We start from the raw sequence: 111134 nt of genomic DNA, 5'->3' as shown, positions 1-111134 counted from the left end.
TTTACAGTCAGTTTTGGGGATTTAGCTCAGAGTTTTTAATCTGGTTTAATGGACAGCTTCATGTAGCACTGGCTGACCTTCCCCAGCTCTGTGGTGGGTGCGAAGACTGCTCCTGGCCATGCTCCCTTCCTCTGCTCTGTGCTTCTCAGTGGCAGCGGAAGGAGAGCAAGGCTGGGAGACAACCCTTGCACCAGACACACAGCTCTTTGCTGTAGAGCTTAGTGAGGAAATTGCATGTGGCTTGGAGATGGCTTCTGTGATATGGGACCTTGACTGGAAAACTGCTGCTGGAGCTTGCTCCTGTCCCGGTGCCATCAGGCGGTGACGGCTGCCCCTGCACAGCTCCAGCCTGCAAGCCAGCATTGCAAGAAGCGTGTGACCTCCCTGCATAGCTGGCTTTCATTTTCTTTTTGGGGGCCTCGTGTTCCTGTTGGCCGTTATGGCTTCCTCAGGCTTGGAGGAAGTCTGGTATTGCAGAACCAGACTTGGGGGAAAAGCACAGGGAGGTTTCTTGGGCAACACATTTTCTAAAGAGCAGGATTGGGGCTTGCAGCCTGCTGGCAGCCACATTGTCTCCTGCTGCGCTCCTGCCATGGGACTGGGAGACTGCAGCACCCAAAATCCTGCAGAACCTCGTCCAGGGCTACCAACCCTTCTATAATGTCTGTCTTCAGGAATGTCATGCTCCCTCTGCAAAGATGGGGTGAGGGGACACAGTGGAGCCACGTGGAGCTGTCCCCAGCCTCTGCACCAGGGTGGGGGGGACATGGTTGCTGTCATCCCGTGCAAGCAGACTTTTTTTTTTTTTTTTGCACAAACATGTTTGTTGCTCAGCACAGCAAAGCCCAGGAGAGCGTAACCGGCTGCTCTGCAACGGCCCCCGGTGCTTCCGGCGCTCGGCAGCGGCCGCCCCTCGCCCCACGGCTGGGCCGGCTGCGGTCAGGCTGTGGGGTGGCGCTGGGTGGGACCGCGCACCGTTATCTCCTCGGCAGCTACGGCTCTTCCTGTGGTCGGGGCCACGTGGGCAGGATGGGGTTAAAAGAAGCCCCGCTCCCTGCAGGGGCCCATTGCTCCCTGGCCACCAGCACCCTGTAGAGCACCCACCCGCAGCACCGGCACCCAGCATGGGCCACCTGCGCCCCAACCCGGTAATGTACGGAGGGACCCAGCCAGCAGCATGGCACCCACGTGGTGCTCAAGGAGCAGTGGGGGCATGGAGAGGTCCTGGGGCCATGGCCCCCACCTGCTGCTAGGGGGACAGTGGGTGCTGGGGGCCACCCCATGGGTAAGAGGGTCCCCCCCAGGGAGGAGGCGCTGCAGTGGTGGGCGGGAGGAGATGGGAAGAGCCTGAAGCAGAAGTGCCACCGAGGAGATTTCAGTTCCAGCAGGACAGGAGGCAGAGGATGCAGAGGCTGGTGGGGATAGGTGAGGCTGCTGCTGGGCACAGAAGCCATTCTGGGGGGCACTGGAGACATTCCGGGGGGCACAGGGCTGAGGTCACTGTGGGGCGCATGGCTCTGTATGGCCACGGGGGCTGCCTGGTGTCCCCTGCCATGTGGCCTGAAGGGCAACGGGGACATTGAGGGGGTCTCCATAGGGGTGGCAGGCAGGGGAGAGGTGGAGGTCCCTGGGAAGCCTCCGGTCCATGGCACTTCTGTGGCCCCATGGAAAGGGTGACTTCTCTGGAGGGGACAGAGTGTGGGATTCCCACAATAAGACAGGGCAAGGGGGACTTCGGTGACAGGAATGGCAGTATGAGATGGGGACTTTTAAAGGGTGGTCCCTGTAATGGGGATGGGGTCTCCACCATGAGGCCAAGGTAAAGGAGTCTTCTGTGACCACAGTGGAATTTAGGTGGTGTCTCCATCATGGGAACAACGCAAGGCAAGGGGTCTTTGGTCCAGATGGGCTTTGCTGTGGGATCTCCACGATGGGACTGAGGCAAAAAGAGTCCTCTGTGACCTGAGTGGCATTTAGGTGGAGTGCCCCCATGGGGATGAGGCAAAGGGTTCCTCTGTGAAACCGATAGGCTTCAAGGGACAATGAGGGAGTTTATGGTGGGATCTCAAACTTAAGATCAAGGCGAGGGATGGGGTTTGAAGGACAACAACAGAGTTTAAGGTGGGGTGTTTCCTGTCAAGGGAGACAACTCTAGGGGAGCAGCTCAACCTCAGTTTGGGAAGAGTCCAAGGGGGACCTTTGTGAACAGGACAGAGGATGAGATGAGGGTCTCCCTATGAGGGTAAGGCAAAGAGGCTATCTTTGCCCAGGATGGGGTTTGAGAGGGGATGGTGGGGTTTGAGGTGAGATCCCCTCCAGTGGGGACAAGGCAAGGGTGTTCTTTGTGGGCAGAAAGGGGTCTGAGGTGGGATACCCCCCCTTGGGGACAAGGTGACAGAGTCCCTTGTGCTCAGGATAGGGCTTGAGGGGGAATGATGGTGTAGGAGGTACAGTGGCTGGTAAAGCGAGGCTGCCCCTTTGTGCCCAGGGTGGGGTTTCAGGGGTACCAGGCAGGATCTCCCCCGTGGGGATGAGGTGAGGATGTCCCTTGTGCCTGGCACGGTTCCCCAGGGCAGGACGTGATGCCAGCAGGAGCTCCCTGTCCCCAGGGCAAAGCCAGCCCTGCCATTCGCGCCCCCGGCCATGCTGACACAGAAACATCCCCACGGCCAGGCACGCGGGGTGCAGGCGGAGGAGGCCACGTCGCTGGAGGAGAGCATCGCCGACACCGACTGAGAGACAGTGCAGTCACCCATAAAGTAGAAAGCACTACTAAACAGCACTGCAGGGTGTAGTGTTTCCTACTTTATGGATGAGTGTACTGTGGGCTACGGAGAAGAGAGCACTGCCGGCCACCTGCGAGCTGGCCACCAGCTGTGCACGGCTGGGGAGCCAAGGACAGGCTGGCGCCAGCACCACCACCGTCCCTGCTGCCACCAAGCCAGCACGCCTGGGACATGGGGCTGAGGGGACAGGTAGGTAGCAAAGCCTGCGATTTGTGCTTTTCTGCCCCATCTTCAGGTCATGGATGGCAAAGTCCTGTGGGGAGCTGGGTCGTGGTGGCCATGTGCGGGTGGGGAGAGGCGGGAGGGCTGGCGAATAGCTTTGCATGGCTGCACAATGGCAGGATGCTGCTAAATAAAACTCTTTCAGTGTTGACTTGTGGACTTTGTCTTTTTTATTCTATTATTGGGAAACGCAAAAACTGGAAAAAGACACCTGCAGTTCCCCAAGGCCATGGCCAGCAGCTGGGGGGCACTGCAAGCTTGCACGGGGACAGGGCCTGAGGGGGGCTCAGGGGTGTTAGAAACAGTACGAGGGGCACCAGCACCACACAGTGTGACTTGCGCCCCGTGTCCGTCCAGGCTCATGGCAAAGTGGCCACATCCTGCCACAGCCCTGCCACCTTCACATAGAGAGGGAATGAGACGCTCCTGTGGTCACTGTCCCCACACACACACAGCCCATCCATGCTGTTGTCCCCGTGTTCTGGCTTTCTAGGTCCCCAGTGCCCAAATGTCAGTTCCCAAACACCTGTGGGCATCCCCATGCTTGGCTTTGATTCCCCATCTCCTGGCCTTGGGAAAGATAAATAAAAAAATAAAATAAAAAAAAAAAAAAAACAAGGAAGCAGCATAGCCTGCCCCAAGCAGCTTTCATTTTGTTGCGTGCCTAAAAGGAAAACAAAGCCCAAGTTTACAGTTTTAATACGTAGAAGTTTTGAAAGGTCACGTTCCTAATAATGAATATGTAAGTATTAGGCAACATAAATACGGGATACTTATGATTGATGAATATTATGGTCACAAATGTTATAACCACCCAGCATTCACTGCCTGCAGAGATGTTGGAAACATATTTCTTGCTGAGAGCAGCAAAACAGAAACTGCAACTTTTTTTTTTTTTTTTTTTTTTTTAAACACATCTCCTTTTTTAGTGCCCTCCCTGTGGGCTGAGTGCATGTCAGCTGGTTCCTGCAAGTAAACGTGTCCATTCCCTACTGGGTGGAACTGCCAGTCTCTGAAGGACCTCGGCACATTTCTCCTCGCCCGGGTCAATGCTATGGCCGTGCGGCGGCTGTGCAGCTCCCAGCCCAACGGGGCCATGAGGGCAGTGGAAGGCTTCCCCCACTGTCTTCAGACCCACACAAATGCCCCAGTCCCACATGCTGTGGGGTTTCCATACTGCAGAACATGAGCCACCACATTTGTGGGGGGCTGCACCATGCCCTGCGCCCAGCTGATCTCATCCCCTTCCCTGCTGGGCTGCTTTTAGCTGTTTCCTGAGCCTGGTGGTCCCTGCTATGCTGTGCTCAGCCCACGTGCTCATGCCTGCCCAGGGATGCACACACCCCCAGCACAATGCTGTGTCCTACAAATGCACATTTCCCATGCAACAGTGCCCAGGAAATCCTTGCAAGCATGGGCATCACAGATGTTCATGTCTCCTCCCCAGATCTGCACCAAGACATGCCAGAGCAAACTCTCAGCCCTGGTGGCCCTGGAATGGTTCAAGGGAGGTGCGAAGCAGAAGCCAAGGTTCTCAGCTGGGAGAGTGGGCATCCATTGGTGTCACCATGTGTCCTGGTCTCACTGGGGCTGTCCTCAGGGGCCTGCGGGAAAGAAGGATGGAACCAGGTCAGTGCCCACCAACTGCCCCAGTGCCACCACCCCCGCAGCAGGGCACAGGTCACCCAGGGCTGGCACAGCCTCGGCCTCCTTCCCCAGCTGAGACCACAGAGAGCTACAGGAGCTCCCATTAATCCTTCATGGTCCCACCAAATTCCATCCCCTGAGGCAGAGGAGAAGGTCGATAGGACAACCGAGGACACTAATTAGTCTTAATTGCCCTGAGCAGTCTCATGGGGAGCCCCTGGTCCTGGTTCATTTCACCTTGTCTGGAGGCTACCAATGGATCCTGTTATCAGTGTCCTGCTCAAAACCTGTGGGATGGCTCCCTGGTTTTTGAGGGCCCTGGGGTCAACGTTTGGCTCCTTATTTCTTCTCTACCATGGAGCATGTCCACTCTTGCTGCTCCACAGTGGAAGAGGGCAGGAGGCCCTGGGGTCTGTGCACTCTGTGTCTGAACCTTGGCTCCTTGGAGGCCTTTAGAGAGCAGTGGGTGCTGCTGGGGGGCTCTGCTGCAGTCCTTTTTCAGCTTCCCAGGGTTGAATTGTTGATCTCGGCCTCCCTACTGTCACCTGGTTTTCATTAATTGCTCAGTGCCATTGTTTGTTTTTCCTAAGCCTGTCATTTCCTCTGTCTTAGGAGAGCTTCAAGTATCTTTCTAAGGAAACACTTTGCTCCATCTCATGTACATGGAGCATTGACCCACAGAAGGTGCTTGCATGACTTGGGGGACCAAGGGGTAACTGGAGGTGCCTGTAGCAATTTTTCCCCACAGCTGTCATGAAGACTTCACTCAGTCAGCTCAAGGAGCTCCCAAGCCACCGTGCCTTTGTTTAATAACTCAGATGGATTTCTCTTTCCTCCCTAAGGATGGTCCATGGCCCTGATTTATCCAGCTGGCTGGCCAAGGAGTAAGAGCACCTCCAGCTTGCCAAGCTCAGGAAGCTAGGATGCATTCAGTCTCTTCAGGGATGGGCAGCTCATGGCTATGGGTTCAGTGTGTATGCCACTGATGCGCCACCATCTTACCTGACTTCATCTCACCTGACTGGGGTCTTCTGTAGGACTGTGGGAGGAGAAAATGGGTGCCTGGCTTGGCCCTGGCCCCTGATACTCCAGGGCAGCAGGTCCTGGGAGCACCATGGAGCCACGCAGGTCTGGCACTGGTGAGCGGGAGAAGCCTAGAACTGCACAGTAGGTCTGGTGATAGCAGCAGTTCCCTGGTGGGATAAGCAGACTGCTGTGGTGAGCAGCACATGGCAGTGGAAGTGCAAAATAAGACATGTCGGAGCAGGGTTCCCAAGGAGGCTGTGCTGTTTGAGCAGCGTGTGCCGTGCGCTGCTCGCAACCACATGATCTTATCAGCAGCACGTTTCCCTTCCCACTGCTGGCTCTTGCGTCCTGCTAATTAAACCTTCTTGTTCTGTCTTGTCAGCAAGTTGTGCAGCACCTGGGCCTTGCTCTGCACTTGTGCAGCATCTGGAGATCCTGCCTGGGGCATCTCCTGGGGAGGAAAACAGTCATGGGCAGGGACCAGGGGGTTCCAGGTCTCCTCCTGGCAGTGGAAGGCAGTGGGACTCATCCTGAGTGCTCATGGAGGGGGGGGGGCGTCACTTGAGCTAGTGATTGGAGATATGCAAGTATCAGAAGATGTGGGTAGGTGGGATCTGCTGTGTGAAATTTTCCCTCTGGTCTGTTGGTTTTGTTCACTGCTTGTGGCCAGCTTGGCGATCATCACAATAAACACTCTTTAAAATGAAGAGCTCAGAGATGCTGGATTTGTGCGATGGCAGGCTTCGAGGATGCTGCCAGATGTGGGACTGTTAGACCTGGTGCTAACTCCCCACAGCATCTAAGTGGGTCATCTGCAGACTTTAGAGTCAGCGGTGAGAAAACTGCTGTTGGTGGTGATGTCTGCACTGTCTGTGCTCAGGCAGAGCTGACACGAAGCCAGTGGCATCTGTTTCAGTAGGTGACACATCTGCACCCTGCACGTCCGGGTGTGCCCGTGAGCTCCCACAGGCAGTGCTCATAAAGCAGCCTCTGAAACGTGCATGCCAGCCACCTGAGGCTCCTGCGTGTACCTCACCTGGAGCCATGGCCACAAACGGAGCAACAGTGTGACAAAACACTGTCTACCCCGCAGCCACGCATGCTGATGCAGCAGGCGGGGTGCATCCCCAGCAGCGGAGGGATGGCCAAACCGTGTCCTGCTGCAGGACAAGGCTGGAGCTGGGCTGGGGAGCGAGGACAAGTGGGCGTCCTGGGGAACGGGGCGGGGGCTCTCCCCGAGAGACTGGTGCTGTGTCACTGGTGCTGCGTGGCCCACTGTGTGGGGTGGCTTCCATCCACGGAGAGCGAGATGGGCAACAGACACCTCTGTGGCTCTGTGTGAGCTTTGATGCAGCGCTCTGCTGCTAACTCTCATCTCTTGTCTGTGCATCTGGACCACGCCAACCCCAACAGCTCCCTCCCTTCCCACATTGTGGCTCACCCACCGCAGCCCCTACGTGTGCTGGCAGGGCCCAAGTTCGTGTTTTCGGCAGCGGGTCGTGACTGTGCTTGGCCCTGCAGGGCAGCACTAGCGGGACACCGGGCCAGAGGGGATGGGGAAACGCGCGGGGCTCCCCACAGAGGAACCCCCAACCCCGGAGCCGCGCCTGGGGGCGGCGAGAGCCCGGCGGGACCCCGCCGCCAGCACCCCGTGAGCCGGGCGAGGCGGGGGGCAGCGGGATGGTGGCGGGGCTCCCCCGGCGCGGAGCCTCACCGGCGGGCAGCCGGCACCGTTCCCGCACCATCGCCATGGAAACCGGCAGGGCCGGCGTTCCTCCCGGCGGGGTGCCCAGGCCCGGGTTCCGCGTGCACGGCTCGGCCGCGCGGCCGCCGGGGCCTGCGGGGCTCCGCGTGGGGAGCTCCGCCGGGCCGCGGCCAGGGGCGGGCAGCGCCCGCGGCCCCCCACCGGCGTCTCGGCGCTGCGGCGGCCGGCCCGGGCCTCGGCGGGCGCGGGGGTCGGCGGGGCTGGGGGCAGCGGGCGGCCTTTGTAGGGTGCGGGAGCGGAGCGCGTGTGCGTGCGGGGTGGGACACGCGCACACGCGCAGACACGCGGACACAGGCGCGCACGGACGCGCACACGCACCGGCAGCCGCCCGCCCGCCGAGCCGGCGGATCCAGGCGGGGACGGAGCCTCCCCGGGCGCGGGGATGCTGCCGCCGCCTCCGTCCCCGCCGGGCGGGAGCGCGGCCCGGGCGCCCGCCGCCGTCGCCGCTCTGATGCCTTCGGGGTGCCCGCGCCGGGCCCCGCAGCCGCGGACAGCCCCCCGCGCCGCAGCGTGAGCCATGGAGGAGCCGGACCCGCCGCACACGGGCGACGCCGTCCCCGCGGCCTCGGCCTCCGCCTGCCCGGACGTGTCCCTGGCGCCGGCCACGCGTGAGGGCGCGGGGGGCGCCGCCGGCAGGGCGAGCCGCCCGCCGTCCCCGGGCCCGGAGGGGGCCGGAGCAGCCCAGCCCCAGGAGGGAGCCCGCAGCAGCCTCCTCGCCCCCCCGGCGGACCCGCAGCGGGGTCGCCCCGCGCCGGAGCTCGTTAGGCCTCGGCAAGCCATGGACGGGCTCGGACGTGAGCGGACAGACGGCCTGGCCCAGGTAGGGCGGCTGCCCGGCGAGCCGCGTTTCGGGGCGAGAGGCGTCGTGGCCACGGACGGCCGTCGCCTCGGCCGGGCTCGGGACGTGGCTGCGCCGGGCCGCGGCTGAGCCGCCCCGCGGCACCGACCCCGTGGGGCCGGGAGCTGCTGGAGCCGCTGCCACGCAGCGGGTGAGGGGGAAGGAGCCGCAGGGGTTTCCAGCTGCCGCTGCCCTGCTGGTGCTGGAGCTGGCTCCGGGCACAGATATGTCAGCCCGGGGCTCCCCCACCCCTGCGGCATCTCCGCGCTCCGGCAGCATCAGTGGCGCTGAGGGTGGTGAAGGGGACACAGCTCACTGCCACCTGCTTCCAGAGCGCGCCCTCTTCCAGCAGGGTAGTCTGGAGGGGTTGTGGGCTTGGTGGGCAGCGGGGATCTTGTCCCTGCAGACAAAGCAGGGCACCTCGAGGCAACGCAATGCGCTGCCCCTCGCAGCATCTCTCTGAAAACAGCTGAAGAGGCTTCCTGGGAGCCTCACCCCCTCAATCCTGGCCACATAAGTTCATTAGCTGGCCCTGTTTATGACAACTCACCCTCCCTTTCCTTGGGTAAAATCGCTCATCTTCCTGGGATCCCCTGGTGCTCTGAGGTGACTCTGTGATGTGTTTAAAATAAGGAAGGAATAAGCTCTCAGCCTGTTCTTCTAGAGTGTGGGGAAGAAGAGGTGAGCAGAGCTGGTTGGGGTTTAGCAGGAGATTTTTGAGCTATGCCAGTGCTGTGTTCCTGAGCACAGCTGGAGGGTGGCTGGACCAGCTCACAGGAGCAAGGGTACTGCTGGAAACCCATTGGGAGAGAAAATTGTTTCATTTAAGCAGTCTCTTATGGTTTTTTTTTTGTTTTTTTTTTTTTTGTTTTTTTTTTTGAATGGCTGTTTATCGTGATGCTTAGGGAAATGCCACATTTAGCCACACAGTCCTCAGCCCACCTCTGGTCACAGCTCTTGGTTGTTCCAGAAACACCCCAGACAAAATTGGGGCAGCAGTGTAGGAAGCATTTCCGCTCCCATCCCCCTTAGCTGTCCATCCCAAGACTCGAACCAGTTGTGCCAAACGTAATGTTTCCTCTTGCTTCAGGAGAGCCAGCAGGTGAGGGAGGGAGGAAGCACCCTGTCTTGGTGTTGGTGTTCCTTGCTCTGGTGCTCAGCTTTATTCTGACCCACAGGACTGCCTCATGCTGTCCGGGGAGGGTAGCAAGGGGCAGGAGATGGCGCAAAGGGGTCATTGTGGGTTCTCCAGCAGTTCTCCACCTGTGGGTGGGAGCTATGCACCCAGCTCTGGCCGATCCTGCAGTGGGTACCCTAGGCACCAGCTGCATGTGTGGGTGGAAGTGGTGAGGGCGATGACCCCACTTGCTTTCAATGGCTGTGACTGCTGAGCATTCACCATCCAGTTTCCCTTGGTCTTTGGGAAGCTTTGACTTTTCCCTAGTTTTTCCTTTCCATGTTGGGTGGTCCTAACATGGCAGATGACTGTTTCCCTTCCCTCTTCATGGGCTTGGCAGCACTATGGTAGTGTCACCACAGCACCAGTGTACTGAGTCAGTACCACAATGGTACTTGAGATAGCAATGGTACTGTGGCACCTGGTGGTACTGTCGTGTTAGTGCCATAGTGGGACTGTGGCAGTACCATGACATTACTGTGGTAGTACTGGTGATCCTGTGGTGGTAGTCATGATAATGTTACATCCTTAACATTGCTGTTGATCCCCAGAAAGGTTAACTTGTCATCTCCTGGAAGGAAATACAGCACTTCCTCCTAAAGTCAAGTGATATGAAAGGCTTGCAACTGATCTCTGTTTCAGACCCAGCAGGGAGCTCCCCTCCAAAGCGTGGCTCTTCCTGGCCAGGCTGGGACAAGTGCTACCAATGCCATGTGCCCTGCAGACAGAGCTGGGATTCCTGTAGGAGTCCAGGACTTCTGTCCTTGGGATGTCAGTGCTGCATTATGCAAACAGGGCAGCAGCCTCCAGGGAGTAATCTCCTACTGTGGGGAAGAGCCTCTTGAGGGCTCATCACTGACAGAGTTGATTAAAGAGGTTGATTTTATGATGAAGCTCTTGCCGTGTGTACCAGCCTCTGCCACTAATGCTGTGCCATTTCCTCAGGGCCAGTCTAGGGGCAGATGTTAAGACTTTCTGTAGGTCAAGTTAATATCAGCTTTCTTGCTTAGATCCCTCTGGAGTGCAGGGGTTGGGGAGCTGCCACCTTTCTCCCATATGGGAGCTGGCAAGTGAACTGCGGAGATAGAGAAGTGGGATGGGGCAGAGGAGAACACCTGGAGCATCCCATGCAGCCTCTGTCTGGAGCAGAGCTTGCTCCAGAGCTGGATAACGTTGTTTAGGGCCTGTCCAGGCAAGTGTTGAATATCTCCAAAGATTGGGACCCTTCCACCTCTCTAACCCTGTCCCAGAGCTACAGTAGACTCCTTGATATGAGTGTTCTGCATAGGTCCTGTGGGAATTTCCCTGTGCCCATTTCTTCCCTGCCATTTGCTGTGCTCCTCTGCGTCCTGCAATGCACTGCAGGATTTCCTAGCTCCTCTGCAGAGTAACAGCAGAGACGTGCATCCCCCATCTTACTACTGACTAATGCTATTTGGGGGCTTGATCTCATGAATGTATTCTTGTTCCAAGGCCTTTGAAATCACTCTGGTCTTGCTTTCCAAAATTTCTGTGTAGACACAGAAGGTAAGAAAAGACTTTCTTGCTGAGAATCTCCAGGTACGGCAGGTTTAGGATCCCAATCAGAATGATGAATATCAGAGGAGAAAAACATTATGTAAAACACTATGTAGGAAGAATGGGGTCAAAGTGTCACAGGTACAGTCTGGTTGGAAACTGGAAACTTCTCGTAATGCTGTCAGAACGGTTTTAGAGCATTTCCCAGAAGAGCTCAGTTGTCGGCATCTGCTGTGGGGTGCTGCCCTGCTGGGATCTGCTTTGGTCCTGGAAATCTGGGATGGTTTGAGGGTGGGTTGCTGAACTGAAGGCTTTTTCCTGATGCCGTAAATTGATAGAGGGGAAAGGAACAAGGTCATTCACTTTCTGGATATTCTCTGTGCCCTCTGTTTCCAGGATTAGTGCCCCACCAGCCTATCCAGCTTCATGTACAGATGGGATAAGCTCAGCAGCTTAACCATCCATGTTCTGGCATCTCATGAGCCACAAAAGCAAGGAGCATGGCTAGGGTGCTCAGAGTTGGCTAATGTGACTATTTCTCAATCTCAGGAGGCCACTTTGGATCTGAATTTCTAAAAAGCCAAGCATGCAGCTTTCTCTCTGAGGTCAGAGGGAGCTAAGGATGTTCAATTACTCTGTAAAACCCAAACAAAGATGCTTAATCCAGGGAGCCCCCAAATCAGTTGGAATTTAAATATCCACAGAAAAAAAGCTGTTGCTCTCAATGGGACTTAACACAAATCACAGATACAGTAAGAATTATAAAATGCTGGTAAACATCCTCCATGCCAAGTGTTCAGGACAAGCTGCATTTAACAGCAAGCTCAGTTCCTTTTGCAGGAATTCATGGTATTTTAAGAGCTTTGAACACTCCATAGATGAAAACCTATTCATTTAATGCCTGAGGATGTGTACAGCTGCACCCCTGACTAAATGGATAGATCAGCAAAATAAAATATGGTAGGGAGGTGAGAAGGCCTTCCTGGGTACTGAGGCCAGTTCTGACTGTTATGGACACCATTTCAGAGAATCACAATCAGAAAAAGATCATACTCCATCTAGCTCAAAATCTGAGTAAATTATTTTTTCTTGGCAACACTCAGCCTCATGCAAATGACTTAGTGCCATTTTCTGCAAGCATTACGAATGTATGGCCAACTGCAGATAGCTGTCTGCCATGAAAACCCAAAGTGATTTTATTTGTAGGAATGGACGAAAGCACAAAGCAAGACTATTTGGAAGGGGAAAGTAATTTTTATTTTACTTGTCTTTCTGAGAAAGCTGACTCTACTCACCTGTACTGTCAGTACAAAGACATATCCAAATGGCTTGGAAAGGTTACTTGTGCAGAACATGGAGGATGAGAGACACCAGCCCATTGCCTCCTCACTGTGTCCTTGGCTCCTCTGGACTGGTGATGATGGACTGGTTTGGGAAGTTGGCTGCTACTGCACCATGATCTTTTGTCTCAGCATCTTTTTCATTTCACCCTCTGTACATTATCCACAACGGAACTTGCCAATGCCTTTGCTTCTTTCTTTTGGGTGTCCTGTGGCTGTAGTCCTCCTTCCTGCTGGAACAACATGAAGAGATATGGCACATGCAATGCCGGCAGCCTTGTTGGCCTCCTCCTGCTTTGAGTACAGGCTTTCTGCAGCTGAGCCATCTGTTTAGCAGTTCTTGGAAAATACCCTTTTGGGCATCAGTTTGTAAGTCTTCCACTGCTCTTGCCATTCACATTCCCATATTGATCACCAAACAGTGCCTTTGGCTCTTGTGAGCGGTGCAAGGAAATTATTTCTTTGTCCTTCATCTACTTGTTAAAGACATTGGAGATTTGGGGCTTGTCAAAAGGACAAAATCTTAAAATCACATTTTGGCTAGTGAATTCTTACTTACTGCAATATGTAAGAAATGCTGTTCCCAATGTGCCAGAGTCTGGGCAATCAACATTTTTTAAGCAAATATGACCCAAGCAGAAAAGGTACTCTTCACCCCTGGGAAACTGCAAGTAATTCAGGAAACAGACTCACATGGTAGAGAACTATGGGGCAGATGCCTGGGCAAAAACTGAGCTCTGCATACAAAATCTGCCACTCTAGTTCTGTGATGTGTCTTCCAAGGTTCAAGAGGTCATCCATCTCTTCAGAGCTGAATGCATTAGGTAATACAGTCTCTCTACTCAATAAAAACAACTCGTGAGACCACAAATACCATTGCTGAGGCTCTGAAGTAGGAAGGAGACCGGGTATTAACTTTTCAAGCTGTGATCCTGTTAGAGGGCACTGGTACTTCCGCCTGGGGTAGGGATTTACTGAACTGCAGTTCCATGGCTGCCGGGCGTGAAGCCCTGGCACAGCCCCAGGCTGCTCACTGTAGACAGGAGCATCCCACATGCATTTGTCAGTACCGTGCCTTTCTTATGGCTCTCAAGTCTCATGCCTTTCCAGGGAGTGGTTCTTTGGATTAAAGTTTCTGTTACAAGAAAGATGAGATATCAGAGAACAATCGTCCCTGCTCCAGCCATCAAAATACCAAACCTGGAAAGAGCTAAGTTTTATCACTCTTCCCCAGTTTTTTTGCATACTTACAAAATAGAATTATCTGACGTGGCATCCAAAGAGTCCAGATACTCCATGAAGACCTCGGGGCTGCCTGGGCTGGAGCCTGCAGTGCTGGGAGCTGCAGGCTGACCTTTGTTCAGACCTAAAACCCCAAAATCTCCAACAATTTCTGTAGGAAGCCAATACCCACATGTTTAGCTCAAAGGATGGGCAATGCAGACGAGTACGCAAGAAGCAGGGGTTGTGAAGCCACCCGTCTTTCTGTGTTTGCAATGAGGATGTTAACACATTTACTTCCCACTTCTATGTGTTGCTTTTGTCTAGTGTAAATGTCATTGCTTGTGCCTACTTCTCTGCAGATTCAATGACATGCTCAGCAACACCTAGAAAATCTGCAATGAAAGAAAAAGGCTTGGCTGTCTTGGCTTGGTTGGTCACCTGAGTTTTACAAACAAAATGGGTTTTACAGCATATACCCTGACTTTTGTATATTTCAAGCTGTGCAATGAAGAGAAATAATCTCTTCAGTTTTTCTCTGCAATGAAAGCAGAAAGACTATTAGTCTCCCCTTACCGTGGTGGGGATGGAGCACAATCCTGCTTTACCACTGTGGGGATAGACAAAATCTTTCTGAAAGCTGCTAAGAGAAAAATGAGAAGCTTGTACATCAGTGTTAAATGGGCAGTTGACAGAAGAATCTTAATACATGATTCTTCCCCTGTGAAATGCGGGCATCTTTCTCACAAGATATGTAGATGAAAAAGGCCCCTACAAAGGACTTAGGGGTGCCCAAGGATCCCAGAGTGGCCCAAGGGCAGGAAGGTCATGTTGTTTTCATACTGTGTATAACCCTACACTGTAGGTTATCTGCTAAACAAGTTGGATCATATCCCAGCAATTACCAGCTGCATTTTCTGGCTGCATATCCTGGATCTGCAAAAAGATTTGCATTTAACATGGAGAGAGGTTGGGTTGCAGCTGGGAAATCCTTCATGGGGACACCCGCACTGTCATGCCTCTGTGTAAGGCAGGTAACTCCTAGCTGGAAGAAGTGTTGGTTAAAGGTGTCTGGACCACACTGGAGGGCAGGACAAGGAGCAACTCCAGTACAGATGGTACCAGCAGTTATTCAGCTAGATGAGCGCCTGTGCCCTTGGGAGGACCTTTCCACTTCAGGTGTCCCCACTGGGTCCATCCCACACAGGGCTGCTTGCTCTGATCTCTGTGCTGGGCTTTGTGACACAGGGACAGGCTGGCCTTGCGGGGACAGAAGAGGGTTACTCCAAATCCTCTGTCTCTCTCAACCAACTGATCTGTTTTATGTCTGATTGTCAAAGACAGCTGAAAAAAAAGCTGAAAGTGATCAGAGGGTGTGCAGAATAGGATGCTTGGGAAAAGGTGTAAGTGAATGTTCCCTGAACATTCTCTTAATATCTTGCAATCTGTGGCTCCAACACTCTCCATGCTGGAGACAGTATATTTGAAATTAATAGCCTCGGATGGATTTTTTCTTCTGTGAATTCTTTACTTGTGGTGATAAAAATCAGATAAATGAGGAAATCACAATAAATAAGATTGTGTTTGGAAGAGGGATGGGCAGCAGGAGAAAATGCTGAATCATGGAAACAGGAGCTGGCAACGCACAGGGAGAGGAGCTGGTGAGGAAGTGTCATGAAGTCAAAGAAAAAACATAGATGTTTGTGTCTGAAACCAGGAACCTGGTGCAAAATGAAGGAAGCTGTGGGAAACAGGCTGCCTATCAAAGGAATGGCAGAGTAACCACGGCTGCATCCCGGGCCTGTTTCTTCTCTCATACCTTTAACAAAAATAGCCCTTTTACCTCTGTGCAGATAATGCGCACTCCAGTGCGAGGTGTCCTCGCTGTGCTGGCAGTGGCAGCTGATGGGTTTTGCTCTTGCTCACTGACCGAGCAGGAGGTGATGCTATTTTTGTCTTGCTTTTGACTTGCAGTGAGGGAAGTGCAGAAGAGCAGCCTACAGAAAATAACTTCCCTCTACAAGGAAGCTGATTCCGCTGAACCTGGATGGAAGAGGAAAAAACGTATCGTCAGTGACAGGTTTTATTTCCAAATGGCAAGGACTGAGAAGTTAAGGAAACTAATTACCAAAGTCAGCTGGAGCAAACTATAGGGCTTTGGCATGATGGAGGCCTGGAATTTAATGCAGTACAAGTGACAATGATTTCAAACAAGGGAGAGGTGGTGGGTTTAATATAGAAGGTAGTAGGAAAGTAGTGGTGGTTTTTGACATAAGAGGTGGTATCTGAAGTAGGATGGTTAGATTTCAGAGATGACTGTTGTGAAGCAAACCTGGCAACTGGAGCCCTATCTGTTGCAGACAGGGAAGTCATCATGGGGACATCTTGAAATTATATGTTTTAGAAACAGTCACGAGCATGCCAAAGGCCACCTGAGACTTCCGGCTCATGGAGCCACCTGGTAAATTCCTCCTTGACATCTGCTTCTCTGCTAGATTTTCAAGAAGGGTTGGATTTTGACTTTGGTTCAGTTGCAGCAGTGGGACTGGGGAAGCCCTTGGGCCAGTCTGTGCCAGGCTGAGCCGCAAGGCACCAGCAGTATAGCTTGGCCACCCGAGCTGCACTGCAGAGCTGAGCTGCCAACCCAGCCGCAGTTTGATTTACTGCCCCCCAAATGGCTTCCTGCAAGTTTGCCGCAGAACTTCAAAGATTGTGCTGGATGCTGCATGTTCCTCGGGGATTTTGATTGCATGACCCAGTTAGCAGCCTGTCTGGGCATCTCGCTCTGTAAAAGCTGCTGCAGCTCTTGATGGCTTTTTGAAGTTTTCAGGTGAAAAAGCAGCAGCTTTTCTTGTAGGTATCCTGCTGAGGCCTGTGTTTGCTCATTCTCAATGTATCACGAGGAAACTGTATTTTTGGTTCTACCCGCCAGAAGAGGTGACAGATGATCATGTTACCACTGTACCAAGAGGCTTCAAAGCCATGTGTCAGCTGCACTAGGGAGCTGTGCTCTGCTTCCCTGCTTTCCTCCCTGCTGCTATTTCCCTGCTTTGCTCTATCTTTGGAAAGTTTCCTCTGTGGCCAAAAAACTTGTCCCTGGGATTAATTATGTTAGTGGCCAAGGAATCTCCTGATCTGGGGACATGAGGGCTCTCTGTGCCTTCTCTGTGGTTCAGCTCTGCCTTGGCTCCCACCAGCTCACTGCAAACCTTCCTGACTGCGGGAAGCTTTTGGATTTTGTCTCCTGGCTTCTGCAGGCACTTCTACGTGTCCTTATGAAGATGAGCCATTTGGGGGGGCCTCCAGGCCTATTCTCACAAGGATTTCCTCAGCTCCATTCAAAACACAATGTGTGGGGGGTGCTGCAAGCATGCCTGCAGTGAGGCTGCATCACAGAGCACAGATGCAATGTGAAACGTCGGAGCGGTTAATAAATGAAAAGCTATTTCATTATAGGAAATGAATGTTTAATGAGTGTGGGATGACGTCTAGACAGTCAGTCAGTGCTGGCCACGCGATCTGTGAGGAGCCAGCCTGGCCCCAGCCCTGTGCCAGGGTGAGGTTTGGCAAAGCTTGGAGCCACCACCCTGGTGGTGCTGCAGCAAGGGTCTCCTGATGCCACATGGCTGTGGATGCCCCTCATGCCTCTCCTAAGGAGGCCATGAGGACCTGCAGCTGCAGCAGGGACTAGGAGGTGGGGGGTGGCCTGGCTGTGGGCCGGGCCAGGCCCGGCCTGGAGCAGGCCCAGGAGAGCCAGCAGCACCTGGGGAGCTCAGCGTGGACTCAGCCTCTGCTGTGTGGTGGGCTCTGAAGCGCAGCTGAACTGGGGACAGCCTGCTAGTCCAGGCTAGGAGGAGAGTAGCTGTGAGTCTTTGCATCCTGGCCTGGTGAAGACACTGTTTTGTAGCTACAGTAAAGAGGCTTCAAAGACATAAATAGGCCCATCTGGGTGTCAGTCCCCAGCAGAGCCCCTGCCATGTTAGAAGGGCCAATCAGCCCCTGCAGAACTGCAATACTGATGTGCCAGAAGCCCTGGCTGCCAGAGGGGAGAGGCCACAGCACCCTGCATCCTTCATGGCTGCCCAGCTCCTGCCCCAGGCACAGAAGGCACTGGCTGAGCCTCTCTGCGTGGAAGAGAGCAAAGACAAGAAGCTTTACTCTTCTTGGCAGTGGCAAGGAGATGGAAATAATGTATTCTGACTTCATCCCAGGAGCTGCCTTCCTGGCTCTGGGGACAGGAGCAGTGAACCGTCCCACAGCAACACTGTGCTTGCCTGGAAAATGCTGACAGGATTCACCCCATGCCCTCATTCTGCTTTGTGCCCCCATCAGCACTCACAGCATCCTCTGCATGGGCTCTGCTCTTCCTGGAGCTGGCAATGGGGGAAATATTCTCTGGGACACATTACTGTCCCTGTAAAGCAGCAGGGATGGGACTGGTGCTGCAGGACTTGGTGCTGGGTCTCTGGGCCCAGATCACCGCACTGTGCAGGATGAGTGGCACTTGGCTCTGGGGGCTTCTTTGTCGTGCCAGGGGGCTCACATGGCGCAGTGTCCTTGGGGATGAGGCAGCAACTGCACCTTTGTGCTGAGAGGGGTGGAAAAAAAAAAAGAAGAAAATAAATATAGGTTTGCTTTCCCACAAATGGAAGGCAGTGCAATCTCTTCCCATGGGACATTTCACTCCACCTTTCTTGAACCCAGGGATTTCTTCAGGGTGGACACCTACAAACAGCTCTGCCAAAGGCCTGGGAGCTCGAGGCATCCAATATTCCCTCTTGGGGGCTTAGAGGGCTGGTGGCACCTGGGGCATTGGGTGAGGCCAGGAGAGGGCTGATTTATTTTTAAAGGGTTTTCTTTTGGTTTTCAGTCTCTTCCAGTCATGTTTTTCCTCCCTGATGTGCCAATGCATTTCTATACAGGGGTGAAAGGTTGGGAGAGGCTGCCTGCTGTGCCTGGCTATGCCGGGGGTTTTGGCACAATGGACTTTGTGGCACTGGTCTCCTGTGCTTTTTCTCTGCTAGAAGTGATCAAGAAGCCAAGAATAGTCTTGTTCAAAAGTGTGATGAGTTTTACCCAGTCTCAGACTTCCTAGAGCTTATCAGCATCCTTGTGCTGTGAGCTGCTTATATGACTTGCTGCCAGGAAAGCCTGGGAAGTGTTTATTAGCACTAGCAAAGAATTCCTGGGTCCTGCAAGACTGGTCTGGCTGCTGGGAGAACATCTGTCTAGGTCTTCTCGAAGTCCATGGCTTGCTGCTGCCATATGGCAGATGTGAAGCAATAGCTTGGCTCTGAGCTTTGCTAACACATAAAAATACTTTCTGGGACCCTGCTTCGGCAGCAAGCCTGCGGCGAGCTGCTCTGTGCAGGAAGCAGTAACCACAAGCTATATATACAGCTCCCAGCAGAGCTGCTGCTGCTTTTGATGTGACAAAATTAAGGTAGTATTTTGCAAAGAAATCCGGCATGTTGCCTTCTTCCGGAGCCAAGGCTGTCACAGGGAGGGCAGAGCCAGGGCCTGGCTCCCAGGCAGGTTCCTGGGCTAATCTATGTGGCTGGCTTGGGGAGGGGGGTGAGGAGGTCTCTTTGCCTCCAAGAACCACACAATACCTGGTCCCTGAGCTGTAGGGAGGAGCACATGTGTCTGGTGTGTTGTGGCATGTGGTCTTGCTGGCTCTGCTTGCATTTATCTGAGCTGGTTTAGGTGGTATGATGTCAAAACGCAAGCAGCTGGAAACAATGTCAGGGTTTGGGCTTTTTCCTCAGATGCAAGTTGAGACCCCGATGCAGCCCAAGACTCTCTGCAGGGTGACCAGTCCCATTGGTCCATGGGGAGGCACTGGGTGATGGAACCATTTGTAGAGGGGTGCCAGAGTTCAGTGTGCCCTTGATAGCAATCTCCCTGACTTTCCACACTGCTAGTAGGGCATACATCTCCTTGAACCTGGAAAAGCATCTGCAAGTACCCAGCTATGGCCATTGCTCCTGCTGTCCCCAAAGGACATGCAGCCCCTCTCTTCCTCCTGAAATCAGCCTCCAAGTCTCAGCCTGCTGCTTCACTGCCTGCACCGTGACCCTGCTGGCCTCCCAGTGAAGCTGGGCTGGGCTTGCTGCGGGGCCAGGGAGAGCATGCAGCCATGGCCTCCTCATCCAGGGGAGGTGAAGCCCTGCCTTGCCTCTCCCATGCTGTTTTGCAGAGCGGGGCTGACTACAGCTTCCTTGTGAGCCAGAACACGAAGCTCCTGAGTGCACTGGAGGACCTGCAGCACCGCTACTCTAGTCTCGCGGAGGAAAACAGCTTGCTGGTGAGCGGAGGATGTAGCCTGGCCAGGCACTGGGTTGGCTCAAGGCACACCAATGTGGGGTGTGGGATTCTCCATGGGGAGGGAGCCCTGTTTGGGGTGAGCTGCCATTGGCCACCAGATCCAAGAAATGCTGGTACATGGGATCAGATGGGGAGGGTGTGGGGGAAAGAAAAGGAGGCCTGGGTGCTTTGTGTGCCCTCAGTGCCTTTGCACTGCACCTGCTGTTGGCTCGAGCAGGACCCCTTCCTCGTGACCTGCTGCTGCCCTCCCTGCCATCTTTGTCCTGTGTTATTTGCCTGCTGGAAACCGCAAGAGGCTTTTCCGCAGCTGCCTGCTAGGGCTGGCAGAGAGCAACACAGCCATGAGCTGACAGCAGGGAGGGGGAAGTCACTCTTGTTTCCTCTTTAAGGGAAAAAGCAGAAACACTGATTCACTTCACCCTGCTCTGGTGACAGCGCAGCACTGCCCCCTGCTCCTGCGGGAGCTCAGCACCCGGCTCTCCAGCTGCACCCCTGGCACCCAACGCCACAGTGTGGGCTGCCCCATTCTGCCCAACTTCCACATCCTCGGCTCCCCTAGCCCATGGTTGGCAGCCAGGAAATAAGAAGAGGAGATGCTCCCCCCCCTCACCAGAGCATATCCCTGCCTGTAAAGCCCTGCAACGTGGGGATGTAGCCACCCTGGGTTTGAGTACCCCACAATGCTGGCAGGGCTGCATTGGTCCAACCCTATAAACTTTCCGTTCCTGATCTGAGACCATGACCATAGAGGCCCCCAAAAGTTCAGGTCCTTCCACTGCTGTGGTCCAGCCACCTGCTCAGCATGCTCAGCATGCTTCAACGGCCTGGACCTGTGTGGCATCAGGGCTTGGCTAGACAGTGCGATGGGTACTGCTGCCAAGACACAGGCAGCAGGATATGCTTCAGGAACAACCTCCTTGTTCCTGCTGGGAATGGGGTTCATCAGCAACCCTGGCTCTGAACTACAATGTGCAGAGGGAGAGGACCTTGCATTGCACATCGTCCATGTACCTTTGGAAGTGTATGGCCATAATGCCGTCCTAGGCAAATGTGCTTCCCATTTCCTAATGTAAATGTCATAGCAGCTTCATATTTCATGTGTCACCACTGCTGTTTGAAAAGAAGGTGTAAAAGAGTCTGAGAAATATACAGTTCAGGTTGATTTTTTCTCTTCAAAATGCCCTTGAAAATTTGATCACTCAACATTTCAGATTTATATCACCAAATTCAAAACATATTTTAGATAATTTTCCTACACTAAAAGCATACATCCAGTATGCCCTGCAGGCTCAGGGGGTCACCCATTAGCATTCATGTGGATTTTAGCAAAGCACTATCATATAAGCTCTCATCAAATCTTACTCTCAAAAATCAGCCTTGGTCTTCCAAATGAAGAAAAGCAAATAAAGCAGTGAAAGCAGCAAGTGCATGTGGTGGGATCTCACAGGGAAGAAAATAAGTGAAAGGATCAGCTGACCTGACATTTTTGCTGATGTGAAAAGACAGCACAACACATCTGGGTACAACCTTGAGAGAACAAGCCATCGGCAAGCAGCAGCTTATCGAAATGGACAGATAACAAATAAAAGGGGATTAAGAGCAAACAGAATCAATAGAAAGGAAAAAGAAATTTGGTTTGCAAACATCATAAAGTCCTTGGCTGCTTTCTCTCCATTCCCCTCAGCTTATGTCTCAGTGTCAGGAGAGCAAGGAAAAAAGCAAGCAAAGTTTGGGGTGTAATGTGGGGTGTAATGCAGTGCAAATCCACAGTGATGTGTTGAGTACTGTAACAGCAGGGAAATGTACTGGACAGGCTTTGGAAGGGAAAGCCCAAAGGGCCAGCAGCCAGGATAGACTGATTCTGGTGATGTGTTCAGTCCCATCCAGCAAAGGCAGAGCCTGCAAAGAGCAGAGAGAGCGACAGACAGGCTGCAGAGATGGATGGACTGGGGTGGGGCAAGGGGCTTCTTGTTTAAGAGGTCAAGTTAACAAAAATATCAGGAAAAGCAGAGGTTTCAGTGACTGGAGAGGAGACGAGTGAAGGTCAGTGACGAGTGAAGCATCTGGGACAGTTGTACAAGAACCGGCCAAGCCCTGGTTGGGGAGAGCCCAGTGGACACAGAGTGGGTCAGGCAGGGCAAGGGACCTCTGCTACCTCTGACATCCCCAGTGCCAGCTTCAAGCATGGGTGCAGGGGGAGACTGAATAGGGTTTTCAGGTCAATCCTTCTGTTATCCAGCGCAGGAGCTGCTTCCCTGAAACAGAGGAGAAGGTTAAGCACCTGAAGAGGAAGAACGCAGAGCTGGCGGTGATCGCCAAACGCCTGGAGGAGAGAGCCCGGAAACTCCAGGAGGCAAACCTCAAAGTCGTGAGTGTTGAGCCTCTGCATTGCTGAGTTGGGAAGCTGGGCTAGGAGAACACCTCACCACTGGGACTTCTTGCTTGCTACTTTTATAGGAACAGAAGGCCCTCTTCTTTTCCCTTTCCTTAAAGCAGGCAAGGCCACATGGCAGTCTTGCTTTGTACATCTGTAACAGGGCAGGAATCACAAAACTGAGCTGAGGGGACAGCCATCACCAGCTTCTGCTTATGCTTGGGGAGCTGGTTTTGAACAATTTCCTCCTAATTGGTTTCTTGCTGTAAATGTGCCATCCTAATGTAAGGTATTAATTTAGGTAATTAGCTCAGCTTTCCCTGGGCTAGTCATAAAAATAATTCATCTGACTTCACCGAAAAGAAACAGGAAGTATTTGAATAAGAAAAGGAGTGTGGTAAGGCAAAACAGGAAGGGGTGAGATACTATGTTCTGCCCCATCCACACCTCACTAGCATTTTTGTGCAAGCTGTGTGTTTTTTCTTTCTCAAACGGAAGAGCAGTTTGTTAGAAACCCTATAGTTTCTGATACAGTGCAGGAGTGGTGGGAGATGGCTGAAGGACGTGGGATTTTGCAGACAAACATTTGTATGAGCTACCTAAAGGTAGCTTGTAGCAGTGTAAGGGAAAATCTTTCTCCCATTTGAATGAAACCTTTTTTTTTGGGGGTGGTGGTGGTGGGGGGGTGGTGTGGGGAGGAGTGGGGGGAATTCAAGCCCTTTATGATAGAAAGGAGAAGTGAAAGCTTGGCTGAAGAGAAGGTAGGGGATTTTCCTGATATTGCCTGCCCTCTCTGTCCCCAGGCACCACACTGTCCCTCTGCCACAGGATTTTGGTACTTGCAGTGCAACGGTTGCTGCCAGATGGACTTGGCAAATACTGTGCTAAGAGAAATCATTTGCTATGCATCTAACAGCTATGCAGACTCTCCAGCAACTACACAAATACCATTTCATTATTTTTTTTTCCAAGTGAAACTTTGGGGTGGCTGCTGTTTGAGACCTGGGTGAGCCCTTGGAGAACCAACTGGCTGGCCCAGGTCTCCATGCAGCTGAACACTTGGGTGGCCAAGGTTTGTAGAGAGGTGGGCTGGAGGTAGGACCAGGCAGCTGCGTGCCCTGAGGAGCTGGGATTAATCTGGCAGCAGTTGGCTTCCGTAACTGGTACACAGGTCCTGGGGAACCAGCTCAGTGTGCAGCTTCTGTGTGTGGGCGAGGTGCTCAGGAAGACCTGGGGAGAAGTTTGCACAGAGGATGCCCTGATCCTGGTCAGGGAGGGGAGGGAGTCCCTCCTTGTAAGTTCTCCAGGTTTTGTTCAGAGAAAAACTGCTGGATGGGGAGAGGCAGGGTGTGATAAACCTGGGGACGAGACATGGCCTCACTGCCCAGAGGGCTGGGATGCACAGGGATGTGTGAGCTACCCACCCACTCAGCAGTGCTGGTACCCCATGGGAGAGCTGGCCCTAGGGATGGGGGCCAGCTAGGGATGGGGGCAGTGCTGAGACCTGTCATCCTGGGGAGACTGCAGCTGGGCAGCATCATGCCCTGCCCAGGACGTCTACTCAGAGGCTGTGCCCAGCCTTCTGCCCATCCCCTTTACTCCCCTTGTAGTCCCCCACAACTTCCCACTCTTGCTCTTCCCTCCCTTCCAAGGGAGTGCATGAAGCTGAACTGCTTCTTCAGCTGAACATCCCATCTTCCCCCAGCTGTGCTGGCCCTGACTGGGCTCTCTCTTGCCACTCCCCTTTGCCTGTATCTTCCACCCATGCATGCTGAAGCTCTTCCCCCTTGCCTTTCAAGGATTCCATAAAAGCCCCATTTCTCTTGCTGTCTTGGCTGCCTTCACTCTTGCTCCCATGCTCGTCTTTCCTGCCACCCTCCTCTCCTTTCTGCTGTCCTCTCTTATCTTTCAGCCTTTATCCTGGCTTTCTCCTCCCCACAGCTGCTGTTGCCCTGCCTGCAGGCCTCTGTGCTGACTATGCATGCGTTGGCGCAGTCTGCTGAGCACCTTCTCCCTCCCACCTCCTCTCTGATCCAATTCTCTAAGAAGCCTTTCCTCTTTCCTCCCGCTTTTCTATACACCTCTTGTTCTCCCGTCTGTCTTTCCATACACCTCTTGTTCTCCCCTGTTGGGGTTAGGCTGCCTGATGGTAGTTGGGGTGGTAGTTGATCAACACCAATGTATGTGGCTTTCTCTCTTGCTGCTCTCTCTGGTATAGGTAACTGCTCCGGTGCCTCTAAAGGGTTCCAGCCTGGAGCTGTGTAAAAAAGCATTTGCCTGCCAGCGTGCCAAGGACCTGACAGAGCAAGCCAGTGCTCTCCTGGCAAAAGACAAGCAGATTGAAGCTCTGCAGCAGGAGTGCCGGGAGCTGCAGGCTAAGCTCATTGCAGGGAAGGTGAGAAACTTCTGGGACATCATGCAGTGGCTGGGTAAAAACAGTGCAGTAACAATGCTGGGAACCACGCTCCGGCAGTGTGAGAAGGACAGACTGAAAACAGAGCATTTGATGTGTGAGTTGGTATGGGAGAAGTTGGGTAAGTGTGTGGCCAAGATGGGGTCCAGACCCCTCCAGAACAGTATGTTGGGGGATACTCCAATTCTCACTTCATGAATTCGTGGGTCTGTGCTGCCATTTTCAGCAGTGACCTAAAAGTCTCCCCCTGGAAAGCCCCCAAGAAGCCACAGATACAGGATGACCTTTCACAGCGCTAAACTTCAAGTGAGATGTAGAAGCAGGACTTCCTTTTAAGACATTCCTTTAAAAAGTAAACCAGCTGAGCACATTCCCAATAACCACTCTGAATCTCATGTCCTCAACCGCAGCTTTCTGAGTGCTTACAGCCACAGTAGTGCATACAAATCCTAAGATGAGGGTTTGTGTCCATGAAACCATCTACAGTGCTGATGCCTACAACAAGGCTGGTTGCCTGTGTTCCCTTTAGCACCAGCACATAACTTGCTGAAATAACTGATGAGATAAAAGGGTTAATTCAGCTCATCCTGAGGCATCTAAAAACTGCTTGGATGTGTCATTCCCTCGAAGCACCTATTCTCTGCAATGGCTCTGAAAGGAGCCTCTGCAGACATCTGAAGCTAGACAAAACAGTTCTCACTCAAGATGACTAGAGCAATCTGTTCTGCGCATATCAGGTATGTCTTTTGTTCCTAAGCTGGAAACTTTTGGTGTAGGTCGGTTAACAAACTCTCATTCTCTCTTTTTCACCAATATGGTTGTGGTCAAGTGCAGCGCTATGTTCTTGCACCCAGCTGAGCTGAAAGAATACTTGCATTTCTACTTACTCTACCTACAGTAATACTGAGGTGACAAATACTTCCTTGCTGAAAGCAGCTTTATTTCATTCCCTGAGCTCTCCATATGTTTGCTTTTACTGCATGTTTGCAGGTAGATTCTCCCTCTTTCCCTAATGTAGGTCTAGTCAGGACAAGAATAATTGGGTGGTGTTTGCTCTTTGTAAAGAGCTGCCCCAGTGATCCCTTCTGGCATTAAATTAAACAGGAGAAAGTTATCCAGGTCTGCATGTGTCCTACAGTCTCATTGAGAACAAATTTCCTTCATGTCCTCATGACTGCTTGCTGCAACCCCCACAGAAGCAGGAACAGCCTATCAAAGCTGCCTGATTTTCACAGCAGAGCATGCTGAGCAACCAACCTGAATCTGCCAGGGATAGGAAAGTAACAAACTACAGAGGAATGTGACAAAGACAGGAGAGCAAGACTCATTAATGGCCAAGGAAATACACATTGGTGTAATCCTCAGGGTTGATTTCAGCTTCTGCCTTGCTAGGGCATGGGTGACAACACTGGCTGGGAAGATAGAACCACCTGTTTAACCTGCCAAGGTACCAGCAACGGAGGGCACCAATAGACGAGCAGGGAATCTGCAGAGAAAAATTGCTGGAGATAAAATCATTCCATCTGATCTTGTTTTTCCCATTTCTCTTCCAAGCAAGCTGCTCATTAAATTTTAATTCTCAGCTAGTTAAAATTCAAAATTCACCTAATCTGTCTGTAGCATGCAAAATGCATTATGCCAGTGAAGGGGTTTATATGCAGAGATATTATGTGCATGCTCAGAGTTTGTAACCAAATCAATTTTAATCTAGCATACTTAATTCCGCACGAATTCTTCAGTAGCTTTGAAATGGATCTGCTCAGTTCCTTTCCACTGGCAAGACAACCTGCACACCGGACTGCAAAAGCATTGCCCTTGTTTTGCAAAGTTAGGGCTCTCAGGATAAAATGATTTCCTGAGATCGTTCTCCAGTGATGGGTTTCCAACCAAGCCCTAGCACCAGCTCTTAGCAGACTTCAATTTCTTGCAGTGGAGATTCTTGGAAACAAGGAATTTCAGGGAATGGCAAGGCAGCTGCAGGGAACATGCATAATATGAGAGGAAATCTGAGCTTTTTTCTACTCCCTTGTTCCCCAGGCTGTGGAGGCTTTCTGTTGATAATAGCTGCCTTTTTTTTTTTTTTTTTTTTTTGGTGGGGGAAGGGAGTTTTTTTAATGCAGCCACAGTCAATTTTGTTCAAAGAACTATACCCTGATAGCGTGTACATGGGAGGGCCCAGCTGCTTGCTTCTTAAATCTGTAACCAGTTCCCATTAATGGTGCCTCAGTTTCCCCCTTGTAGCTTGAAAGCAACTACGTTTTTTGACTAAAATTGCATTTGCGAAGCACACACTATTTTTAGGGTAAATAAGAAGTGAACAGGGAAGCAGATTAAATTTGTCTTGGATACCAATTATGTATTGAATTCACTGGCTTAGGAGGTTTCCAGGGGAATGAGCAATGTCTCCTTCAGCAGTGTATTTGTAAAGACAGGTTTTCATAACCAGCTTTTGTATGTATGTACAGACATGCAGGTACATGTTTTTTCAGCTTCCTGAAATCTGTAAAAGCCTGTGAAGAATTAACAAAACTGGTGACATATGCACACCTTTTATTTTGTGAGAATAAAATTGCACTGGTTTCCTTTAAAAGCTGCTGGCTCTGGGTCCAGAGCGACCACTTGTGCTGAAGATAGTAGCTCATCTATCCCTCTCTGATGAGGTTAGAAATCAAGAATGTTTAAAAAAAATAAACAACAACATCCTGAGTTAGGACTTAACAAGTCTCAGATATTCTTCATTATCCCTAGCATTTAAAAACCTAACCACCGTGCATGCATAGGGCTGTAGAGAATGCCAGCACCCACAATAAAGGGAACCAGCCGAGGCTCTTGCTTTGCGGGGAAATGAGATTTTATTATCCTGACACGCTCTCTGCTGGCAAACACTTAGAAAACACATGCTAGGCCCTTTTTAGTATAGCTTCGCACTGGGATACTTGTAGAAGCATTACAGGCTAGTTTTCATCTGTGGGAGAAATAACATATTGAAATAAGGGATGCAAAATGACCGTTTTTGAGGCTTTGGAGATGCAGGAAACTAAAACCTTTGTGTGCTGCATTACCTGTTTTTGCTGGTAGTTGTTTGGTAACACTTTTGCAGTTTGTGTGTGAAATCACCACCGTGACCTGCTCCACCTTTCCAAGCTTGGCAGTGATACACTGCTGGGTTTGTATTTCCTGCAGGATGACCCTTGCTGCCTAAACGTTGTTGAGTTTGATCGGCTGCTGCGGGAGTCCCAGAAAGAAGTGCTGCGGCTGCAGAGACAGATTGCTCTGAAGAATTTCAAGGAGTGCCTGCGTTCCTCTAAAACCAGTTCAGGCAGCTCTTTGCCAAGTGCCACCACCTGCCTGGGAGCAACACTAAATACCTGCATCAAAGACTCACCTCTACCAAAGGAGGCCCGCTCGGGAGACCCAGTGCTAAGAGTGGAAGCACACAGGAAGGTGAGACAAGTGGGTCAGCAAGCTAAAAGTCTTGTGATTTCGTTACTGAGTTAATCAATGTTCTCAGGAAGCTTGCAAAGAGCACATGAGCGCTGCAGTCAGCGTTGGCTGTGCTAGTTTTCAGAGTGGCCTGCCCAAGCACCAAGCATCACCTAGCCAGGGGACGGTGGCCGCTGCCGGCAGCCCCCCCCCCCCCTTCAGGGCTCCGTGGCGGTGGAGCAGAGCGCCCTTCAGCTCCGGGCCTTTGCCCCCCGGGCTTCGCCTCACGCCCAGGCCGCGCTGAGCAGGGCCCGGGCCGCCCCCCCGCGGCCGCAGTGGTACGGCCCGCTAAATCCCCGCCGCGCCGCGCCGCCGGCAGGTAAGGCCGGGCCTTCCGCGGCCACCCGCGCCGGGCCGGGGAGCGACGAACGGGGCCCGGGGCGGGCCCGGGGCTCCGCCGGGCAGCAGCTGCCCCGCGGCGCGGCCCGGTGCCGCTGGGCCGGGGCGGCCCGGCCCGGCGCGGCCCCTCTGCTGGGGCCTCCGCGGCGGGGCCCTGCTGCCCGCGGGCCCGCTGTGGGCAGCGGCGCTTCCTGGCGGCTGCGGGGGCGAGAGAGACGCTCCGCGGGCGAGGCCGGGGCCGGCAAACGGGCTCGGCCCGTCGGGGGACCCGTGCCCGGGGCCGCGGCAGGAGGAGGCCGGGCCGAGCCGGGGATGGCACCGCGGGGTCCTCCGCCACCTGGTGGATTTATCTGCTGGGGCTTCACCCGGTTGCTGATTGAATTTTTCAGTACCCGTAGTGTCCTGGGGCGGAATTTCGCGCCCGGAGTCTGTGTGAGGAGCGGCTGCTCTGAACTGCCAGCTGCTCGCGTGTATTGCCCCGCGGTTGTACTGAATGCACTGAATATTCATTTAGTGTTCATCTTTTCCAAGTGACTTGTGACCTTTCTCCTGTATTCCTCCAGCCACTATTTTGTTTCTGTACTGGTGGGTTCTAGCCTCTTTCATTACTCAGCGTTGATCATCTTTGTCTCCTTTCTTTGTACATTTTCTCTACTGTTTTTGTGCTGGGGGAAGCACTGCAGCATGCAGTATCCCAGACGCTGTCACTGATTTATAGAGTGACATATAGAGTTTTCTCTCCCTTTCCTAATACATCTCTTTGCCTTTTTGTGTAAGCTTTGCATTCTATTAAAACATCATTTCTGTAACGCCACACTGTAATCTCCCAGTGTCATGAGACTCTTTTCACCGTTTGTGTCAATGCAGCATCAGTTCTTGGGCAGCACAGTTCCTGCTGCCTCTCCATTAGTCTTCTCATTTTTACCAAATATTTACCTGAGAGAAAACCTTCCCCCATCCTTTGGTGGCTTAGTGTCTGCAGAAACCTTTAAAAGGACTGTAGCAGAGTACCCAAGCAAACTGTACCTACTGATCCTCACCCATTTTATAGATTTGGGAGTGTAGGAGGAAGTTTTCTTATTTATTTATTTATTTATTTATTTTTTAAGTATAGATTTGTTTGTTTTAAATACTTGCTTAATCTTTGTTTCCTATGGGTTTGCCAGGAACAGATGTCAAATGTGCTAGTCTCTTTTTTCCCAGATCACCACTGAAATACTTTTAAAACTTGATATTTTACCAGCAATTTTTATTAAGGCAGTGTCAGAGAAGTGAATCAGTACATGTCCTTACTCAGTTACTACTGAAATGAGAGATTCAGTTTATGCACTCTTGGTTGAATTTTGTCTAATCTTGGTGATTTGTTACTGTTTACTTTACTGGTCTCCACATTTCTTCTATCAGACAGTTCAGTTTGATACAGATCCTCAGTTCTGTTCCTCACAGTTTGAGATTTCTGCCATGGTGAGCCCTCACCGCCTAAACTCTTCCGTGATGGGGATGGACGTACAGGCTTGTCTGTCTTTTTTTTTTTTTTGGTCCTGCTCTGCTGTTATCATCCTTGGACAGCCGTTCTGTACCTTGACGTTAAATTGATCCTCCAGATTCTGTCAGATTCTTCTCATGAGAGAGAACATGCATTTTATCCTTTCTCACATCTGCTCTTCATTTCTCTGATTCAGGGGAGTCTGTCCTCATTGTCAAAAGATTTTCTCTCTCAAAAATAACAAGAAGACTAAGTCTGATAGCAGTAATTAGCAGGGAGTAAGGAACTATTGCCAGTCTCACAGCTGAAACTGTAGCACAGAACACCCTGGGCTCAGTGGGCTGTGTTCATGTGGGCACAGTGGTGCAGCATTGAGAGTGAAGTTACCCCTTGGGGCAGTAATCCCAGTTACTGCAGTTAAAATAAATAATTTCACTCTTCTGTCTCTCTCCCTGGCACAGTGCATCAGGGCTGTATTCCGTGACTTTTAAAGAACTTCCTCAGGATGTAAAGAACAAGCTTTGTTTCTAACTGTCATTGGAAAATCCCTTTTCTCTGTTTTCCTGCTGATTTCTCTACTTCTTTAGGGTTTAGAAGTGATGCTTATCTCTGTAAAGTCCAATCATAACTTAAGAGGGATTTCTCTCATTGACAGTGCCAGCTTAAACAGCCTCCTGTCCCCCACTGCATGTCCCCACTACCCCTTCAGTTGTACTGCTGCAGTGAAGTGTTAGGGACTAGAGAACAGATCAGAGTTAAAAATGGCCTAGCAAACACAGCCTTCCTTCCATCTTTTTCTGTAACCTGCATCAGTTTTCTGGTCCAGCTCTGTGTGGTATTGTGCAGAGCTGCCCTGGAACAGCTGAGGGAAGGGACCACAGCTAAATCACGGAACATGATTTAGGGGCAGGATTGCAGTGATGCCTCCTGGATGCCAAGGACAGAGCTTTCTAGACAGCCTACAACATTTTTAATTTACCTTATTGCTTGCTTCAAACATTCTGGTCATTTGCCAAAGCACGGATACTTCTGTGCCTGTTGTATGCTTGACTTAAACCAATACATCCTGGATGTCTCATCAGCTGTGCAGCCCCACCGTGCTGTCTCAATTGGCTCCGCCAATGTAGGTGCACACTGTGGATAGCTTCGAGGGTGGAAAGCAGCTTTTCTCTGGTTATTTTTAACTGTTTTGCTGAACAGAATACTTACACCTGAATTCACTGAGCATCTTCCAGGCTCTGCCGTGAATGAGGTGGCACAGCTCGAAATCACAGCTCTCTTCATGGTGTGTGCCAGTCTCATTTACCAGTTGTCTGATATGGTGATGAGTCTGGGTTCTGCAGAAAAATAGCAGTATATAATAGCAGCCACAATAGCATGTGGCTGGGGGGATTGTCTTTGTTCTTGGGAGGAAATTAGGTCCAAGCAGGCAAATTTAATTTTCTAAATTTTGTAGGTTGGCTGTAATTAGGAATTTCATCATTTTATTTATAATTTTAATGAGAAATGTTTACAAGCAAGCAGATTTGCTTTGTATATTTGTTTGTGAGAGGATGGCTTGTTAAGCATAGTGCATGTTACTGGTACAGTAGGTATCAAACCTTAGGTGATATCCACTAGCGTTTCTTGGGACGTCACTTCATTAAAGCTGACTAAAGTGCAATGTTTTCAGTTTGTGAGGAAGCAAAATTTTTGTGGGGGTGGGGAAAATATAGATTTGAAACTTAGTATGTGCCAGATAGTTTAAAAATAAAAATCTCAACATGTGGGTATCCCAGAGCTAAATATTAGCTGAAAGCCTTTCAAGTTCCAAGTGAGACTGAGGGGTTTAGTTAGTTACCTTAGTCCCAAAGGACGGTTCCACTGGCAAAAATAATGTTTTTACAAAACATTTGAAGGCTTCTGAGTGCTGGGGCTTGTAAGGCACCATGGCCTGGGTAGAGGATCTCAGGATTTCCAGCCACTGGTTGGGTCTTGATCTGCCAGACCAATGTCACCCTTGTTCCAGGGGTGCTAATATCTGTGAGCCTTGCTGCGGGATGGTGGTTTCAGGATTTTTCCTATTTCAAGCACCAGCTCTGTAGCAGAAAATCTGAAAGCTTTGATAGCCCAGGCTTGTAGTCTCATAGTTTCCTGGGTTTCAGCAGTGGAGCCACGAATATAGTTGTATTTAAAACCAGAGTTTCAAGTCTGAAATAGATAAGAGACAGCAGGTGTAGTGCTGGGATATTCTCTTAATAACTGACTATAAAGGGAGCTCAGACTTAATAGCATAGATCTGTCACAGATCCCTCAGACTGTAGATGCTCAAAGTGAAATGAGAAATTCCAGTTCTGATGGCAGACAGATGAAGGTTAGAGGCTGAGATGGAGTCACAAAGTCCTCCTGCTTCTTCACCGTACAAGTTGGATTTGATGATCGCAATCTCCTGTCCCTAAAACCATTTATCAAAAACAACTTTAAATTCAATATTTAAATGTTGCCCTCTTTCTTCAGTGTACCTCACACCTTACCCTCCTGTCAGGGATTACTCTGACCAGACAATGCCAGGTCAGATATCAGTTGAGAGTGAAAATTTAGAGGATTAAAGGTGTGTTTGTAGCCCAAATTAAAGGGTATTCCGTTAGAAACTTGTGCACAAAACAGGTAAAAAACAAACAAACAAACAAAAAGAAAACAGCTTAGAAATTCCTGAGGTGTGTAATAAAGTCGCTTGTGAAACTTTGTCACTAGGCCATAAATAATAGATTTTTTCCTGTGTTTATTAGTAGTTCTTCTGAAGTTGTTTTTGACTGATTTTCTTGTATTCTGAGATCTTCACTGATTTCTACTTTCTCAAGTTTATGAGGGTTTTGTCCTCCCATCTGACCATCTTCCTGCTGTGTTTATTGCTTTGGAGAAGGCCATGGAAGGTGTTGCTGATGCCTCTCATTGAAACTTCAGATGAGGCACGAAGGGGAGCTCAAACCTGAGAACTTCCTTGAATCCACCATTGCAGATGGGTGGTTTAGTCAAGCTGGTCTGAGTGGCACTGGGCTCCAGAACCTGTCCAACACGTTTCTCTGTGGTAGCTGACTGGTCCCTGATGTGACATCAACCTTTCTAATCATAAATTCTGGAGAAGGTCAGAAGTTTTCATGTGGGATGTTTCTGTCTTAGGTGGTACGGCCAGGAGAGCGTCTTCTCCCTTAGCACATGTGTTGTGAGGTGGGCTCTGTTCTCCTGAGCTCTCTGATATCTTGCTTGCTTTCCAGGTGGAACCAGGTGTGCTACCATTGGGCATTGCCTCTGAAGGACATGAAAATTTCCCTCCTAGAAATGCAATAACAGACCCAGAGAGCAGCCAACAGATTCAGCAGCTGGTGAGTTGTTGCCCTGTCTGTGGGTGCAAGAGGGGTCTGTGCGTATTGGCACTTCCCTTCCAGAATAAAACCAGTCTGGTTTTAGGTGAAGGAGTGCACTGCTTTCTTGTGGTTTTCACCCATAGGATCCAGGCAGAGGTTTGGGGGACTGAAGTCTTTTGTAGGCACAACCTGCAAAGGCTATCTCTGCATTGAGAGTGCTTCTGGGAGACATCTCCTGGTATTGTGCTGCATCTTATGTGAGCTGGTGGGGGAATGTATCAGACTAAAATGAGAGGAAACGATGCCAATAGATTCTGTGATATGTTTAGTTTAGTCTTATCTGAACTGGGAAACAGATGTGACTAACTTGGGACAGATGTTGTGAGGAATATGGCCCTTGTGAATTATTCTGGCAAACTAGGACAGTTCACAGTGAAGTTTAGCCATTCTTTTCTATCTGGGGAGCTAAGAGTGATTGCAAGTAACTATAGATAAAGGTACATAACCAGATGATGTCTGCTCTTTGTTAGATGTCAACTGGATTAGAAAAAGAGCTAGTTTAGCACAGCTGTTGTTTCAGGCTGCATATTCTGCACAACTCTTGTATTCTTGTTCCTCACATCTTGTCCTTCATCCTATCCTACACAAATAGGGACAAACTTTGCAGATGGGAAATAGAGCACTGTTTCCAGAAGTTGAAAGGGTTGAGAAAGAGAGGAGTAGCTGTTTTACTTAAAAAGTTTTTTGGTTTACAATGTTATTTGAAAAATCTCCCTAGGTTTATATATTATTTGTGTTTGTAAAAAAGAGTTTTTTTTAAGAAAATGGGAAAAGCTAATATAGCATTGGGTCTGAGAAGCAGAGCCTGAATTTCTTCTGCACTGTAAGAACATGGACTTAGTGATCTATTTATTCTTGTTTTGTACAGGAATTTGAACTCAAGAAAAAGCGCAAAAAATGTGAAAACCTTGAGCATGAAGTGAGGAAAAAACATAAAAGATGCAAAGAACTCGTAAGTGTTCTCATTGCCTAGTGTTGTGAATCTAATGGTAGAATAAGATTTTAGGTTGTTGTGTGGTTGTCTTGGGTTCTGTTTGTTTATTGCAGTAATGAGTTGCCAGTCATCTTCTTAAACAGTGTCAAATTCTGGGCTTCAGCCCTTGGAGCTGGAATTTTTTATTTAGTCTTTCAGCTAGTTGTGGGTTGGATAAAGCTACGTAAATCACTGGATGAAACTCCATAGCCTTTGCAAGTCTGGGGAGATGCTTTCTATTTTCACATGTACTCCAGGCAAGCATCAAAAATTTCTGCATCTTGAGAAAGTAATTGCACATAATTTTCTTGTGCTTCTTATTTTTTGGATGAAACCTTGCCTCTTTTCCATTTCATGGAGGTTTTGCAGGTCATATCACAGCATCCTGATTTCTCCCTTATGTTTCTACCTTGCTGAGCAGCTCTGGTGGTATTAATGACTGCCACAATGTATAGTTTCGTCAAAGGGTGGTGACCCTTTGAATAGTTGTTTTGCCTCTTGCTCAGATGTCATTTCTACATGTCCATGATGCATAGCTCACTGTTTGGGTAAGTATGGAGTGTTTAGGGAATAAGATTGTTGTTATATGTTGTTAGCAGATTTTTGAGATCAAGAAGGGACCAAGTCACCTTGAAAGACTGGGATTGAGACTCTCCACTACAGGGTATTAGCTCTCGGAATATCCAGAAAATGTGAAAATATTTCTTTAAAACTGTGTGGTGTGGGAATGTATGTATGTGTGTGTGTCTCTGTGGAGTCACTTGTAATTATGAAACTCTCAAATTCCTCTGATGCTGTAAGGGCTGTAGGTGGACTAGACTTGCATAACTCAGTAAGTGTCCATGGCTTCCTGCCTGCTCAGAGACATAAAATTCTTCTTCCTCTACTGAAATTTGTAGAGAAGACTGCAGTCTTGAACCAGCAGTGAAACTTGATGAATTGTCGGTAGAGATAGAGTTCTAGACAGAAGTAGACAAGGAAATGTCTTTCTTATTCTGAGGTTTGAGGCTATATAAATGAGAAAAGCAACTTATGAGACCATCTGAGATGAGGCTGGTATCTGCCTGAGCAGTGCTGCACACTGTTACCTTCCACTGCTCAAGCAGTATCCTGCCAGCATCCTGAACCATCAGTCAACAGGAACAGTGGAGTCATGCAGAAAAAGGTGGGGGAGTTAGTCTGAGGACCTTGGAATGGTAACACCTGCTGTTTCTGGACAGGAGATCCAGCTGCAGGAGATACAGAGTGAAAATGCACGACTGGCTGAAGAGAACTTGCAGCTGAATGAGAAGGCTGGATGGGCAGGACAGGTAAAAAGCAGTATTTTTGTTTGTCAGATGGAGCATTACCTTCCGTAAAACTTTCTGAGATGAACTAAGAGTCATCATGTTGCCACCGTGCATAGGTCTTCCAACATATTTAACAATTGTTTGTTCTAATTGGAAGCATTTTTCTTTACTTGGTAATCTGCATTGCAAGTGGTCATCAAGCCATAGTGTGCTACAGAAACAAAATACATTACTGGAACTTCCTATAGTAAGTGGAGGAGGTAAATGCAGTTTCAGCAGGTTATTGTGTCTTTCTGCACAGTTCTCTGTGGTTAATCCCACTATATAGAATTAAAAAAAAAAAAAAAAAAAAAAGCTCTCAGAGCTTGTGTGTTTTGTTTGTATCTCTTCAGTAAATAACCTCTTCTTATCCCAATTCCTTCCCCCCTGCTAAAGAGAACCTAGTAGGAGAAATGGCATGTGCGTGTAAATACGGCAGTATTTGTTCTGAATGGAAGACAGAGGGAGAGGAGGTTGATTTTGGTGTTACAAGTAAGAAGCAGGTCTGTAAAATAGCGTACTATGGAAATAAATTGTCCTCCATTCTTTATATAACAAATACCTATGGCTATATGTGCTAATTGCCAATCCTTTCTCTTCAGGTTGAATCTGAGAATGCTGACCTGAAGTTGCAGGTTGTTTTGGTTACTAAGGAACGGGATTCAGTAATTCAGACAAATCAAGGACTTCAAACCAAGCTGGAGAATCTAGAGCAGGTGTTGAAGGTCAGTAGGCTGGAAGGACTGTCCAGATGCTTAGTGCTGTTTTTGGATGGCACAGGTTGTCTCTTCGCTTTTTTTTTTTTTTTTTTTTTGGTCTGTTCTTTAGATTTGGTGCTTCTGCTGGGGGTTCTGCCATGCAGGATCCTGTGACATGGCCTTCCGAAGGGAGCAGAGGGACGTGGGAAAGGCTGCTGCAGGGATTTGGGTGGAAGGGGAAAATAAGGTGGTCATCACTGATTTTAGGATTCTCTTTGTGTTGCTCTGGCTTGTGGCAAGAATTTCTTACTTTCTTCTCTGTTTAATGATGTGAGATACAGACCATGTTTTGACTCCATGGCTCATGGCAGGACACAGGACATTATTTCAGTAACATTGCCCTTAAACTGTCTGTGAATTGTTCTGCAGCACATGAGAGATGTGGCTGAGCGAAGGCAGCAGCTGGAAGCCGAACACAAGGAAGCGCTGCTAGTCCTGCAGGAGAAACAAGAGGAAGTCAGACGGTTACAGCAGGTATGCAGTGTGTGAGGGATCAGACATCTTATTCTATGAATTCCCAGAAGAGCTGGGACTCCTGCACCTTGTTGCTTGGAGGAGCAATGTATGGAGGAGCTATATGTGAATCTACTAAAGTAACCCAGGGAAGAGTCTCTGTGTTTTGGTGAACTCTGGTACCTGAGCAAATTGAGGGGCTTTTCTCATGAATGATCTCCCACAGCTGTTTGTCCATAGACCAAAGATGCCTTCAGTCTATAATATGTCTTAAAGCTATAATAGTGTCTGTCAGGGTGATGATGATAGTAGAAGTGAGTTTAGGTAGACTGCTTTCTTATTTACTCTGTCTCTTTTTTCTTAGGCACAGGCAGAGGCAAAAAGGGAACATGAAGGAGCAGTACAGCTTCTAGAGGTAAGACAAAATAAAACAAGCTGATTTAGTGGCTGCAGAGTTGGTATCTTTTGTTCTTAATGTCATTTTTTTTGATGCCCTGGATTGTATTAGTTCTTGAGCAAAATGTGATAAAGTATTGACTTGACACAAAATGTTACTGCTGTGTATAATTATTGGTTGTGCTGGCAGAGTGTAGTCACTGAGATGAGAGTTTTGTGTGGTTAAATCCTAACTTGTTCAGTCCTCAAATAGGTTATTTCATTCAGACCGTGCCCAGCAACTCTTTCAGGGATGCATTAAGTAACCAACCTCAGATCTGCCTGCTCCATTTCCAGGGTCATCTGCAGGGAGGAGGAATACTTGTGTCCATGTTATTTGATATATTTTTTTTGTGTGTATAGGTTGAATTGTGTCCTTTGCCTGAAGATAATGAGTGATGACGTTTGAGGCAGTGCCCTTGTCCCATTTGCTAGTCTGAGACCAGTTGTGTGAGTGCTGTGACATCTGCGCAGAATGTGCTTTGCCATGGTGGCAGACAGCTTAATGATGCAGGCTGGCAAATGGGATGAACACTGTTTTGGTTTTGATTTGCACTGTCTCAGTGGTTAAGATGACTTAGGAGAAAACCTTGGCTGTGGATTCCTGGAACTGCAAATGCAAAGCACTAAACCCTGAAACCTGATGTGGTAATTTGGTGGCTGCCTGAGAGTGGGGCTAGGTGTGAAGGCACATGGAGCAGCTTCTGCTCTGTCTGTCCACTGAGGCTTTCTGAGTACTAAAATATCTGAGCAGAGTGCCTCGTTGTACACCTGGACATTGAGATCTCTTATTAATGAGGCTGTGGCCATGTCTATAATGGTGACATACATGTACAGTCGGAGATGGCAGCCTGAATTGCCTATGTTGACCAGTGTGCAACATCTCCGTGGTTGTTAGGAGCCCAGAAGAATTGAGCAAGATGGTAAGTTTTCTTTATCCATAAGATTGTTCCATGTCTGTAAATGGCATCTCCTCTGAGTGGGCATGACCTGTATCTGAACTGGAGATCCTAAGAGTGCTGGGCTCCTAACCAGATGGCACTGAAATTGTTGCAAGATGGGTGAATATTGAAGGGAAGTGATGTTATATGTTGTCCCATTTCCATGTTCTTTCTGGGACGTCTGCAGAGACAGGCTGCAGAGACAGGATCAGGGTTGGTATGTATGCTACTCTTACATCAGTTGGTATTTAGCTGACTTCTTAGCAGCCATTACAGCAAGGGAGGTTTGATACTTGGCAAATGTTTTCTGAACTAATTCATCGAAGGATTGGAGCAGCTTCTCAGGTTTAAAATAGACAGACATCTACCCATGTTGGGGAAAAAGGGAGCAGTTGTTTTTTTCTGTTTGAGTAGCTGGTCATGCTGTTCCACAAGGGCCTCATCAGTTCTTGCTTTCATATTTCTGGTACAGAATTACTTTATAAGTCAGTGACACCAGGTGGCAAAAAGAGAGAGAAACTGTCATTGAAAGCTAGTTTAATGTGGAGCAACAGTTGTTTAAACAACTGAACTATAATCATAGTCCTTCCAGAATATCAGTGTAGGGGCTAGATATGGGGTTGGGATTACTTAACACCTCATATTGTCATTTTAGATGTGTTTGGATTGCTTTTTGATGTAATATTAATGGAGAATGGGTGTGGTCCATTCCTCTTTTGGAAGAGTTCAGTCAGGTGGTTGTCCTAAGTGGAGTCTTCCTCTTTGGAGATGTTCAAAACCCAAGGAGACTGGGTTGTCAGCAGCCTACTTTAGCTGACTCTGCTTTGAGCTGAGGGGATTGGACTAAATGATCTCCAGAGCTGCTTTCCATCTTCAACTACTGTGTAGCTCTGTAATAGGGAAGTGATGGGGATAAGTAGAGGTGTGGGGTCATTTCTGTGTGAGGAAATGCTATGCACAGAATGACCAACTCTGCTTAGAAAGAAAACCTTGGGGGGTATGGTCACGGTGACGAAGGAATTTAGTAGTTTTTCTGATGTGCATGGGACAAAGTGTCAAATGCCTTTTGTACTTCATTGATACCAAAGGCAACAGCCTGCTTTCAAGTATCCAGTGCAGAAATTTGTAGGGAAATGCAGTAAACCTGGCTCAAATTGGCTTGTTTTCCCTGACTTAGGAGCAGGGTGCATGACTGAGCGGTCTGTCTGCTGCTTGAAATTGTGTCAAAGCCACATTCTGAACTGGGCTTTGATTCCCAGCACTCCTTGGTCTCAGACCTGGGGAGTCTGTGCACAAACAATCCATTGTGTGGTAGGTAGGGATGGTTGCAATGTGCTGGGAAAAGAAAGCTTGAAATTTAGCACTTAAACTCATTTGTTCAGATCTTACTGTGATTTGGAGGCCCTCAAAATGTGCATGGCTACCTTGTTCATGCAATTGGTATTGGGGATTTGGCTTTTGTTCAGCAAGCAGACGATTGCATAGAGGTGGGGATCTCTGTATGGGACAAGATGGACACAAAGTTGGTGAGAAACAAATCTCATTCAAACTGAGGGTTGGGTTATCTTTGCAGGTTGTTAATTTTTGGCTAGTGTAACTGCTGATTTGGTTTTATATCTCTTTTTGCTTTTCTCCTTGCTACCAGAGTACTTTGGATTGCATGCAGGTACTACAATAATCCTGTCAAGCAGGACATTCTTCTCCTCTGTCCTGGCTTTGACAGTTGCTTGATATTTCTGTTTTAACTATACTCTGGAAAAGATTGCAAGAGTGTCACCTTTAAGAAATAAATATAATTAAAGAAGCTGCCACTAGGAGTTTGATAGAGCAGCTGCTTTTCTGTTTAAATGCTTTGCTTTCTCAACCAATTAGAATTTTGAGCTTTTATTGGACTTTTCCATATCTTTCAAATTTGTCCAACTGTGCACCTTCTCCATACATCACATACAAGGTCCTTGTCTTTGACCTTGTATGTCAACACAAGACAAGGTCTTTGGGCAACTACTTGCAGTCCAAGAGGAAGGCATTTCCTTCAAAACCAAAAGCAATGGCAACAACATTGCAAGCGAAAGAGTCATAAAGAATAATACCTGCTGGCTTTGTAATTGGTTGGAAGACAGGAAGCAGAGATTGTGAATAGTAATTTTTACAGAAGAGGTAGTAATTAGTGAAGTATTATAGTCTGGGAGCTGTGCTGGTTGGCGTATTGACAAAAGATTTGGAATAAGGGTTTCTACTGAAGTGATGGAGTTTGTACCTGACAGAGAACAGATTTTGGCAGTCACCTTCAAATCTGACTGCAAAAATCAGTGAGAAGGTCTCGTGGGTAGTGGGGAGATCAATGACAGCACTGATTGGGCAAAGGTATGCCCATGGAGGAGATGCAGCCGTTACCAAAAATGTGTAGCATGGGCTCTCAGTTACCAGTTGTGACAGGAAAGGCAGATTTTGAAGCATCTCTTTTATAAATAAAATGTCATCTCTCTTCATAGTACTGGTCTTAAAGGCAAATACAGTGTTGGGAACTTTTAGAACGGGAATTATTTTCTTTTCCGAAGAAAGCCTGAGGACATCAGGGTATGCCCACTTTCTGTAGAAGTAGCACCCACATCTATGTGGAGTTACAGATGTTCCTTTAATCCCAATGTTAAGTTTGGAGTTAGTCCTGCTTTGAGCAAGAGGTTGGACTGCAAACCTCCAGAGTCCTCTTACACCTAAATCATGATTCTCTGATCCCCAAAACAGGTAGCAGAAGATATGGAGAAAGGTAGCAAAGGATGTCTGGATGGGGGAACATCCTTTGCAGGAGGAGAATTGTAACAAAGCAGCCAAAGAGAGTATCTAAGAGGACAGGGCTGAGCTGGTAGTGGTTAGGTCTAGCTCAGTGAGGGAAATTGTTTCCTGAAATTGGTGGTCAGTTCCTGAATTGGTCAACGTGATCCCTCCAAGCACTGCTCCCTGCTCTTGCAGCCTTTTCTGGTAATCCCACTATTCAGTCTCAGGTTGGTGTGTGGCTCATCTTTCTTCCCCTTTTGGGATAAGCATAGATGCATAGACACAAAAGACTTCTGTCTCTTCTGTGTCTGGGGCTTGGTTCTTGCTCGTTCTCTGCAGCTCTTGACCTTGTCCGTGGGTTCCTCTTCCTTATCCCGCAGCTTCCTAGCACTGCCCTGGAAACATGCTGCTTGCCTAGCTACATGCGAACCTCTGTGAGTAGCCTGCTAAGAGGCACATGTATTGTGTTGCGGAGGAATCCTGTACAACATGACCTCAGTGACAGGGGGTTGACTGAGCAAGCAGAGAATTGCAGACGCTTCTGAAAGTTGCTTGTGGCGTGTAATAATCTCTTTCATTACAGGGACAGTTACTCCTTGCCACACTTCAGACTTCACCAGGCTTCACTTGAAGACTGAGAATTCCTAGCTACTTGACAGGAAACAAATTATAAAACTGACAAGTTTAAAACACGTGTTTTATTCTAAAATAAAAATGAATGTACACTTGGAAATTGGTAAGGAGTGGGACAGAAAGATTTTGCAGTACTCTGAGACCAGAAAGAAAGATTTATCCAGGTCAAAACTGTTACTTTTAGAGCTTCTTAGAAACAGACTTTCTGTCTCCTAGAGCATTTCAAAAGCATGATTTAATTTTTGAGTTGGAAGGAGAAAAAGACATTTCAAAAACGTTTCATAGAATGAAAAATTTTGAAGAGATTGATTGAGCAAATGTCACCTCGCACAGAGCCTGTGCCTCAGCCAGATGCACTGATGCCAAATGAAATATCTTCTGCGTGATCTCAGTTGAAGAATTTGTGATGAGAAATTTGCATCTAGCACCAATACTGTGTGTCTTCTTATTACTTGAAGGGCATGAGCAAGGTCTACACAGGAAAACTGTCTAGGAAGCCACACTAAGCTACTACATGGTGGCAAGAGAGAGGAGAGAGAAAGGAGCAGTTGTGCTCTCCTGGGAATATGCCTGCAGCTAGGGAGGGTGTGGGGATGTGTAAGGACAGCCAAGACTTGGCAATATTTTGGAATGGGAAGATATAGAGATGGTAGAAAGAAAACACTATAAAAAAGATAAAAATGCTTACCTAGCAGTGTAGTCTTAAGCTGAAGGAATGAGTATTTCTCATACTTTGCACAGTATTTCCCCAATGTTCCCCTGCATATCATCCCGTTGCGATGCAGCTTTCTTGTACTCAGCATGCATTTTCATGGAGCAAGTCATCCCTATAGGACCTGGTGGCAAACCCTGTGGGCTGCCGGCATCACGCCAACATTCTGCAGCACAGGCCACGGTGATAGTGCTCTGTGCCCTTCCCAGTGTCTGGAAGTCATGCCCAGAACAGCTTGTGGGGAGGCCGTGGTAAGGTTGTGGGAGCTTCCTGGAGCTTCTGGGGTGATGGAGGAAATAGAGCACTGGGAGAGCAATTCCTTTTGCAGACATGATATTAATGCCCTAAGAAACGTGCAAAGCTATCTCAGCCTTTTTCTTTCCAAAACTTACTTATCTTTGACTCATCACATCCTTTCTTGTGCAAGTCTTGGATAGGACATTAATGTTCAAACTCAACATTTCAGGGATAATTCCTAATTGATCTTGTAGTCAGTCTCCTAACAGATAAGGAGTCTCAGGTTTTCGAAGACACTCTAGGTGCAGAGCTTCCAATTGCTATTGACCATTCCTGGGCAGGGCATACAGTTAGGTCTTTGCAGTCTGAGACCCACTCAGTTTCTGAAGAGTTGTAGCAAAGACAAATGCTATTTGGAGCCTCAGTGATGATTTTAATGTAGGTTTGTGCCTCATCTTGTGTCTCTCCTGTCAGGCCCGGGTGAAAGATCTAGAAGACCAGTGCCGCAATCAAACAGAGCAGTTCAGCCTCCTGTCTCAGGAACTCAAACAATTCCGACTTCAAACAGGAAAAATTGACCTTCTCACCTCTACACTGGTGACTTCTGAGCTTCCTCTTGCACTGTGCAGCTCTAGCCCACAGCTCCACTGGGAGAAAGGTAATTGCTGGAGATGCCTGGCCTGTGGTTGTTTTGATAAATGTGTCATTATTTGTGTAAGTGGAAAGGTGTAAAGAAAATAATGCAAATGTGTTTTGGGGATCTCGGTCTGTATCAGCTTCTGGGATCTCAGTCTGTATCTCTCTTTCTCTCGTAAATAACCAAAATTCATTTTGTAGTCACGGAGACAACTTGGTGCTTCTCTGACCAAATAGAGTGCAGGGTGCCCAGTCTGTTGCACGGTTAAATGAATTGCACTTACTGAGACATGAGCTGCTCTAAAGGGTGTTTGCTCACTGTGATACTCACTTTTGATCTTGTATTCTGACTGCGGCTAAAAGTAATGGATAGGTTATTTTATTGCAGATTCAACTGGTCCTGCATTGCTTACTCATCAAAGCACAAAGAAGGTTCACAATGAAGAGACTGATGAGTTGGAGTCATCACAGCGGGTTCCTGATGCTGCTGTTGGCTCCCCAGTTTCTGCTACTGGTTCTCAGAAACAAGCCAAAAAAGTTGAATCTCAGTCGAGCTCTTCAAAATCAGAATCCATGCAGAACAGTCCAAAATCCTGCCCAACTCCAGAGGTCAGTATGGGAGTCCCCTCTCGGACCTGTCCTTTCTAAGCCAAGAAATGCATTGCAGAGAGCCCTGTATTTCCTGGTGTTGCATTTGTTCCCTCTGGCTGACTGAAGAAAACTGTAGCAAAATGAGAAAACCCGTAGGAAGGTCTTGGATGCCCATGTCTGCAGTGCTCATTTGTGCATATTACTGCAGTTTAGGAAGGAATCAACTGACTAGACAGAGTACTGTGGGCTTGGAGAAGGAGGCAAGTGGGGAGGTCATATGGTAAGAAGTGTGGGGAAGCTCTGGTTAAGCCTCAGCCATGGTTGCAAGCATAAAGTTTACAGACTTACTTTCAGCATGCTGAGGGACTATGCCCAAACTATTTTTGTCCCTAAGCTGTAAATGAGGGACTCAAGCTTCTTTGCTTGTTCTCTTAGGAGTACTAGTTTTACTTGTTCTAATACACCATGATACATAATACACCAAGATGCTGAGTTTGTGCTAGCAAAGGGGTGAAGTTAATAGGCTTTGCCTATTTGTGTCACCAAGATACCATAGATGGCGGTTTCTTCTCTTCCCCAGGAGCTCTTATGTAGTATTACAGGGTTCATTTAAGCAGTCTTTCATACTCACTGATACGACAATTTAGGGTAAGCTAGTGTTGTGAGTGGGGCTGGGTGTGATGGTGTAGGAGGCAGCTCTTGGTCTCTTGGTTCACTGATGTTTACTGAACGGCTAAAACTTTGGAGGCTACATGGAGTGCCACATTATACATGTGGAGGATGTTAAAGTCTTGAGCTACAGAGCCCATTAAGTTGGTGTGCCAAGCAGTGCCCACCACTGTGTAAGGTCTGAGAAGTTGTCATCTTTAGTAATAAAGTGATGGTCACACCTAGAAAGGAACATATATCTGACTACTATCAGTTCTGTGGTGGGAGAAATTACTATTGTTCAGTGTAATTACTGTTCAATGTCTCCCAAAACATCTTCATAGACAAGTTCAGGAAGTGCAGCCTAGATGAGTGGACAGTGAAGCGGATTAACAATTGGCTGGATGGCAGAGCTCAGAGGGTTGCACTCAGTGGTGCAGTCTAGTTGGAGACCTGTAGCTAGTGGTGTCCCCCAGGGGTCAGTACTGGGTCCAGTGCTGTTCAACTTGCCCATCAGCAAGTTCCTTTGTCCTGGATAAAGGAACGGAGGGCACCCTCAGCAGGTTTGCAGATTACACAAAGCTGGGAGGAGTGGCTGATACCCCAGAGGGCTGTGCTGCCATTCAGAGGGACCTCAACAGGCTGGAGGGCTGGGCCAAGAGGAACCTCATGAAGTTCAATGAGGGCATGTGCAGGGCCCTGCACCTAGGGAGGAATAACCCCAAGCACCAGCACAGGCTGGGGGCTGACCTGCTGGAGAGCAGCTCTGCAGAGAGGGACCTGGGAGTCCTGGTGGACAGCAGGCTGACTGGGAGGCAGTAATGTGCCCTTGTGGCCAAGAAGGCTGAGGGGATGCTGGGCTGCATTCAGAAGCGTGTTGCCAGCAGGTCAAGGGAGGTGATCCTGTCCTTCTGCTCAGCCCTGGTGAGGCCACACGTGGAGTGTTGTGCTCAGTTCTGGGCTCCCCAGTACTGGAGGGACGTAGAAGTACCAGAGCTCAGAGGAGGGCTATGAAGGTGATTAGAGGACTGGAGCATCTGTCATACAAGGACAGGCTGAGAGAACTGGGTCTGTTTAGCATGGAGAAGAGGAGACTGAGGGGAGACCTCATCAATGTGTATAAATATCTGAGGGGAGGGTGTCAAGAGGATGGAGCAGGTCTCTTTTCAATTGTGCCCAGTGACAGGACGAGAGGCAACGGGCACAAACTGAAGCACAGGAGGTTCTGGCTCTATATGTGGGGGCACATCTTTACTGGGAGGGTGACAGAGCACTGGGACAGGTTGCCCAGGGAGACTGTGGAGTCTCCTTCTCTGGAGACATTCAAAACCCACCTGGATGCCATTACCATTTGTATTTCATACAGGGTCACAGAGATAGGAGGAAGTGAATTTACTGCATTGGAGATATGTACAGTGGAAGGGACTTCCAGAATTTCAAGTCTAATTTCCTACTCATAGTGGGACTGCCCACCAACACTGGCTCAGTGAGGCCATGGCTTTACCTAGCTGAGGCTTCAGCAATGGGAGATCCACCAGCTCTGTGGAAACCTCTCCCAAGGTTGCATCACCTGCCTGGGCAAGGAGTTTTTGCAATGTTTTGCAACCATTGAAACTGCAGCTTGGAGCTGTCATTCTTAGTACTACCTTTTCACCCTAAAAATCATTCTTCTAGACCAATCCTTAGCCCAAACTGGCCAAACTCACCACATACATCTGCTTAGAGGACTTGTTCACTACTGTTGGTACCTTTTGAGTATTCCTTCATTCTGATTTTGACCATATCTAATCCTTCATCTTTAATGTTTTTTTTTTAGGTGGACACAGCGAGTGAAATGGAAGAACTGGATGTTGACAGCATCTCTCTAATGCCAGAGACAGGTAGCCAAGGCCCTGCAAAGCTCCAGGTCTTCCTGGCTCGATACAGGTAACGTGTCACCTCATTAAGGTTAGACAGGTTATCTCACACTTGCCTAGTTTACCCTGATCTATGACATGAACCACTGTTAAGGATAGCTGTCAGGTTCAACCATGTACCTGACTCATCTGTTGGACTTTTTTTTGGTGACTTGCATTTCTTCCACATGCAAAGCCTGTGCATTCAGCATAACAAAAATATAGCAAGCTCGTTAGCTATTCAGCAAGCAGCACTGGTTGAAATTTTTCTTTTGAAAATGATTTTGGATGGAAAATTGAGTTCTGAATTGACCCATTCCTTGGTCTGATTTTTAGAGAATTGTGTAGCCTTCTCCAAGAAAATCTTATTCCAACAATTAAGAAAACTTCAGCACAGAATTCCTGAATTGAGTTTTGGCTGAAATCTTTATGGTTGTTACTAAAAACAATGTAATACTGAAGAAGGAAAGAATAACACCAGATTTTCCAGTTCATTTTTGCTGTCCATTGAGTTGCTATGGTCAAAGCCAAGTCCCTCGTTTCAGTTCCAAGAATGTTGGCATATGATTCAGCTTTTAGACTGTGGACTGGAAGGAGAAGAACTGAGATGATTCTACACTTGTTAGGAGTAGATCAAATATGACCTGTGTGTTCATGTCCTAGTCCTGTGCCCATAAGGTCTTGCTCAGCTCAGAAAGGATAGCATTGCTACAGCATGCTGGAAACCATTATAATGACTGAAGAGCAGAAATTGGCAGTAGATTCTTACAAGTTTCTTTATGAGGCTTTTTCCTCTACTAGGCTCTCTGATCGGCTTGTGGGTAGGTAACTTAGAACTATCTGGAGCCCAAATACTATCACCAATGCATTTATTTAACAATTTAATGTACTTTTGGACTGCCATTTAAAATGTGGAGTTACAGCACTGGGAGTTGGTTCTTGACAACTTGGATCCTAAGGACTGGGTAATTACGAAGGCTAGAAACCTTTTTTTTCATTCATATATAACATTCTGCACAAATCAGCTCATTCTTAGGGTTTGAAACATGGGAATTTTGAGATTCTTTGCTGTGCTTATCCCCGACAGTTGTATGGCTGGTAAAGCATGCTTTACATGTTTGAGGAGCTTTGATTCGAAGCAGTTATGTGCATGAAATGTAGAGAACTGTACATAAGAGTTAAGAGTGCAGGTGAATCTAAGGATGTCTAATTCAAAAATGCAGAATCCTAAAACTTATTCAGTTGATATCATCTGGAGAACAGCAGGCACTCAGGTAAATCAAATCTTTTTAAAACACTTTCTTGAGTCACTCTGATCTGTTACTTCAGAAGTCAAAAGACATCTCTTCTGCCACTCAACAAAGCACTCCTAGCTGCTATTTGAACATGGAGCAATATAATGTTGGTTATATAGAAAAGCATAAGCTGGAGGCTTGACCTTTGTGGAATTTGCTGCTTACAAAAGGTGGGTGCAGCTAAAATGTAAGCTGTTCTAACAGCATAGCTTGAAGGTGTTGCTATGAAAGTTGCTGTATGAAGTAAGGTTTTGTTTTGTGACTATTTCAGCTACAATCCATTTGATGGACCTAATGAAAATCCAGAGGCAGAACTTCCACTGACCGCTGGAGAGTATATTTACATCTATGGAGACATGGATGAAGATGGCTTCTTTGAAGGTGTGTTCTAGTGGCAGTGGAATGTGACTGAACTGCTGTGGAGATTTGATCCCATAAAAAAAAATAAATTAGTGAATCTTAAAAGCTCAAGATAAATGTTTCCTGTCCAAAGCCAGTTTGCTAGTGGGAAGAGCAGGTTCTGTTGGAAAAGAGTTTATTTGCATCATGATTAACGTCTAAAATGTGAAATCCTGGTCTGGTGAATTCAGTGAGAGTTTTGCCATTACTTTCCATGGAGAGGACCAAGTTTAACCTATGGGTGCCTTCTGCAGGTGGTCTCTTATCCTCTTTCCAGTGTCTGCCTACTGAGCCAGGGACCACAGGCAGTTGATAGTCTTGATCACCTCTTGCTCTTTTGGGCATAGTAAGGTGTAAGCTAAGCAGTCTAAACCACAGTCTTTATACTGTTTAGTGTTATACAGTGTGCTTCTCTTTTGGCACCTTTGAAACCATGGTTCTTGTTGACTAATGGGTGGATGGAATTGAAACAAAGAATTCTGGACTGTAAATTGTAGTGAAATTTCTTTGTCGAGTTGACATACTTATGGGGATATAGGGACCTGATTTATTCAGGTGCTTTGCAAGAGCTGAGGCAAATGCATGCCATGTTGCACTGCTTACTCTTTGACTGTCTGTTTCTTTCTTTCTATTTCCAAGCTTCTCATGTATTTATTTATTTATTGTTTAAAGAATAAAAAGATTATTCTTTACTTTTTTTTTTTTTTTTTTTTTTGCTTTCCCTGCGTTCAGTTGATTTGCTGTAGGTAGAATTTGAAAGTAGGTTCAGTCCCTATACAGTGTTCATTTAATACTGATTTGATGGTTCTTGCACTTAGATGCTGTGGTATCAGTCATCCCCATGTGTCCTTTTGGGACATCTTTATTACAAAAGCTAGCATAGCAAAGGAGGGAACTAAAAAGAAGGCCAGAACTGAATACAGAACTGGATAAATGGAATTCCATGGGGAAGTACTGTGAAAACCAAAACTGTTTGGCCGGGAGAAGACATAAAATAGCTTGCATAGTTTGTGAAAAATAGAAAAAGACATTTAAGTTAGTAAAAAAAAGCTGTGAGGAAGAACAAGAGAATAATGAAGTAGGAAAAACCCTTAAGCTTAACCCTTAATTACAAAAAACACTCTGTGGTTAGTTGACTCTGAAGTGTGTAGTTATCTCACAGTGAGTTATCTCACTGTGGACATTGGGATGTAACAAGAGCAGCTGTAGGAAATGGAGCAAACTTGCCCAGGGATAACATCCCAGAGCTTTTTTCATTCCTGACTGCAGTGCAGTTATGACCTAGCATAGAAATTGTCACATTGTCTTCACAGATGAGTTGGAAGGTTGAATGGTAGGTGCAGTGGTAACAGGTTTCCTGTTTTTTGTTTAGGGGAGCTGATGGATGGCCGGCGAGGGCTGGTCCCCTCCAATTTTGTTGAGCGAATTTCAGATGATGACCTCATGACGTTTCTGCCTTCGGAGCTGAATGATCTCACCCATAGTTCATACCAAGAGAAAAGTTTTGTCAGTGCAAGCACCAGCAGTGGAGATAAGAGTGATTTCTCCATTGAAGAGAGTAGCATCAGTCCGTTGGTCAGTAGAGCAGAAGGAGACCAGGAGGAAGCTGTTAGTCACACAGCAGTGCCTTACCCAAGAAAACTGACTTTGATCAAGCAGCTTGCCAGAAGCATAGTTGTAGGCTGGGAACCACCACTTTTGCCGACTGGCTGCCCAGACATACAAAGCTACAATATCTATGTGGATGAAGAGCTACGTCAAAATGTGAAGAGTGGCTTTCAGACCAAAACAGTGATTGAAAAGCTGGATTTAAAGACGAAGGCTTACCGTGTGTCTGTGCAGAGCGTGACAGAGCAAGGCAGTTCTGATAAACTGCGATGCACTTTCTTTGTGGGGCAAGATATTTGTTTGGCACCAACTATGCTGAAAGTCAGAAGCGTCACTGCCACATCAGCAGAAGTCACATGGCTTCCCTGCAACAGCAATTATAACCATGCAGTGTATCTCAATGGGGAGGAATGTGACATAACAAAACCAGGGGTCTACTGGTATGCTTTCCGCAACCTGCAGCCAAGCACTCAGTATGTTGCCAAGCTGGAAGCCCGACCCTTGAAAACTCCTTGGGAAGAGGTTCCAGAGGGGCAGGAGCAGAACTCAGCTGTGATACACTTCACTACCCCACTAGCAGGTATCAGAGCAGTCATGCCCAATGCCACTGTGCAGGAAGTGCTTGGGGAAGAGAGTTCTGTCTGAACTTTGCTGTGAAACCTTGGAGTAAAGGGAAGCAAGGTTTATTAGGATCTGAGGTGTGAGATGCTGTACTGTTTTGTCTTAATGTTTTGTTCTTCTCTTATTTTAAGAATTTATTACTTCTGTTTTCATTTGCTCTGAGAAGACATCCCCTTTGCTGATTTGAGCAGCATGCCTCTTGGGACATGGACAATCTGTTTTGCTGTGACCTGCACTTACCTTGCTCTAAGGGTTGCTGCATCTTGGCCTCAGCTACTTTTGCAAAGTTTTGTTTTCTGTGCATTAATGTTTTCACAGAACAAGAGCACCTTATTTGCTCTGGTTTTGTCTTGCGCTTCCCAAGGCTTGGGGTTCTGCAGTGATGAGTCTGGTGTGAGAGTTTTCTTTTTGATACAAACAGGGGTTTAATTTAGTGTTATGCTGTAGTGAGGTAAGCAAGACAAAAGTCTGTTTGTTTTCTCAAAGGTACGCCTGATGCTCCTCTGGATGTCCAGGTAGAAGCTGGTCCCTCGCCAGGTATCCTAGTTATCAGCTGGTTACCTGTCACTATTGATGCCGAAGGATCTTCCAACGGAGTTCGAGTCACTGGTTACGCTGTGTACGCGGACGGACAGAAGGTATGGAGCTGATACTGTGCAAGGCTGATGTTTGTGCAGGTGGGTGGCTGGGGTCTGGTGCAGGGTCAACGGGGCAACCTCAGAGCTTCAAGACATCGAAAGCAGCCACTGACTGTACAAGTCAGGCATGTGATGAGTGTTAATGTCACTGTGGTGCTCCTGTGACCTGGGCAGGACTGAGAGGTACTTTGTGTATTCATGAGAAGTGGAGAAAAAGGATCATGCTCTAAAAAGGGAGGATTTTTTTTTTCTACTGGGAAGGGACTTTTCTGATTAATACTTCATTAGCATAGTGCACAGGGGCTAACTTTACTGCAGGTTGGTAACTTAGGGCAGATCCAGATTTGTGGGATCCCAAGTGGAGACCCAGTAACTGCAGAATGGTTAAATTGCTTTGTGGTGGCATCAGTAGGGAGTTTCATCATTCCTCATATGGGTGCTTAGCTTGTTAATTTTGATTCCAGTCTCTTCAGAACATAGTAACAGTTCCTTTCTGTGGACTGTCTTTCATGTATGTTTTTTATCCCAGCATTACGGTGTCTTCCTTTTACCATGTTTGTGGTGTGCCCACCTGAAACATGGGTGGGGAAGAGGCATAATGGTGCTGCCTCACCATGGTGCTGCCAATAAGCCCCAGGAAAGTTAATAACTCATCTTTGCCAGTGATGTTATACCCAAAAGCTGTGACTTTCTCTTTACTGTTAGGGGACACTTGTTAACTTTGGGTTCAGGAGCTACCATTCTCAGAAAGGCTGAACTGGGCACAATAAATAACTGCTTCATGGTTCTTTGCTTGCAGGCAATAGAAGTTACTTCTCCAACAGCTGGGAGCATTCTTGTGGACTTGTCCCAGCTTCAAATGTTCCAGGTGTGCCGGGAAGTTTCTGTGAGAACAATGTCTCTGTATGGAGAGTCAGTAGATTCAGTTCCAGCCCAGATTTCCTCAGTCTTGCTGAGAACATCTCGTCACTCTTCAAATTCAGATTCTGCTGTTTCTACTACTTTTACCTCTAGACTACCCTGCAGAGATCCTAGGGGCTCTCTGTCTGCACGCAGCCCACCCATGCACCAGACAGTGGCACTCCTGCTTCAACAAGTTTCCACTGATATCTCAGATGCCAAATTGACTGATCTTTCTTCCAGCCACGATGGCTCAGCACGATCTCTGCCAGAGAAAGCTTCCTCACCACTGCACCTCTACTCTCCCAGTACTTCGTTGGTGCACACCATAGACACTTTCCCAGAGGGATCAGGCGATGCACAAGACAAGAAATGTCTGACTGTGCCTCCTCAGCAAGCTGGCAGCACAGTGTTCCCTGGTGAGGGCACAGAGCCTGGCTCTTCAAAGGAAGCAGAATTGAAAAGCTCAGACAAACGGACAGAGGTGAAGGTAAGCTTAATGTCTCGTGCCTCATGTGCTAGGAAGGAGAATGAATCATTTTGGGGAATGGAATGACGTGCTGCTGTTTGTCTTTCTCCTGTTGTGATGCACTGTTTTGTTTGGGCCATCGTCCAGTGGTTGGCAAACCAGGAAACAGCATTGGCTGCTGTTGTGTACCTGCAAGAGCAGAAGAACCTCACTACTTGATTGCATGTGTGCAACCAGAGCATGAGTAGAGTTATGAAAGCAAGAACTCCTTGGGCTTGGATGGTGAAAAGGATGTTCCTACTGTTTTTCATGTCGGTGTTAGTCAGGCATTGCTGTTGTCTTTGACTTCCAAGAATCTTCTCCAATTGGGTGGACTTGTGCAAGGCAGACTAAGCCCTGTAGCAAGAAGGGGCACTGCCCAGTGATGTAGCTGTGTGTTGTGGTTTAACCCGGCCGGCAGCTAAACACCACACAGCCGTTCGCTCACCCTCCCCCCTCCCTCTCTGGGACAGGGGAGAGAAATGGAAAGTGAAGCCCCTGAGTTGAGATAAAGACAGTTTAATAAGACAGGAAAATAATAATAACAAAAATAATAATAACAACAACAATAATAATAATAATAATACAATGGTGATAATAGGAAAGTAATAAAAATATGTACAAACAAGTGGTGCACAATGCAATTGCTCACCACCCGCTGACCGATGCCCAGCCTAACCCCGAGCAGTCCGGCCCCCTCCCCCTGGCTAGCCACCCCTATGTATTGTTTAGCCTGACGTCAGATGCTATGGAATACCCCTTTGGCTAGTTTGGGTCACCTGTCCTGGGTCTGTCCCCTCCCAGCTCTTACTGCAACCCCAGCCTGCCTGTTGGCAGGACAGAGCGAAAGGCTGAGATGTCCTTGGCTTGGTATAAGCACTGCTCTGCAACAATTAAAACATCGGGGTGTTATCAGCACTCTTCTCATCCTAAGCCAAAACACAGCATTCCACCAGCTACTAGGAAGAAAATTAATTCTGTTCTAACTGAAACCAGTACACTGTGTCATAGAATCACAGAATGACTAGGGTTGGAAGGGACCTCTGAAGATCATCTAGTCTAACCCCTCTCCCAAGCAGGTTTACCTAGAGCACGTTGCACAAGATGGCATCCAGGTGGGTTTTGAATATCTCCAGAGAAAGAGACTCCACCACCTCTCTGGGCAATCTGTTCCAGCGCTCTGTCACCTCCCTCCCCCCACTCCAGTAAAGAAGTACCCTCTCAGAAGCCAGAGCTCCTGTGCTTCAGTTTGTGCCCGTTGCCTCTCATCCTGTCACTGGGCACAACTGAAAAGAGACCGGCTCCATCCTCTTGACACCCTCCCCTCAGATATTTATACACATTGATGAGGTCTCCCCTCAGTCTCCTCTTTTAGAGGCTAACAGACCCAGCTCTTTCAGCCTGTCCTTGTGCGACAGGTGCTCCAGTCCTCTCATCATCTTTGTAGCCCTCCTCTGAACTCACTCTGGTAGTTCTATGTCCCTCTGGTACTGGGATGCCCAGTACAAACTGTCTGTCTTCACGCAGCTGTCAACAAAAAGAAGCAGGGCAGAAGGAGTCTAGCTGTCAGATTAAATATGAGATCCAGACCTGCCTAGCTTTTGCCTAAACTCACGGGGCATTTAGAAACTAGGTGCTGCAGTGTCTAAATCTCCTTTGGAGTCTGATCCTGTGAATATTTGCTAAGTGTGTCTGGTACATAAGGACAAAACTGTACTTCGTTGCAAAATGCAGTGGAGATAGGCTACCTTTTTTAGATGAACAGTTAGCAAAGGAGATGGCTGATAAAGGCCTGCCTGATTTACCCTCCTTGTTCCTGTTTGTGCAGCTGTACTCTCTGTCTATATTCTTCACAGAATCCCATTTTCTTCACAGCACTTACCAGCTCCAGGAAGTGCTGGGATAGTGTCCTCATCTCCAGCTCAAGCTAACCTGCAAGCTAGTGCTCAGGATGTTCCTCTGGAACAGCGGAATGGGAAATGGCCTGGTTGTATGGGTTGGGCTCATCTTGTTCTTGCTGCTCTAAAACTATTTGTTGATATGCTTCTGTGGCCTGTATGTGACATATGAGGTGGCTGGACTTGCACAGGTGCAAAGCACAGTGCTGTAGTGGAAGGGCCCACCTTCAGGTAACTCTAAGGAGGAGTTTGTTCCAGTACAGGCCAGCCTTCTATGATACAAAATTGACTGCCAAAATCTTCATGCACCGAGGACACCGAACACATGGTATTTCAGACAGAGTAGTGGGGTTAAGGGTCCCCTTTTGGTTCACAAGTATTGGATGACATTTCCCCCAGGTTTCTTTTTGCTCCCTGCCAAGAAAGGGCTGGGTGGGGGGTGCAGCAGACTGGTGTCATTCACCTCAGAACTGCTGGCAAGCAGGCCAAGGTTGAACTTCTCAAATTGTCCTTGAGGGGTCCTTTGCAGAAGAGTAGAAATAGAGCATGCACTGGGGGGTGCGCAGGAAGGTCCTGCAGACGATGCTGTTATCCTGGTGATGCCTTTTTTTTGGTTTGTTTCCCAGATGGAACAATCTGTAACCAAAGCACCTGAGCTAGAGACCCCATCTAACAGTAGCCTGAAGATACATATGGAGACCTGCTGTACATGCTCTGTGGAAGAGCCACTAAAAAGTTCCAGTACTGAAAGAGAGAGAGAGACAAAGGAGAAGCACTTGAGCCCAGAGCCTGTGCCCGCCCCAGGCCAGGCTGACAGGACAGAGGGCACCTCCCGAGATGCAACCACAGGTGGGAGCAGCTGCCAGGAGTTCCTGAGGTTGTCCCCTGGCAAGGAGGTGATGAAAGAAATGTCCAGAGTGAAAAGAGAGGTTTGTTTTGTACCTTGGTCAAATTTCTGCCTATGGAGGGGGATATAGATTGTATTTGATATCTTTTTTTTTTCTTTTTTCTTTCTTTTACAGTCTTAAGCTGTACCATTCTTTGCATGTTATAAAGTGTCTGTCAGTTTTGTGTATTCATGCACGTTTGTGTGTGCACGTGCCAATTGCTGCACTGGGTGCTGTCCAATTTATTTCTTAACACACTTTAACTGCATGTGTATGAGAGAATAAAAGTAAAATACTACTTTATTGCTGAAATAGAGAGGATGCCTGAGAGGATTGAAATTGTTTTTGTTTTTCCACAGCAAGAAGAAAAACTGTCTGAAATAGGAAGACGACAGCTTACCCTTTTTGCTGAGCACAACCGTAGTTCGGACCTTTCAGATATTTTGGAAGAAGAGGAAGAAGATGAACTGTCCTCAGAAGCTCTGGAAGAGAAGAAATGGGATTCAAGAGAGCCCTTTTACAGGGAGAATGGAGAAAAGGTAACCTGTAGCAGAGTGATGCTTGTGGGGAGTGCCAGTGCAGCCATCCCATGTCATCAGCTCACAGGAGAAGGTGCTGGTCTGGTTCCAGCACTCTCAGTAGTGCTTGGCTAAGTTCCTGCATGCTCTGCTTTTACTCCCAGCATTGTCTTTAAGCTGCTAAAATACAAGTTCTTCATGAGAGGGGAGAGTGTTTATATGTAATAAATTTGTCCGTGGTTTAAGTAGTTGGAAGAACACACGATGTAATGTGAACTTCAGAGCCCAGGGTGAAAAATCAATTGTATTGACCAAGTTCTTAATGTAGATGGAAACAGTGAGCACGAAGGAGTCTGTAAAGTCCACCCATCTATAGATTCTGTAGCAATCCACCATCCCTCCAAAGGGAAAATGGTCATGTAATATTTTGGCCTTAGTCCTGCACACACTCCTGAACATGAATCATGTCGTGCAGATGATTTTGTTTAAACCTTGGTGTTCTCTGAATGGAAGGATTGCATGCAGGAGCAGTGCAATGGTTTTGCAATTCAGATGTTACAAGTGAGAAAATACTGCTTAAGTTAAATTATGAGCAATAATTTATTCATGTTACAAGTTCAAACAGTTAAAGCTAGCTGGAGTGTTACAATGCATCTGCATCAGGAAATGTGCTTAAAACTGCATGACTGGGAAGGGATATATAATCATACAAATTATGACAGTTGAAATGAATGCACATGAGGGATGGTATTAAGGCTGGATAACTGAGAAATTAGAAAGATTTGCAGGAAATGTGATCTTCCTGTATTGCAAGAAACACCCTTATTTCTTTCATGTGATCAAAGAACAGTTGTAGTTCACCGATGCTGAACTGTGTGGCTCATAGCCTGCAGCACAGATGGGATGGATCTGCTGAGCATTAAATAGACAGCAGCAGAAATTGCAATGAATCTGGAGTAAATCTGCTGCTTTTTCCCCTTTTGAAGGGGGTTCTGCTTTGGTGGGGAGGGTGGACCTACAGGGCAGTGTGTCAGGAACCTGGTGGCTGGAGACCTGGGCTCCCTGGGAAGAACGTGTTGAAGCTCTAGATTGTGCTAGGAAAAAAAAAAAAAAGGGATAAAAACAGTTTCCCTGGAAGGAGAAAAAGGGGAAATGAGAACAGCTAGAAACACCATTACTAGTCACCTTTTCCTGGACATTTTATTAGCCTGAAAGTGTATTTGTTTGTTTGTTTGTTTTCCCCTGACAAAGAACTACCAAAAAAAAAAACCAACATGCACACTCCGAGGGGTTGAGCAAACTGGTGCTTCTTGACCTGGTAAAGTGATTGTTTTCTGTTCTGGCAATGCAGAGTTGATGGCATGAGTGTGACAAGATGCTGAATGGGTAGGAGGCATCAGGGGGAAGGAAGATCTAGGGCACAGAGCTCACTACACTGTTTTGTAATGTAGAGGAAGATGATGGCTGAAGTTGGGCCAAGCCTCGGCAGGCCTATTTCCTAGGCTTCTGCATATTTAGTAATGTTCTGGGTTGTTTCAGGTCTCCTCAGCTGACTCAGGGTTTGTGGGATAAAAGAATGGAGGGGTTCTGATTTTAAAAGTGTAATCTCGGTTATGGTGTTTAACTTTCTTCTTTATTATTAATGGACTACAAAGTCCCAGACCCTTCTCATGTTACAGAATTTCATTATTCTACTTCTTTCAAATACGAAACAGTGTTTTTCTTCAATATTTTTGTTTTCTGAGTCCCTGGATTCCTTTTGTCTTGATGTGGAAGCTCACACTTGCATAGCTGCAGCTTCAACTTGCTAGAAACCATTTATTATATTAAAACTCAAAAGCAAAGGCCCCAGTTTTGTAAATGTCTTACTAGACTGTTTTTTATGGTTGCATTTATAAATTAGCATGTTACTAATTTGTGCTAACAAAGTAGGGCCTTGAATGCTCATCGTATGCAGAGTTCTAGGAAGCTGAGCTTGTTTGGTCTGGCAAAGAGGAGGCTAAAGGGAGGTCTAGTAGCTGGTTGCAACCATTTGAAGGATGATTACAAGGAGGAGAAAGCCAAAGTCAAAGGGTGGCAAATAATAAAGAAACAGGCAACAGCCATGAGCTGCAGTTTGGCTCATGTTGGACATAAGTACAGACTTCCTTCCTAGGAAGGTGATGCAGCCCTGGGATGGATCTCATGGGTCAGAGGTGCAGGAGTTCCGTTCTTTGTTGTTTTCCAGCCTCAGCTAAGCAAAACACTGCTATAGTCTTTGTAACAGTCCTGATTGCAAGTAGGAGATTGCACTAGACACCTCTGGAGGTCCCTTCTAACCCATTCTAAATATGATTCAAGACCAGCTTTTGCTTGGAAAAAGTTATGGAAGTTGAAGTGGTCAATAGGCAGCTTACAACTGCCTTTTCACCCTGTCGTGGTTCAGTTTTTAATTATCTCTGCATGGCCAGGCTTGTGGCTGTAGCTTAAAACATCAGTATCTGCATATGCTTTGTTAAGTACTTATAAATGTTTTTAGAAAGTCATGGTAAAAATTATCAGGGAAGTTGGACCAGAGACCTCCAGACATATCTTCTAAGTTAAATTATGCTATGTTTCCAGGATTCTACCCTTTTATTTTACTATAAATGTAGTAAAAGGCAAAACATAACTTACACAGTTGATCCAAAACAAGTTCTAAAATTCAATGTTTTTCCAAAAGTGTTGTGTGAGCTGGTAGACTCTTTCCCAGATTGCAAGTGAGATAGAAGTATGCACAACCCCATTGACATAAAGGACTTTCATGTATATTCATGGCAATGCTGCATTAACCTGGATTTAGAGACAAACTGCTGTAGAGCTGGACCTTGACAGATGAGAGGAAAGGCTTGGGGAAGGTGCTTTATAGCAGAAACATCTTCAAGTTGTCCTGCTATACAGGGTCACTTCCTTATGTTCCAGTGTGAGGACAGAGAGATAAGGGAGGACTCTGGGTCCTTGTGTGGGCACAGGCTGTGAGACTGGTCCCTGTGGAGGGTGGAAGCAGACCAGCTCCAACGTGCAGTGAGCAACTACGGAGGATCTGTGTTGCTCCTGGCCCGTCATCCCAGACTGGGGATGCTGGAGCTGTGGGGAGTCCAGCAGGCAGGATGGAGGGTGTTGCAGACAGTTGTCTGTGCAGAGGCAGAGCCCGGGAGGGAGCTCATCCATGCCTTTCTTGCTTTCTGCTGCATTGCTAATTCATCTGATTGCCTTTGCCAGAAGACCCATTGCTATTGTTTGCTTCCTACCCTTGCTTCTCTGCAGACCACAGTCGCTGCTTCATACCGCTGTGCTGGGAGGGAATCCACTGTAACCCTGTCTCTCTTTTTAATGTGTATTTCCTCTCTTTTTTTCCTTTGCTTGTCCTGGCTGTTGCTTTTCTCGGGGGCTGGGTACAGATGGATCTTTGTGATACTGACAGTGATGAGGAGATTCTGGAGAAGATACTAGAGCTCCCACTTCAGAAGAACCACAGCAAGAAATTGTTTAGCATCCCTGAAGTGACTGAGGATGAGGATGAAGATGAGGATGAGAAGGGTGTTATGGAGGAAAAGGCAAATGTTCAAGACTCCTTGGAAATGCCTACCTACCATGCAGGAAGGACCGAGAAGCCACTCAGCATCCAGGAGCCATTTCTAAAGGCAGATGGTAGTGATTCTTCCCCAGATCTGTCCGCTGAGACCCCATGGGATGAGTGTACTGTTAAGGAGAGCAGAGGGGATGCTGACCATGAGAGCCCTGGGTTTGAGCCTCTGGGCTGGAGTCAGAAAAGGGCAAACTGGAACCGGGGCTACCAGGAGAATGATCCAAAGCCTGGGACTGGGGCAATCCCCACTCAGAGCAAGAAGAAGGGAAACAACTATCAAGAGAAGATCTGGAGTCGGCCTGAGATGGGTAGGAAGAGACAGAATGATCTCTCAGAGCATTGCAGTCGTCTGCTGGGCAACTGCAGCCAGATGGGAAGTGGATTGTACAGAGCTCCTAGCCTCAGGGAAGAGCTGAACATTGTGAGCAGCGCTGGTGGTAAGGAGGGGTTTGATGTGTACAATCGAGCCAGACAAGGAACCTCACGAAGAAACCACAAGAAAGCAGTGGTTTCAGGGTTTGGAGAACCTGCTTTGGCAGCAGCACTCTGCTCCAGCCCCAGGAGCCTGGAAATAGATGTTGAATACGACACTGAAGACGATCAGGATTCAACCTGTGCATCCCCCCCTGAGAGCAGGCTGTGGCCAGAAAGGTCCCAGAGCTGTGCGGGGGATTGGAGTGATTGCTCCAGTCAATCTGAGGTTGTCCACATGGATGGCAGAAGGGACCTGACCAGACTGGAGATGTTGGAAGAGCGGGACATGGAGTGGGCAGGATATCCAAACCACCACCTGCAATTCTTCTGCCAGGAGAAGGAGGCACTGAGGTGTGAGAGCAGCTCTGAGGAGCAGGGCTGGGACCTGGACTGTAAGTCACCTGTCTGGAGAAGGAGGCTCGAACATCCTTGGAAGGGGATACGTAGCACCTCCTTGCACAAAAGGGTTGGGTGACTTTTCCTATTCTGGTTTTGAAGCAGCTTGCAGTGGCGTTAGCTTCCCTTCTGCTTCCCTGGCCTGCCTGTATCTTGCTTTGTTCAGTGTTGTCCAGAAAAAGGACCCTGTAGGACCATCTGGAAGAGTATCTGGGAGATTTTGTAGTTCTGTGCTGCTTCGTGCCTTTTCTTGTATTAGCTGCTTCTGCTTTTCCTGCTAAATGACTGAGTGTCACCGATGCAGTATTCCTTTTCGCACTGGGTCTTCCTACCTATAGCAGGAGGCTGTGGGACTCAAATGAGAATCCCTGGTGAAATAAGCTGATTTGTGAAAACTTTGTGTAGATGATGACTGTAGTGTCATTGCCTTCATTTGAAATGCCCTTTCCTGCGTCCTTGCATCCCCATTGTCAGGCTGGGTGTTTGCCTGTATTTAGTTCTCTTTTCCACCTCCCATAGTATTTTCAGCTCTAGAGTGTCCCTGAAGAGGAATGTTGCATTTGGATGCACTGCGCTTTGTGGAGTGCATTTAGGCTGAGCACTGTTCACATGAGTTGGAAAGCAGAGGCTGCTACTAACTCTCTGGTGGTTCCTGTTGCAGGCATCTGGTAATAAAGATCCTAGGGGCCAGGAGCTGTCTGGCTCAGCTGCCTGGCAGGCTCCCAGCAGAAGAGGGAACAGGAGTGTAAGAAGAAGTCAAATGCAGAAACCTTTGCTCTCTAGTCCAGGTGAGTGGGGAAGGAGGGGAGAGTCATGCAGCAGAAGAGGGGGAGGCTGTTGGAAATTGCATGGGGGAGGCTAATAGTATTTTAGCCATGCAGGTCTATGGCAGGGAAATGGTGCTTACATTATATCTGGTGTGTCACCTGACTACTTCCAGGTCCTCCAAGAAGTGCTGCATCAGCAACTGCTGTAAAAGATGATGGCATTAGAATATTTGTGGCCCTCTTTGACTATGATCCTGTTTCTATGTCTCCTAACCCTGATGCAGCAGAAGAGGAGCTCCCATTTAAGGAGGGGCAGATCCTGAAGGTAGGAGCAGATCTTAGTGAACATCTACTCTATATGGAGCCAACTCTTGTTCCAGGGACAGCATAAACTTTGGGAAGTGGAGCTTCCTCATCTTGGGAGTTTCCTTAGATTCCCTTCCTCTGTTGTCTTTGTGTCTTGGTCCCTGTAGTGTAAACAGTCCTTGGCCTGTCTTTTACCTTGCAGGTGTGTGGAGACAAGGATGCTGATGGCTTTTACAGGGGTGAATGTGCAGGAAGAGAAGGTTACATTCCATGTAACATGGTATCTGAAATCCAGGTGGAGAATAATGAAATCAAGAGGCAGCTGCTAAAGCAAGGGTTCCTTCCTGCCGACACGCCAATGGAGAGCATAGGTACTGTATCTCCTTTATGTGTGTTGTGCTATTGCCCTCATGTGTCCTTGCTGAACTGTAGAAAGCTCAGTTGTGCTGTCAAGTTTTGTGGCCAATGCAGCCCACCAGAATGGCTCATCCCCAGGATCTGAATGCTTGTTTAGTGGCTACAGCAGTGGCAAGTAGGGATGTCTGAGATCTTGGTTCATACCAGATTCTAGAGCGGGACACCACTGCCCAGAGCTGCATTTGCAGCTGCTTGAGTTGGTCCAGTGCTTGAAGTGTTGTGCTTTTGAACTCCACACAGAAGCTGGTGAAGCTGATCCGCAGTAGAGGAGGAGGAACAAAAGTTTGTAGTTCAGCTGAAGTTTGTGAACACAGTTTTCACTTTTGTGCTCTCCCTTGTTTTGTGAGTTTGTAAATGAGCCTGTAGGCTCTTAGGTGACAGAATTTTCAATGTGGGAAAGGAGGAAGATGGGCAGAGACTCATAGTGAATGGTAGGAAGGGTTTGAGACAGCAAGGCAGTCAGGCAAGAGTGTACAATGGGTAGACCCTGGTCCGTGGGCTGTTTCTCACTCCCTGAAGTACATGGTTCAGTGGTTTACGCACTGCAGAGGCTTTCCTGTTTCTTTCCACTCATGTTCAGAGAGAGGAGAGGAATCTTCCCTGGGATTTGCAGCTATTACTGCTTGGGCTGGGTTAGACTGCAGTTGCAGGGCTGTGAGCTGCCCTGAGACTGCTGTCAACATTGTGTCCCACCTGTCTGGCTTTTATTCCCCCGTCTCATTCCGTGCTTGTTTTTGTACTGTCTGCTACCAGTGACGATTCTTTGACCTTTTCCACTTGTTAAAACGAGAGGAAATTTGCGTTTTGGCTAGCCACCTTTTCCTCACGGGTTCAGCAGGCTGAAACAGCACACATATGGGGTTTTTGGGTGCTTGGGGTGGCAAAGGACTGAGCTGTTCTCACAGGCAGTCAAGGAAAAATGAAAAAGAAGCGATCAAACTTGTTTCTGTTCCCCTGCATTGAGACCTATTGTCCAGCCCCTGAGACTAAGGGTCTAACCATGCCCAACTGCTAAATGTGGGTCTCTGGAAGGTGAGTCCTCAGGAGCACAGGACTTGGAGGCAGTTGCTTTCACTTTGTGGCTGTGTGCTTTTTGGTAGGTTTGTGTCTGTTGGCCCCTCTCATGTCTACGGGGAGCAGAGATTTTACTGAGGCTTTTTTCCACCCCTGGAACATTCATAATGTTTCTCTTGAATTTATTCCCTGGTACCCAGAGGTGATTTGATGCCTGTGGTGGGCTTTGTACCTATCTGGATGTACAGGGCTCTCTGTTCCCTCCCCTGTTGCGTCCTCTCAGAATAAAAACCTTAATAGCTCTGAGACTGCATGAAACATAGTGGATTTGAAAGTTTCCAAATCCACTTTGGAAAGTATCCAGTGGGGATAGTGAAAAAGATATGTGGGGGTGTGTGCAGAGATGGTAAACCTTGTTCCCTTACACAGCTGGGCTGTAAGTGCCCCAGTTTTCCTGCTGCTGTAAACCGGTATTACAGCCTGGTAATTGAGGGAATGCCTCTAAGGGATTGGTCTGGGTACTCCGGCAGGCTCAGCTGGGGACTTCTCTAGGGATGTATGTGCTGGCTTCTATAGAAATCCTCCCTTTTCTGGAACTTCAAGGGACATGTTCAAGCATTGAAGAGCCATACAGGGGCAGTGGATGTGTTTGAACATTGTGTACAATGAGAGGCTGAGGAATTGTGGCTTGTTTAGCTAGGAGAAGAGAAGGCTTGGGGTATGTGAAGAATGACTTCTGGCAGCCCTCTAGCACCTTAAAAGAGGTTAGCAAGCAGGCACAACCAGGCAGTTCATGGTACTGCATGGCTGAAGGAAAAGGGAAAATAGTAATCGGTTGAGAGTTTTGACCAAATAAAAGAAACAGATCTCTCACTATGAGGATAAATAAGCATTGGTACAGGACTCAAGAGGTGGGGGAATCCCTGTCCTAAGAGTTTTTCAAGACCCAGTGAGGCAAAGCCTTGAGCAGCCTGGTCCAAATCCAGTATTGACCCTGTTTTGTTCAGAAGTTTTAACAAGAGACATCCCAAGATCCCTTCCCACTTGAGCTGATGGGATTCACTTCACCTGGCATTTTTCAGGTATTAATGGTACAAAGGCTTTATTTTATCTTTGTGGTGCTGCTTCTGAAAGATAAAATGCAGCTAAGTGGCAAAGTTTGTCGGATGTGTACTGTGGCATCAATTAAGGGCAAAAATACAATGTGGAATTCTGTATATATCTAGGATGTGGATCATGCCTCGTCTGAGTCCACATGCAATAAATAGAGATTGGGGCCTTGTGCACAGAAATCACAGTGTCTGCTTCCCAGGGGAAGCATGTCATGCCACTCTGTTGCCTGTTCACTCTTCAAGATGCTTTTCACTTTCCATTCACTGTCTGTTTCTCTTGTCTATTTATTTGCTTTTTTTTGGGTTTTTATTAAGGAAATGGCACATTTTCTCCACCTCCACGCCGCCAAACCGTCCCTCCTCCAAAACCCAGACGCTCCAAGAAAGGTCTGTGTCACCCACTGCTTCCTCTTTGTTTTTTGCAATAGGATTACAGACTGCATTGAATTTTTACTGCTTGCTTACAGGACCCTCAGATGTTTGTACGACTGCTAGGAAGTGGAAAGAGATTCCATCCCTGCTGATGTTAAGTTTTTTTAACAACAGTAATGTCTTTTATAGTTTTGGAGCTTGACCTCTGCGTCCTATTACATCCTTGAGTCATGGTTACTGGCTTAGACTTTGAGTTGCATGAAGAGTTTGCTTCTGTTTTTTTGCTGCTGTGGCGTTTGTTCTTTTGATTGTTGTTTGTCAGTTATGTGGTGTGGACACTGTTGAAAGATGAATATCCATTGATAAGATGTTTTTTCCCCCCAGCAGAACTGGATAAACAGGAGAAGTACAAGTCTCAAACAGGTAAGAATTGTTCTTTCTTACTGTAAGAAGGGGAATGTTACATTGGCATGATCATAATACAGACACTAGTTTTGTGGTCATGGGCCAATCCAACATCCTGTATCACAGAATGGTTGAGTTTGGAAGGGACCTCTGGAGTCTACCTAGTCCAACCCCTCTGCCAAGCAGGGTCACCTAGCGCTCGTTGCACAGGGTTGCATCCAGGCAGGTTTTGACTATCTCCAAAATGGAGACTCCACAACCTCTCTGGGCAACCTGTTCCAGTGCTCTGTCACCCTAACAGCAAAGAAATGTTTCCTCATATTCAGCCAGAACTTCCTGCATTTCAGTTTGTGCCCGTTGCTTCTTGTCCTGTAGCTGTAGTCATCATTCAGAGCACTGTAAGAGAATGGTCATTCTCAGAAAAGAAGAGTTGTAGTTCTTTAATTTATTAGTGACTGCAGTGGCCTTTGACTAAACAAGGGAGTGTTTGGAGGAGAAGGGCACACATGGTTTTGCTTTGCAAGGGCAGGGTAATCTCTTATTCATCTGATGCTGCAATCCTTAAAATCCAAGGTCCCGTGAAGGAGTTCTCTGTATGCTTAGGTGCTCTGTGATTTATTGATGTCAAGAGAGTTCAAGCCTGCAAACACCCTGCTGACCCATACAATGGATCAGATCTGTAAGATGAAGGACTGGACAATTTGTGTTTTCTGTAGTGTCAAGCTTTGCTTTTGTAGAGTCAGAGCAGGTCTTTAATGGGGCTGAGCAGGTAGGTGGTTGTAAAAATGCAGGGTGTTGCGTGCCCTTCCCTTTGTGCTGAGCTTTGTGCTGGTGTGGCTAGACTGCCTGTTGATGTTGTTTAGGGTCTTGCTGTTTCCTTGGCACTTATTTATTCCTCAGGATAATTTTTACATGGAGAAAAGAGAAATATCCATTTGAGACACTGTAAAGAGACTGCTGTCTTGTGTGTTTGTGTCTGTTAGTATATTAAAAAAAAATAATAAATAAATTAAAATTCCTGTATATATAGGCAGGATACCAGGATACTGCAAGTGAGAGATGTCACTGGTTCTGTGAGTTAATGCAGGAGATCAGAAATCTGCTTTATCAGATATCTCGGGGTCCTCTAAGATCTCTTGCTCATTCAGTTTCCCTCTTGTATTCATTTTATTCAGTTTACTCCCAAGAAGAGTGAAGAGCTGCTGTGACTTGGTATTTTGTCCTTTGGCTTCCAGCTCAGCATGTTTTGTTATGTTTTTGTCCTCCAGGACAGAAGCATCAGGACTTTGAAGCTGAACTACTTACTCCTCGAAGTATGATGGCTGTCTTTGACTATAATCCTAAGGAGAGCTCTCCAAATGCAGATGCAGAGGTAACCAGCAGCTGCTCAGTCCTCTGATACCTTTCTTTTTCCACTCTTTTTTTCTTTTGTCCTGAGACACTTAAGACTTTGGTAAAAACTAAGATGATTATAGCATGGCAAAATAATGACTATAACTGTTTGGCTGAAGTCATAAAATATAAAGTTTGCCAATAAGTTCTCTCATGCATTCCCTAATAACAGTGGTCAGTTATTATTCTGTGAAGAGTATGAAGCAACATACCCCTAATCATTTTCAGTATTTGTCTCTGTAAAGCTATTAGAGCATCTCATGGCCTTGTAGCATCCTGTAAGTGTTTAGACAGGACTAAACAGCCCCTGCTGCTAGCACCTGTACAGGGCATCCTGTGGTAAATGGAAATACCCGATTAAGGGTCAGAATTGATTTCTGATACTTATGGTGAACGTGTCTTTATGGAGCATGTCTTTTGTGTTAGCTACCTGTGTAGGTCTTTGTTCAAGCAAGAACACTTAATTCCAATTTAATGGACCAGTCCTCTACGCTCGGCTTTTCAAGCAGTCTCTACATATAATCCAAACAGTGATTTTGTGGATAAATTTGTTTCTGATGGAAAGATTGTAAAACAAAATCCTTCCAGCAAAAAAGACTTTCTGAATTAGAACATGCTCTGTTTCTGTTCCTCTGTAGCAGCATCAGTCTACTCTGAGCAAACATATACATGGAAAGAATCTGAATACTAACCCCATGATTAGTAAAAAGAATGTATGGCCAAGAGGTGGCACAATACAGGTAATGCTTGACACCCAATCTGTGTGTTTTATGAACAAAAGAGCCTGCTTCTGAGGACAGAGTATTTTGGGTTTAATGGATTATTTTAGGAGAGATACAATAAAAACATGCATCAACCAGCATCTATGTAGGTATTCACACATCTGACCGAAGAATTTTTTTGAGCTCTCATCAACAAGGTGCTGTTGACATTGCATTATTAGAGGTGTTCCCCATTCTAACTCACAGGAAATTTGGTCACTTGATGTGCTGTAAAGCTGCATTTGGTGTTTTTGAACCTGCAGCAACACCTAATAGGATCAGCTGTGCAGTTCTCTGTGTCTGTGAGTGAAGTTCCCTAGAAGTTGCTTTCTGCTAGGACAAAGTCATTCACTGCCATCAGTAGGAACCTGCAGCCTCAGGAGAGAAATCGAGTACTGGGAACTAAATAAAGTAAATGTATCAGAAGTAGGTCTCTTCGAGCCAATGCTTCCATTGGTCTGGGAATTGCATGTAAAGACATGTCTTCAGTGGGTCTTGCCCATTATGCAGCCTGTTGAAAGACTCCACTTCTCCTATCTTAGAGCAAATGTTTCACTGTAACTGGGGGGATTCCTTCCATTAGAAGAGAATGCCTATATCCTTGGCCTTGGTCTTGTGCTCCAAGGAGTACCCTGAGCATTGCATACAGAACAGTCATCCGAGGTAAAGGGGGATTTAGTGTTTATATTAAAAGGAAAAAAAAAAAAGGCATTTCTGGTGCTTGTTTAGTTTGTTCTTGGCACCCCTTTCTATAACAGGTAGTAAGTACCATTTTGAAGTTCTATTAAAATTGGTTTACGAGACAAATTTTGCTCTTATCATACTTTATGAAATGCTTACTCAACAAGGAATTCTACAGTTTCCAAGGTTGGTTGTTCTGCATTCTGTTCCTGCAAGTCTTATCACAATGGCCTCCCTCACTCATGGTGAGATTGTGCAAGCAGCCCAGGGCAACCTTGTGAGAAATTCCGGGCAGTGCTCCTCCTGTGACCATTGTTTCCTTTTGTTCATTGCAGGCTGAACTGACTTTCAGCGCAGGGGACATTATCACTGTGTTTGGGTCCATGGATGATGATGGATTCTATTACGTAAGTATTGGGGTTGGCTGGGTCCTTTGGCTACATCTGAAATCCTTGGATTCAATCTAGTGGCAGGAGAGCAAAAATTAGGGGACAAAATATTCTGCTGCTGGAACACATGAACACATGCCTCCTTAGAATAAGCAGATTGTTTCTTGCAGTCCATGTTCTCCTCTAAACCTAATATTCCAAATGATTCTGATTTTCTTTCTTGGACTAAATTGACTGCAGGTTTCCCAAAGCCTAAGATGCGTTTACTGCACATACATTAGTTGCATCAGCATCTGCTACAAGCTGATTTGTTGCCAAGGACTCTGACACATGGTCTTAACCAGGACAGGAGGCTAAAATATAAGAACAAAACCTATGCTGATCCCCATCCTGCAACAGGAGGCTAAAATATAAGAACAAAACCTATGCTGATCCCCATCCTGCAACACATCAACAAACATCGATATCTGTTTAATTTACTGTGGATAGCTGGGGACCGTGCCTGCCAGCAAGCTGTGTGTTAGACATGTTTCTTAGCCCTTGGATCATCCCTCTTTTCCTGCACAGAAAACAGCATGCATTCATACATCAAAGTTGAGGTGCACCACTAGATGAAGTCTGGAGGCATTGTTAGGAATGTTTTGTTTGACTTCCTTCATGGTGTTGGTCAGACAACATTGCTGGGGTTGTTTTGTCTCACCCAGCTACCTCTTGTTGAAATAGAGACAAATTTTTGGAAAGACAGCCAAGCTTGGTTTGCAGCTCCAGATGTCAGTGAGCACAGAGAAAAGGCCTACAGGGCATTGTACTAGCAGTACTTCATTCTTTAAAAAATTAAATACCAGAACAAATGAAAGACCTTTAGGAATCCCGTGGCACAATCATGTTCCAGTTGCTTCCAGGTTATTAGTAGATTTTTTTTGAGTTTGTAAAGTGCAAATAGTCTTCATAGTCTACAACTTAGAGGTGTCTGTCCATGCTGCTGGAATACATTTGTCATAGCTTGCCATCATCTTTTCTTCCTTTACACTCATGTGTTTTTGCATTTTGAATTGTTCCACAACTAAGCAAGAATGTGAGTTGTGAAACTTACTGAGGATGCTTCCAACATGAATGTGTTCCTGGGCTTCTCTCAGGCCATAGCATAGCCTTCCTGGAATAGGGCTGCACCTCTATTTATTTTTCCATCAGCCAGGAAACCTGATACAGGAACTAAACGTTGATCTTTCAGGGAGAGCTGAACCAACAGAGAGGGCTTGTCCCATCAAACTTCTTGGAAGCTGTAACTTCAGATGGAGGCATGGTTGAGGAACTTCATTCAAAAGATAAAGATGCTTTCCCACTGAGTTCTGAGAGCCAGGTAAGATTGTGAGACTCTGCATAGTACAGACATCCAAGCTGTGACATGGTTGGAGAGTGGGTGTTGCACAGCATGCAGCATCTGATGGAGTGATTTAAATTATTGCATGTAGCTTGATTCATCCCATGGGAGCCCAGAAGTTTAGAAGGGAGCACCAGGAGCTCTTCTTAAAGACAGTATAGTACAAAATGAGACACAAAGCAAGAACATTTTCTGGGACCTCATGCTTGTTATTGTCATGTGAGCAAAGAACATCACAGGTCCCACCAGCAGGTTCTTCAGATGCACACAAAGGTCAGTGGTGAAATCCTGCTGCAAGCAAAGCAGTTCAGCCAGATCCCCAGACACATGAAATTCCTCATATTTGCTCATATCCATGCCAAGGAGTTCTGGAGTTATTGACACCTAAGCACCAATGCTTTTCCACCCATCCCAAGTTAGATGTATCTTAAATCTGTCCAAGGAGTATTCAGGAAAACAAAACAAAACAAACAAACAAAAAAACATAGAGGGAAGGATCAAACAGATCTGAGGAGTGGATCCACAGGCTAAGGCTATGGGAGCAACCCACAGATGCAAGGGGTTCAAAGGTTGGGCTATCCCCCTTGCATTATGTTTCTGATACTTTTCAAGCAAATGCTTAAGCAGGACATTGGGGTCATCTGCCAGATTCAGTCAGTCCTCAGAAAGCAAGGCCAAAAGTGTGACACCTCTCTGGTCACTGCCTGTGCTGTGGCATTCTAGACAGTGGGAGGCAGGGAGTGACACAGCCTCGTCCCAGTTCAAATGTACTTATTCCTCAACCTTCAGTTCTTCACGGAGAGGTTATTATACAGGCCCTTAAAAGTGTGGAAGAGCAGGCCTAGATTGGCTTTGAGGCAATCCTTAAGGATGTATGCGGTCCTAAATCCTCCTCTGTCAAACTCTTCACTGGTGTCACCCTCACTTTCCATCTCTCTGCAGTGTCATTTGTTTTATTTTTCATTCCCTGCTCTGCCTTTACTCACTTCCCACTTACCTTTCAAATGCTGCCTGGACTTCCACAAGCTCTACCTACAGCCCCCTCTTTTGCTTCCAGGCATTTGAAGCTTTGTTGGTGTAATGTTTGTCCCACAGTCTCAATGTCTTCTTATGAGGGAAAGTGGAAGGACAGCCTCAGAAATAAGATTTGAGGGTAGTTGGCTGGATCATCTTCTAAACCCAGAAGTGGTTTTGGACCCTTATGTTTGCCTGTTTTGGATACTCAGTTACTTTGATCTCAGCCAACAAAGGCTGGTCCTTGCTGAGCCATCAGAGAAATTAATGAGCTGTTACTACCAGGGTTTAGCAGCTATGAGGTTACACAGATCTAACTTTCTGGTTAGAAACAAATATTCAGAGTGGATTTCATTCTCCAGTTCCCCTATCAGAACAATTGACTCTTCAAAAATTATCCATCTATGAGAACAGAAAGTGCCAAAGGAGACCAGTACAATTATAGCAGGTTGAATTCATAGTACAGCTTATTGTAGACCTGACGTCCTCTCTGGCATTGATCAGCAAGGGCCTGTTTCATGTATTGGGGGGTCATTATTACATCCCCAGCCTGGGCCCCAGAATTTGTGGGGGGAAAAAAAAAAAATAGGAAATTCAGTGAACCTTCAGGGTTCAGAGAGCTGCCATTTGAAAATGGTATTCTATTGAATAGAGGTAAGAGAGACCAACAAGGCTGATAAACAGAGTGACATACACAATAAATCCATCTGATCCCCTGCTGAGCAGGGAGCACAAGCTGCTCCTCCTTGATGCTTTACAGTTTGCTGCTGCTCCTCTCCTCTCTCCCCTTTCCATTGTGGCTGGGTTCAGCAGGAGTTGACTGTTCACCTGGACACAGCAGTTTGGCCCATATATCCTTGGATGCTCAAAGCTGTAATTTTTTTTTTGTGATTCATGACACCTTTTTTAAACAGGAATACCTCTCGAACGTAATAAACCCTCCTAATATAGACCTGTTTCAGGCTTGCCTGGCCTTCAGTTTATTTGTGTTTCTATGCCAGAGATGCAACAGAGCTTTTCATTGCATTTGATCAGACTTGGGGTTTGCAGAGCGGGAAGCTGTTGCCTTAGGCCAGGATACATTTGGTAGCTTTGTCACTTGGCCAATCCATGAGCCGCTGTTCCTTGTGAAGTCTGGGAACTTGGAAAATTCAGTTCTTGATGCTTAAGCCAATTTTGTATCATTGGTAGTCTGCATTAACTATGCAAGCATGACTTTCTGTTGTCTGTTATAACATAGATGTGGTGGCAGACAGTTTCCTGTCCTGCTGCCTCCCTGCTTCACCAGCACACCTGTCCTTGGTGATTCTGGCTTAACAATCTTAATTATGTGCAGTCCTGCTTGTGCTTTGCAGTCCAGCTCCATCTAAACAGCTTCCAAATACGAAGGGAATGTTTGCCCCCATGTAAAACAGTATATTTATCCTGCTCATAATGAAGCTTGTACTAGATAACTGCATTTAGTTATGTTTAGCGAGTCCTGAGAAGAGACCTGACCCACTGAGTTTTTGGCTGTGTCATCAATTACAGCATCCTGACCTATGAGCAAAACACTTGATGGGTAAGGCAAGAAGAAACATGTTCTCCTATAGAAAACACATATTTTAAGGGCCATCCCCGAGCTGTCATAAACTGAGTGATACAGCCAAGCATGAGGCTTTCCAAACTCTGTCATATTCATTCTGCAGAGTTTATGAACATGCTAGTTAAGTGTGTTTTTGGCATGTATATGTAGGCAGAACACATACAGCTGCTCCTGTTTGAGATGAGATGGGGTGGGAGGACAGGGCTTACGCAAAAAATCACCAAAGACAGAAGATGCATGGCAGCCTCTAGAGAAGTATTGTTTGAATGTTCTGGGACACAACATAGCAAAAGTCTCCCAACAAATTTGCCAGTTTCGTATTGAGACATCAGCAAGCATGCATACTCACCATGGTATTAACATCAGAGCTTTGGATTGTATTAAAGCTAGTTCCAGTTTTAATAGAAGCTTCTCCAGCATGACCACGAATGATTTTAAAATTGCCTGTAACTTCTTGGATTTAAAATTTTCACTATGTGTGTTCTTCCCATTTCCCTTCTCCTTGATGCTATGCCAAAGGCCTGAGGGTAAGGACAATTAACTTTCCAAACTGAACTGGGGAAGGTGAATTATTAGAATTATTTTTGAGTAAATCTTAAAATGCTGGCATCTGAAAAAGGTAAAGCAGTTTGACTTTCAAAGTAACGTCGTTTTGGTATTAGACTGAGCAACAAAAAATGCAGTACAAAGAGGAGTGTCCAAGAAGTTATGATCACAAGCTAGGGCACTGAAGCACTCATGTTCACCAGCTATGAGCAGTTTACCTTAATGCTGCGGCTATTGAATGAATATTTTTGCCTCACTAATATGCAGTTTTTGTCAAAGACCATTTGTAAAGCAACTTCAGAAAGTATTCAATTCTAATTGATTTCATGTATTTATTTCTGCCGTGGTGGTTCTTTTCTTCAGAGAATGAGGAAGAGAAGAGTCCAGTGATAGATATGAATGATACATAGAGAGAGAGCAACCATGTAAGTTTGTGTGAGAAGATCTCTTCAATTTCCCACCCAGCTTAGCCTGTTAAAGGGTCCTGCACTTGCAATTTACTCCTGTTCTTGCTTGTAGTTTGACAGGCTGGTTTGGGGCTCTGCTATCAAGTCCAGCTTCAAACCCTCTGGTGGCAGATCTTTACCTGCCAAGTTAGTTCTGTATTAAAGAGAAGCCACGTTCTGCACATGAAGTACAGTTTGGAACAATTATCTGGTGGTTTTGGGGACCATGACGGGACTGTAGTAGTACTGGATATTCAGGTTTAGAAAAGACCTGCTTTGAAATTCAGCCTTGCCATTCTACCACTGTTCAAGCACCTCAGCAACAAGAACCTCATGTAGCCGTTGCAGAAATCCTGCTCAGGCTGAGCACCCATGTTCAGTCTGTGTTTTTTTTTCATTTCTTGAAATGCCCCCATACACCATCAACTTAAGAAAGTAGCAACACTTAGTCCCTAAAACCAACCTAGTCTGGATAATTGTTCTGTCTGACAATTTTGGGGTTGGGGGGTGAGACCCCTGGTTTTGGGTGGCAGTGGGAGGAGATCTGTGGTTTTTCTTCCTTTCAAACATTGTTTTCCAGAAGTTATACAAATCAGTAATACCAGAGAGAGCATTGAAAAGTGTCTCCTGAAAACTAACGTGACTCTTCTGTTTATCAACCCCAATAGCTTTATCAGGATCTTCACAGAATCACAGAATGGTTTGGGTTGGAAGGGACTTTAAAGATCATCTAATTCTAACCCCCCTGTTCTGGTCAGGCACACCTCCCACTAGATCAGGTTGCTTAAAGCCCCATCCAACCTGGCCTTGAACACTTCGAGGGATGGGGCATCCACAGCTTGCCAGAGCAGTTTTTCCTTTAAGTTTCTCTTAGAGAAGAATCCCTTGTTTTTCGTGTTACCTGTCTCTGACCAGATGAATCTGTGAACTGGTTCTGTTGTTTTTCTGCCATACAAAGACCTGTGAGAATATCTGCACATACTTGTGTGTGAGTGCCTCTGTGTATAAAAATCTGCATGGGCATCATGTACCATAGCTGGAAATAAGAAGGACTTGCAGCCACAAAGGCTGGAAACTGCTAGTCATTTCCTTTTAACTGTTTGATGTTTGATAATTATATTGATACTGTGCTATCCTTATTACAGTAAATAACTGTGTCATTCATGAATTGATCTGGATACCTGCCGCTCATTTTGCCTGCAGTTTTTCATGCCTAGCTCAGCAGGAGAAAGTGCATCAGGTTTGTTGGGCCACTTCAGATCTGCCCTAAAACTGTTTCACCTTTGCCTGAAAAATGTTATCCAGCAGTGCATGGGCTCCAAGCCTTTGCTGCCCTGGCTGTGCAGGGACCTTTACATTGCTCCCACATCTTCTGGTTCTGCTAAGCCAGACAGACCAAGGTGTGAACTTCACATGGAAGGTTGTTTCACAGCAGCATATTGTTCTACAGGAGGAGCAGAAATCACAGCTACTTTTCATGTTCTTCATCACGGAGGAGGTGGGCTGCTGAAACAGCCATGGGGTGATAGAGTGGGGCTGCATTTGCTTGTAACCTTAGGAAACTTTAAATAAGCGAACCGACAGCACATAAAGTCCTATAGCTATGGCAGTGATGGTATGTCTGTGCATCTGCTTCATTCAGCAGTGTTCACCAGGAGCACTATGGGACCAGAGCACATCTACTCCTGCCAGTGAGCTACAAGCAGCTGCTGCTGTGGTTCTGATACATTTCATCTGCAGGACTCATCTTTGCTCTTCAGCAATGCTTCCTCCCTGGGTGGGGCATCCTTCTGCCTTTGTTACTAACTCAGTTTCCCTGATGGAGCTGTGGCTGCTTACAGATCGATCCTTAATGAGTATGCACTCAACTCTCCCCGACTTAGTGGGACCCAAGCAGAGCCAATGTTTCAACCTGCCAAGGGGGCTCTTCCTTGGCACAGCTCTAGCACATGTCATGGGTTCTGGGGACTGCCAAGGTAGGATATACAGCAGGGAGTCTAGAAAACTAGTTCTCTGTCAGGCACATGAAAGCTGTGTGGAAGAGAAGGCAGTGGGACAAGGGCTCTCCTAGGCTTCAGCAACCCAGAACCTCTTCCCTGGTGAACTTGGCAACTTCTTGGGAAAGTGTGCTATGCCAGAGCAGAAGTGGTCACAATCCATACACCGAGGAAGAGGAGATTGTGTAAAGCAGAAGTCTTCTGCCAGAAACTGACCTTACATCAGCATGTTCTGAAGAGAAAGATGAACCCAGGACCAGGGCACTTTGTGATTTCCAAAAGGAGCAGCATACAGTGAATCATTTGGAGCTGTAGATCCTAGTTAATATTCTGAAATACTCAGGTTGCTTAAGAACACATCAATTGCTTTGTGCCACGTGATTCAAGACTTCCCTGTGTCCTGCTCCATCACCACGTTCTTGTTTTTTTTTTCCATTGTTGGAACCATTGGAGAGAATCAGACATGCTTTCTGCCCCTCCTGTAATTAGATTTGATGGATGCGGAGCAGCCTTGCAAGGGTCTAAATTTCTGACCCTGACAGAGCACAGTCACTGTTACAGAAGCCTCCCAGCTTAGCCAGCCTACTTGAACTTCTGAGGTCTTGCACAGCCCTTGTTCTTACTGGGGTGTTTTTCTTAATGGCCTATCCCAGAGTGTGCCGGGAGCCCACCAGTCTCCCCTGGCCGCAAGCAGCCAGCAGGCATAATGGGATGCATCGTTACCTTTCTATCCTTGCACTGAGAAGGTGCTTAACATAGTTTCTTCAGCTGTGAAGCAGCATCTTTCAAGAGGTCCTCAGTGGAGGCATTTCTGATATTGCCCAAAGTTAAAGTCCAAAGTTAACGTATTTTGGAATGTCTGAGGTCAGGCAGTGTGTTGGGGGTATAAAACACTTTACTGGAAACTTCCTAACTGATTCTGCAGCTGCACAAAGGAGCTGAGCCTTACAGGTTGTGGGACAGACTGGTGGGGAGAAGGCAGGGTTCTCTGGCTGAGGTTTGTGTTGGCATCGTGTCCTTCTTCAAGTCTAACTTCTACTTTTTCTTTTTTTTTCTTTTCTTTCTCTTTTCCTGCTCAGTTAAATCCAGATGGGTCTGTTGATCAAAGCGACTTCTCACCAACTCCTCCTACTGAACCACCTTCCTGCCTTGCCACAGGCGAGCAGTGTCCAGAGCAGGCATCGCTGGCCATTCTCAAATGCAGTGATTTACCTGGTCAGAGTAAAAAGAAGAGAGGCTTCTTCTTCAAAGGAAAAAAGCTCTTAAAAAAACTTGGGTCCAGTAAGAAAAACTAATAAAGGATTTACTGTTAGGTGTAGGCTGCCTGTGCAGTCCACACAGGCACTGAAAATTCAGGAGAAGCCCTCTGCAATAAGCTGATTAGAGTATTTTCATAGGGGAAAAGTGTATATTGAATAGAGAAAACTCTTCAGTGGGTCTGTGAGCTGTGGTCTCTGATGAGAGCCCACTGGCAGTGACTCTGAACAGTGTCACAGCACTGAGGTGTGTGAGGCCTCAGCTCTAGGATACAGCTAACTCCACATTAGTGTGTCCTGCTCCATGCAGCCCTCAATGCACCAGTTCCCTGTAAATATTTTAATTTTAAGAATATATTCTGACTGTAAGTTAGCTAAATGGCTTTTCCCAGCAAAGCCCCAGCCCCTTAGGAAGAGCTCCCTTGTACTACACCCCTTGGTATTTCTCTGGTCCAAAGGAGGTTGTGTCAAGTCCTTCACTTCCTGCAAAGAAAAATTGCACTCTTCTGTTGCTGTGAACCCTCTTTGCTGTCTCTGGGCTGAAAAGTGAGTTATTTGTACTGTAAATATGCAGCTGTGCCTAGGAGCATCCCACACTGCCTCAGTCATGTTTCAGCGTGAGGATTCTTTTCCAACCTTAATGATTCTATGATTCCCGTGGAGGAAGGAGCGATACCCAGAAGGGGGTCGATACTTCAGCTTGTAGCGTGGGCTGCTGTAAGCTGCTCTTGGCTGGTTCACCTTGACCACACACTGGCTGGGGACTCCGCCTTATTTATTTATTTATTTATTTATTTATTTATTTATTTTGTCCGCCTCTTTCACAGTTTTAAATTGGCTGTTTCAGTGGGCTGCTCCTCAGTTGGAGCTTGGATGGAGCATAGAGCTGGGGATGGAGAGTTTGCAGCTATTTTCATATGAGATGTGTTCCTTCAGTTAAGACACATCCCTTCCTAAGCCACGGAGAGTTTTGTACGACATGGTTTCTATCCTTTTCAGTGTTTCTTTCTTTGCATGTTTCAATGGGGTACATGTTTTGAGAAAGACAGTTACGTGAGGTATGTGAATTTTGCCAGCACAGTGTCCACAAGTGTTGGTGATAAGGTATGTTTTTATTTAATATCAAATTTTATTATAATAAAGTCTATTTTCACAAAAATACATTTTCCTTAAAAAAGCAAAAGATTCATTGTTGCTTATTTGGGGGGTGGGAGTGTGGTATGTTTGATTTGACAGTGTACCACTATCTTACTTGATGGACACAGTCATAAAGTTGCTTTAGCTATGAATGCTTGCAAGGTTTTCTTAGAATATCTGAAGCAGACATAAGTGATGATGGTCCTCAGCAACCTAGTATCAAGGCCTGCTGGGTCTCTTTTGAGTCCTGAAAGCATGTCAGACCCCATGTCTCCTCTGCCTTGGAGTTTTCCTCCCCTGACAGTTGTAACACCACCTATAGGGCTACAAAGGGTATAATTGTGTTACAGAGTTTACAGAGGAGGGCAACACAGATGGTGAAAGGGCACGGCATAGGAGGAGCAGTTAATGTGGCTTGGTTTGTTCAACTTAAAGAAGAGAAGGCACAGGGGTGACCACATGGCGGCCTACATCTTCCTCACCAGGGGGAGCAGAGGGGCAGGCACTGATCTCTTCTCTCTGGTGCCCAGTGAGAGGACCTGAGGGAACAGCAGGAAGCTGCCTCAGGGCAGGCTCAGACAGGAGCTGTCGGGAAAAGGCTCTTCACCAGGAGACTTGTCAGGCACTGGAACAGGCTCCCCACGGAAGCGGTCATGGCACCAAAGCTGCTGGAGGTCCAGAAGTGCTTGCACAAGGCTCTCAGACATATGGTTTAATTTTCATGTAGTTTTGCGTGGAGCTAGGAGTTGGACTCAATGATCCTGGTGGGTCCCTTCCAACTTGGGATAATTTATGATTCTGTGATTCTAATCTTGGTAGCTAGTGCTGCCAGAAGTACCCTCCATGCTGTAACTTACCTTCCACTTACCCTGCCTGGAGGAAGTTGGTTGCTGTTCTAACTGAATTTACGATCTGGAGTTTCCTAAGCAAGTCATTTGAGGTCTTTTGAAAGAAACTGTCTGTTCTTGCACTTACCAGTTAATCAGGGGACTAACGGAAGAACAACGTCCTTAGATAAACAGCAGCTGTAACGTTTTGGTGTCTGCCCAGAGTTGGTGCCTGCAGGATGGCTCACTTGCTCTGGTACTGCCTTCATACCTCACAAGGTGAATGTTGTTTCCCTGCTCACCAGGCGTGTGCTGGGCTGCATGCTACCAAATCACAGTTATATACACAGACTCCCATTGCGTAGTGGAGTCATGCTAATTCAGTTGGATCCCCCAACACCAGGCAGGCTTTACAGCAAAGCTGAGAGGAGTCTGAGAAAGGTTTAAGACCTTCAGGTCTTGGTAGGTTAAAAAAATAAATTTAAGAAACAAAACAATGCTGCTTTGCACTTTTGGATTTGAATTGCTGCACTGTATCCCAGGTGTTGATGACACTCTTGGTGACATCCAAAGCTCTGGTTTCTTCCTCTGCCAAACTGTGCCCTTCCTTAGGTACTTCCCTTCAGTCTAGATCTGGATGCAAATGCAGCCAATGGTCACCTGGGGATTGGTGTCCTCTACTGACTTAGGAGTTGCTCCTGTTTTTGATTTTGTGCATATTCATTAAGAGCTGCCTAACAGGGATGTCTACGTTTCCATTCCTGGGCCTTTGGTGACCATTTACTGCATGCATATTCTCTTTCGCTTGGCAGCTCCAGTATGCTCTTCACTTCTGGTAGGCACATCATCACTGGCAACACCAAGCATATTTGGTAGCAGACAATACTGGCACTGGACACACATCCTCAACAAATTAAAGTAGAGAATAAGTTAGGAAGGCAGCAAGGCCAGTGGACAGAATCTGTATTTTTAAAAGTTATTTCTTCAGGAAATTTACTTAGTGTCTTCTCAGAATTGAGATAAAATATCAATGTGTGGTTGCCCATAGTTCCCAAGATGAACTGGAGTGCCTGAGTTCTGACAAGTTTCTGAGTTTATAAAACTTTCTCCAGAAGAACAAGACTTGGATCAGCTTTTTACAGACTTCAAGCAACACAAGAGTTGAATACTCTTGCACAGCTCTTACTTAAGACCTGTAAAACCTGAAGATGTCTAGTATGCAGGTAAGAGCTTGACCTGGGCTTGTGGATCACTGCCATGGTCCCAGAGAGTGAGGGAGGCAGTGTGTGTCTCTGGGTAGGATGGAGGGTGCATGGGGAATGGGATCATCTGTCCCAACAATCCACTTACTGTAGCCAGGATGTGAGCTTGCTTACTGTGGGCTTCCTGACTGCTCTTGGTCCAGATATTTGGTTAAAAACAGAGAAATGCACTAGGTGCATGAAGCTTTTCTCAGTCCTCAGCAGTCCTGTTTGTCAGTGCTGCTGGGCCTGCTGCACTGCCAAGGAAATGCCTGAATGACTTGATGGAAAAGCAGCTTTTGTCTGACAGATTTTCTCCCTGAGGACTGGAAAGAGGGGTGATATTTTTCAGGCTCTTTCATGAGGATATAATTGGCTTTATATAAAGGTGCTGTTTTGTCAGAAAGCCATCTGCAGTCAGAAGGGCTTTGCCTGGCAGTTTTGAGGAGCCCATAACTTGACAGAACTGCTGTAAAAGCAGTCAAATCCTTTCCTGCTCACTGGAGCTGCACCATTGGAACTCAGCAGTTGGGACTGCAAGCACAGATGGAGAAGACCACCCCTGCTCATTAGAGCTACACCTGGTGGGAGAGCATCCTGATCCAGATGTGGATCTGATCTGGATCAATCCAGAAGGAGATTGAACCACAGACTTTAGAGGAGCCTCCCAACTGAAACTTTTCTATAAAACCGTCACTTTGGCATGGTTCAAAATTGAGCTGTGGTGGTCCAAAGCAGGCCCAACCAGGAGGGTTTGCCTCATGAGAAACTCAGCGCTACAGAGCTTGCTCCATCAGTGGTGCAAACCTCCACCTAGGACAATTGTCACCATTGTGTTTTTCAGTAGGAGAACTTGGAGTCCTGTAGTGATGTGGAGATGCCTGGTGCTTTGATCTGACCACCTCATGGTCAACAGAACCATGCTTCCTGCGGACTCTGCCTGGGCAAGCAGGCAAACAAGCAGCTGGAATGTAAACCTCTGCTCTGAGGTGACATTGCTTGAGCTAACATGTTCATTTTTTTACTCTAGAGAAGCAGCACACAGCGTCTCCTTTGCAGGTGAAGGTGCTGAGCACAAGGGCTTGGCATTTGCAGTGATACTTGGCAGAAGGCTTGTACAGAGAGGCCCAGGTACATGGCTGGTCCCACACATGGCCATCTGGCAGCACGTCCACATCTCCATAGCAAGGGAACACTGAAGAGAAAAAGCCTCTCTCAAAACCTCCCACTATCAGGATTTCTAAAGCAGTTTTAAGAGCAATTAAGTAAGTTCCTTATTATGAAATGCAATTATCAGCACAGATGTGCACTAACTGTCTCACTAGCCTTTGAAAAATCCTTATCCCCTTCTAACCAGTGAGCTACATGATACAGCAAAATAAGCACAGAGATAATGGCTTCAGCAAGCTGCCAGCTCTGCCCCTTTGCACAAGAGCAGTGCTGCTCTCGTTGTGCAAGCAGCTGATGGTGGTGGCTCAGGGAGAGGTACTTTGCTTCTGTCTCTGACAAGCTGAGTGCACAGGAAGGTGTGGCGTGGTGTGGGGGCACCTCCTGAGGCTCTGGTCCAACCCCTGCCCACAACAGGGCTACCTCTGAGGCCAGGGAGGATGCTCAGGGTCTTCTCCAAGTGAGAACCAAGGGTGTAGAACCAACCACTTTCCTGAGACCCGTCCCAGCACTGCATCACCCTTGTAGTTGTTTTTATTAAGTCCAACAGGAATTTCTTTTGCAGCAAACATGCCCATTGCCTCCTGTCCTTTCTCTGTGCACTTCTGAAAAGAGTCCTGCTCTATAATCCTTCTATTAGACAGCCGAATCCAGTGGGGTTCTTCTGAGCCTTCTCCCCACCCAGCTGACTAAAACTGGCTAAATCAGCTCTTGTTGTATGTCTTGTGCTCTAGGTGCACAAGATTTTGATTTCACTCCAGTTAATCAAAAGCTGTCTCAGACAAGCAACTGCAGAACAGGACACTGCTCCAAGAGCAGCCTCACCTGTGACTCATTGCAAGGCTGGCAATTGGCTTTGCAGATTTTCTTTAAGGGTACGGCGCCACCTGTGTAGTCCAGCTTTGAGGACCCAAGTATGTGTTGAGCTGCTGCTGGAGGCACTGTACCACCACTGCTCATTTAATCTGGTGAACACCGGCAGAGACTTGATTATTCTCAAACTGTAACTGCTGATCCAGGGAGTTTATGGTTAGGAGAAGTACAACTGCAATAAACTCCCAGTTAGTGGGGAGCTGATGAGTGCTGGTGAGCAGCTCCCTTGCTTCTACACACACCAGCTTGTTTGCCTGCCTAGCAGTATTCCATTTCCCTGCATCATCAGCACAGCTGTAAGATGGTGAGGATTTGTCCATCAGCTGGATGTGCACGCAGACAAAGAGAGGGGCTTTGTACGGTGGAAGAGCTGCTGCTTTGCCAGGTGAGCTCCCAGGAGTACAATGGCAATTTGGACAAGGGTGAAACCCCTATGTGAGCTACCCAGAGCTTGAGATGTGCATACTGGAGGTTGGTGCATTCCTGCTGCATGTTCAGCCCATCAGCCAGGTGCCCCCTCCTGATGTTCCTGCCTGTGGGGCTCTAGGAGTGATGTTCATGGGCCTTTCCACACCACAGCAGGAATACAAGGCAGGGCAGGGAGGTGTGACGGGGAGTGATGAGCAAAGCAGACATTCCTTACAGCTGGTGGCTCCATTGATACTTAGGACACTTTTTTTTTTCAACCTTTAAGAGCAGCAAAGGATAAAGAACACCATGGGGAAAGGACACCTGTCCCTGTAGGACATCCCCAGGGGGGAATTCAAGACTCCTGAACCACTGCAAAGTACTACCTTATGTCTCTCCCCCACCAAAGCCATGCAGAAGCGCTGCTAGAGCAACAGGCTGTGTGTCCAGCTGGGTGTGCAGAACTACTCGCCTCGTGCGCAGGAGCCCCCTGCTATGGAGCTGGGGTGGGGAGCAGCACTGTGGAGAGTCACTGAGCCCTGTGGGTCAGCCCAGATAGCCTGGCACAGATAACAGCCTGCTGTAGATAACAGCCTGGTGCAGATAACAGCCTGGCACAGATAAAAGCGTGTCCGTGGGGGGAGCCGTGGTGAGGACAGCAGAAGACAGCAGGTGAGAGCCTGGCACAATGCATGCTTGCTTTTGCTTTCACAGACCACTTACTTCCACACTGCGGATGGGGAGCCAGGGCTGTGCCTAGCTGAGGTCTGAGCTTCCCCACCTCTCCCCAGGGACCCCAGAGCCTCTCTCTGCCCCACTACCCAGTGCAGCTGGAGGCTAGCAAGGATGGGGCTGGACCATGCTGCTGTTGTTGCAGGGAGTTCCCCCATGGGGAATGGGTTTTACTCTGAATTTTAAGGTGAATGCTATGCTGCCTTTGCTTGGTACCTACCTTGCTCCATGGTGGGTGCCTAATGATGCTCCATTGGCAGCACCTACAGCTCTGGGCTCTGCTTCTGATAGAACCAATTGCTTTGGAGTGGCCTTGCTCCATGCTGGAGGGAGGTGAGGGGTCAGTTTTGGGCAAAACATCCCAAATCTCTGCGTGCAGAAGACCTTGCAGATTGATCTCTCTTTTCCACCCCCACCCCAGCTGAATAACCAGTGGCAGCTCTCCTAACCCTGCACAAACTCGCTGCATGATCAGGGCAGCTGCTGGGCTCTCTTGCTGTTCTCCAGCTACTCCAAAGGATTTGAGTCTGTTTTTAAAATACAGCTGGGGAAATAATTGTCCATCTGCTTCTGGGCTTTTGTATAGACATGGGGGAGCTGCTAGGGACTTGCTACTCATAATCAGGTCCGTGGCTTCTCAGTTTTCTTCACTTCTTGCACTTTTTTTGCAGGGATGAAGGCAGAAATCCTCTTCCCAGGATTGCTGGTGGTCCTAATCCTGTTCCAGGCACATGTATCTTCTTCCTATGGTATTGTTCTGTTCTTGGGTTTTGCATATCAGGGTCTTGTATGTTCTGAGTAGGAAAAACAATGAAGTCAGGTCTAGGAGAATCTGAATTACTCTCTTTCAAGCAGCTGAGCCCCAAAGAGAGGTCAGAAAAAAACATTGCCAGTTTGTATCTACTGTGCCAGCAATCCTGACAGCTTCAGGTGTTTATCAGTTTCCTACCTGATTTCTTAAAATCACATTATAGGAGAAGTCAGCTCTCAGAACAGCTCCATCCCCATGGTACAGAGGTCCTCCCACCCCACACGCTTTGCAAAGTGTCCCCTGGGAGCGCAGTTTGGCTCTGCCGGGCTGCAGTGCTAGTAGCTCCATCATGCATCGTCTTTTTTAGGGAGGCTGAAAACTGAACTAATTTCTGTTCTAGTGCTGATTTACCCTTCCAAAACCTGTAGAGACCTCTGCTTGTTAACTCATGATTTTAAATCATTATGGAAAACACATGCCAGACCTTGAATTTATCTCATATGGTGGTTCAGGCAATAATTTTTCTTTCCAAGATTGAAAAAGAGGTGAACTCTGGGTTGGTTGTGGAAGACAGTTAAAAGAATCTTGGGAGAATCTGGAGACTTTTTTTTTTTTTTTTTTTTTTTGCAATTTGTGTTGATTTCTGAAGCTGTAGGAGAAAGATCCCACTCAGGGATCAAGTGGGATAGCAGGGGCTTTTCCTCTTGCTCTGTAACCCCCAGCCAGCTGATGATGGGGACCAAGTCCATTTCTGGGAGCTCCCCAGAGCATGAGGGGAAGTGATGAGAGTGGGAAGAGAGCAGGGGGTTGCAGGAGACTGGAGAAAGTAGTGGGGAAATCGGCATGAGCATCCATCTGCCTTGAGACGTGGGGATATATAGGACCTTTTGCCAGTTGGTGCCACAGGAGAGCAGCCAAACTCACCATAGGTGTGTTGGAAAACGTGGCTATACCCATTCTATTTTAAAAGTATTGGGGAATGAAGACAATGATGTGAAAAAACAGGAAATGAGAGCTTTTAATGCTGAGCTGTTTGACATGGCAGCCAGAGGTATCTGTGCAAGCTGTGAAGGCAACTATGGCTGTAGGCATATCAATAAAATAAATGACAATAATTGGGATTGCAAAATATTTTATAGAAATAGCAACTTCTTCCCCCTAAAGCAACAGGAAGGATCATGCCTACATCTCTCACATGGCTATTTGAAGCCTCCACCAATGGAGAGACCCTTTCCATGTCTGAGGAATGTAGTCACGCACAGATGTCTCTCTCCCTCTCCAGAGAGAGTAGCAGCAATTGCTTCCAGCACTGCAGTGCAAATATCCCCAGGTGCTGGTGGCACAAAGAGACACCCACTGTGGCACAGGGAAGCTCTGATGTGACTAGGCATGGGACAGTGTTCTCACCTCTGTTTTTTCCATTCCCCTAATGAGATCTGTCCAAGGAGCTATCAGACGCATCCCTCCTGAGCAGTGTGTTTGAAGCCAAGCAGATCGTGGATTCAGCCTACAAGAACACACGTGACCGGTGAGAGTTGGGCTTGGGCACAGCTGTCTCATGTGCACGAGCCATGGCCTGGTCTCTGTCACATTCTGGAGGGTCACAGCCTCAAGGGGGTGTCCAGTCTCCTCTTCATATACCCTTGTGGTTTCCCCACCCATCCTTTGCTGCCTGCTCTCATCCTTGGATCCTCAACTGTGTCTCCGCAGAAGGCCTGGCTCTTTGCATCCTGCAACTGATAGTGCTGCCTTGTGCATATTGGCTTCCCCCAATTCTGCACCATATCTCCAGTCCATGGTGTCACTCATAGCTGGAACAGTGTTCTCCCTGCCCTCCCTCCCTGCTGAGTATTGCGTGGCTCTGTTTCATCCCTTGGGAAGGTCCTGAGGAGGGCTGGAGCCAGCACAGGATCCTGCTTATTCATAGTTTTTCACCCCCTGCGGAGGACGCAAACCACTGTAGACTGTGCATTTGCTGATGACTCCAGCTTCTACCACTATGGTGTGAGAACATATGGCTTCCGACTGACCTATATACCTCCTCTTTCTATTGCCATCTGTTGAAAACCCCTCACTGGCTTAGGAACCCTCCATCTGATAGCCTTTCAGGGCTCCAGCAGCATTAAGACAGGGTGACATGGAGACGCTTGGGACCTCTGGATGGAGACAGGCACCTGCAGGCATTTATTAGTTGGAGAACAGTTGAGTGAGGTTTGGTTGCCTCAAAGATGTAAAGACCTGAGTGCTCTGATGTTTTCTGGCAGGTTGGAGAGATTGCCTTCCTGCACCCACCCTGCTCCTCTGCAGAGGGTGGCAGGAGCAGCCTGCTCTCTTCCAGCTGCTGTGCAGGGTGGTAGGTGACTCTGCCTTTGTTGGCAATTCCAACTCTTAACATGGCAGATCTGGGGTGCCTGAGGCTCACGTGTGCAACCTGCAGGACTCATGGCTTTGGCCCATTTCAGTCCTGCAGAAGTTATTTTATTCTCCCTTGCAGCATAAAGAAGAACCTGGAGAATGATGTCTTGACCCCTGTAGAACTTCTGAGATATTTCAAACAGCCAGTGGCAGGGACTCGGGCTGCTGTGCGGGCTGCAGATTACATGGAAACCACCCTGACCCTTCTCAAGGAGAAGCTACGCTGGGCCGTGAAGGGGGACTTCAATGTCACAGGTCAGGGTGTCACTTTGCTGGGAGGAAGGCAGAGCAGTGCTATTGCAGACAGATGGGGGGCTTGGTCAACAGGACTCTGTGGGGTTTATGAGGAGGGAGGGGAAGGGATTTATGGGGGTCAGGTCTTGGATCCCTCCCACCAAAGCTGAGTGAGCTGTCCCTGTGCCACGCTGAGGCGCAGCGTCCTCCAGGAAGCAGCAGTCCTTGCCTCCTGGCAAGACCACTTTGCTGAGAGCAGGAGGCACATTAGGGGCAGACAGAGAAACAGCCCAGGGAGGCAGGCACAGGAGGGCTCTTGTGATGTAAAGATAAACTCATGGGAAAGCAAAGCGTAATTAATCTGATTGCTGCAGAAGCACTGGCAGGCCAAGATGCAAGTCACGGTGTGCTCCAACATAGCTCCAGCATGAGTGGGAGTGGGGAGACAGGGCTGGGTGTGCTCAGCTCCTGCCTCTCCGTGCCAGGAGCCTTTCTCCTTGCCAGGGCACCCCGCATCTGCCTGAGCATGATGACAAACCATTCTGTGACCCATCCTGTTGGTGGCAGCAGCGGCTACGAAACCTCCAAGGGACTCGGGAAGCGTGCTAGCAGCAATGGCCAAGCAGGATTTGCTGGCTGAGCTCAGCCACTTACCTCCCATACAGGAGGAGAGCTTCGCGGTGGAAATGCAAATGGCATCCCCTTGTGCTGCCCGGCCACCCGGGGGTGCCTTCTCCGAGCAGCTTTGAGTGTGTGTTCAGTGGTGGTGAGGCACACTCCTCCCATAAGGGAAAGATTTGTAACAAACTTCTTGGATGACTGTAATTGTTAGCAATTTATGGTGGAGATAAAAAGGAAGGGGAGAGGAAGGGAAAAGGATTGCTAATGCTAGAAGCTCATGCCTCTTCTGCACAGGCTTAATAATATCTAAGATTTGATCACAACTTTGGTGGTTTTAATGCTTTCCAAAGCAGAAAAAGCAATCTGCTAAAGAGCATCCTCAGCACAGGTCTGAGCAGGATGACCTTTGGTGAGCCCCTTGTGCTCAGAGCAGAGGGTGATACAGTGGTAAGGGTGATAAGTGGTCCCCTTCTTAGGCGTCAAGGGTACGAGAAGGGAAACTTTTTCCTGAGCCAGGGAGACACCACAAACTCGACAGAGCCAGTGTGTTCCTGTGTGCTTATCCTCTATGGTTACCTTGCAGACATGCTCACACCAGCTCAGCTGGGGATGATTTTCAAGGCAAGCGGATGTGACCAGCAGAATGAGGAAATAAACTGTGAATCTTCTGACCGCTACCGAACGATCACTGGCAAGTGCAACAACAGGTGAGGAGGCTGTGTTAAAGGGAAGATGAATGCATGGGTCCTCCATCAGTAGGAACAGACCTATGGACCTATAGGTGATCCACATAGGATGCCTTATTTAGGGTTTTGCAGCCCACAGAGTTGTTTCCTAGATGTATGAAGATTTTAATTACAGCCTTGCTTCAAGGGTTCTTGGTGTCATACATAAATGAGCTCTTTGGCCAAAATGCCAACAATTCTGACCCTTCTGTCTCTGCTTTCTCCTGGGTTTTGTCTGGATCTACCCCCTTGCAGGGTTTCATAGTGCTTCCTGGCTTCCTACCTGGGTATACAACCTGGCTGCATGTGAACTGGGGCATGATCTGGCCATCTCCATGCCCCAGTCTGTGTCCAGGAGGAAATCTGGACACACAGGCTGGGTGCGAGCACCTTGTGCAGGTCCCATGGGTATATGGATGGACATGACTGTAACATGGAATGTAAAAACTGTTTCTTAGTACTTACAGAGTTTTCCTAGTGTTTCGTATGGCAAACAGTGGAGTATTTTCAAAGGAACAGCGCAGGAACATTCCACATCTCTCCCCTGTTGCCAAGTACCTACTAGGCAGAGCACGTCCTGGCAGCTGTGGCCATAAAACGCTTTGGCCATAAAAAGCTGTGTCTCCCTTTTCTCGGGAGGAGAAAGGAATTCAGACAGGTCTGCCTGCCTACAGGATGACTTCGCCTTCAGATGTCTGTATAAGAAGCAGGGAGAGAGCTAGCTGTGCCCTTCCATTTTCAGAAGGTGGTGGCTTCATTTGGGAGGGAGATCTAGTATCTGGGATAACAATGGGTCCATCAGACCTGAGCCAGACCTAGTTCCACTAATATTTTGCTGTTCTTCCATTCACTGGTGCAGGAAAAACCCATTACTAGGAGCTTCAAACAGAGCCCTGGCCAGATGGTTGCCAGCAGACTATGAAGATGGTGTGTCAATTCCCCATGGGTGGACAGAAAAAAAGCGTTTCTTTGGATTCCCCTTTCCACTAGTAAGTCCTTACAAGTCTGCTAGTTAGCATCATCATTATCAGGAGGCAGGAAGATAAACTCACCTACGTCAGGTGTCATCTGACTATATGAGAATCTCCATGGTGACCTAATGGAAATGCTTTCTCACTCCCATGCTTGGATGAAAAGCAAAGGAAAATTAATCTGATTACTGCAGAAGAAACAAAGAAAGACCTGCATGATGCTTTCTTTTAACTCAAGTGCATTTAAGCCAATATAATTTACTTTAAGGTCTGACTCAGCTTTTTATGATTTGTTTTGTGGAAATTGTTTGTCTCTTGAATGGTCTCCTGAAAAGCAGTATGCCAGAGAATAAAATGAGCAAGAGAATCTCTGGAATAAAAGACATTGAGCTATAAATTCTGTTTATGCACCCATGGGTGAGTAATCAGTGAGGGATGTGTGTGTGGCTCTGGTGGCACCTGGCGGGGAAATGGTTTCAGGTCACTTGAGCTTGGTGCACCACCAGCAGTAATGAGGAGCAAAGATTTTCCGTGTTGTGTGCCTTATTGTCACAGTTCCTTGTGCTTCCTAACTCTGCTCTAAAGCACATTATCAGGGCTGCCCAGTTTCTCCTTTTTCTGCAGTAATAACTGAAGGAAGAGCTGATGGAGAAATGGTGACAGGGGACAGAGCAGAAGAAAAGAAAAAGGGTTTGGGAGAGTATCCTGTCTATGCGAGAAGCGTACCTGACCAAGGAGCATTTGAACTGTGAAGGGTTATACATGTTTTAGTAACTAGAGGGAATTTACTGACAAAACCTTCAGAAATTCCTAAATACTTTTATTCCCTTGCACTTCTATTTCAAAGCAATATTTGAAAAAAAATTGCCTCCCTTTCCCAGTCTAAGAACCAGAGTATGGCTCTTTCTTAGCCACTTCCATATGTCCATTAAGGGATGCTCTTTGCCTAGAAGCTCAGAAACCTGGCTCGATTCAAGAGTACAATGCTCAGCAGAGGTCTCTCTGTAATACCTTCCAGTCAGAGGCTTTTTTTTTTTTTTTCTAATATGACATAAGAGGAATCATTCCTTGTGATTTTTTGTCGACAACCCTACAGATGCACCCATTCCTATAGACATTTTCTAATGCACGTATTCTGCCTTCATCCTGTGCAGGTTCGAAAGGTTTCAAATGAGATCGTCCGTTTCCCCCCTGCGCAGCTCAAGCTGGACCAGCAGCGATCACTCATGTTCATGCAGTGGGGTCAGTTTATTGATCATGACCTTGATTTCAGTCCTGAAACCCCAGCCAGAGTCACCTTCAGTGGCAAAGTGGATTGTCACACCAGCTGTGCCAAGCAGCCCCCCTGCTTTCCCATCAAGGTACAGCTAGCCTGCCTCTTGCAGAGAAGCTGGGGACAGGGTATCGGTCCTCTGACCAGGAGGTGCTGGTGGCTCTCCCTATCCTGGCCACCAAGGAACAGCCCCACAGAGCAGGCCAAGGGGGACAGACCACTCTTTCTGAGGTGGCAGTGCTCACTCCAAGGAGCTGTCCCCAGATGTAAGCACATCCACAGCCTTTCCCTTGTTTCCAACCTTTAACCCCATCTCCTTCAAGAATATGGATTTATTTCGGAGGTATAATGCAAAGACAACACAGACGGTGCCTGGGTTATAGTAAGTGTGTCAGAGATAGGATTTGGTGGGTGTTAATGTCCCATTGGTACCCTGGAAAATGCCTATTTGATGGTTAATTGCTCTATAGCGTCTGGAATGAGGAAGTGGCGAGCACCTGTCAGCAGTGGCTAAGGCTTTGAGCTAGGAAACTCAACAGCCACATTGCAGTCTCTGCTCCAGTAAGCACACATCCACCCTGCAGCACTACTCTCCTGATTTTCGGGATGTGTTGCAGCTCTGGCTCGCTCGCATACCCATATTTCCTCCCAAGGAAAACTGTGAAGGGTTGGGGCATCACTGAGTATTTGCCACATATGCATTTGAAAACACAGCCAGTGTTACAAGTGCTGGATGGCAATTGTCCACAAAGTGGAGTAGATATGGACATTAGACTGCAATATAAGATAGGAACACACGAGCTTCTAAGATGTGATCTGATACGTATTTACCCAGGGGAAGAAGTTTAGGTATCCTTTGGTCTTTCTTTCTGGACATTCAGGCACCTCCAGGCTTTCATACATATTTGGGACTCCTAAAAAAAGCATCTCTGCTGTCTGTCTGACACTTCATAGGTGGGAATTTGGACCAGACTCAACACTGTCTGCCATGAAAGGTGCCTCTGAAATCACTCCTGCCTGACTTTTCTTATGATTGTAGTATCACATTGCAGAGTTTCTGCACCCCTGAAATGATGATGAATTATTCTCTTATCTTTCTTCAGATCCCACCTAATGACCCACGAGTTAAAAACACCAGAGATTGCCTCCCATTCATTCGCTCAGCTCCTGCTTGTGACAGTGGTAAAGCAATTCGAGAACAGATCAACGCGCTCACCTCCTTTCTTGATGGCAGTGTGGTGTATGGCAGTGAGGTGCCTTTGGCCAACAAGCTGAGGGATCAGACCAACCAGCTGGGCTTGCTGGCTGTTAATCGGAATTTCACTGACAGGGGCATGGCGTATATGCCCTTTGACTACATGTCAAAGAACCCCTGTCTTATGGTCAGCAAGGGAGCTAAAATTCCATGCTTTCTTGCAGGTAAGTTGGCTGCTGAAACCCTTGTACATGTAGGTTCCCTAGTCTTGAGATCTAGAGTGAACAATTCCACCAGCTCGGGTTTAGTTCTTTTATTGCTTGTTTCTTGTATTTAAGTAGAAAAGGGAGCATAGCAAAACATGGTGAATGACTAAGGCAGGCAGGTAGGAGAAAGCACTTCACTTACTGAGTCTTTCTTGTGACCATACCACTGCTGTGATGTTTCTCCATCTGTGCTCAGCAGCCCTGCCCTGGAGTAGAGCCAGGGACACAGTGCTGCCATGGGTGCCATGGTGCACCCAGGGCCCCATGTAGCTCCTGGATGGAGCCAAGCGAATGCAGCAGTAGCAGACTGGCTGGGATACATTGGCTTGTCCATGCTCGTCACTTGGCAGCTACCTCTCTACTATCTGGATAGATACAGATGTGTTTGTGCTGGGCTGGATCTCTACCAAGAAATATTTGCTAGTGCTGCTGCACTGACAGAAGCTCAGATCCCAGCTGGACTGAGAACAGGACTGATTGCAGACTGAGGTGACCTGCCACCAAGAAGGCTGGGGTGCACTGGCAACATGCTGGCAGCGCAGACCTTTATACATTAACAAAATCTCCTGCTCCATTTGTCACCCTTTTGGCATCCTCTTGACCATTCCTTCAACTCAAGCTAAATCCTTTTGTCCTGTGCAGAGCCGGGACCTTCCATCTGCTGTTGCTTGCTGCTTTGTCCTGTTCCCAGCACACAGAGGCCAATATATTTCATTTCCCAATGCCCTAAGCAGTGGTCTCTTCCCCCGGCTCCTGCTAGTGAGGAGTTGGGTGCTGCAAAAAGTGTGTGAGAACCCACAGAGGAAAGTTTCTCACCCCTTGGTCCTTCCTTTTGGCCAGCAGGACCTCCTGTCTAATACTTGATGGCTCTGGCCACACTGGGCTGTTCATGGCACCTGAGGGCATGACAGATCTCATCAGCTGTGGAGCTGATTTCTGTTCCCTTGCACCCTGTACATCTGGCCTAGGCTGCTTTGAACAACATCCCTGTACACCTTGGTGATACATCCAAGGTGACAGGACCAGCAGGAGAGCTCTGCTTGGTGTCATCCTCCAGGTCCCTCTTTTCAAGTTCTTGGTGTTTTCTGTTTTCCTTGGCCTCTCACACCTGCCTATCTCTCCCATCCATTGCTCCATGTCTCCAGCTGCTTCCCCAGTTCGTGCAGGTCCTCAGTGAGGGCCCTGCAGGGCCTGTGACAGATGCCCAGTGGGGAGCAGAGCAGGCAGGTGCATCGGGTGCTTCCTGGTGTGGGCTTCCCATCCCAAGCAACTCTGGGCTGCCTGAGCAGTTTCTGTTATATAGCTGGGTACACGGACATCAACAAAATTATAGTGAAGGGGTTCAGGCTTACTCAGAGGCTCCTTGCAGCTCCCCACAAACTCCTTTGAAAATTCAGTGTCTTATTTGTGACTTTTCCGGTCCCTGAGAACTGAGGCAGCTGTACATGTGCTGTTACCTAACAGGGTTCAGCGATTTCATTATTGGAGTTCCTTTGGAAGCCCTGAGTGGATGCTGTCTGCTGGAGGAAACCTCACAGTGCTTGTTTTGTTTCTTCTTCCGTAGCCTCTTACAGACAGTCTTTGATAGTTAATGAAAAGGGCTCTGTGCTGAGTGCATGAGCGAATCCCTCTATTTACTATGGATCTAGCGGACTAAACACTATGCATTTACTCTTCTCTGAGTGCTTCTTTATACTCTCATCACCTGCTTGCTTTCAGGTTTCCTGCTCTAGACATTTGAAGAAGGATTTAATATTTCATTGTTATGCCTTTTGTAATATATTCCTTCAAGTTGTGACTCATTTTGCTTTTACTTTTACTTTTCTGAGAGCTTGATTGTGACTGTCTTCTTGCTTTGGCCATGGTTTCAGCTGGTTCAAAGGATGCCTTCTGACTTACAAAGCTCCCTTGGCTGTCCTGACTTCCCTCTGCCCATTTTCATTTCTGTCTTGAGCTCTGAGACTGTTGCTCTGATATACGAGCCTAGAGGAGACCTACTTGTATTTAACTCCTTAAGTTACCTCTCATAGACTTTTTTTTTTTTTTTAACCAAAAAATGGGCACAACTGTGCTCATCTTGGCTATTGCTGCTTTGGCAGGAAATGGCTTTTCACCAGAGCTCTTTGGTCCTCTGGACTGCTCCTTCTCCTTGTGTGTGGTTCTTATCCATCTTCTTCATGATGCAGATATTGAGACACCTAAAAAGCTCTCTGTGCGTGGTTCAAAGCAGGATGTTTGCTTTCTCCCAGTGTGAAGCAGCCAGGCACATGCAGGACACTAGCAGTAAAATTAAGCACTCTTGTGATACTCATAGGTGACTCTCGAGCAAACGAGATGCTGGAGCTGGCGTGCATGCACACGCTTTTTGTGCGGGAGCACAACCGCCTGGCTAGAGGACTGAAGAGATTAAATCCACACTGGAATGGAGAGAAGCTCTACCAGGAGGCACGGAAGATTGTGGGTGCCATGATCCAGGTAGAGCCACCATGTCACACCCCAGCTCTGCTGCCTTGTCTTGCAGCCTTGCAGAGTTAATATGGTGGGATTGCTAGCATGGGGTTTCCATAGGGTGCAGTGTTTTGGGGTGCAAATAATCAAATGCTTTTCACTAACTCCTTTAGTCTAAAGTAAAACCACCCAGAGATACCTGAAATAACATGTGCAGAGGGGGTCTCCCTGAATCTTTTATGTTCCTCTACTGTTACATTTCTGAATTGTTTGATGTGTTTTTAACTGCATATTTTTGTTTGATGAACATGAGGACAGAAAAGTCAGAGGAAAAGTTTTCCCAGTGTTTTGTGCAGGATAATAATGCTATTGAAGATTTGGGTTAAAATTCCTCTGGGTCATAAGTCTGATCCTCTCAAGAAGCCCTATGTGCTGGTGGGTGCAACCACCTGTGATATTCTGTTGTCCTTATGGTTTTAGAGCAGAGATGCTTGGGTCCATGCTACACTACAGATTTTCCCCTGACTGAGATGGTAGGGTCACAGAAATACTTCTGTGCTTGGATGGGATCTCTCAGTGTCTCTAGTCCAGCCTCCAGTTCAGAGCAGGACCAGCTTCAAAACAGATGAGGTTTCACAGCTGGCAGAAAAGGCTGGCTCCTATGACAGAAGAAGACACAGGGTTACCAAAGGCAGTGCTTAGTCATATCTAATTGAAAACCTATTTTCTAAGTTGGCTTGGCAAATTCTTTCAGTAATATCAGAAGGTTTAAGTTTTTAAAACTGTCAAAATTGCATATTATGATAGTGTTGAATAAACAAATATTGAATAAGCCAATGTGGAGAGATTTAAACAATTGCAGTAAAAGCATTGCCTCTTTCATCGTGTTTACATCAATGGCTTAATTTTCTTGCAATTTGCAGTCAATTAAGACATTTCCTGACAAATAATTTGATTTTTCGAGTTGTATGCTTCAGCTTCCTCAATAACCCAAAGAGAGAGGAAGCCAGGGCTGGAAACCTCTGCTCTGAGAGGACTAACAGCTGCCCATGGGAGGTGATATCATCTGTGTCAACACCATAGATCTTTTCTCTCATCTGAAGCAAGTAATATGGGAGGGAGGAGGACATGCAGTTCTACATGGCTGCTGGAAATGGGCTGTACCTATAGTTCCAAGAGGAAATATTTGAGAGGTTGTGGCAGGCAATGCTAGCTTTCATCCTGCTCTCATCTGTCAAGATGTAAGGCTAGAGGTGAGGACCATGTCTGAGGACAGCTGAGCAGCAGCAGCAACATGTAGAGAATCCCAGTGCATTACACACAAAGGTTGAGCATGGGTCAGGCATCAGCAGTGTCTGTGCTTCCTGATGTTGCTGAAGCTGTTATGAAGCTTTGCATTTTCATCCCCTTGTCAGTGCTAGAGAGTGCAGAGATCCCTGCACATGGCTGGAGCAGCACCCTGCAGTGCCTGTGCCTGGAGCTGCACTGCCAATGGCATTGGGCAATGGTCAGGTGCAAAAGCTGCTGTGAACCAAGGCTACAGAGCTTTAGAAATACAATTGTCACTCAACAGTGTCAGAAAGGATCCTCAACAGACTGCCAGAGCACTTGGGTCAAGGTCTGATGAGGTGAAAGGAAAGCTGGCCCTGGGGAGTCTGGTCTGCATCTTGTGTTAGCAAAATTTCCTACAGAAATAGCATCAGAGAAGCCCAGTCTGACAGCTCCTGTTTAAGATGTACGCAACAGCTCTCCCATTACTTTGTTTCCAAGGAAACTGATGCTTAAGCAATTAATGATTCACACTTTCCTTGTTTCTCCTTAGATTATAACCTACAGGGACTACCTGCCTCTTTTGCTGGGAGAAAGTTTACAGAAATGGATTCCTTGCTACCGAGGCTACAACGAGGCTGTGGATCCTCGCATATCCAATGTCTTCACTCTGGCTTTCCGTTTCGCCCATGCTTCAATTCCCCCATTTGTGGGCCGATTAAACGAAAATTATAAGCCCATAAATCCCAAACTGCAACTCAGCAAAACCTTTTTTGGTGTCTGGAGGATTGTGAAAGAAGGTAAAGCCTTTCTTGCATGTCTTGGGTGTACCATTACTTCATTTGGCCCTCTCTGGATAAGCTCCTGCATCAGTCAAACTTAAAAGCAGCTTGCATTAAATAAATGTATTAAATCATCTTTACTGCCAGAGTAGTTTTCCCAACATAGCTGTTCTCTGCAGTCAGATGCGACCCATCTTATTATGATGTATGCAGTCTGATTGCTTAATTGTTGTAGTTTCTAAGAACATTCAAAGTATTTTTTCTAATGCTTTATGTGCAGGAAAACTGATTCTCCTGTACTTACAATTAAATACAAGCCTCTGGAGCCTCTTTCATACACACTTTCCACCCTAAGCTCACAAGTTGCTGTGTAACTGTTGCAGGCGGTATCGATCCCTTCCTGCGGAACCTGATGGCCAGTAAGGCCAAGCTGATGACACAGAAACAAATGGTTGTGGATGAACTCCGGGATCGGATGTTTGAGCAGGTTGAAAGGATTGGGTTTGATTTGGCTGCACTTAACATGCAGCGTGGCAGAGATCATGGCCTTCCAGGTAAGCTGGCTGTGGCAGCAGAGCTGCCAAAGGAGAACAAGTGAAAAGCAGGCAATCTTGTTATTGAACATTGAGAAACATCTCCAGCCCATGCTAGGCTGAAACTTGTCTTAGAGGACTTTTCCAAACCTTTTAATCTTTTCTGTACTACCATTGATAAGTAGGTTGCAGGTTGTGCAATGAAGTCAGAGCCTGGCTGGAGCTGGAGAAGACACATGGAGGCACACAACCACAAGTACACTTAGCATTGCACAGAGTCAAGCATTCAGTAACTGATGCATTTATGTTGTTGTTTAAATGCCAAAATTATGAAAGTGGTTCACCAAGGGTGTGCAGGAGTCATTAGCAGAGTTTGGGCCAGAAGCCCCCATGGCTTCTCTTCAGACATTTGTATAGGTCCAGCACAGCCCCAGAAGACCATATATCTGAAAAAAAAATAATCTCATCATATTTTCTCTACAAAGGCAATGTCCCAGAAAAACAAACAAACAAACAAAAAAAACAACCAACCAACCAAACAAACAAAAAAAAACCAAGCATGTCAAAACAACTCACAGGGAGCTGCAAAATGCAAAACCAGTGTAAAGACATCGCAATATAGTCTTGAGAAATAGATTGTTGATAGGACTTGACAACAGAATCAAGGGTGTGCCATTGCCTAACAATGTTTTTAGGCTGACGTAAGTGCCTGGAGCTGCTGTGTCAGTAACATCCTGGGAACTGCAATACAGCTCACTTTGAAACTGTGATGAAGAATGCCAGATTCACATGTTTTAAGCCCAGACAGAGGCTTTGCAATGCCTGCAGATGCATGGTCTGGTCACAGGATTGCTCTGCCTTTTTATCAACAGTAGGTTTCGATGTTCCATTCTGTCTCTGGGAACGCTGCTGCACAGAACCTCATCTGAAATCAAATCCCAAATTTCTAGTTTTGTCTGCTGATCTACTGCAGTGGAAATGAAATGTATTTGTAAAAGTGTTTATTTGTGTTAATCTCCTTGTCTTTGGGTCTCAGCCTACCCCTGAGTGCTACTGTGCTCCTTGATGTTAGACAAACTATGAAAGTGGTGATAACATAGCAACATCAAAAAAGCTTCCTGATTCTTTTTCTGATACAGCAATATGTGGTTTCCTTGAATTGTTTGATAGTGGTACTATATGCTGTATCTTTTTCTATGAATTCTCACCAGCTTTTAAACATCTTGCTTACAGCTGAAATGTATGCTGCAGCATCATTCTCATCTCTGTACCCAGCAGTTTACTGGGCTGGAAGGTAGCAGAATGCATTAGTTCTCCATAGACTTTTCTTTTACTTAAGCAGTCATTTGATAAGATAGAGAGAGGATTGAATTGAGACTGCCTTTTGCTGTTTATGTGCCCAGATCAACAAGATGCAAAATTATCTTCCAGTTGTGGTCTAGTGAATTTCCAGCTATTTGCTGTAAACAAAATTTAATACAGCTGGCAATGTACAGTGTCCCTCTTCCACCCATAGTAGCTTGCCTTATGAGCTCTATTTGCAGTGTGGAATGGCTTGTCAGGGTGGCTAGACATAAATGTACGTGAGACCACCTGTGGGGAAGTACTTGGCCACTGTCCTATTGTACAGAGCATCAACATATTATCTAGATTCACTTTCAAAGAAATCAACATCAATAAGTTTTGTGAGGAAATCTCTCCTGTTTTTCCAAAGATCTCTGACATTGTCTGCTCACAGAGATACCTTAATGTTCCTAGGCTGTAATTTGGCATGCCCAGCCCCTTCATCTGGGTGTCCAGAGCAGAGGGGTAGGAGCAATCATAGCACACTCAGGATCAGGTGCCTGAACATATATCTCCTTTGCTATTGGAAATGCTTTGGGGTCACTCCTCTCGCCATCTGCTGCAGCTTCAGCAGGGCATGGGTCTCCCATATCTCCTCTGTCACATCTTCATGAGGTTGTTCAGGATACACCGTGGTTCTGGAGCCTGCATGGGGATCTTGGCAGGGATCACTTGCAGAGACATCCACAAATAGCATGGAAATGCCAGGCAGGACAAAATGACCCTCGAGCAATGGAAAGGCAATAGCATTAATAGAAATATAGAAGAATTTAGAAAAAGGTTTTAAACATAATTGGTACCTACCTCTGCCCAGGGTACAGGAAAGAGAAAAAATCTTTCCAAAAAGGGAAAACATTATTGACCACTCTTTGCTGTGATACTCGACTACTTGCAGGTTACATCTCCTGGAGACAATTCTGTAGGCTCTCAAAACCTCGTGGTTTGAAGTCACTTGCTCAAGTATTGAAGAATCACAGTCTGGCAAAGAAATTCATGCAGCTGTATGGGACACCAAAGAATATTGACATTTGGATTGGGGCGCTTGCAGAGCCCTTTGTGAAAGGTGGAAGAGTTGGTCCTCTCATGGCTTGTCTAATTGGCACCCAGTTCAGGAAGATACGTGATGGGGACAGGTAAGAGAGGAGATGGGTACACAAACCCCAGAGGACAGAGTGAGACTGGAGTTTGTGCAGATTTCCTAATGGAGATTTGGAAACTGCTTCCAGTTGTTTGGTTATTTTTTTTTTTCATTGCTCCTCAAAATGTGTTTGGTTTTTGTTTGTTTGTTTGCTTTCCCTTTCTAGTGATGTTCTTATTCCCTGTCTAGATATATCATCCCTAGGTTGAGATTCTAGGCTGAGATCCCTTCCCAGCCAAGTGTTTTGACCCTCTGCCTGTTCACTATCACTAATTTTGCAAATTGTATTGACTTTTTCCATGCCAATGGTTCAAACACAGTGGTAATGTTTGAGCAATTTTTCTGCATTCAGATAAGTTGTTTTAAGGAGGCCTACATTACTACGTGTTCAAACACCCACTTGCTCAAGCAAAGGGAAACATGTAAGTACCTTAACAAGAAAAACAAGTATAGTTTTAAGGATGGGAAAACCAGGCTCCAGATGCATTGCCTTCACCAACTGGAAACAAGCTTCCAGGTTTAGTCAGACTATGTAGCTCACGCTGACAGAACTGTAGATGTTCAGTGTCTGCTGATGGGGTGGATAACACTTTGGGTAGTTTTTGAAAAATTGCCTGCATGCTAAGGGATGTTACTGAGGGACTAACACTGTCAGGCTTTGAAGGGAGTAAAGTAGATTAATTGTTCTCTTGGTTCTCTCCAAGTCCCAGCTAAGCTTCACTGCTTGCTTGGCACTGTCAGCATCCCTGATCCCTCTCTGCTGGGACAGATAGGCTGCTTCTTCATGGCTGTGCCCTGCAAAAGTCTAAAAACATCTGTCACCTTCACAGACCCTGTAATTACAGAACATGACCTTGCACAAATGCAGTGTCTTCTGTACCTCTTGGAGGTCTTAGAGGTGACTTTTCACTATTTGTCCATTCCACCCCAGTTATGAGGTGTACTCTCATGGGCATGTAGCAATTTAGGCTTAGTTTGCACCAGGAGATGGGTGGACTGGTGTTAGCTTGGCAACGAAAATCATTTGAGCAGTGTTGTGCTTTCAAAATACCTGAGGTCCTCTGCCACCTCCTCCTTGAAGTTGCTAAAGGACATCAGGTAGAGGAGTTAGTACCCTTTTCAAGGTACATTTGCCAGTCCTTTCTGAAGCAGGGTTCTTGCATTGTTTAGCAATATTGTCTGAAAATGGGATCATGATACCTGTTTCTAGGAAACTTTTCTGCCAAGTACATACCTAGAGAGACTTACAAGCTCAAAACACAGAGTTGGGAGCTTAAAGGCAGACAGTCTACTGCACATTTAGAAATCCTATTCATAAGGCAGGAATAGAAGAAACAATTTTTTAAAAGAGAGTAATTAGAGGGCTGTTCCCACCATGGCATCACAGTCTGTGTTGAGTTTGTGCTGAATATTCTATTTGAAAGAGGGTGTTTGTGCCTCAGTTGAAGAAACACAGGGCTAGGCTTTAATTCAGCTGTATCTTTGTTTTATTTATATGGCAGAAATGCAATTCAAATTACTCAGCGGGTGAGACAGAGCATTTAACTTAAACACCAGAAATTTTAATTTGGTCTTAGCGAGGAAAAAAAAAAGCATTGGTGTTAATGGGAAATAATTTTGCAGGAATCTTGAATAAGAAGAAGATAGAAGGGAAAAATCTATAGTGTCATTTTCTGTCTCCTGCAGGTTTTGGTGGGAGAATAAAGGAGTTTTCACTCCTCAGCAACGCAGTTCACTGGCTAAAATCTCCTTGTCACGAATAATATGTGATAACACCCACATCTCTAAAGTGTCAAGAAATATCTTCCAGGCCAACAGCTATCCTCACTCCTTTGTGAGCTGCAACCAGATCCCAAAGCTGGACCTCAGAGCTTGGAAGTCAAAGAAGATGGAGGAAAGTACAGAGTAAGGTATAAACCTGAAACAGCAGTCAGTTCCTGCTTGAAAACAGGTGATATAACTGGGCTAAGCTCAGGCTTTAGAGGACTTTAAGTGTCTAAGCAATGCAGTCTGCGTTACACAGAAAACTTGCTTACCAAAATACTCCTGAGACTACCATGAAATGGCTGTTGACATATTAGGGCAGCCAAAGACCACTGCACCAGACACCCAGGCTCTTAAACAGAGCTGTCTATCACAGGCCTGAAGATATGTGCCAGGTACATGCCTAGCATGTGTTTAGATATATCATTCCATCAAGTCCACTGGGAGTAGTTCCTCCAGCACAGATTTTCCAGCATCAGCATTGCAAGGTGAAGCTAGCTTTATAGCTCTGGGATTTTTCTTATTCAATCTTTTCAGTTTAGCTCTGTTGTTGGTATACACACTTTTTTTTTTTTTTTTCCATCCAGCTTGTCTTTCTGTCCGGACCTGTCTAGGTCTGTCTTCTGCCCATCTCTGAGAATGCTGTCAGCACATCCAGGTCACACAAAAACCATCTCTGCACTTGAAAAGAGATTCCCAATATATGGACCAGTTTGTGGAGTTTGATTTATGCTAAGAAATATTTTACCTATATTTCTGGTATTTCCTTCATCTGCCTTCAGTTCTTGAGGTTTACTGCTTTAAAGTTTTAAAGTTCTTGAGGTTCAATGCTTTTCTTCCAAAATGATCTCTGAAATCTCTAGGAAGTGGATGCAGGCAAGAGCAGCTCTCCCCTGGGAAAAGTGGGCTGCTCTGGTTCATTAGGGCCTTTTCCTTATTAAACATCATCTTTCCCTTGCTCTAAGAGTCAGGCCCTGCCATGCTGTCATGCTGATAGCTGTGAGAAGGAGCAAATCACTGCAACTAGACGCAATCATTAAGAGCGCAGAGAACTCCAGCTGCAGTCGGCTTCCAATTCCCTTGAGGCTGTTTAGTTACATTTTCCGAAGGGCTATGGGATTATCAGCTTGAAAGTGTGACAAGGTGCAACCATAAATGTCACTTTCTTGGTACCAGAAAAGTAAGGTTTGGAGGACTGCAGAAAGCAATATGTAGGCAGGGATCTCCAGAGGTCTCTAGAGCAATCTCCTGCTCAGAGCAGAGCTAATACCAGAGTTATTGGTCCCACTTTTCCAGCTTAACCAATGCAATAAATCACACAAGACAATAGGGAGATATGGTGCTTCCTTTTCTGGTCTGTTAACGCATTGGTTTTTGTCTCCTGTAGAAGAACCACGTGATTCTTAATGTTGAACACTGAGGATTCCCCGGAAGCTTGGATTTGAAGAAGCTGCTGAGATTTTTTTATTATTATTATTATTTTATTCCTGTGTCTATGTCTTTACTGCCTGAAATGTTTGGGCATGATTGCTGTCATTCACTCTATTTAGTTTGCTTGAAGCCTTTCAAGTGAGATGGAATCCAGTGATAAAAAACTTCATGAAAAGATGTTCCAGATCTGTGCAAATTACTCAATATCACAACGCAAAAGAAAATGAGTTATCAAGAGACTCACTCCCAAACATACTGCTTGCTCAGGCAATTTCACATACACTGGGTCCCAGTAAGCTTTACTGTCAAAAGACAGGTTTTGTACACTCCTTTTGTGTGAAATAGCATTAAGTTTCCAGTCTACACAGAAAGGCATTGGGGCATCAGAACAGATTGCATATTTTCACTCTCTTTATTATTATTATTACCATTTCATTTTTATTTCTAAGAAGTACATACTTCGGTTTCCAGAGAAAATCTAGTAATTTCAGTGAAGCAGCAATAGCTTTCATGCACCCCAAACAGATTTATTAAAAACCCTCTGTTCCTGCTTTTGTTGGATATGGAACCAAGAAATTGTCCACTTGGAATAAAGCTGTTCTCTCATCAGTACCTGCCCCTCATCCAGAATGCCTAAGGCATCACACAGCATGATGGAAAACTGATAAATTGTTCTGCAGCCTGGCATGAGCCAGAATGACTTACCCCTGGGCTGTGGAGGTGATGGGATATGTCCTAGCAAAGACAGTACAAGAAAGTAAGACCTAATCTAGTTTCTCCCTTCAATAGCTTTTCCCGAAAGGAATCAAAATGTCTTTCTCTTTCCTCTCTAATTTGCTGTGCTACTGTAGTTGATCAATAAATTGCAATTTTGAGCTGAGGCCAAGACTTTCTTTACACTTTGTAAAAAGTACAATGACCAATGCCAGGTGGAGGGTGGTGATAGGTTTAATTTGGAGGTAATGGATTAAGCAGATTCAAGTGAAGAACCCATATATTTTTAAGGAAGGAAGATATACCTTGCTGTAGTCTCTGAGTCATTATCCTGTGTCATGTAGCACTACAAAAGCATTCCTCAGAAAAAGGGGCAGTGCAGGATTTAGCTCTAACAAACGCTTGACAGCAATCTCCTCCTTATCTCTCCCAAAAGGCAAAAAGCTCCTGTGAGATCCTCAGAGAAAAAGAAGAGGTGTAGGTACTGACTTCTGCCACCATTTGTCCAAGGTGTTGGGGTGATGCTGGGGTGACGAAATGCCCCAGGTGTGTAGGCTGACAAACATAAGCCTGGACATGTTTTGAACACAGAAGGGTTCTTACAAGCAAACATCCCCTAGGAGTGGGTTGAAGCCCAGTGTTTCTTGGTTAAGCTCATGGTGCTGAGAGTTTCAAGGGAGTCAACAGATTCAATGGGTGTGAGACACTGACTACACCGGGGATGTGCGTCAGTCTCTCTGGCTTTATTTTTTTAGTACTGGTTGTCTAACATGCAGCCCCAGCACTTACTCAGACCCTTGATGACACAGGAGGGCACATTCATTACCTTTTGATTTCAGCAATTAACTTATGAAGAGAAAATAGAAAACTTCAGTTGGAAGGGACTTACAAATATCGTCAAGTCTAAATGACTAGCTCAAAATCATAGAATCATTAAGGTTGGAAAAGCCCTCCAAGATCATCTGGTCCAACCACCCCCTACCATCAGTATCACCCACTAAACGCCTGCCGAGGCGATCGGCTCCGGGGCAGACGCGTTCTGCAGCAGAGCAGAGGATCGAGACAGGCAGGGCTTTTTTTTTGGCATAGAGGCCACTCAAAGCAGCCAAGGGAGCCACAAGGATCCAGCAGCCCTCGCGAGGGAGGCTGACGAGGCAGCCCCTGGGAGCACGAGCGACCAGGACTGGCAAACAGGGCGGGGCGCGGCAGTTCGCGCAGGGAGGGCCCCTCACCGCTCTCTTTCAGCAGTCTCTCCCTTCAGTACATGTAACCCCCTTGTGAGGAACCTGGCCATGGTATAAACCAGGCAGAAAACCATGGCCTCCCCATCTCTTGTGGCCTCTCCAGCCACAGTCACCGATGTGGCTACTCAGACAGCGGGCTTGGGGAAACACACCGCCATCCAGGTCTTGGGCTGCAGGGTGTGCCCAAGTCTTCTGTCTGTATCCAGCAGCAGCAAGGGGTATGCCTGTGGGAGGTGTGCCCAGGCTGAAGAGCTGCTCAGCCAGGTAGTGGAGTTTCAGGAGGAGGCGAGCAGATTCAGGAGCATCAGGCAGTCAGAGAGGGAAATTGACTGGTGGAGATGTGCTCTACCCTCTCTGAGACAGACTCACAAGCCTGCCACAGCACAGGTGCCTCCTGCTGTGCAGAAGACAAAAGTTCCCTCATCCTGCCAGGCAGTAGGAGACCTGGGCCAAGGGGGAGAACGGAGGTAGGTTCCTGTTCGGGGTGGTAGGTGAGCCCTGTCCCTGCCCACTTCACTTTCCCATCTACCCTTATGTAACAGGCATGAGGCTCTAGTACACAACAGTCAGAACAATGAAGTAGACAAAAGCCCGTCCCAGTTGGAGAAGGTGCCTAAGGCAACACAACCTACACCCCCCCCCCCCCCCCCCCCCCCCCCCCCCCGCATTGCTACATCGCCTGTCAAGAAAGATAGAAGGGTTATTGTCATGGGGAACTCCCTTTTGAAAGGGACAGAGGGCCCAATATACCGACCAGATGCAACCCACAAGGAAGTCTGTTGCCTGCCTGGGGCTCAGGTGAGAGTCTTTGCTAAGAAAGTCAAGCGCCTGGTACGGCCCACCAACTGCTATCTGCTACTGGTCTTTCAGGCTGGTAATGACAACGTAGCAACAAGAAGTCCGAGAGCAATCAAGAGGGGCTTTAGGGCTTTGGGGCAACTACTTAAAGGATCAGGGGCACAGGTTGTGTTTTCCTCTGTCCTTCCAATAGGGGGGATCAATGCTGACAAGCAGACTCGTCACATTAACACGTGGCTTTGGGACTAGTGCAACCGGCAGAACGTTGAGTTTGTTGATCATGGGAAGGTCTACGTGACGCCAGGCCTGCTGTCACCAGATGGGATGCGCCTCTCTCAGAGAGGGATAAGGAGTTTTGCTCAGGAGATAGGGCTTTAAACTAGAGCTGAAGGGGGAAAGGGATAAAACCAGGCACGCCGGTGATGAGCTAAGGGATGGCGTGCTAGAATCAGAGGGACTGTGTGCTAGTGAGGTCCTTCGGTCGGCTTCATAAGGTGCTGTGTGTAGGGAAGCACATTTGAAGTGCTTCTACACAAACATACACAGTATGAGGAATAAAATGGATGAGCTAGAAATCTTGGCTCAGTCCCACAGCTATGACATCATCGGCATAAGCGAAATCTGGTGGGATGAGTCCTGTGGCTGGTGTGCTGCAATAGATGGTTACAGGCTCTTCAGGAGGGACAAGCAGGGTGGGTGGGGTGGTGATGTATGTGAAGCATGGGCTGGACTGTGTGGAACTTCAAGTTGGGAATGGCAAAGTTGACAGCCTCTGGGTAGGGATTAAGGGATGAACAAATAAAGGGGATATTGCTGTGGGAGTCTATTACAGACCACCTGGCCAGGACAACAATGCCAATGAATTATTCTTTGCAGAACTTAGAGATGTCTCGAGATCAACTTCCCTTGTCCTTATGGGAGATTTCAACTTGCCAGACGTCAACTGGGATCAACACACAGCTGACACAAGCAAGTCCAAGAGGTTCATAAAGCATGTAGATGCTTCTTGGTGCAGGTGCTAAGGGAGCCACCTAGAAAAGGTGCCCTCCTTGATCTGTTGCTGGAAAACAGAGAGGGTCTTGTGGGAGACATGGCAATTGGCGGCCGTCTCGGTCGTAGTGACCATGAAGTGGTTGAGTTTAGAATTTATGGTGACAGAAGGAAAACTGCCACCAAAACTTCAGCCCTGGATATGGGGAAAGCAGACTTCAGGCTGCTCAGGGAACTAGTCAGCAAGGTCCCCTGGGAAACTGCTTTTGATGGCATTGGCATCCATCAGCACTGGTCAGTCTTTAAGCACTGCCTCCTAAAAGCACAAGATTAGGCAATTCCAAAATATTGGAAGGCAGGCAGGCGGGGCAGAAGGCTGGCCTGGCTGACCAGGGATCTTCTACTGGAGCTTAGACGGAAAAAGAAAGTGTACAGCTGCTGGAAGGAGAGTCAGGTGACAAGGAAGGAATGCAGGGATGCTGTTTGTGTTTGTAGGCAGAAAATTTGTGTGGCCAAAGCCCAACTAGAGTTGAAGCTGACCATGTCTGTGGGCAACAATAAAAAAGTTTTTTTTAGATAGGTGAACAGAAAAAGGAGAACCAAATAAAACATAGGTCTGCCACATGTTGGGGAAGGTCTCCTCACAATGACATAGGAAAAGCAGAGGCGTTTAATGCCTTCTTTGCCTCTGTCTTCAACACTGATGACGAGCTTCAGGACCCAGGGTGCCCAGAGCTGGAGGACCATGACGGTGGGAATGCTAAATTCCCAATTGACCCTGAACATGTGCAGGATTTGCAGCTCCACCTGGATCCATACAAGTCCACGGGTCCGGATGGGATTCATTCCAGGGTGCTTAAAGAGCTGGCTGACATCATCACAGGACTTTCTCAATTATTTTTCAATGATCTTGGGAATCTGGAGAGGTTCCAGTAGACCGGAAGCTGGCAAACGTTGTGCCAATTTTTAAGAAGGGTAAGAAAGAAGACCCTAACAATTACAGGCCTGTCAGTCTCACGTCAGTGCCTGGTAAAATTATGGAGAAGATGATCCTTTGTGGAGGAATGGTTAAGTGAAGTAGGTCATGTGCATGTTGAGCAGCTAGGAGGTCGTGAGCTAACAAAGTATCGAACGCAGCTCATATGAGTCTGAGAAAGTATGTAAGGTCTAAAAAAGTATCGAACGCAGCTCATATGAGTCTGAGAAAGTACGTAAGGTCTGGGAGCTAATCAGGCACAAGGACACGATATCCGTTGGAGGTTTGGGAAAGTACTAACTGTGTTATTTCGGTTGATGGGAGTGAGAAACTAGCTGATAAAATAGAGAAATGCACTAACCAATCATGAGCTTAGCTTTTGCAATATGTATGAGCTAATTATATTGAATTAGATAAAAGACGACTGAGCTATCCAATAAATCGAAGTTCACTGATCACTCATATTGAGTGTCTGTGTCTTCCTTCTGTCGACAACAAATGTCCTCGCAACAATCCTTGAAGTTATTGAAGCGCACCTGGGGGACAATGCAGTCATTGGTCCCATCCAACATGGGTTCATGAGGGGTAGGTCCAAATTTGATTTCCTTTTATAATAACATCACCCATCTAGTTGACCAAGGGAAACCAGCGGATATGATCTTTTTGGACTTCAGCAAAGCTTTTGACATGGTTTCCCATAGGATCCTACTGGACAAAATGTCCAGCATACAACGTAACAAAAACATCATACGATGGGTGAGCAATTGGCTGATGGGCAGGGCTCAAAGGGTTGTGGTAAATGGGGCCACATCTGGCTGGTGGATGGTCACTAGTGGGGTCCCCCAAGGCTCCATTTTAGGGCTAGTCCTCTTCAATGTTTTTATAAATTATTTGGATGTACGACTAGAAGGTGTTTTGAGCAAATTTGCCAATGAAACCAAACTTGGAGGAGTTGTGGACTCTCATGAGGGTGGAAAGGCCTTGCAGAGAGATCTGAACAGATTGGAGAGCTGGGCGATCACCAACCGCATGAAGTTTAACAAAAGCAAGTGCCAGGTCCTGCACCTGGGATGGGGCAATCCTGGCTATATGTACAGACTGGGCAATGAGACGCTGGAGAGCAGCCCCACAGAGAGGGATCTGAGGGTTGTGGTTGACAGCAAGTTGAATATGAGCCAGCAGTGTGCCCTGGCAGCCAGGAAGGCCAAGCGTATCCTGGGATGCATCAAGAACAGCATCACTAGTCAGTCAAGGGAAGTGATTGTCCCACAGTACTCTGCGCTGGTGCGGCCTCATCTTGAGCGCTGTGTGCAGTTCTGGGCACCACAGTATAAAAAGGACATTAAACTGTTGGAGAGTGTCCAGAGGAGGGCAACAAAGATAGTGAAGGGCCTAGGGGGGAGGATGTATGAGGAGCAGCTGAGGTCACTGGGCCTGTTCAGCCTGGAGAAGAGGAGGCTGAGGGGGGGACTACAACTTCCTCACGAGGAGGAGTGGAGAGGCAGGTGACCTATTCTCCGTAATCACCAGTGATAGGACCCACGGGAATGGTGTTAAGCTGAGGCAGGGGATATTTAGGCTGTACATCAGGAAGAGGTTCTTGACTGAGAGGGTGGTCGCACACTGGAAAAGGTTCCCCAGGGATGTAGTCACTGCACTGAGCCTGTCTGAATTTAAGGAGAGACTGGACTGTGCACTTAGTCACATGGTCTAGACTTTTGGGTAGACCTGTGTGGTGCCAGGAGTTGGAGTTGATGATCCTTATGGGTCCCTTCCAACTTGGGATATTCTATGATTCTATGTCCCTAATCAACACGTCCAACCTTTCCTTGAACACCCCCAGGGACGGTGACTCCACAACCTCCCTGGACTTGAGGCCATTCCCTCTAGTCACAGAATCACAGTGTTAGGGATTGGAAGGGACCTTGAAAGATCACCTAGTCCAATTCCCCTGTAGGAGCAGAAACACCTAAATCATGTCACACAGGAATGCATCCAGGTGGGTTTGAATGTCTCCAGAGAAGCAGACTCCACAACCCCCCTGGGCAGCCTGTTCCAGTGGTCTGTCACCCTCACTGTGAAAAAGTTAGTCCTATCACTGGTTATCTGCGAGAAGAGGCCAACCCCCAGCTCCCCACACCTTCCTTTCAGGCAGTTGTAGAGAGCAATGAGGTCTCCCCTGAGCCTTCTCTTTCCCAGACCTAACCCCAGTTCTCTCAGCCGCTCCTCACAGGACTTGTGTTCCAGGCCCTTCACCAGCTTCATAGCCCTTCTCTGGACACATTCCAGGGCACCAATGTCCTTCTTGTACTGAGGGGCCCAATCACCTATGATCTTTCTGTGTGCACTAAGCACAGAGTACCTATTTTTGCATTTTTAGCTAAATGCAAGGCTGAAATGTAGAAAATTTAATCGAGCTTATCAACTTGATGAAACTGCTTAGTCAAATTCACAAAAGTGCATGTGCAGCAGGATCAGGGCTGTTCTGATGAGACTTCAGAGTGTGCTTGCCCCATCTGGCAGAGCCACAGAGTGGAGGAGTGCAGCCTGAAGGAGCCACTTCCCTGGAAGGGGCCAGGACACGTTTGTTTGCCCTGCTCAGTCTCTGCTGCTGCTTTCAGAAACATGGCACTATCATGGCCTCTCATTCACCTTCTTTACCAGCCTCCCCCAGCAGCTTCAGCTCTGCAAATGGATGTCCATATTGCTCAGGACCATCTCCCAGCACTTACTACATTTCACTTGAGTGAAGGGCTACTAAGATGGTCAGTGGGCTGGAGCATGTGCTGTACAAAGACAGGCTGAAGAAGCTGGATTTGTTCAGTCTGGAGAGGACGAGGGGAGAGGAGGAGATTTCAGTCTACAGCTGCCTAATGAGCAGCTAGAAGGCCAAATGCTTCTCAGCTGCACAGTGAAAGAATGAGAGAGGACAGACACTTGCAGCAGCAAGGGAGATTCCCATTAGACAAAAACATTCTTCCTCATAATAATGGTCTAGTGCCGAGACAGGGACCGGAGAATTGGTGGGATCTCCATCCTTGGAGATACTCCAGACTTACCTAGACAAGGCCCTGAGCAAACTTATCTGGGTTTGGAGTTAACCCTGCTCCGAGCAGCTGGTTGGACTACAGACCTCCAGGGGTCTATTCCCCCATCTTTTTATTAATATGATTCTTTCATTTACAGTGGTAAACTAAGTTATTTTCCAGTCTTCAGCTCATCTGGGTGTCCCCTGCTCTGTTATCATGGCTTAAAGTCCAAGGCCACAAGTTATTCCAGCTTGTTGTATTACATTTCTGTCATGGACACTACAGGAAGTTTCATGAGTTGGTACACATTTTCTTGTTGAAACTCTTTTTCTGTCTTTATGGGACTATTCTATTTCACTATTTCTTCACTCATAAGTATAAATGCAAAGCTAATCTGTGCCTTGTACAATTGAGTTATGTGAAGATTCATCATGGAGGTACAGCGGGAGCATGATAAATTCAGATTCCTTAGTCTTGATGACCTTTGTCTAATACTCTGGAATCCTTGTGAAACTTTTAACATCAGTGTTAATGTCTGTTTATCTGAGTATGTAGTAGGTGAATTCCCTTCAGCACTGCTCTCCATTACAGGACTGTCTGGCTGATACAATACAGCCCTCGCAGTGAGCAGTCCCAACTCTTTGCCCTCTGTTAGCTAGCTCCAGTCTCTTCCAGTGGAGATATTTGTGTCAGTAGTTTCCAGTGGGATTCACTCCCATTTCAGAATCCAGTCCTCTTATTTCATCCTGAAATCATTCCTCTCTCACTTAAAAGTCAATCATAACCTTTAAGTTGAACAGCTCTCCCGACTCTCCAGCTTTGCTTTACTGACAATAGTCAGATCTCTTTTGACCCTTCATTTGCTTACTTTGGACAAGTTAATTTTCTTAGTCTTTTCCAGTTAGATCAGATCACCTTCCTGCCTCCACCTCTCTCTTCTGGCCAATGCATGCCTTAGAAGAGTCATTGAAGCTGCATGACAAAAGTTCCTGAGAACAGCAAGACCCTCCTCCCACTACCTAAGATTCATTTAAATTGGGCCAGGCTCTGAAGAAGGTGCAAATATCCAGGGGCAAGGGAGTCAGGTGAACATGGATACATTTAGTCTAAAAGCCAGGAGTTTCACTGGAGCTGTAGTTTCTAAAAAAAGCCTTGAAAGGCAAGAGCTGTCTGCTTTTGAAATGGAAGCATAATGGGTCTAGATGCTATGAATCTTTGTAATGGAAGAAAATGTTATCTGAGAATTTTAGTATCAGTGGGTTTGGAGCCTAAATGTGTTGTTAGATCTGAACTGATTCTCTCTCCATGATGAGTTGGGAATTGCATAATTTTTATTACCTCTTTTTGTCCTTTCATTTTCCCATACTCATAGGAGATACTAACTATTTAAAGCCCCATATAACCATGGGTCTATCTTCAAACTCTTGCATATCTGATGTGTTCCTGAGAGCAGCTGTCCTCAGTGATGCCCAGCTGATGCTGGTTACGCCCCTGTTCAGTGATGCCATGGATGCCAACTCCTCTCTTAACTTGGCCCTCTAATTTGAGGGCTAACAGATGCTTGCACTTGTAAATCTGCTTATATCCTTCTCTGGCTGTGATTTATTTTGACCATGTGGAAACCATAATTTGTGCTGGAGACAGTTTTCTCATAGATCCATGGTGTTTTAGGGTTGCCATGTTCCTTTGGGTAAGAGACATCAACCTGCTATAGTTTGGTACCTGTTTGGTAGTGCACTGTATGCTAAAGAAATATAATTTCCTTATAGCCTTGATGAATGTATTTGTAAATTGCTGTCAGTGGCTTAAAAATAAAGCTCTTCAGTGGTTTGCAATGATTTCTTTTTGCTCCCTTTTTTGTCCCTAG

The 111134-nt window shown here is 47.1% G+C and overlaps 2 protein-coding genes and 1 long non-coding RNA gene across 11 annotated transcripts; all 3 read left to right on the top strand.

The window, feature by feature from the left end:
• Positions 1-720: 720 nt before the first annotated feature.
• LOC311421163 lies at positions 721-3159 on the top strand. Its single transcript, XR_014684725.1, has 2 exons — positions 721-1148; positions 2610-3159. It is a non-coding gene; the product is annotated as an uncharacterized lncRNA (long non-coding RNA).
• A 4430-nt stretch (positions 3160-7589) lies between these two features.
• Positions 7590-77132, top strand: TSPOAP1 (TSPO associated protein 1). Of its 7 annotated transcripts, XM_084492738.1 has the most exons (32): positions 7593-8266; positions 19740-19847; positions 22107-22235; positions 24460-24636; positions 27838-28098; positions 33217-33324; positions 34235-34318; positions 35560-35649; positions 36270-36392; positions 36795-36899; positions 37243-37293; positions 39900-39920; positions 43086-43269; positions 43636-43856; positions 46303-46412; positions 47948-48057; positions 49448-50263; positions 50791-50942; positions 51742-52332; positions 54875-55177; positions 55495-55674; positions 59073-60200; positions 60792-60918; positions 61071-61222; positions 61406-61574; positions 64062-64133; positions 64506-64541; positions 65792-65895; positions 67693-67764; positions 68978-69106; positions 72636-72697; positions 75795-75935. In XM_084492738.1, the coding sequence occupies exons 1-31, from the start codon at positions 7964-7966 to the stop codon at positions 72660-72662; spliced, it is 6243 nt and encodes a 2080-aa protein (XP_084348864.1). In that variant the 5' UTR covers positions 7593-7963; the 3' UTR covers positions 72663-72697; positions 75795-75935. The 7 variants fall into 7 exon arrangements, with proteins under 7 accessions (XP_084348866.1, XP_084348865.1, XP_084348861.1 ...); XM_084492735.1 differs by lacking the exon at positions 72636-72697 and having other exon boundaries at positions 7592-8266; positions 75795-77132; XM_084492740.1 differs by lacking the exons at positions 49448-50263; positions 72636-72697 and having other exon boundaries at positions 7590-8266; positions 75795-77132.
• A 140-nt stretch (positions 77133-77272) lies between these two features.
• On the top strand, positions 77273-102858 carry LOC311421157 (myeloperoxidase-like). Of its 3 annotated transcripts, none has more exons than XM_084492747.1 (14): positions 77273-80441; positions 83028-83105; positions 84542-84635; positions 85602-85777; positions 86961-87084; positions 87962-88091; positions 89228-89434; positions 90450-90765; positions 93122-93282; positions 95078-95324; positions 95690-95860; positions 98079-98316; positions 100008-100231; positions 101473-102857. In XM_084492747.1, exons 2-13 carry the CDS (start codon positions 83030-83032, stop codon positions 100228-100230), a joined length of 2163 nt encoding a protein of 720 aa, XP_084348873.1. In that variant the 5' UTR covers positions 77273-80441; positions 83028-83029; the 3' UTR covers position 100231; positions 101473-102857. The 3 variants fall into 3 exon arrangements, with proteins under 3 accessions (XP_084348873.1, XP_084348872.1, XP_084348874.1); XM_084492746.1 differs by having other exon boundaries at positions 77273-82296; XM_084492748.1 differs by lacking the exons at positions 77273-80441; positions 83028-83105; positions 84542-84635; positions 85602-85777 and adding an exon at positions 86403-86522 and having other exon boundaries at positions 101473-102858.
• Positions 102859-111134: the final 8276 nt, after the last annotated feature.

This window comes from Aythya ferina (genome assembly GCF_964211825.1).
Source record: "Aythya ferina genome assembly, chromosome: 19".
NCBI classification, from domain to species: domain Eukaryota; kingdom Metazoa; phylum Chordata; class Aves; order Anseriformes; family Anatidae; genus Aythya; species Aythya ferina.
The sequence above is the reverse complement of the archived record's forward strand: the minus strand, read 5'-3'. Positions and strand labels throughout refer to the sequence as shown.

What these genes read in the sequence shown, in the direction of transcription:
- TSPOAP1 (XM_084492735.1), top strand. Translation starts at nt 7,964, where the DNA reads ATGGAGGAGCCGGACCCGCCGCACACGGGCGACGCCGTCCCCGCGGCC. An exon ending in TGTCCAGAGTGAAAAGAGAG is followed by an intron (nt 55,178 to 55,494) that starts GTTTGTTTTGTA and finishes GTTTTTCCACAG; the next exon opens with CAAGAAGAAAAACTGTCTGA. An exon ending in ACCCAGACGCTCCAAGAAAG is followed by an intron (nt 64,134 to 64,505) that starts GTCTGTGTCACC and finishes TCCCCCCAGCAG; the next exon opens with AACTGGATAAACAGGAGAAG.
- LOC311421157 (XM_084492747.1), top strand. Translation starts at nt 83,030, where the DNA reads ATGAAGGCAGAAATCCTCTTCCCAGGATTGCTGGTGGTCCTAATCCTG. An exon ending in CTGGAGGATTGTGAAAGAAG is followed by an intron (nt 95,325 to 95,689) that starts GTAAAGCCTTTC and finishes TAACTGTTGCAG; the next exon opens with GCGGTATCGATCCCTTCCTG. An exon ending in AAGATACGTGATGGGGACAG is followed by an intron (nt 98,317 to 100,007) that starts GTAAGAGAGGAG and finishes TGTCTCCTGCAG; the next exon opens with GTTTTGGTGGGAGAATAAAG.